The sequence below is a fragment of the Amblyomma americanum genome, chromosome 3 (assembly GCF_052857255.1).
Source record: "Amblyomma americanum isolate KBUSLIRL-KWMA chromosome 3, ASM5285725v1, whole genome shotgun sequence".
In the NCBI taxonomy this organism is placed as follows: domain Eukaryota; kingdom Metazoa; phylum Arthropoda; class Arachnida; order Ixodida; family Ixodidae; genus Amblyomma; species Amblyomma americanum.
The window spans coordinates 194,377,246-194,504,290 of NC_135499.1; the positions used below are offsets into that span (position 1 = coordinate 194,377,246).

The 127,045-nt window shown below is 46.4% G+C and overlaps 4 protein-coding genes across 24 annotated transcripts; all 4 read left to right on the top strand.

Moving 5' to 3' along the window:
• The first annotated feature begins 2,461 nt into the window (after window positions 1-2,461).
• LOC144125774 (transcription initiation factor TFIID subunit 6-like) lies at window positions 2,462-21,618 on the top strand. Of its 2 annotated transcripts, XM_077659458.1 has the most exons (12): window positions 2,462-2,727; window positions 3,112-3,198; window positions 4,210-4,363; window positions 5,149-5,205; window positions 6,016-6,179; window positions 6,691-6,756; window positions 7,448-7,525; window positions 7,789-7,890; window positions 9,282-9,406; window positions 10,681-10,939; window positions 11,228-11,398; window positions 14,793-21,618. In XM_077659458.1, the coding sequence occupies exons 1-12, from the start codon at window positions 2,578-2,580 to the stop codon at window positions 15,279-15,281; spliced, it is 1,902 nt and encodes a 633-aa protein (XP_077515584.1). In that variant the 5' UTR covers window positions 2,462-2,577; the 3' UTR covers window positions 15,282-21,618. The 2 variants fall into 2 exon arrangements, with proteins under 2 accessions (XP_077515584.1, XP_077515585.1); XM_077659459.1 differs by lacking the exons at window positions 2,462-2,727; window positions 3,112-3,198 and adding an exon at window positions 3,270-3,373 and having other exon boundaries at window positions 14,793-17,257.
• Window positions 21,619-21,721: 103 nt separating this feature from the next.
• On the top strand, window positions 21,722-81,175 carry LOC144125775 (protein boule-like). 20 transcript variants are annotated; one of them, XR_013313415.1, is made up of 13 exons: window positions 21,722-22,070; window positions 24,626-24,736; window positions 26,732-26,823; window positions 29,659-29,713; window positions 36,135-36,194; window positions 36,277-36,295; window positions 37,981-38,111; window positions 48,294-48,410; window positions 49,616-49,654; window positions 54,434-54,686; window positions 71,499-71,753; window positions 78,121-78,476; window positions 78,515-81,175. XR_013313415.1 is itself a non-coding variant. In XM_077659467.1 (12 exons), exons 1-12 carry the CDS (start codon window positions 22,068-22,070, stop codon window positions 78,255-78,257), a joined length of 1,302 nt encoding a protein of 433 aa, XP_077515593.1. In that variant the 5' UTR covers window positions 21,722-22,067; the 3' UTR covers window positions 78,258-81,175. The 20 variants fall into 20 exon arrangements, 19 of the variants coding, with proteins under 19 accessions (XP_077515593.1, XP_077515595.1, XP_077515596.1 ...); XM_077659467.1 differs by having other exon boundaries at window positions 54,404-54,686; window positions 78,121-81,175; XM_077659469.1 differs by having other exon boundaries at window positions 54,434-54,695; window positions 78,121-81,175.
• Window positions 81,176-87,961: 6,786 nt separating this feature from the next.
• LOC144123558 (uncharacterized) lies at window positions 87,962-89,127 on the top strand. The gene is made up of 2 exons (XM_077656375.1): window positions 87,962-88,365; window positions 88,853-89,127. The coding sequence occupies exons 1-2, from the start codon at window positions 88,032-88,034 to the stop codon at window positions 89,023-89,025; spliced, it is 507 nt and encodes a 168-aa protein (XP_077512501.1). The 5' UTR covers window positions 87,962-88,031; the 3' UTR covers window positions 89,026-89,127.
• A 672-nt stretch (window positions 89,128-89,799) lies between these two features.
• On the top strand, window positions 89,800-109,166 carry LOC144125777 (uncharacterized). The gene is made up of 13 exons (XM_077659480.1): window positions 89,800-89,933; window positions 90,362-90,435; window positions 92,494-92,794; window positions 93,631-93,841; window positions 95,258-95,380; window positions 96,479-96,542; window positions 97,293-97,359; window positions 98,622-98,844; window positions 100,253-100,403; window positions 101,151-101,590; window positions 106,853-106,918; window positions 107,108-107,219; window positions 108,921-109,166. The coding sequence occupies exons 1-13, from the start codon at window positions 89,930-89,932 to the stop codon at window positions 109,041-109,043; spliced, it is 1,959 nt and encodes a 652-aa protein (XP_077515606.1). The 5' UTR covers window positions 89,800-89,929; the 3' UTR covers window positions 109,044-109,166.
• Window positions 109,167-127,045: the final 17,879 nt, after the last annotated feature.

Sequence of the window (127,045 nt, forward strand, 5' to 3'; positions counted from 1 at the left end):
GCGGGTGACTATGACAGGCACGCAAGAGCAGAACTATCCTGACTGTCCGTACTAGCACTATCCGTACTCCGTAGGTACTGATAGCACGCTTGCAGGCGCTCTAGCGCTGACTCGTATGAACCTACAGCGGCTACTGCTTCGCACTCGGAGACGGGATATGAGCAACTTCTGTGGAAGCACGGCCAGCATGGCTGCCACGGCCAACTGGATCACGGTGACTTCCACTACTATACAACACTTCCACACCCACCGTGCTTCCACTGCATCCACCACAGAGCTATTCGGTCATTCCAGCTCCTATAGGTGGCGCAGCGGCAGTACGACATGGCGGACGAAGCAGTGATGGCTCTGCTGCCATGGTGTGCGCATAGTAGAAGCAAAGCGGCTTCTTGATGTTGTGACATCTTTCGTGCACGATTTAGTGCCTATATAAGCAGCAGTTAGTCATTTTGAGTTATTCATGACAGCCTATGCTTGAGTTTAGCTGCATTACAGGCTCGAAATAAACTTCTATTGACGTGAGCATTGCTAGCTCGTAGCTGATAAAAATAATTAATGAAACGAAGGCAAAGAGGTTGCCCAGAAGGATTGATATCCTGCCTACTACTCTGCATTGGGGAAGAGGAGGAGAAGAAAAAAAGAGGGTTCTGATGGGTGAAATGTGCACCAAACTCAGCACAGTAAAGTACAACAAACATTTTTAACAGTAATTTTTCTATGCTTTCACTTTTTTTTTTCTTTCAGCGCGCTTCTTTGCGGTGATTAGCACCTCCGTCCGGGTAAGGGCGTCGTGTTTTTTCGTGATTTTGGTCGCTTTCGATGCTTACCCGAAAAGGAAGTTCTACAGGCCAGTTTTTAAGCCACCCAGACAGTCTGACGCTATATTTGGTGCCTATACAAGTGCGGCCCTTACCCGCATAAATACAGTATATGTTTATATACGGACAGAATTTAAAAAAAAAGCAGTTGGTTGTTTAGGTAAAAAGAAAATGTTTTCGAGCGGTCTATATTTTCTCACAATGATGTGGGCGAAACTTCGCAGCAGATTGAGCTGTATACGACTATATATAGTTTATCTGCAGCGTACATTGGTAACGTATGCAGTAGTAAAAGAGGCAGCCAGAGGGTCATTCGAGCTTATTAATACAGTCTGAATTATCGCTCAAATTGTGTTTTCGACTAGCGGTAGAGAAGCGCTGTTATCAAGTGAGCAACATTCGATAAGAAATGTTTGCGGTTATTCAGCCACTTTGCACATTGTCAGAGAAATGAAAATAACATTCACATTTTCTTTAAATATCACCATTTCGCAATCAAGGTGTGACCATAAAGCCGTGTTTGATCTTGACCTAAATGGACTGGAGCTTGATGAAATTTTTTCGTTTCCTGCAAACGTCCGCCTCAAAATATAACTAATATACTTCACATTAACTCAGTTTTTAAGCACTGCACTGATTTCATGTAACTGCAGTACGCATACGAAGGTCGTATGAACAAAACTCTGAACTGGAAAGCATTGACTGTCGTAGCGTCAACAAAGTACGTTGCTGAGGAGCACACGAGTCACGGGGCTGAAGCGCCTTAGCGACCTGCCGCATACACGTAAGATCTGCGTTTTGCGCTTTTTACGTGTTGGCAGAAATATGCTTGCTTTTTCGAATGTGCGAGCATTGTAGAACAGCAGAATAATTGGTTTTTGTGGAAAGGAAATGGCGCAGTATCTGTCTCATATATCGTTGGTCACCTGAACCGCGCCGTAAGGGAAGGGATAAAGGAGGGAGTGAAAGAAGAAAGGAAAAGAGGGGTGCCGTAGTGGAGGGCTCCGGAATAATTTCGACCACCCGGGGATCTTTAACGTACACTGACATCGCACAGCACACGGGCGCCTTAGCGTTTCGCCTCCGCTAAGGCGCCCGTGTGCTGTGCGATGTCAGTGAGAACAGCAGAATATTTTAATTTTTGACACGTATCTTCGCGTTGCAAACCGCTGCGATCACACGCGCCGCGCAGAGCGATCATTGCATCGCTGCTTCCGCAAGAGGCTGCGTGGCGCCGCCACCGTCGCTGGAACGACCGAATATTACCCTTCCACCGTAGATGAATCGACGAACGGTCGAAGCAAATCAATTTTTTGCAGGTAACGTGACAATCAGATGCTTATTTTAGGGAAGAAGGTTACTTTTTTTTAGTGCCTACTAAGATCAGTGATCCATGCTTGAAGTATGCTGCCTATACGACACTAGCGACACTGCCATGACTGCCCAACTAACCTACGCAAACTCTAAGCTGAATGAAAATATTAATATTAACACCAAAATTTTTGTTTTAAATTTTTAATATGGCAGTTTTATTGGGTTTAAGTTACCAATAAATATTTTTTGGCTAACATATTAATAAAGTCTTATGCAACTGACAGCGCCACAGCCACATTGTGAGAAAGGACACGCTTGAAGTTAGTGGAGGCTGTGACTAAAATGGCGCTTGATGGTCGTGGCGTTGTTCAGAAGGCTGCAGGATGATCGTTTCTTCGTGTTTGGACACCGCATCGGCACCTGAAATAGTAAAGCATTCTTCAGCATGGCCTCAAAAGAGTCGAAAACAATCAGCAACCTCTCGCCGGAGTCTATGAAGGTCATCGCTGAATCAATCGGAATTTCGAATTTACCCGATGAAGCGGCCAAAGAACTTGCCGACGAGATCACGTATCGCCTCAAAGTTATAGCACAGGTATGTCTTCGATCCCGAGCTACCACGCTGTTTAACTAAACTGTCCGCGTTCCTCCATAGATTTCTTACTCTGTCTTCATCACCTTTGCGATATTTTATCGGCGGCGAAAACGTTTTCCTGACGCGTGCATTGACAGCGCTACGACCCCGCTGAGCGCTATGCATGCGCGTTCGCGCGCCAAGCGGGCGCGATTTGAAATCCAACGCCAGGGCATGCGCACTGAATGAGCGCGTAGATGAAGCATTCCTGCGTCGCGCTCGCATCTACATCCGCGTGCTTCGTGGCGCGTGCGGTCACTTGTCGACTGTCTTGTGTGGGAGCCTTTCGCATTTATCAGTGGCGAAACTTTTCTCGCATATTTTTTCTCCTTCCTACTTTTTCAGGATGCCAGCAAGTTCATGGGACACGCAAAACGAAGAAAGCTTTCGACGTCCGATTTTGACAACGCGCTGAAAATGAAAAACGTCGAGGTAAGCGGCGCGTTTCGTTGCTGCGCTATGCTCGCGATTGCGCTTTGCCGCTGTCGTAAGCGGCGCCGCGCGCGGTGCGCGCGTCGCTGAAATTCTCGGCTGGATGTGCGGCGGACTTCTCCGTCTACGCAAGCAGTTGATCTTTTGGAAGACTGGCATGTTTTTTTCGTGCTTGGTTAGCTAAAAAGCTTTGTTTCTTTTTGCGGTGGTACTCATTTGGCCATGCTATGATCGTAAATTTCGTTTGGCTAAGGAATGAGGCGCCTCGTTCTCGTGCTTACCTTTACAGTGGGCATTTCTGTGCTTGGGGGTTTTTCGAATGATATGCAGTCTACACCGTTGGTAACCCATGCCGGTTGTCAGGCAGGTTTTGTCATCCTGCCACTTTTCCCAACCACTGTACATGTACTACCTGCACTCAGGAACTGCACTTCTAATTTAATACAGAGTGGTACATGTGAAAGGAAATTTTCATTTTTCAGCATCTTTCTTGGAATGCATCTACTGCTACTTTAAAACCTTAAAGCTTAGGCTCTTGAAGCCAAGGTAAATCAAGTTAAACTGTCTTTACTTTAAATAGTAACCATAATACATTACCATCCAAGAGCTCCTTGATCATGTCCAATGTCATGTTCTGCAAAAAGGGGAAAGCGCGGCAGCTTGCATATGCTGCCTTGTTGTAGTGATTACGGTTCAGTGTGCTGGGAATAAGAAACATACTACAAACATTTCACTTGCCTGGACGTATTAACCTTTTCTTCTCTGATTTCTGCAGTGGTATTAGTTACCACCTTGTGGAGTGTGTAGCTCTTATCTTGTGTTTTATGTCATTTTTTTTTGCCGTGTACATATTGCATGCTGTGGTCTAGAGTGTTTTACTTGGGTTTCAAAAAAATGTGTCAGTATTGTAGCCTTGCAGCTGGTCCCCGATATTATGAGAAAACACTTGAGTAGATGTGGTTAATGTCCATTGCATACCAACTAACCAGTTGTCCTTCGGTTTATTTCCAGCCACTCTATGGTTTCCACTGTCCCGACTATGTGCCTTTCCGATATGCGAGTGGTGGCGGCAGGGAGCTGCATTTTGTTGAAGAAAAAGAGCTGGAACTGAACGAAGTCATCAGTTCACAGTTACCAAAGCTCCCACTGGACGTTTCTTTAAAAGGTAGGGGCAAATAAAGCATTGCTTGTTTGGCGTAAGCATAAAGTATAATAAAGTAATTGTTTTTGGCAACAGTGTCATTGTACCATTGAGAAATGTCAGTCTTAATGCCCTTATTGTGGGCTGTCTATGCAGGCACATAAGCTGTTGATCCTGTTCTGTCACACAGTGTTCGTCAACTTTCTAGCACTGATGTGCAGCGTATGCATTCATGCCAATGAGTATTGTGGCATGAATGCAATATTGATACTTAATCTGCCTGTTCTGGTCATACCTGAGCTAGGGTGGGTTGCAAGCACATTTGTGCCATACAGAGTTAGTATTCTATGCATGAAATTGTTATGCCTTGTGCTAAGCATACACAATCATTAGCAGTAGTAGAAAAGGTAATGTCTCCTTACTGAAATCAGCTAAATAACAAGCAAAAGAAAGCTATCTTTTCAAATTAGTACATCATGAACTTCATCATTACTTCAGCTGTTGGATGCTTCTGTCTGAAAGTAAGACCCCTGTCCAAATTACCTGCCATAATTGCTGTACATAAACATGAGGTTCAAGTTTGTGTGGCATAGGCAAATTAAGTTGGCTTCCATAGTTAACATCAGCTTGTATAAAAAGCTGTGTTTGAAGTAGTGTCAGGGTCATGAAGTGCTGAGTTCTTAATAGCATGCTGCTGCAGATGTCTTCATGCTGGGTGGTAATGCCGTGTATAAATATTGGGGTTTGAATTTTACAATGCCTCACTCTTTTGGTGATTTCAACTGATTTGCTATCTTCCCCAATTTCAGCACACTGGCTGAGTATAGAAGGAATCCAGCCCACTGTTCCTGAAAACCCACCACCTGGTATGTGTTGCCTCTTTTTTTTGTGCAGTCCGAAGAATTCTAGCTTCTTTGCAGTATTTCATGTTGCTGTTTGCGCTTGCATGATACAATAAACCAGAACAGCCAACAAAGAAATTATCCCATTCTTTCTTTGTGGTCCTGTTTTGCTGTCAGGTCATAGAGTAAATAATCTAACCCAGACAATCAACAGTTTCAAGTTCCATTATGGCCTGACTATGCATTGTAGCACTCATTACAAGGGGCACTTTGCTGAATCACTTGGAGTAAGAGGTTTGAAAAGATGGATCTTATGGTAATAATGATAAAATTAAGAAACTTTAGTACATATGACAATAAACACATCTATATGCTGAACACATGAATTAGTAATGATCCATTACCTAATTACACTACATACACTGGCCATTCTGAGGACGTATTTTGGTCTGTGTCTCACCAGGATCGAGGTTTCTGGCTCTTATTAAGGTGTAGTATATTATTCATGAAGCTACAAGGACTATAAGCATTTTATAACTGCTGGTAAAACTTAGGTCTAATGAATGGTACTGTTAGATGGGCATATGAGTTAGGTAAAGTAAGGTTATCATGACGGTGAGTATTTTGAATTGTTGCTAAGGTGGATTAATGCTGATAAACAAAGGTGTTTACAGCATGGATTTTGCCAAAAATGAGCTCAGTGTCATTTTTATAACTGAGCTCATTGAGCCCTTTGAAAAAAGTGTTGTTATGGGGGGGGGGCAACTGCTGACAGTGGTTGGGATGCCGACCTCAACACAAGTTTGCAAGTGTAACACTGCCTCTTCCCTGCAGTTTCCAAGGACCTGCAACGTGTGGAGAGCATTGATCCGGTGACCAAGTTGAGCAAGGTGGTGGTGCCAGGCGCCAAAGTGCCCGGCTTGCCCAGCAAGCAGGAGCGCACTAAGCATGTCGAGACGGTCCGTGTCAAGCAGCTTGCCACACATGAGCTGTCTGTGGTGAGTGGCAACTTGTGCATAAGTGTCCTTTTATGGCAGAGCACTGAATTACATTGACGTCAAAGCTGCAAAGGGTTTGGAAGTTCTCCCTGTTTGAGAGCCAGTGGAGCCTCTCTGGACTAACGACACTTTCCAAAGGAGGATGCATGAAAAACATGATGTGCATCATGGTGTTTTTTGTGAACCTGAATTTAGTTGCTTTAGCCTTTTCGTTCCAAGACCTGGTTGGTGTTCAGTACTATTTAGATATGCTTGTTGCATATTTTGTAAACTGAGATGTAGTTGCTTGCTTGATTTTGCATATCTAGTGTTTACTTAAATGCTTTTTTTTTTTGAAACAGATATGTAGCTTCGTTATACCTAGGGCTTGAGTGATATACTTTTTTTTTAATTTAAAATTTTGTTCTGTTGGCCTCATCCTCAGCATGGACTTCCTGCAGTAGTTTGTTGTTACACATCGTGGTGCAGAAGGGTCACATGACACTTCTTTTTCCTTCTTTGCCCCATTTAGGAGCAGCAACTTTACTACAAGGAAATTACAGAAGCCTGCGTTGGATCTGATGACTCGCGGAGAGCGGTGAGTTTCGAAGGAGGGCTTTTATACACCGTAGTACTATGCTTACTTCAAGGCTTCTTAAAGGTTGCATTACAGTATTGGTGACTGGATCCTAGGCGCTGTATGGGTGTTCTAGACTGAATGGAATTTTGCACCTCTCGACCAAAAATGGAGTTTGTGCTTTCTAAAAGTGGTGCATTTCACTTAGTGCCTTGCAGTGGTAATTAGATTCATGCCAACAGTTATGCTTTTCATTATGAGTGCTCTTCTAAAAGATGAAAACCACGCAATCTGTTTATTTGGGTTTGTGAGCCGTAGTCTTAACCGATGAGTGGCGCACCCACAAGCTGTAGCAGAGTAAACAAGTGGCAGCATACAAGTCAGAGGCTTTATCAGAGCTTGCATGTTCTTGCTATTTGCTAGTGAAATATACTAAACAGAAATGATCAGCTGTGCATTTTGGGTGTTGGTGTTCTAAGTCTGTCTTAAATTATAACTTTAATGAAAGTGGAATAGGTTCTAACAAGAAGGGATATTTTGTTGTGTCACGCATTGAGTTTTTTTCTTTTGTACAATGATCCAGGTGGTATTTCAATGGTGCTTATTGTGCATTCGTGTCTTCTTCTTCGAAAGAGCTTTATTCACTATGTAGTGCTGTGGATTTTTTTTTTTTGAGGCATTTGGAGACATTCTGGCATTTTTTGTTTTCCAGGAAGCGCTGCAGAGCTTGGCTTCAGATCCAGGTCTTCACCAGATGCTGCCACGTTTGTGCACTTTCATCTCGGAAGGGGTAAGCAGAATTTCTTACCTGGTTTTTCAGGGTGAAACAACGTCACGACTTGCAGCGGCAGCAACACGTTTGATGAGAAACTCATTACTCGTTCCGATACCTTAGTGTTCGAGCCCCAGTTCTCTCTTTTTTTTTGTATGTCACATAGCTCCATGAATTCCTGGTGGACTGTCTGACTGTAAGCTTAACTGTTTAGGTTTTGACGCTCGCATCTTAGTCACTTGTCTATGCTTATGTCTGTGGTGCCTGTTTTGCATTTTCAGGTGAAGGTGAATGTCGTGCAGAACAATCTGGCCTTTCTCATTTATCTTATTCGAATGGTGAAGGCACTGCTGGACAACCAGACCCTGTACCTCGAGAAATACGTGAGTACTAACGGTTTTTCAAAGGTTAGGATTGAAAAGAGCTGGATGTGTTATCGTGGTAGTAAACAATGAAGCTGCACTTGCATCACAGACTTTCACACAAGCTTCATGTTAGGTTTTACTACTGTATTTACTCGCATAATTTGTGCACTTTTTTTTCCTAGAATTAAAGCTGGTAAAAGGGGGTACGCAAATTGTGGGTTTCGCTACAAAGGTCATACGCGCAATGTATTGCCGCATATAAGTTGCCCCGCATGTCGTGCCATTTGTTGGCCTAAAAAAATGTTGACTCCAAATAGAAGTCGACACATCCTCCTTGCTCCCCTCCGTGCCAGCTCCAGACCCATATTATGTAGTTCCCTGCATGACGCCGTGATGGTGTGTGCGCAACTGAAAGCATTATGAGTTGAACGATACAATCGCAGAGCCAGCAGTCAGAGGGAAATGGAGATACAAGAATATAAAACGGCAGCCTCATATGCGGCCCGGCTGAGTAGCGGCTAACAGAACAGCGACTTGTTCAGTAGATTTGGATTCTAGCGTGACGCACACTCCGGAGGTTACTGGAAGCTTGCTCTTGCAGCTGTTCATATGTAAAAGCGGCCCTTGGCGCGAATGAGCCGGGTAAATGGCGCGCAGTTGACTTTTTTTTAACGGAACTAATTTATATACGAATTAACTATTTTTGACATCGCTCACTCACCCTTTGCGGCCGCATGCGGTGACACGGCCGTGCCGATCTTCCCAAGCCTGCCCTCTGCGCATCTGCGTACATGCTCGTTTGCTTGTGCAGCAAAAAGGAAAAAATATATGCGTAAAAGTTTTTTTTTTTTAGAAATCCAGGGAATAACTTAAGGGTGTGCAAATTACATGAGGATGCAAATTATCTGAGTAAATACAGTATGTGCTAGTAAAATATACAAAGCAAACAGATGCAAAATACACCGAATGGAGTGCAAACTATTAAGTTTTTTGTGTTCATCTAGGCCTATAATGTACATTTTGCTGTAAAGGGGGTAGGATATATATGCACGTAACAAAATGCGGTACCTAACTGAAATGCAACATCACAGTCCAAAGTAGGATGAGATAGTCTGGTTGCATATTCTTAAGAACTGACCTCTTTTTTTTTTTCCCCTCCTGAAAGGTTGATAAATAGTGTGCTTACCTGGTTGCTGTCCTTTACCAACTTTGAGTGATTGTATACCAACCATTCCACATTTCCACATTAATGCAGTTGACACCTCCTTGGAAGTTACCGTATGTTAGGCAAGCATGTACTGAATTGCCTTGATTCTTTGCCGCTATGGTGTTCTTGTATGGAGTGACAGTGTCCCTCTGTTTGATGGGTGGTATGCAGCGTTAAACTTTTTGATTGTGGCTTTTTGCAGCTGCATGAGCTGATCCCATCCGTGGCGACGTGCATTGTGAGCCGGCAACTGTGCACTAGACCTGACGTTGACAACCACTGGGCATTGCGGGACTTTGCGTCTCGATTGATGGCACAGATCTGCAAGTGAGTTTGAGATCTGCCACGGTTTGAGAGCCTGGGCAGGAAGCTTTAGCACAAGGGCATGTTGTATGCCCAGCTCTTTTTGTTTTTTCTTTTACAAGTTAGATGTAGTGGGTTTGAAGACTGTTCAATTTCATGGCGGCTTACACAAGCAGAACACTCTCGAACACTCTGCAGTGGGAGTCCACTTATATTCTGCTGATTCAGGACCACACATTTTGTTACCGACAATGAAGGGTTGTCTGACATGGCAGAAATAAAGCTTTGAAAGTGTGCTGGTTGCATTTGAGACTGCATGTCGTATCCGAGACAGTGAACTGTGAGTTGATTTTTTTTCATGAGTTGATTTGCACTGATCTGCTATACGCAGTTTTGTGCAGTGTTGCAAAATTTTCATTTTTTGCAACTTCTGTTACATTGTTTGTCTTACACAAAGCTCAGGGATGTTTTCTTCATTTTTAAATGCTTTCTTTCTTCTCAACATATAAGGGGTGAACCTGTGAATTAATACCACTTTGGTAGTGATTGTCCGCACACATGGTTGGTTAATTAGCAATTTAGACTATAAGAAGGTGTCAGAATCGTTTTAACTAGTGCAAACACTTTATCCAAGTGTGTTGCCGAGTGAACCTCGTGTTGCTGTGAACGAAAGCATGATCGAACTTTGACCGTGTTTAGGACAGCGGAACTTATGTTGTCTCACTCACTTCAAGTGCCAGCAAGTGGACAACGGTGAACCTGTGTACCATATTTTTTGATGCTAAATAGTACCTAGCAATCAAATAAACCATTCAAAATATTTTTCTGTTTCGCTAATAGGCTCCTTTGGTGTTCTGTGTGTTTTTACAAGTGCGGGCGTACAGTTTTTTTGGTGTAGCTTATATTGGTGGGAAAGTAAAATGCAAAAAATTGTTCAGCTTTTCAACCTTTTCCATCAGTCAGCTGTCGGTTAATACTTGAAGCAATTTTCATTTCAGTTGCAACTTTTTTAATATGTCGATAAGGCTGAGGTATGGATATGTACCGCCTTTGAAGTCTTTTTACGTGTTATTGGTGCAAATGTGCGCCTCTTTTTTCTGCAAAAGCTGTGGTCGAAAGGGCTTGAAAGTGATGTCATTCTATTTATAGAGCCATTCAGAGTACAGTTTCACCATTTGTTCGCATGTAATACACACGCAAAGGTTGCGCTTTATAAAGAGTGAAGATGAGGTCAAGGTGTACACACATTTTACTCATTGCGGCGGTGTTGCTGACCCATTCCACCTTTGCCCTTGCAGGAACTTCAACACGAGCACCAACAACGTGCAGACGCGGGTGACACGCATGTTTAGCCGTGCGCTGCAGAATGACAAGATGCCACTGGCCTCACACTATGGGGCTGTCTCAGGGTTGGCTGAACTAGGACCTGAGGTTGTGCGGTCCTTCGTGCTTCCACGAGTGCGGGCCCTGGGCGAGAAGCTGCGTCAGGGCCTAGAGGAGCCCGGTGTCTCTCCTGCCGACAAGAAGGCTGCCGAGCACATCAAGCAGCTGCTGCTGGTACGACCTGGCACCAAACAGTTTTCACTTTTACCTGGCCCTACTGCCCGTGCTCACCTGTGAGAGCACAAGATTTTAGAACACTAGCTGATACCATAGTTATCACGTTTCTGTTAGCAACTGCCATCTTCCCCCCACCCCCCCCCCACCCCCACACACACACAACACACACTTCTATATTTCAGAAAATTGGCATGCATTATTTGATTCTTCAAGTCTATATAGGTGCGATGCTTATACTGCTTTCTGTCACCCTTTTTTTTTTTACCTCTTCTCCGGGTGATGAAGAGGGTCTTGGCGCCAGTGCTGAAAGCAACGCGGACACCTCCGGACAATGCAGAGGAATACCGGGCAGAATATGGCTACCTAGGCCACCTGCTGCATGCACAGGTGGTTCGGGCTCGCATGCAGCCCACCACTACGGCCTCAGTGGCGCGCACCACTCTCACAGTCACCCAGGTATGCAAATTGCTATTAGGTCTGTTTGTCTGGGAGTGGCCTCTGCCAGCCTAGCGTGCTCTCATTTCATGTTGCGTTTCGCTCGAGCAGGCAACAAGAAGGTATTTTCACAGGTTATCTGTTGGCTCGGCTCCCTAGCAGAGTGGCCACGAGAATGCGCATCAATGAATGCTTCAGCTGCGTGTTCTGGCAGTTGAGGCTGCATGCTTTGTGTGTCGACCATGCATACTGAAAGCTGATGCGCACATTGGCCAGTGTGAAGCATTCATAGTCATGGTTCTGCTGTCTGGAGGCTTTATCTTTTTCTTAATTTAAATTTCCTCACTATAAAATCTGTCCTATGGACTACTGATCACGATATAGATGCAGCATTTGGAGTTAGCATATTTACTCGCATAATGAACCCACTTTTTTGCCATAAAGTAGACATCAATTCAGTTGGAGAGTTCATTATGCAAAGCCGAAAGTTGGGCGAGTTGGATAACGTTCATGATGAGAAAATATGGCAAAAGGAACACAAGGGACAAAAAGGGAACGATGCAGGCAAGCGCTTTCCATCCCTCGTGTTCCTTTTGCTCTATTTTTTCATCATGAAGGCTCATTACGCAAGGAAAAAAGTTTAGACGTCGAAATTTCATTTACGTAGGCCCATCCATCCGTCTGTTAGTCCATCCATTATCATCAAAACTGTGTGGTCAGCTGTGTTCGTGTTGCCGCGGTGCTTAGCGTCGTTCACCTTGAAAGGTGTTTGCTGTATCACGATGTGATTTGACAATTTCGTGATGGTGGACGGCGCCAGCTAGTTGTGGCCAGATAAAGCGAACATACTGAACACTGGCCCTGAAGGTCAGCTGCGTGTTTTTTATGCGAGGCTAAAAAAGAAAGAGGCAGAATATAACCAATCCCTATATATAGCCTTTATTGATTATGAGAAAGCATTTGACTCTGGAAACCTTGGCAGTCATGCAGGCATTGCGAAATCAGGGTGTAGAAGAGCCTTATGTGAAAAAATACTGGTAGATGTGTATAGGAACTGCACAGCTACCATAGTCCTCCATAAACTCAGCAATAAAATTTCAGTAAGGAAGGGCGTCAGGCATGGAAGATATCTCGCCAATGCTATTCACCGCCTGTTTACAGGAGGTATTCCGAGGCCTGATTTGGGAACAGTTAGAGATAAGCATTAATGTAGAATACTTGGGTAATCTGCAATTTGCTGATGATATTGCGCTGCTGAGTCACTTAGGAGATGTATTGCAAAGCATGATCAATGAGTTAGGCAGAGCAGAATGGTGGGTCTAAAAATTAACATGCAGAAAGCCAAACTAATGTTCAACGGTCTAGCAATTGGTAGCGAGATGCAGGAAGTGGTAAAGGAATATGCCTACTTAGGGCAGGTAGTGACCGCTGATCTGGATCATATTTAGAAGAATAAGAATGGGGTGGAGCGCATATGGCAGGTTCTCTCCGATCATGAACGGCAGTTTGCCAATATCCCCCAAGAGAAAAGTATACAGCAGCTGTATTTTACCAGTACTCACCTATGGGGCAGAAACGTGGAGGCTAACGAAAAGGGTTCAGCTCAAGTTAAGGACAACGCAGCGAGCTATGGAAAGAAAAATGATAGCTGTAACGTTAAGAGACTGAAAGTGGGCAGAGTGGGTGAGGGAACAAACGTGGGTTAATGACATCCTATTTGAAATCAAGAGGAAGGAATGGGCTTGGGCAGGGCATGTAATGCAAAGGCAAGATAACCTTTGGTCCTGAAGGGTAACGAGTGGATTCCAAGAGAAGGCAAGCGCAGCAGGGGTGGCAGGAAGTTAGGTGGGTGGATGACATTAGGAAGTTTGCGGGCATACGGTGGGCGCAGCTGGCAAAGGACAGGGTTGATTGGAGAGACATGGGAGAGGCCTTTGTCCTGCAGTGGGCGTAGTCAGGCTGCTGATGATGATGATCATAAAAAAGATTGCAGGACGGTTAAGAGTGTGTAATGCGAATGTTTAAGCGTTTGCTGTGGTATTAGTAAGATTACGCATTTTCACTCCCAATCTCGCGTTCACCAGATCGCTTGGGGGTCTGAAGGTCTTGCTTCCTCCATAGCATTTCAATGTAGAGGATGTTTTATAGCATTCTGGTTTAAACTGCTACGCTCCTCTCCGATGCTCGAGCGCACAGCAGTGCGTCGAGCAAGCCGCTGCTAGAGTCACTGGATAGCCACCGCCTCCTGCGCTCCTGTCAAGGGCACATAAGGGTGCACAGTGTCTTGGGGCTCTGCCATGTTCGTCAGGCACGCCACTCCTGCTGGAGCTCTCCTCAAAAGATGAACCTGCCATGATGTTATCGGCACGCAGCATCTTGGCACGCTGCAAAGGCCTGCACTGTAGACGGCGTGAAACTGAGGAATGCACTAAAAAAAGCCGATGCTTGTAAACATGAAGTAAATTCTCAACGAGAAAAGGGGGGAGCGTTCATTATGTCAATAAATACAGTATGCTTTAAACATATTTATATAGTGTGAAAATGTTAATATATAAACCTATTTTGCAGTTTGTTCCTAATTTGATTTGACATAGAGGTTTGCCTGTAGCTAATGCTGTGTGCTCTGGCTGCCACTACCTTTATTGGCGGGCTTATCATCTGTGAGGTTCTGTCAATGTGCTGTTTGCATTTTCACTCCTTCAGTGTAGCTTTGACAAGAAGTGCATGGACCTCCAATGCACACTAACCATGCCTCCCATGCAGAGCTTTTAGTTAAAAGTCACAGCTGTCAGACAGCATCAGCGAAGTGGCAGTGTCCTTCATCTTAGTGTTGCAAGGTGGCACTGCTGTGCCAGCGTCACACATTGCGAGCTCTCCAGTAATAGTAGTGGCTGCAAGGAGACAGTGGTTCAAAAGGAATTGTTAACGCTGCCAGGCTGCGTACATGCATGCATGCATACATACACTGCATGGCTTGCTTAATGTGAACTGTGTGAGCACAAGGTTAGGAGTCTTGGTAAACCTTGTGGGTGGTGGCACATGTAAAGTAAAACAAATGTGAACAATGCAACTCCTTTCATGGTTTTTAGAGTTACTGGTTTAATGGCAGAAATGAAGCATGGTAGCATTCAGGAAGTTGCTGTAATCTATCAGCAAATATTAGAGGTCATATTGGTGTTAGTATTTAATTTGTCAACTTATTCATAAGTCTAACATGACAGCATTTGTACAGGCATGTATCAGGAGGCCACATTTCTCTTGACGTCATCAATGTCAACAGAGCCCCAGAAAGCCAAACAGCTGAATTATACCAAGAATAGAAATTAGATGGAGTTGTCCTCAGTGTCCCTTTAATATAATGTGTCTGCCAGGTACTTCACTGAGCCGGTTTTATGCATGAATGCCCTTGTTGCAGCCCTCACGTCTTCTCCAAGCTGCGCCACGTGCATCCTCGCTGGTTCCTGCACCTCGCGTTCCCACGGCAGCACTGCCGGGGGCACCACAGAAGTACGTCATTGTCACTTCCAATCCTCCACGTCTGGCGGCGCCGGCCAGTCCCCTTGCCAATGCTGCCACTAGTGTTGTCAACAGCAACAGTGGCAGCACTAGCACTGTTGGCTCTACGCCGACGCTTGTCAAGATAGTGACAGCAGCACCAACACAACAGGGCAATGCACTGCAGACCAAGACAGTCACTTCAACAGCTCCCCTGACCAAAGTGGTCGTAGTCACCATGGCTCAGCCAACCAATGTTGCCGTCAAGGGCATCTTCTCGACCCCAACTTCGTCTGCACAGATGCATCACGCTGTTCCCACGGTCACCAGTTCAGACTCTGTCACGGCTGCGACCATTCAAATGGCTGAAGTTAAAGAGGAAACTGAGGAAATGATGGACCCGACATGAGGTGGTGGGAAACACGTGTGGACCACTCTCGCTGTCTGTCGGCGCACCCCAGAGACATGTTGTGGCAGACTTGCCATCTGCAAACCATTGTGTACATACGCGTGAGCATCGTGCGCCCTGTTGATGTTTTGCACTCATTTCTTTGCCCCTGCTGCCCCTTGCTGCTGCTTTTTGGTTATTTTTTTGGGACACTTGGAGGGATCTGTACAGTAACTGTTTATTGCAGGGAAAAATGAATGTGTGCGGTGTTGCACACAAGTTCATGGCATGTTAGTTACCCAGGATAAAGGGTGTTATGAAGAAAGGGCAAAGTGCATTTTGAGCCAGCATATGCCACGTGTGTACAGCTTTGTGACGTGTGTAGGGTGAAATCATCTTTTGATAAAACATGAGCTTTTTGTATGTTTCTTTATTGTGTTGGTGAATGTTTTATTTTTTCATAAATACCTAGTTTTGTTTGCAAAGCGGAGGTTGTACATTAGTAAGTTTAAAATGAGCACATGGTGACTGTTTTAAGTCATGGACTCAAAGGGAGAGATGAGGATACAAGCTTAAGCACAATTTTAATGATGAAAAGTATCGAGTTGCTCTTGTAAGTGGCCTACTTCACTTTCTAATTTTGGATAGAACATTTAATTGTGGGGCAACAAATGTGTAGCTCTTTTCCTGTGGTGCAGTTAAACAGCAAGTTCTGATTGATAGCAACTTCCATTCTTCTTCCTTGAATGTTTGTATGCCCACTGGTCCCTGTGGGCAACTTTTTGTTCATACCGTGCAACGTGACCATACCCTACCAAGAGATATGGGGAGTGCCCTTTCAAATAAATACTGTGCCTAGGTTTGATTTCTTAATTATGGGTGCTGCCCCGTGTGCCCTTGTTATTATGTTCAGCATCCGCAAAACTCAATTGCCAAAGAGCTGACTGTGCTTGTCATCTGCTGAGCTGTTGCTATGCCTTCAGTGTTCTTGCATTGCATGCATGCAGGAGTTTTGTTTCTTTTTTGCTATCACACTTCATTTTGTGTAAATGTGTTTGGGAGTCATTTTTTCTGGCTTATTTTACACTGCTGGACATGGGGCAGTGAAGATTTCTTTCTCATATAGATAGCATTCTGCTTTTGTCTCTGATCATTGCATCTTGCCATTGTGAGAGAGGCGTTGATGGTATGAAATATTTGGTGTCACATGGCGCCGTGTTATAAATACATTTGACAACGCTAACTATGTGCCATGTCCAAAAATTCACTCGACACACTCTGACCTGGCAAGCATGCTGCAGATACGGTACAGGGCATCCATCTCGTTTTGCGGTATGGCTGTTTGTTTCTTTTGTATGTGTGTCACTGGTGTATGTGCCAAAAACTAGTACCCATGCCACACGTGCACAAAAAATGATCAACTTGATGCCATATGTCCTAATGACATTCGTAAGGTCGCCACAACAGATTTTTCGATAAAATGAGTACTGTCCTTACCACAATTGCTTGTGTGGTACAGCTGCCGTTGTTAACAATGCTTTATACTGACACTGGCTTGTGTGCTGATGTTTGGTGCATATGGCTATATTTTTTACTTTGGAGGGTGAATACAGCAGTATTCTTTGCAGGAAGATCTTGATATTGCATTTTCACAGTACTGACAGACATTTTATACTTAAGAAAAGAATTTACTCAGGTGCCAAGTATTAAATAACTTTTGGGAATTAACTTTGTAATGGTGCATAATGGCATTAAACCATAGAAGATGTGGCACTGACCCTGATAACACTCTTAAGAAAATTTAGGCATCAGGCACTTACTGCCATTCTTAGTGCTTATGTGGTGCAGTTATAAATTACGTTTACAGTAGTTAAACTGAGAAGGCTGGTTGCAGTCCACCGATTACATAGTGACATCCAAGAAACCCAAGGTGCTATTTTTGTTCATTCCTCATGTCTCTTGCAAATTGTGGGATAAAAACCTCACTTTCTTGGTTCAGCAATTATTCTGAGGGCATTCAGCAGTGTGATGAACTGCCGATTGTTGCCAAAATTGGTTCTTGCGGTGAAACACGCGTAATGCATATCACAGTATATTGAGCGAAAGTTGCGCAGATCCCAGCATGCCTATGCGCAAATTCTTTTTTTTTTGCGACCATTGATCCAGAGCTTTAGGATATCATTAGACAGTTAAATGCCACAAATTGCTGTAAGAAAGAGTGAAATGCTGTGGGCAGGGACTTCGCAACTTTTTTTTTTTGAGTTGGGGGAGGGCAAGACTTCGAGCTTATTTGTTATTTATTTATTTCTCATTATATCTTTTTTATTTTTCCTCGGGAACTCTCTTTAGTGGGAGGCAGGACTTCGAGCTTATTTTGTTTTTTATTTAATGCTTATCCGCATAATAAATTTTATATTTTAAATTTTTCAGTGTTGAAAGGTTGATGCAAACTGTCACGTTGTGGTGACGACACTCCAGCAGTCGGGAAGGCAACGAGAGAGAGAGAAAAACTTTATTTGGTCCATTAAAGGCTTAGCGTTCGGCCTTCGTCTTCATCGCTGCAGGCTCTTGACCTTCAAAGCAGAGTTCGGCCCCTAGTCCAGGGCTCCACTGAGTCGCGCTGCTTCGCTTGCGTACTGCACCATTGCCCTTTGGGCGGCGAGCTCGCAGCTGTTGAGCCGGCTCTCCCACTGCTCCGCACTCGGGGTTTTGTGTTGGTGGAACGTGTAGTTTCACTTACACTCCCAGGTTATATAGTAAAGCGTGGGGGTTGCCCCGCACCACGGGCATGTGTTCCTATACTGTGTAGGATACATCTTGCTAAGTATATGTAGGTTAAAGAATGTTCCCTTTTGCAGCCTCTGCTGACTAACTGCTTCTTGTTGTGTTAGGCCCTTATGTGGCGGGGAGTATCTAATTCTCCTGCCTCTTTGATAGTTTAGGTATTCTGAAAATCCGATCTCCACGGTGAAGTGCTGTTCCAGGGCGTATGGCCGCTCGGCTCGGTACGTGATCTCTCGAGCCAAGCTGTCGGCCCTTCCGTTTCCTTCTATCCCCGTGTGTGCCGGAATCCAGATTAATTTGTGGGTTGCTGTTTTTCTGAGGTGTACTGCTTCGCGGAGGATAGCTAAGGCAGCCCTGCAGATTCTATTTTTCGTATAGTTTCTGCATGTCTCTTTTGAGTCCGTTAGGATGACCAATGGTTCGTCTTTTCGATAGCCCTCAGCCACTGCCAGTGCAACAGCGACGTCCTCCGCTTCCGCTATCCTGACGCTACATGTAGTTGCGCAGGTGATTAGATTGCCTGCGTTATCGACTACCACCAAAGCTGTCTTGTAGTAGCTTTTGCGTCTATTCCATCGATACATGGTTGCATCCATGAAGACTGTGTTTTCTAATTTGGCTAAGTATCTCTCCACATAATCTGCCCGCGGCTGTCTCCTGGCCGCGTGGAGATTTGGGTCCATGTATTTCGGAATGGGATTGACCTGCAGGGTTTTACGGATCTCGTCGGTTACTATATCGGCGGATCGATCGAGATGCCCCCTTGGGTTGCGACCCAACCTTGTCAGGAGCGCTCTTCCTGCAGCCGTGTTTCTGAGTCGTTGCAGCTGTGCTTCGTGCTGTGCTTCTGCCAGCTCCACAAAGGTGTTGCTGATTCCTAGCTGTAGCAGCTTCTCATTTGATGTGTTTCTTGGTAGGTGGAGTGCCGTCTTGTAGGCCTGCCTTAGGATTGTCTCTGCCTGTTCCGTTTCACTTTTGATCATGGGGTGGTATGGCAGCGAGTAGATGACCCTACTTACTATGAGGCTTCTTACTAGTTTTAGCGTGTCTTCTTCTTTCATTCCATGTCTTCGGTTGGAGACTCTGGTTATCATTCTGCCTACCTGTTCAGCTGACTTGCCGAGCAGGCAGAGTGTGTGGCTGCATTGTCTGCTTGCTTGCAGCCACATCCCTAGGACTCTTATCGTGTTTTTGTCCGGGATGTTTTGCCCCCTCTAGTTTCACTTCGAGCGGCGCATCAGTGGGATGTCTTCCTACCCTCAATATTTCGGACTTTTCTGTAGAGCAGGCTAGTCCTCTTTTCTTCACGTATCTTTCAACGGATCTTGCTGCTCGTTGTAGCAGTTCTTGCTTTTCCCTCAGGGATCCATGGTTCACCCAGACCGTGATGTCGTCTGCGTACATCGCGTGCTGGATGCCCTGGATTCTGCTGAGTCTTCTCGCTAGGCCGATCATCGCCACATTAAAGAGTATGGGCTAGATGACCGAGCCTTGGGGTGTTCCTTTGCTTGGGGTGGTGAAGACGTCACTCCTCAGCTCCCCTAGTCCCACCGTGGCCGTTCTGTTGGTCAAGAAGTCTTTGACATAGTCATGGATTCTTCTCCCGCAGTTGGTGCTGTTTAGCCCCTCCATTATAGCGGCGTGGCCGACGTTGTCGAAGGCACCTTTTATGTCGAGTGCCATGACTATGTTCTCCCCTTGTTTGGGCATTGTCTCCAGAACTTCTTTAAGCTGCAGAAGTACGTCCTGCGTTGAGAGGTTCGCCCTGAAATCGAACATGGTGTCCGGGTAGAGCCTCTTATTTTGTAGGTGTTGCTGGATGCGTTTCGTGACGATGCTCTCATACAGTTTTCCCAGGCAAGAAGTGAGGGAGATTGGTCTGAGGTTCTCGATCTGCAGCTTCTTGCCTGGTTTGGGGATCATGACTACTACGGCATGCTTCCACTCAGCTGGTATCTTTCCTTCTTCTCATAGTCTGTTTAGGTAGGCCGTCAACTGGTCCGTGGCTTCGTCGCTTAAATTTCTTATGCGAGAGTTTCTAATTTTATCTGCTCCTGCCGCTGTGTTTTTTGTAACGGCTCTCATTGCTGCGGTGACTTCCTCTCTGCTGATGGGCTTGTCCATATCTGGATTTTCTTCTCCAAGGTAGTTTCCTTCGTAGCCCTTGGGCTCATCTGTGCCGTAGCATTTGGTTCTGACTTCATCGAGGAGCTGCTCGTCTGTTCCTTGATATTGGTGCACTAGTCTCTATGACTTTTCCGCTCTCTGCTTTAGTCTTGGTAGGATCCATTAGAGTCTTTAGAATCCGCCATGTTTTAGCCGTGCTGAGTGTTCCATTCAGCGAAGTGCTGAACTGTTGCCACCCTTGCCTGGCTAAGTGTGTTGCGTACTCTTCTGCTTGGGATGTTACCTCGGCTATCTTCTTCTTTAGCTTCCTATTAAATTTCTGTAAAAGGCTTCCGAAAGAAACTGTTAAAGGAGCTGACACGTGCCCACTGAGAACTGAATGACTGGTTTAGTTTACTCTTATATGAATTGCTTTACAACTGGCTACGAAGCCAAGTAGCTCAACTCCACTGTGCTTTGCATTAAGAGTCCTAGAACTGAAGTGTTTCAATTGTCAGAAATCTGACCCAAGTGCAAGCAATTGGAGACTGGGGGGGTCGACCTCCCATGTTCTGGAGTCCCTGGCTGCGGGGGCTAAGAAGGAGCGTTGATCACTACGCTCGAAGAATAGCGGCCCGCCAATATTCACAGGCTGCCACTTTGCATATCTTGGTGGACCTTTGTTTCCGCGAAGGTCGTAGTGGCGCTCTATATGTGGTGCGTTGGGCGGAGAGAGAGAGAGAAAAGCTTTATTGAGGTCTCTTAAGAGATTGGCGGTTCGGTCTTCGTCTTCATCGCTGTCAACGCTTGACCTCTTTCAGCAAGGTTGGGCCCCTATTCCAGGGCTCCACTGAGCCTAGCTGCTTCGCTTGCGTGCTGCACTAGTGCCCTTTGGGCAGTGAGCTCGCAGCTGGTGAGCCGGCTCTCCCATTGCTCCGCACTCGCTGTTTTGTGTTGGTGGAATGCGTAGTTGCGTTCGCACTCCCAGGTGATATGGTATAGCGTGGGGGTTGCCCTGCACCACGGGCATGTGTCCCTGAAGATACATTTTGTGTAGGATGTGTAAGTTAAAGAAAGTTCCCGTTTGCAGCCTCCGCCAACTAGCTGCTTCTTGCTGTGTTAGAGACTTATGCGGAGGAGAGTATTTTCTTAGCGATCGAGTGGTAGCGGAGTTGAGCGCTCTTTGTGTTCTATACCACTCTGAAGTGCGCTAAATCTAGTCTTGACAAACGTTTGCCACTCGAGCTTTTTGATGCGAAAAAAAAAAATGGCCGGCTTCTCAACCGTGCGTTCGTGTGTAACCGGCCTCGCTAAATGCTTGCTTAGCGCAGCTAGTTGACATACACGGGCATCACGTAAGTACAGTTCGGTGGAGAGCTGCTCCATGCGAGTCTCGTCCACATGCCTCTGTGCATCGTTTTTTGTTGCATCAAATCCCATATTTTCAAATAAACGGCATGACTTCACGACCGTTTTCGTTCGAGGAGAAAAATAACATTTATCTACGCGCGACAAGCAGCGCGAGTAGTTTCGCTTTACGTTTGAAGGCTACGGCTTTGGCACAAGACACGGAATCCGGGCTCGAGCCGCTCGATCGAACTTGCATTAATTTTTGGCGCGCATCCATCTGACACCGTTTCGAAATTGATTTTATTATAATTTTCTTTTTTACTTGCCGGCAGGGTTTTAGGTATTGAGGTGCTTGGTTAACCTCGTAAGCGCAGCAGCTGAACGTTTTCGTCGGCGCTGCGCAAGCCGGTGGGGCTGGCGGCACAGGGTAGGCATAGCGCAGGCGCGCTTTGAAGGGTTTGCAAGAATTGGCGGGTGCGTGCGTGCTCGCGTCGACGGGGCGGGTGCCTGTTTTGTGGCAGGTGTTTTCCAAAGAGCGCAACGAAGGATCCCAAGTGCAGCAACACCATGGTAAGTGAAATTGCGCCTCCGTGCTCGAAGGCAGGCTGAAGCCGTGGTCCGGTGCCGCCTATTCTTGTCTGGGAAGTACGGTATAAATAGACCGCTGGGGAGAGCGGTCGGGCTGTCGTTTTGCCGGGCTTCTGACCTTAGTGCTGTGTGTGTGTGTGGTTAAGGTGCCGGTAGGTAGTAGGATGGGGGGGAACCATGCGCACTTTTGTGAATTCATTCAACGTTATACCTTACGCTAAGCCATCCCCGGTTTTAGGGAGGCCGTAGATTGCGTTATGTAATGCGGTGGACTTGGCAGGAAGAAATGATGCGCTTGGCCTTGCACAGAAATATCTCTGCATTTTGACGGCCAGTGCGTACACAGTGATTGTGTGAGTATTATTTGTGGCAGCCTTTTTACGTGCTAACGTGCGTAGTTGAACCCTTGTGCAACGAAACGACTCTGTGATAGGTGTCAGCTTGTGCTTCGTGCCCTACATATATCCTCAAGATTGTTTCGTAGCTTTATTGCCGGTGCACTTGAGAACTTGGAAGACGATAGCTTTGTAAGAGAATCTTAATGACTTGTTGGAATACGTCGCAGTATTTGTGGTTTCAGGGTTTCAGATTGAGCGCCATATTTCAAGCGGCGTAGGGAAAACCCGGGGAGGCGTTGTCCCTAGACCGAAACAGTGTCAACGAATAAGAATCTTTCCGCGGGCAGCACATTGGGCTGCAGGGCAGCGGCTGTTTGGTTCATGGACGGGGCTGTCAATTCAGTACAGATTCCTAAAGCTATCCGAACTGGTTCAAAAGACATGGCACGACAGGCAAGCACCCCGCTTATTCCCTAATTAAAGCAGCAGCTCGTCCGATTGCCTCGTTTTGCTTTTGCGTGAAGCGTGTCGAACGTAGCATGATAGGCTCGAGCGCGAATTGAACGCTCGTAGACTGCAATCGGCATTGCTTTTGAACTAGTAAAGCATTTTTATGAGAAGTAAGCCCTTCGTGTCTCCTAATCAAGTATTTTATAGATAAGCGCTTCTTAACCGCCCTGTTTTTTTTTTTTGGATGCTGTGGCTAACGGAACACCATTGAAGCTGGGTGTGCACCGTTCTTTTTTTTTTTTTAGCTATATCATTACAACGTGTTTATTCTTGTCCACGACCGGCTTTATTATAAAGCTGGCCGTGTTCTTGTCTAACATTTTCGTGCGAACAGTTCCCGTCCTTCTTTGCTGTCATGCCTGTTTTTATAGATTCCTGTCGGAGTACGGCTTTTAAATGACCGAGGTGTACGCTGTCATTCGCTGCTTGTTACCCGATTATGTTGCTTTTAGAAACATTCTACGCTTTGTTTCTTTCGTCGTAAGTGACCCTTAATCTTAATTTCAGTTTCTTCAAATCATTTGTTTGGTTGATAAACTACGTTGGATCTGTACTTGCATGGACCGCAAAAATGCAGTGATGACTAATGCGGTAGTGAACGTATTTATTCCTTTTTCCATTTCTGTAGTTTTTGTTTGGCTTACATTATTCTTTTTTTCGTCGGTAAAATTTTCTCTTAACCTTCTTCCAGTGCAAGAGCTAGGTGTTGCTTGGTGAAGAATTGAGAAAATCTTAACATTCATATGCATGAATAAATAGTATGCCTCAGATTTGACTGGCATGTTTGGGCGACGGACTTTATTCAGATATGCATGCTGTGTTAAAAAATGAAATCTCGTAGAACGTTGGTCATATTGGCCATACTTAGAACACGTAAGAAGCCATGCGAAATGCCCATTTGAATAGTACACATTTATACTCTAGTGGTTCTGCTTATAGCTTGTTTCGGAAGGTTTGATGCAATTGTAAGCTGAAGTTCTTAGTGCTCGAGCTTTAGTTGGAATTATTTTACTCCTCTTGACACAAAGTAAATATTCTAGCACAACACATATTAATAAATGCTGCACTACCAATGCCTGTGCTGACTGTGGGAAGTGAATTGTTTGTTGTAGAAGTCCTTGTTTTTAGAACTGTGGTATTATTTAAAATAATGCAGCATTTATAGCTGCCCTTTTACACATTTTTGCCTTTGTAGCAAATGTGAAAAAGTAAATAAAGAAATGAACTATACTTAAAAATCTTTTGTTGAATTGAAAGAGTGTCTAGGTTTTGTAATACTCTATATGTTTTCTTATTGTCATGTATGCTTATGTGTGCAACATAAGCTATTTGCCATAACTATGTGCAGGAGACACAGCCCCTGTAAAGATGTTTTATTTGACCTCTGGCATCAATTATGATATGTGCATAAATTATGTGCTAATTTTTAACACAAGAAAGGCTAACGAAACCTTTGTTCGGTTCATTCATCATTCATGTAATCCTAGTAATCTATAAAGCATTCTTTTCGTTTTTTTTTTGTGCAAAGAGACTGACCTTTTTTGCAAGACTTCTGTGTCCAACCATAGGTTGAGGCAAACTGATCGCATAGTAGACTTCTCCCTTGATAAAGTTACTTATTTGAACATTGGTGCTTTATCAGATCATCAATGCTATGTACTAATTTTTTTCTCTCAACATATTTTGTAGTCCACAAACAGCACAGAGGGTTCACACTCCCCATCGCCGGCTGCCCTGAATGCACCACGATACGGCACCATGGTACCCAAGCGCATTTTTGTTGGTGGCATTTCTGCCAGTGTGAGTTCTTGCCTATGGCAAATTTGCAGCGAGTTGAGTGCAGTGATGTTTTTCATTTTCTGAGGAAATAGAGCTAGACGCTGTTAATGCATTCATCCAACATTGCATTTATCCAGCGTCATTTATTTCTTCTCACCTGAACCATCAACGAAAAGTCAGCATGCTTCATTGTAATGCTGCCATGCACTCACATTAATTTCCTCCGAGACACACAAAGATTGCAGTAACTTATCACCATCACTTCTGAGCATGACCATTCCTGTCATGTTCAAAAACACACCGAAAAACATGATTCAGGGATCATGCCCTTGCAGGTCAACCTCAACAGCAAATTGTGCTGCATTATTCTATTTGTCTCTTGTTTTTCCTTTTTACACTCGTGTAACATAACGGATTTGTATTTTATTCTTATCATTGATATGTATTGCGATAACTATCTTACCTGTAATGCCCCTCTTTTTAATATTCATTGTACTCGGAAGCTAATAAAAATAGCTGAATAGTTAAATTATTTAAGTGCTTCCACATCCGCCACATCAGTGAAAAGGCTGCTCATAATCCACATGCTGCCTGGAGGGGTGCATTTAGAAAGCGTTCATACTGCTCCAGCTACCTTTTTGAAATGCTTCTACAGCCAGTCTTCTCACCCATTCCACTGGTATCCAATGCTTCATTGTGACAGCATAGCGAACTGCATTTCACTGGTTGATGCCATCTAGGCTTCTGCTGTTGCTGTCTCTATTTTTGTTGCACTGTTCATTCCGGTGTACCATGCATTTTAGTTTTGTGCTCCAGTCCATTTATGTCTCCATGTGGTATAGGTAGCTATCTGCTCTTCATTTATTGTTTATTTTGTGGATTTCTTCCTATGCACATATGGGCATGCAGTTTTGGCAAAAAGGGGCTGCATGTTTCTCTGCCCCTGCCCTTCTATACTAATAATTTTGGTTTGAGCATACCGCGATACACAATGAGGTGCTGTCATGAAAATGCTTGGAAGTGAAAATTAAATAAAAAATAAAAAAAAACTGCTGGAGCAGGGCCTCAGGTATACTCCGTACCTCCCCCTAGAAGCGGAGAAGAAAGGGAGATTTCTCTTGCCAAGACTTGTCGCTCTGATGGGTGGAAGAAACCGACTCGAGGAGGGCAGGACAGAGATCATCATGGGGAAAGCGCTTGATTGCAATAGCTGTAGCTGTGCTGTTAATGAGTCGTTAAAAAAAAAATTTTGCATCCACAAATTCCAGACGTCTTGCAACTGCTGGAGTGTAGCAAATTTTCTACCGGACGGTAATCAGGGGCCCTTAATACACTTCATGCGGACAGAACGAGAGGGCATGCACAAACTCCCAAATCTAAGTGCTCAAACCAGTTAGGGACTGTTGGGGTGCTGAGAAAGCTGCTGGCAATTTTGCTGTGCTGATTTCTAGTTGAACTGTGACTGCATTTATTGGCCCGTTACTGCTGGGGCTTGTAGTGTGGGGAAACTGATATGCGAGGGATTAGCAGGCTACGTCCTGCCACGAACATTGCATTTGGGGGGAGGGAGGGGGGGGGGGGGGGGTTCATTCTACAGTCAAAGCTGTGCCTTGAGATATTGCAAGGGAGCATAGGAGGGGTTGTCTCGCCAATGGGTCTGCTCCTGTTGCAGCTTAGGCTGTTGCGCCTCGTCCGGTTTGCGAGTCATGTCGTGTATTTCGCAGCAATGTGCTGTGCTATGCCTTTGATTTCACTTCACCAGTGTCTGAACTGTGATGAGAAGAGCAGCTTGCTAGACAGTTTTTTTTTTTTTTGCCTCACTGTGCATATTCACTGTTACTGTAAGGGCCTTGCCACCTGCAGCGTATCTCTGTGTCGTTGCCTCAAAACAAGCACTTGATGCCAAATTGCCCCATGTGCTAGCTAAAGTATATGGGGTTTTTTGGGCTGAATTTTTTTTTTCTGTCTGGTGAAATAAGAAATTTTGACAGATTGTTTTCTTTGCTTTCCCTCTAGACAACTGAAGCGGAACTTCATGAGCTCTTCTCACATTACGGAGTTGTGACGAATGCTAAGATTATAGTCGACAGAGCCGGTGTGTCCAAAGGGTAAGAATAGAATTGATCTAGGTTGCTTACATGGGTGGCAGATGGTTGCAATAGGTTGGCCACTTATGAAAGCAGCCACTTTTACTGGTATTGCAGGAAGAGTGGCACTTGGCGAAAATGCTGGCTATATGTGTGAAGACTAATTTTCTGTGGGAAGTCTGGTTGACTCACCCTTCAGAAGCATCACCCACCAGCCACCTCCCCACTTAGCTAGAGGTATACTCAACCACCCACCCAACACCACCCACGCACCCTCCAAAAGCCTACATAGCAGTGGAATGAAAGGGTGATGGCAAAATTGAATTCAGAATTGCAGAGGGAAACCCGCTGCCCTCCATCCACCCAAGTACCACCCATCCTACCATCCACATCCTCGACCCACATCTTCTCTCCACCCTTCCTTAAACCCACACAGTATAAACATTCATTAGAGTAAATACGTCACAATAATTATCGTAAACCAGCTGCTATCTCAGCTTTCTCATCAGAATGCATGTTCGTCCTGTCAGTTTTTTTTTATCTTGTGAAGCGGAGGAAGTTCCTCGACCTTGCCAACACCACTGGGAAACAGAATATAATTGTGTGCGATGTATGGTAAACATATTCATCCATCTTTCAATTCGTTCGTTACAATTTGGTTTGAATAAAACTAGTAGTAATTGTGTTGACTTAAAAGCATGAAAAGAGCACATGCATGCATTGGTTTTTGCTGTTGTTTGGTGGGCTAGTTGAAAAAGCTGCCATAAACTCGAATGCTAGTCTCTAAGCAAGGCACTGCCAGTCTGAAGTATCAATACGAATGAAACCTTTGCTATTAAAATGTCGTGAATTAGCTTCACCAGACTGAAAATTGGGAATATATAATTTGTTGCTAGATAGGGTGTTGTTTTTAACAAAGGGAGAATAAGTTTTGGAGATCTTGTAAGATTCATGGCATTAGAACTTGAGGCATTAAGTACTTAACTTTTTTATGCAGATGTAGCATGAATATTGTGAGTAGTGAGTACGATGTGCTTGCCTGCTGAACCTGCAGATGTTCTCTGAGAAGCTTGTCTTCACCTCTTTGCTCCACTGTGAAAACTAATCTGCTTGTTCAGTTGAGCCTCCTTTTTAGCGTCCCTTGCAGCATGTGCACAGGCACACTTGTCAGGAATTAATATCCTTAAACCTTCTGTAGCCTGACCTGTAGCAATTTAACCTTCATTTGAAGCTTTTGAAGTTTTTCAAAACTGATGTGCCTATAAAGTACTGTAGCATTTCTCTATGTTACCTCACCAATACTCACTAGCCTGTAGCAGGACCTCACACAGTACAGTCGATGACCGAAAATTCGGACACGTGATTTTTCAGACATGCTTGATTATTCGGACTGTTTCGCGGCACCGCAGCATGGCCCATAGAGCCAGTGTATAAGAGCACCTGAAAAAACGAATGCACCACACCTGACTGCTCGATTTTTCGGACCTCGTTCGCACTCGCCACTAATATCCAAGCTGCCATATAATGTGTACAGTGAAACCTCATTAATTTAAACTGCAGGAGAGATCAAAAACTTGATCAAACAAAATAAAATTCAAGCTCTTAACTTGAGATGCTGAAATTCTGCGCAAGTCGGCACATTTCGCCTGCGTGGTTTCGAGTTCGTACTGTTCTTGAATGTCTTCTACCGCACGAACTTGAACAGTAGTCAGAGAGTTTGCGGAACCCAACTGTGCCGAGCTTTTCACCACGAATACGGGAAAAGGGTGGCGTACAGCTTCACGGAGACTGTGAGCGCAGGAGGAAATGGTGGTGTATCTCAATGCGTGGTCAGCATACCCGCGGCAAAACGCATCGCAACCCTGACTTCTCTACTGTAAAACCGTAAATAACTGGCGTTTTGATGATAGGTAAAACTCCTCTCATTACACGCAAGCCACCGCAGAGTGCATATCGGTGGATACAATGCAGATTTTGGCTCTAGTCACTAGGCCTAGTGACGAAGGCGAATGCCGAAGGAGTGCTTGCTTCATAGTTTCTTACTAGTCGGAAACTCCATGGCTTGCTTCGACCATTTCTTGGTTCTTATTGTTTCGCCATCTTCACATTCTCGTTCCACGCCTATCGTACTGCGGGCGCAGCGCAGTGCCCACAGTGGCGTGTTCGCATTCCAGTTTAGACTTTGTCCCAATCCGTGCGTTCATCGGCGACATGCCAAGGGCAGTACAGCCAGGCCAAGCTCGTGAAAGCGGTCGCTGCCTGTCGTCTATGCACGTGTTGTGCAGCAAAATTTAGTCGTGGGGAGCTTTAGAATGTGTGCAATACAACTGACCCCTTCCTCCGTCATGTCGGCAATAAGTTCGTGATTTTTTCGGTGAAATTTGATTTTCCGGACTGCCTGATTTTTCATTCGTTTTCGTGGTCCCTAGAGTGTTCGAAAAATCAGTCGTCGACTGTACAGGCATAGTGGTGTCATTTATGGTAACTGAGAGCTAGCCAATGTGAGGTCGCTGTTGCATGTTGTTCTGAAAGCTGACTTTGGTGGGCAATTTTGCAGAAGCATGTCCGATTAACACACTCCTGCTGATTGTGCTGTTTGCAATAGAAGGCTCATCAAGTCAGTCTCACTACTGCATTTGGCATTGAGGTGCTATTTGAGTGCCTCTGCACAAGCCAAGACGGCAGGCATTGCAGCAGCATGGCGTGACATATTACCACAGTGCCAAGATAAAACATGCTGTGTGTGCAGGTCAAAAATATCAAGGGAGTGCTTGCATCAACCATTGCAGAGGTCATGTTATACTAATGGCCATTGTGATGTGCTATAATTTTTTAATTGGCTTTTTGTCTTTGTAGGTATGGATTTGTAACGTTTGATAGTGAAGAGGATGCTCAGAGGGCACAGGCATCGGTAAGCAAAGCTACTTGATGTTTGTAGTAATACTGTTTCTTTGTTTAGCCAGGACTTCTGCTGTTTAAGAGCCTGGCAATTTGTGTGTCCTTGAAAGCACGTTTGTATGGTTGCATTTAACAGTTAAAGGAAAACAATCGTATCGCTGTGTGCAAGTCGGCTCCTATAATTGGTCTACTACACAGCTCCCTATGGCCAAAAAAAAAAAAACTGAACGTAGGTCGACGCCTCCTTTGTCCCCCTGCAGCCTTGGCTGGCCAAAAAAAAATGTATCAAAAGGCCGGGTTGAAAAAGTTGAAAAAGTTTTTCCGGCCCTCCAATTCAAACTCGGCACACTCTTATGACGTCACAGGACGGAGTGACGTGAAACGTGACGTCAACACAGACTCCGTGATTTCTGGCAGCTAGTGGTGCGGTCTAGCAGCAGCCTCGGCGGTCTACCGCCACCTCACGTTTCAGGCATCTATCAGGGGTCGTTACCGTCGCTTCGTTTACGTTTGCACCGTCGTCTTGCCAGCTTTACGATGGATCCCGTTCCCGAACCCACCAACGAAGTTCTCGCGAAAACTCCGGCCTGCATTTGAGCGACTTCAGCCCCACAGAGCGTGTGATGATTTTGAGGGAGCATGGTTAGGTTAGGCGCCGGCGGGTCGTTTCCCCCTTCCTCAGTGAGCTGCCGTTGCTAATTAAATATCTTAACCCCAGTGCGGGGAGTCGTGAGGGGCGAGGACAAGGTCGGCACGTCGCGCCCATCGGAGGCTGGCTGAGGCTTTGGGGCCAATGGATTGTGATTCCTTGAAAGGCGCTGTTGCACGATGCAGCAGGCGGCGTCGAGGTGGTTTCTCACGGTTGCAAGGGCCAGGTTATTTTAATCTTTTTTTTTGCCACAAAAAACAGATGGGTGCTCAAGGGCGCTCGCGTTTAAATTTGGCAGCTTGAAAGTAAAACCGATGCACGACGCTTCAACGGGTTCTGCGTGTTTCCGGAGGTACGTGGTCCACTGGATCGGGTTCTCTCGCCCACTTGCATTTACTATCAGATGTGTACTGTGACTCAATTAAATTAGCCGAGAGCTCGAAGAGAACAGCTCCACCCAACTGCCGAAGCTATTGAATGGAGCCGCAAACAAAAGAGTTGGAGGAGAGTGGATTCACGGTCTCTACAGGTTCCAAATCTCTTCTAAAGCGAAAGCTTTACTGGCTGTGAACTTGTGATTTTGCCGTGGCGGTTCGCCGAGGAGGCACATGACGTCACAATGCGTGCCTCGCCGCGGAGCCGAACCGGTCCGGCCGGGCCGGTGGTGGCTGGCGCACTCGGTGTGAAATAAAGACGTGCTCCAAGTCTCCGCCAGTGCGGTCAGAATGTGCCGAAGCCGCCGAACGCGTTGGCGGTCAAGCGCAGTTGGAGTATAGAGGGTCTTGCTTTGGCCAACGTGACGTCGCCCTGCAGCGCATGCACGCGTGTTACGCCGGAGTATAACGCGCCTTAACAGAGCCTGCGCTTAACCGCTAACCAATGTATTCGGTGGTGACATCTATGGCAGCCACTGAGCCACCCCCTCCCCCTCCCCCCCAGCTCACTGAATAAGAAAAAAAAAAGAACCTGTGCCGAGACTCAGAATCGAACTAGGGCATTTGGCATTTGAGGCGGAGACGCTACCACTCCGCCATGACGGCTCAAGGTTTAACCATGAATAAAGGCGCATCTAGTGAATGCACTCTTCTGATGCAGAAGTCTCCGCGCTTTCGCTACGTATATCCTGGCCTAACAGAGCTAGGCCATCAGCAATTTTTTTCTTAACTGCCTTGTGTCATGTCTCCCGTCCCTAATAAAAGATTTCTGTTAAGTAGTTCGAAGTTGACTGACACAGCCGGGAACATTTTGCCGGGCAAGCGTATGAAGACACCAGTGCTCTTTATACTGCTAACTGCCTTGTACGATCACCGACCATCGTGCCATCGTTGTTTTTCATCGACCGTGGCGATCATCTGACCAGCCTTAACAGGCTCCTTCAAAGGTTAACTAGCACTTGAAGCAGCACTTGCACTTCCTCTGCTGTTCGGCCCTTGTAACTTCAGGCACGTCAAAAACGAAACCACGGGACATGCAAAGCTCATAGACGCGAAGCGCCATAACAAACCGAACTCTCCTGGCCGCCTGTGGCGCTACCAAACATTGGTTTTCTTTGGTTCCAACTTTCAGGTTGTCTTTTCTCTGTCTTCCTTGTGTGATAAAAGTGCACTATCGGTTTCAAAACTAAACTTACTTCAATATTGAACCACGCAACCTTCCTTTGTCAGCCTCAGAGATCCGTGGACCATGGAGTAAGGAAAATTCTTTCAAGGTGGCGTCTCTTGTCCTATGACGTCATCACGCTTGTACTTGCGAGATTGGCCTGTGGCGGCGATACCTGTATTTTGGTTCTTGCTATTTTCTACCTTACAAGAGCTTTGTTTTCAGTAAGAGTGGCATTTTTGTAATCAGGAGCTGGTATTCTAACGATACAAGCCAATTTCAATCTCTCCTCAGTGTCCCTTTAAGCTTTAAAAATGCGTTGCTTCTGTTCTCAGCAAACCCAGGCAGACATCATCTGGGAACCGAGGCGAACCACAGGGCGAACATGAAGTGAATATTTCTGAACTTTTCATCCAAATGGTTTGCGGCCTGGCGCACACTGCAGAAACCAGCATACCGTGAGCGGAAGTGCGCAGTGCGGGTCTTTTAAGGCCCTGCAATCGGGGCGGAGTATTGGGATGCTGGTGGCAGTGTGTTTTGCAGCGATTCCATCTTCTCATCACTCGTAAGCCACAGCACTAGCCAGTGTGTAAGTGACCCAGATGTCAAGATAGCACATATATGTGCATTGTCTTGAGGCTAGACCGTGAACATATATGGGGCGTCTGTGAAAAAATTATCATCAGCCTGACGATGCCCACTGCAGGCCAAAGGCTTTTCCCATGTCTCTCCAATTAACCCTGTCTTTTGCCAGCTGCTGCCACCGTATCCCCGCAAACTCCTTAATCTCATTCGCCCACCTTATTTTCTGTGTGGCGTGCCCGTGCGGCACTGTGGATGTCAGGGTTGTGCCTGCCAGGGACCTTAAAAACGAGGAAAGGAAAGGGTGCTGTAATTGTCACACTCAGTAGACACCCAAACTGCACTGTGAGGGAACAGTTGAAGGAGGGAGTGGAAGATGGAAGAGAGAAAAGGGCATCATACTGAAGAGCTCCAGACAAATTTCGGCCACCAGGAGTTCTTTAACATGCTTTGACATCACGTCGCACACTGTCACAGTTAGCATTTTGCGTCCATCGAAACACTGCTGTTGGGCTAGGATTGAACCCGCGTCCTCAAGCTCGGCAGGTCAGGTTTGACTCTAGATGCAGTAAGCTTACAGGCCTGTGTCATTGACTTTTGAGGACATAAATCTCTGGCTTGTTCTACACTTTTTCAATTCAACGAGGTCAGCAGCAGAAGTGCTTTAGACCTGGACGGGACCCATTTCGAGACCATCTGCATTTTTTTTCCAAGCTTTCAAATGCCAGGTTTTGAGACATTTGAATTTCATCATGAAGCCTTTCGAGATAAGCGTTGACAAACACATGGTACCAAAGTTTTGAAGCTCATTTTTTATGTGGAAGCGCTGCAGATAAAAGCTTCTGCCCTCTGCATTTCCATGCTACTCTCAGTATGGTGGCTGTTTCAGAGATATCAAAATAGCCAAGAAAAGCCTATAGAAATCTTATTACAGAATGCCACTTTGGCAGACACCATGCTGGTGTTGCTTAGAACAGTGCTGTTCTAATGATTTGTTCATTGAGTATCAGACATTTTCATTAGTTAGAGCTAGTCACCAGTAATGATCTTAGCTTTCAAAGTGAGGTTTAGTATGCTAGGTTTCTTTGCAGTATTCTCTAGTATGTTCGTTTCCAAAAGAAGGCAGCAGTTGCTGTCACTGGCTGTCACTTGAACTCTACCTTGAGGAAGTAACTCAAAAATGAGAAGGTGACTTGCGTGCCTGATATGAATGGAATTGAAAGCCTCTTGTCAGCCAATGCTGCAGGATTTAAGCTAGGCTTTGTTCATGCCTTGTTCTTTTCACTTGTTCTTTCCACTTGTGCACAAAAGCTGGCAATGGATGACTTGAAGGTCTTGTAAGTACAAATAATTATCTCAGTTGCTTTAATTCATTACAAAAGAAAACTGGGGCACTTTCTATTTTGTACTGTTTTCTTAGTAACCTTTTCTGTTAAGAAGATTCTGCTTGCTTTTACAGTTAATTATGAAAGCCACGAGACGAAACATGCTTTGGCCTTCTGCGTCATTTTCTTTAACAAGTCGTTTGCTGACGTGTTTTTTTGTGCTATGTGTGAAGAATTTTTATAGTAAACAATTCATGTTGCTCTGTGGCCATGCACCTACATTCGACATTAGTGTTCCAGTTACTGTAAGCACTGGCACTGCAAAGCACTACACTTGCTGCATATGAGTAATGTTTATTGGCAATGCATTGATTGCTTGTCTTATGTCAAGCTATGCATGCTTCCCCACCATCAGACAAATCAATGAGCCTGAGTTTTAAAGGGAAGAAAAAAGAAAATTTCACATTTGCTAAGCAGTGTTTTCTTACTCTGAAATAGCTGTAAGGATTAAGTATAAAATGTTAGTTTTGAGAATGGAAGCCATAGTATTGAGGCCACATTCACTGCTGCACGCACTCACTAGCCCCCTGTGCGCCCTGTAGCAAGGATCAGCATCTGGATTATCAGCTTTCAGTGCTGCACAGATTGAATAGCAAATCTTTTGCTTCTTCTGTTCAAGGTATGGTGACGTTGCCTGATGCTGTCAAGATTGAGTCTGTGTGGTCTTTCTGGAATTTTTTACCTGGGTCAAACAAAAACACGAAATCCAAAGTGTACTTTGGGTTCTACATACAGTAAAAAAACTCATTAATTCAAATTCATTGGGACTGCGAAAGATGTTCGAATTAACTAGGCTTTTCAAACTGACCCACCACAGCAAAAATCCAGCTCGTAGCCCTTGCTGGCCACAAAGAAAGTTGATGCATACCCCCACCCTCCCTCCCGCATTGCTTCGTCCCGCTGCCGCGTTTTGTTTTGTAGCTTCCCGTGGGATGGCACTTCAGCGCACGCGTAACTTGAGGCAACTAATCCGTAGCGCTTTAGTTTCGGATTCCGGCGGGACGCACGTCCTGGAGATTGCCGAAATCGGAATTTTGCCCTTGCGCTACCCAGTGGTCATCTAGTGCACTGACCAGCAGCGCGAACGAGCCAGGTAAATGGTACGCAATTAGAATTTTCTTCAGCTGAACCAATTGGCATTCTAATTAACAACTTTTTTTGATGCCCGAGAACGGGCAGTCATGGAACACATACTGCCTCATCCGAAACTACATTGCACCATGCAAATAAGTTGATTCCGCGGATGTTTCGACCCCGAATTTTAGAATGTTTTTTTTTTTTTTGTTGCAAGATTGACCTAACCTTCTAATCATGGCACACTTCTCATAGAAACGGCTCAGGCTGCTATTATGCGCAGTCAACCCATCGCGGGTATGTAGCGAGAATGGTCGCGTCGTGGGACATGCACTGACGCTGGTAGGACTGGGAGGTGCTTTGATGCCAGCTCTTCCGCTGTGCCTTGACGAAGCGCTGAGAGCACTAGTATCAATGCCTGTGTTGCATTGAAGCATATCTCTGCAGGCGCGTGCTTCGGCAGTCCGCAAGCCGTACCAGATTGGTTTTTGCGCTGAGAGTATGGGGGCTGGGGTGCTTCACATATCGAGCATTGGCACTGCTAATCAGCATCACTATGCAGCGCCACCTTGCGGCTCCGACAGGCCGTCGCTTTGTCGGTTTCTGCCCAGATCCGGATCGGACATCCTCGCACAGCGCTTCAGGTTTACGAATTAACTGGGCTGGTGCACACCACCGCTCAAATTTACATTAGAAATAAATTGTTCCAATTATCTGGGATTTCAAATTATGGAGTTTTTATTGTGTGCACTCTGGTGACACACTGCCCCTTTGAAGCATGTGATATGATGTAACTCTGATAGTTTAGTGAATTTTTTTGTTAATCATGTCTTGAAAAAGCCTGCATTATTTTAGCCTGAAAAAAATTGGTTGAAGAGCTTGTGAGCTCGTATTTTGTGACAAGCTTAAATTTTGTATTTAAACAGTGCCCTTATCCTTGAGCAGTTGCTGACACTGACAACATAGCTGAATGCCAGAGCGCTTGTTCGGATGGCACCTGACTACTGCAGTATGGCTTTTTGTCATTTGAAATACTTCATCTAATGGTGTTAAATATACTGTTGATTTTGTTGTTTTTTTTCCAGCATTTAATGTAGTTTGTTTTTGTTGCAGATGTTTACATGCATTGCATCATTCTTTTGCAGGCAAATAACATAATGCTTAGGGACCGGAGACTCAACATCGCTCCTGCCATCAAAAAGCAGGTAATGTCTTCTTATGTCTGCCACGTTTGTACAGACAGTGGTCGCATTATGCCTTAAAATGCTTCTTTCTCCTCTTTTTCAGCCATTCTCAAGGGTGTACGGTGAGTTGCTTTTGCAACCTCTCTCGTCTGCAGTTGCAGCACATATTAACACCATAGCATTAAGGGTCCCATTCAGCAAAGAACCTGGCATCGTAGTTGGCATGTTGGCATGTTGTTGCGCGTGGAGCTGCGCAATGGAAAACTGATTGAAACATTAGATAAATTGTGTTTATAAGGTCGCAGCATGACTCAAGTGTCAGTATAACGTCTAAGAATGTCAACTAATTGATTGCGCTGAAAGAAAATTGGATGGGAATCGAAGCTGTGACCCTTGGGTCGAGAGTTGCACAGTACCTTTGTGCCATGCAGGCCAATTCGTTTGACTTGCTTATTGGAACAGACAACATATCACAATAGCAACCTGGCATATGCATTTTTCGCTGGCTCTTTTCAAAACCTGATCTGCCCCACGACTTCATCGCGCCGCTCAGTATTCGTGCCACACAGCATGAATACACATGACTCACCGGTGATCCATGATGCAGTGAACGTGTTAACTGTTAACGTGTTAAAGTCCACAGCATTCGAATCAGCTTTGCGAGTACATGGTGCCATACACTTACATGGACATTGGCCAGGATTGCGGTGGCAGTTTGGATTATTCGGATTTTTTAATTAACGGGAATTGAATTAACAAGCTTTTTACTCTTTTTGTGCAGCACAAAAGATTTGGCCTTTAGACTAACAGAGATAATCTGTTTTACATTTTGTGCTTCCGAACAGCATACAGAGCCTTTCTTGGTGTTTGCTCATTCCTCTTACTTCGTGCATTGTTCACGGGCCCAACATCGCTGAGCCGCCGCTGTGGCGCAGTGGTTATGGTGTCAGCTGCTGACTCAAAAGATGCGGGTTTGATCCTAGCCGTGGCGGTTCTATTTCGATGGAGATGAAATGCTACGGGCCAGTGTACTGTGCGATGTCAACGCACGTTAAAGAACCCCAGGTGGTCAAAATTATTTGGAGCCCTCTACTATGCCGTCCCTCACAGCCTGAGTTCCTTGGAGCGTTAAATCCCCTAAACCAAACCATAAACCAAATATCGTCGTCAGTGGGAGCCGGCATGCATTGTTGGTTGGTGGTTGTTGGACCTTGGAGTGTACACATCCAGCGTGTACTTAGTTGCAGGCAAATTATTTTGTATGAATTTTGAGCAGATTATCACATGTTCGATGTAGGGAATAATTTGTGGTACCTGGCCTCTTTATATTCATGCGTGGCTGTTTAAGGGAGTGTGCAAATGCTGTTCATTCCTAAAATCTAGTGATTGTTGATGTGATTGAAGTACAGTCATGAAAATTTCACTGAATTTATTTGGAATTGCAAGAGCCAGTGCATAGTCATTCAAATTGACTTGTTTTTGACTGAAATTTAAATTTTCAGTTTTAAAACATCAAGAGCTTGTCCGTATTGCTCAATTCTAGTGATTACAGTTTAGGCACTCCGCTTTCCACCTGTGCTGTGCACGACCAATCTCCCTATTGCTCTCTTTTTAGCGTGAGGTACTTAACCTTGCTTATATATTCACTTTTCATGACATTTTCTATTTGGTGCTTCGTGGATGACTTCATGCTTCTGTTTTCCTGTTGGCCTTAAATTAGCAGCATTTATCAGCTTCGATTATACCTTTTCTCTATTGTTCACTCATATCTTTTCTTTTTCTTTTTTTGCCTTTTGTGCAATTACAGATCCAGCTCAGTCGGTTCCAACAGGCACCGTTCTGTACCAAAATGGGGTTCCGTACATGTACCACAATGGCACCGCCTTCTTCCACCCCGATGCACTTGCCTATCAATACTCACCTCCGGCAACTACTCAGGTTTGTGCTCTTGTCAAGGTGCTATACCTTCTAGGACAGTTGGCTGGTTTTCTGTGGTGTTACAGTACCAGTGCCAATGTTCACAAAGACTATGCCAGGACGAGCAAAAAGATTCAAATATAAAATGTCCTTGCCCGTGCCACCAGGTATAACGGGCTTACCAATGTTCACAGCAAGAATAACACTAATTCTAATTAAGGTTTAAAACTTGATGTGCGGCCCTGAGAACATGCCTGGGAATGCTTTTACGGTGTTTCGCTTATTATGGAAAGCACAGCGTCAATCTGCAAAGCGGTGGAATCTTGAAATAGTATGCAGAGCCGGTGGTTTGGCATCCTTGAAGTAGCAAGGCAGTTGGAGCACAGCTGCAGAAGTCTATAGCGTAGCACAAACAACATTGAGCAAAAGAAACTGTCAACACAAAGGAGCTGAAGTCATCAGTGCATAAAACTGAGTAAGTTGATTCGATTCATTGTTGAACGCAAGATACCAGCCAAGCAATGTGGCCTGAGGAAAGAGTCAAGGCGCATGCCACTGGCTACTTTCATGACAATAATAATGGCCACTTTGGCATAACTTGTGCCAAACTCCGCCTATGCAGCAGCTTCGCCTGCTGCCTGCTCAGGGGTCTGTGCTCGAGGGAACAAAGGGAGTGACGACAAGGCGTATACACTCCGATGTTATTTATTGCTTTTGAATATAATACCCAGAGTGGGCCAGCTAGGTACAAAAAATCGATGAGGCACTTTTGGGAAGTAGAAGGCTATATAATAAGAATGGCTTCCGACTTACCGGCTGGGGCAGGGGCACTACTTTGGAGGTATAGGCGACGAACGTTTGCACACGCCGAAAATGGTGATTGTGTGTGTCCAGGATTTCTTGCGCGTGCAAAGTTATCCCCTGGAATTTGCGGTGGGAGGTGGTGAGAGCGTGCATTTCTGTCACTGCCCGGAGCCTGCAGTCCAACAGCAGTGTGCGCAATGAGATTTCCTGCACATCTGATCGGGAGGCGGTGAGCATTGCAGTTGACTGCTCGCGACGCTGGCCGTATTCAGGAGATACCTCGACTCGCTCCGCGGCAATCCATGTAGCCATCTAGGTGGCGCTCCCCTTGCTACTTCCACTTCCCCCATGAGGGAGCTGAGCCTCTCGCCCAGTTGGCATTGTCTTGATATGTGATGGTTATCAGCAGCGAGACTGAGGGGTAAACAGGTTTTCTACAAACTACAGTGGCAGCCTTGACAAGCAGTTATAAAAAAACATAGCCAAGATTGTGGCATGCTATGCTTCTAGTGTACATTGAACGGTCCCTGTGAGTACTGAGGTATTGCGTTCGTTGTTTCGTAAAAGCTGGAGTTGTAGGTGCGGATGTGTCAGTGCGGCATGTACACTCTCTTGAAAAATTGGTGCAACAGGCTACAGTGACAACTCTCGCAGCTCCTGCAATAACACTAAATTTATAGGGAGTGAGGAGAAGCGTTCATTAGAACCAAAATGGTAAGTTCGCACAGCGTTTATGAGCTCATCGTTTTGCACATCTTGGTGCAAAAATAACATTGTGAATATGTAAAGACATTATGTTCAGAGATAAGGCGACTTAGCAGGATTTTTGGCATTTCAAGTTCTGGTTGCATTATATTTCTTCAGCCCTTCCTCACAATTGCTGTGAATACTTTTTAAAATAACTAACAAAGTAAGTTTAAAACAATAAACAAAATACTGGATGTGAAACTAGGTATTGATATTCATGATGGCTCAGATTACCTATAAATGATATCTTCTGAGGGCCTTCGACAACAAACCTCTCATGCATGCGTTGGGTTCCCAAACTAGTGGCTGAAATAGCTCATAACCCTGGCTACATTTTTTCATTCAGCTATTGCAGTATGTATTCAATTGGCAGGCAATCTGGGAAGTCACAAATGCTCTGTTGTCTGTAGAAATCATTCCAACCTTGGCTGCAAAGCAAGGAACATAAAATTCATTTGCACTGACGCCGCCACACAGGTGCGAAATTTGCGTTAAAGATCAAGAGGCAGAAGGGAACCGGTGGTAAAATGTTTGGTAAATAATGTGAACCTTGAAAAAAACCCCAAAATTGCCCTTTAAGCAATATTGGCATGGGGACCCCAGTGTCACAGAAGTCGCAGAACATCTCCTTGCGGCAGCATGTTCTTCACTGGCTGAAAACTTTCAAAAAAAAAAAAAATGCTGCTCGAGCCCTGCCATTGAATTAAAATTTAGAAAAAAAAATTGTAGAGAGAGGGGATAGTTTGTGCCTGCCAGCAAACAGTCCCCGTGTCCACCGCATGAGCATGACCGGAAGCTGCGTCACTACGCAGCCCTTGCTTGGGGGAGGGATTATATGGCCTGTGTAAATACCACTTTAGAAGCTCTGACCCTGTGGGTGACAATTTCACTTGAACAGGTTGTGTTGAACTGTGGGCACAAGAAACATCTAAAGTAACTAGTATGTTGAGTTTCAAATTTGCATTGTGCACTCTTTGTGGTTTATTTTTTAAGTTAATTCAGAAATGGAATGAAAATATGGGCAGAGCCTACTTATAACAATGCTGCTTATAACAGTGTATTAACTGTAATGATGAACTGCTGTGGCACTGTCAAATTTACTCTGTCCTCTAGCGAAATATCTGCTTCGTACAATCTTTTGCTGTCACATTATCAGTTATAAAAATTAAGATTGGCTACTGTGAGCCAGCCTAAAAAAAAAAAAGTGCGAGATTGTGACAAAAACACGAGCGTCCGTCGCGTGCTAGGTGCACTTCGCTTTGCGTGAAACTTCCTACTCCCCCATGCTCCATTGTCTTGGTTGCGTCCTAGTGCTTGTGGTGTGCTGGCAGCAACTGTGGCAAGCTTCAACATGTTGCATGCTCACTGGTTAATTGCGAAGTTGGCTTGTGTGACTGCTGCGACTGCTGCGTTCCGTTTCTTTGCCTCCGTGGTACGACCAGCAAGATGTTTTCCCATCTATGAATAATGGCAGATCCAACTGCAGTACATTCTCCACAGCAATACATAATGCCATTGCTGGTAAAAAAAAAACATTCAGCGACACCGCTGGAGATGAATTGCAACATTGCGAAGGACCATAAGAGTGGCCAGAAAGTTTCAACCCCAGTGATGAAGTACGGACTGCTTCAGCCGACATTATCGATAGTCATCCACTTTGCAAGGAAGCTCCTCAAGAAAGTGTATAGTAGTTCAGTGGACATCGGGTGGAAGAGGATTTGGTAGGGCATCTACAGAGATGTGGAAGAAGCCTCGCACGCACAAATGGTTTCTTGGCACCTATGCGGTGAACCTGCCCATGAGGGGACCCAGTCACGTGGTTGCTGGATCTAGTGGTTCAGCGACAGGCATGGGATCATTCACAAAGCCATTACCGGCGAGGGAGCCTCAAACGGTGAGAAAAAGACTTCGCCATGTGCCTTTGAAAAGAGTATGCTGTCAACGATACCTACAACTGTAATGAAAGTGGACTTACTTTTTCATATGCTGTCCTCAAAACCCCATGAGTCAGAGGGGATCCTTGCAAAAGTGGCAAACATATCAAGTTACGTGTGCCAGTATTTTTGTGCTCAAGTATGGACAGAAGTGTAAGTGCAGCACATTTGGCGTTTAAAAGGGTTCCTGCAGCTTCTGATGTGCCTCCAGAAGCTCAGGTGCTACTGCCACAATGGGAAAGCGTGGACGACTCGAGAACTTTTGAATTAGGGTATCGCGGAATTCAATGAGCACGTGGATCAACAGAAGATGAAGGTAGCACTGGTCCTTGACAACTACAGCGTTTATCATTCCATGCCAGAGCTCTCTAGTGTGGAAGTCTTCTTTCTTTTCCCCAACATCACTGCAGGTTGCAGCCCATGGGTGCTGGCGTAATCGCCAATTTCAAGGCGCTGTGCCGGAGCAGTGTTCTGAACAGGCTAGTGTTTACTATGAACGTAGCTTTCCGAAGCATTCGAAAGCAACCAGGTTTCAAGATCGCCCTGCTAATGGCCGTTCAGTTCATCTTCAGCACGTGGTCAGAAGTCCACGCTTCCATGGTGAAGAATTGCTTTGGGGAAGCAGGCTATGTTTACGGTTTGCACAACTGATGTTAGGGTTGCTTGCGAAGCTCCCACTGATAAAGTGATGCCGGAACTGTGGTTTGTGCTCAGCAATGATGCACCTGGACTGGATGAGTTTGTGCATGCAGATGGTACACTAGAAACATCCGGGCCCCTCACTGACGAGGCAGATGTGGCGTTTGTGCAAGCAGCAAGCAAGAACAACAGTGATGACGATGCTGACGACGACACAGTAGATTAGCCTGTCCAAGTTGTCCTGGCATAAGGCCCTGCAGATGCTACAGTCGCTCTGGGACATTGACTTATGTCCTGGCATAAGGCCCTGCAGATGTTACAGTCCCTCCTGGACATTGTTTTTGCAGAGGATCTTCTACTTGACCATGTGGAGCAGCTAGATGATCTTGAAAAAAAAAGGTCAGTCAGCTTTGTGTGATGCAAGCAAAGCTGACAGAGCGACTTTACTTTGAACCAGGGTCATTCCATGCCAAATGTCCCTGACGTTGTGCTTGACCATCTCGGATTTATTTTTTTAAATTTCATGAAAACGTGTTTGTAATGTAAGCCTAAAATATTTTTGCCAAAAAAGTTTGTTTGTGAGGTGAGCGCAGTTAGAATATTTTGAAAGGGCATGCAACGAGGCACTGCTCAATGATTGATAAAAAATCTGAATTTTTGGATAACGCTCCACAAATTATTTTATGGCATTTGCACAGATTCTGGCTTCCTATATACTTGAACAAGTTTCTTTTTACTTTTTGGGGGGCTTGAACAAGTTTCTTTTTATGGCATTTGCACAGATTCTGGCTTCCTATATACTTGAACAAGTTTCTTTTTACTTTTTGGGGGGACTTGAACAAGTTTCTTTTTACTTTTTTTTTGTTTATGTGCCTAGGTTTTTCAGATATTACAATCCAAGTTTGGCTCGAGACAGAACAATTAACTGCGTGAAAAAAAAATTGTTTTCCTTATGTAGTGTTTCTTTGATTGCTAGATGGTGCATATTATACAAGCATCAACAAGAAAAAAATTACAAAATGAATTTTCAGTGCGCACATGTTTATTGACATTTGACAAATTTACATGTTTAGGCATTCGCGCATGAACAAAACCATAACATAAAGCAACAGTTTAAATACCACAATACAAGCAAACACGCTACAGTACATGTATACAGTTACCAATAATGAACGAAAACATCTTCGACGGAAGTCCTTCTGGTTGGGTTCTTGAGATAGTTGAGAGAAAACTGACGCCAACCAATATTTTTAAATTTACCCAACATTTACCCAATTTACCCAAATTTACCCAAAATTTTCTCATGGCAGTGCCGCTGGTTTGCTTATAAAATTCTCCTTTGAAGGAACAAACTGTGCTGCTTAGGCAAAACTCCAAAAGCCGGCAGAGTTCTTCTGGGTTCAGGCTCGTCCTGGTACCTAGGTCAGTGTCCGCTTCGAGGGCCTGCTTCGCTGCGGACATGGCAAAGGGCACAGGAATGCTGGGAAAGGTCGAGACCACGTTGCAGGCGAACCGCTGCAGCCGCTGTCTTGGGTGCTTCCGTGGGTGTCAGTGCATCATCATGATTCGTGCGCATGCAGTGCAGAGAAATGCGTTTACCTTTGTGTTCACCACGAAACCTTGGGCACGTTTTGGTTGTTCGGCATGTATCATGAATCCTTCGCACAGTGGCGGTAGGGGCGTTGTTGGTGAGGTAGCAGTAACAGTAGTGCTAACCGTTGCGTGTTCACGATGGTAAAAATAGAAATGTTTTTATAGACACGAAAAAATGCAGGGAGGAAGCGGTACCGGCCCACTCTGTCTCTTGCTTTGCAGCGGACGGCGCGGTTTTCGGAAAACTGTGCTTTTGTTTCATTCTGGAAATTTATTGTATGGCAAATAAGGTTTCATATACATACGTCGGCTTATAGCCTGTGTACAGCTATGGTCCAAGGAGAGAGCTGAGTCGGGCTGGTTGGTTCATGTTGAACGGTACGACGAAACAGCGCTGACGGACAGGACGGAAGAGGAGACAAGACATATGCGCTGGTGTCTGGTGTCTGTCTCCTCTTCCGTCCCGTCCGTCAGCGCTGTTTCGTTGAATTGTTCAGCTGTGGTTAATAGTCATCTGACTATAGAGTTTACTTCTCAGCCTTGAAATGGAACTTTAACATCTCCAAAGACCAAAATAAATAGTGAGGGCGAGGGTCTTCTTCACATTGCTCAGGTTGCTTCAGTTCCCCCACCAGACGGCTCAAACAAGAACCATTTCATATGGACTGTCAAGGGTTTTTAAACGAGATATCTGAGCTCAATATTTCCAGTTGCGGATAAACACACCTTATGTTATTTGCACACACTGCAAAACAATATTGCTGAAATATGAATTGTATTTTGACGAAGAATATATTTGGCTGAAAATAAGATGGAGCCATGGCAAAAATGAAAACAAGCACCATGGTTTCTCTGTTCCATACTAGTCCACCGCTGTGGTTAATGATGACCTGCAGCGCTGTCAGTACTTGCATTTAACCTGTATGTCTAACGAATTTTCTATTTCAGAAGGAGCAAGACTAAGCAGGCATACTCAACTATAATAATAATGTAAGTGTAGATAGAGAGGTACATACCCGAATAAGCCCACAAAAAGACTGGAACTGTCCACAGAGGTTGACAAACGGCGCCGGCCTTCCTTGATAGCGGTGCAAGCTTCCGCCAAGCTCCCTAAAGGTCAACTCCCAAAGCCCTTCCCAAGCGCTTCTTTATGTATAGCCACTGGAATGGACCACTTTTCCAGTAACGTCCTGTGCATGCGCAAAGCCTCCTCATCCGCCAATTTTGACGCCTGAATTTTTGAATAAGAGAGGAGTTCGCTGAACGTGCTTTTCCACGATGTCCCCTCAGTGCGACAGACTACTGCACAATACTGAACCATTTGAAAAAATTTGAGTCAGCTTTCCGTAAGGCTTGTTTTCCAACCAAAACTTCTCGTTCCGAGACGACACTCTCGCATTCTTTGTGCAGTCGGGTTCCCCCTTCTGAGTAGCTTCTGGAATACCGCCATTTGACTTCAAGATGGCTCCGAGAGAGGGGGGACCGCTGTCAACCTCCTGTAGCACCGCAGTGGAGGTTAGGCAGGAAATGCCAGGAAACTGGCTTTGCTTCCGTGACGGCAGGCGTAGGCTACCTTATACAGGGACTCTGCTCATACTAAACTTTCATAGAATTTTCTGCTGAAGAAATTAGATTGACCCCGCACCGTCGCACCAACTACCTCCCTTCACCCCTCCGTACCCCGAACAATGAACAGCCGAACAGCCCACCAGCCACTTCGCGACGACAAAGATAGCTCTCCGCCCTTTTCGTGCACAACGGGGAGTGCTGACACATCCGACTCACAGACTACGGTGATTGGGACTCCCAGAAAACTTCCCTTCGCATATGGTAATGGACTTCGCCAGTTTTTAAGAAAGGAAAAGCAAAGCCAGCTCCCTGCTTCTGCTGCTACTGCGAAGTGCTACCTGTGCCAGAGTGTTTTTACTGTTAAAATTGATGTTCTATGAAAACCAAAATGATGGCTAGCACTCTAAGTCATGCCTGTTCCAGAGACTTGGGGGTGTCTTCAACGTGTAGTCGGACGTCATGGGAACGCGGAGGTCGTAAGTTAGGTTGCAGCAAAAAAAAAAAAAAAGAATGTAAACAAGGCAGGAATTCAGGCGGGGGAGGGGCTGAGCCCCCTCATGAGAATACTTGGGGGGGCTCTGGCCCCCCCTGCCCCCCCTGTTCCGGCGTTCCTGGCTGTTTTCTAGTTGCTGCCACAGATGGTGCTGTGATCTCGGGGTGGTAGCAGACCTCACGAAATCTCGAAACGTGATGAGTAAGAGCTAACGCTCTTAAAAAATGCATGCTTGAAGCTTGCACCAGATATCCGGGAACCAACTATTCTGATACTTTGCTCCGCAGTGCTCCAATTCCTGACTCTGAAAAAGTGGACTGCATCCAATTGTAACAGTGGACTAGTGGGGCACGTTGACAACTTTAAACAATTCTATTCACACCAGACCAGTTCAGCGAGAAATTCGTAGATGTGCTTAACGACCTTAAGGCTCACCGCTTTGTGAGCAAACAGGCATGTTACTTGTGGGAGTTGAAAAGAAATATGGGGTAACATGAGGCAATAGTCCTCATGGACTTTGCCAAAAATTAGTTTCATTGTGCAAGACTCTTTGCAGTTCTATCATTGGATGAGCACTCTGGCCTCAGTACACCTTGTTGTAATTTACTTTCGTGAACACGAAGCCACCACGCTAGAAACTGCAAAATCTTTCAGCTGTATTTCTGATTGTCCTGAGCATGACATGGTGCCTGCTGCTGTATTTGATTGAAGTAATTAGGATACTGAAGCGAGACTTTCCACAATTTAAACATGTTCATTACTTTTCTGACGGAGCATCATCATAGTACAAGAACAAGAATTCTGCAAACCTTTGCTAACTCGAAAATGATTTCAACATTTGCGCTCATGGAGTTTTTTTGCAAGTTCCCATCGTAAGAGGGCTTGTGATGGTGTTTGGGCCACTGTGAAGTGGTTGGCAACAAAGGCGAGTCTCAGAAACCCTCTTCACAACCAAATCATGGCTCCTTCTCAGTTGTATAGCTGAGCCAGAAATAACAACGGAGGTATTGCGATCTCTTAGGTACCACAAGAAATGGTTGAAAATCGAATCCAGCTCGCCCCAAGATTAAGTTCAGCAGCCCCTGTCAAAGGGACACTGCTTTCACTATTTCGTGCCATCATCACCTATCAAGCTATGTGCTGGACTCCTACTCATCGACACAAGAAATTGCACTGATTAAATCAGATAATATCGCATTGCAACCAGCAGGGTGTAAGCCTCTGGCGGCTACAAAGAGTCTGGTATCACATCGTGCTGCTGTGTCACAGATTCCTTCAACACCAGATCTATCTGGTCATTTTCAGATCAGCCGCTGACAGGCTCTTATGCTGGTATAAGTCTGTCATGGCGCTGATAAGAATATCTGATTGCAGCAAAAACTAACTCACTGATGCATGTGTTGGCCCGGCAGCGCTAAGAAAATCTTTCCCCACGAATCTTTCCCCACCACATTGTTCTGATGCCTCCCTGCAGTGGAAGCCTAACTTAGGAATGAGAGCTGTAAATTTTGTCTGGCTACACTGTCGACAGTGCCGTGCTCTGCAGTGAAGAGGCCCCGAAAGAAAACTCTGCTTATGGTGCAAGAACTCAACTTCAAAAATTTTTCCTCTCCTTAAATAAAATTAATTTTCATTAAAATTTCAAAAATGCAAGGCAACAAACTGTTCTCTAAATTTGCATTTCTGTTCTGACCACGTCGGGGTGAAATAAACGGGTGTTTATGGTTCAAGAAGCACTTTTCTGCAACTTCAGTGTATTTTTTTACTTCAATGTATTCAGTCTCATCAGCTGTAACAGTTTGTATAGTTAATAGACACCTAGGGAAGCAAAACTGCTGTTGCCTGATTTCCGAGAGCAAGTTGATTATTAAAAAAATAAATGACAAAATTGTATCACTTAATTTCATTTAAATTCTTTAAAATATATATCTTGCAAAAATAAATGATCCAAATTATACAAAAAGCCGGAATCTGCACAAATGTCATTAAAAAATTTGAAGTGTCTAAAAATTTGGATTTTTTCCAATCATTGAACTGTGCCTCGTTTCATATCCTTTCGAAATATTCAAACTGTGCTCACCTCGCAAATATGTTTTGGCAAAAATATTTTAGAATAAATTTTTAAAAATCTGAGATGGTCAAGTGCACAGTGTTGGGCATTTGGCGTGAATGACTTGCTAGTGAACTTCCTACTTGATTAAAATGTTTGAATCTTTGCCTTCTTTTCTTTTTTCTTGCTGATAGAGTTATAACGGCATTTTCTCAGCACTTGAATATTGTTATAGATGGGTTCGACCGTGTTATGCAGTTAATTTAAGTAGTTTTCGTACATTTGTATGTGAAATCTTGGAATGTAATTATAGGTTCTTGATATCTTTTTATGCCCTTATTTTAAAGCATTCTTTTTATGCTTTTCTCTTCCAGGCTCCCACTCCTGCTGTATCTGCAGCTAACAGCACGGCAGCCACAGCTTCTGGATATCCCCTCATGTACCAGCCGCCCCTCTACTACCCGCAGCAGACTTTCCAGTACCCAAATGTGGTAGGCATATAGAAATACTTTTAGTATATATTACTACAATCAGGTGCTTGATTTAATTGTTCAGAATTGAGTTGAGCTTAACTTTTGTGCTCTGCGTGTCATATTTGGTTAAGAACGAGGTGACCGTGCAGTAAGCAGCAGCTGCTTAACATGTTCAATGCTGCAGCAGTTGTTGGAGCCGTAATCCCTGTGCATGGTAGCCCACTGGTGGGGCACCCTTAAATTTTTAATAAGAGTAATTACTCATTAGCATTGAACCAAGCATAACCATTTGGCTACAAAGGAAAGCTATATAGCTTCCTCGGAAACCGCGCAAAATTCATTGCAATCCGGGATTCAAGCCCTTTCCTTTGCAGCGGTATGGCTGTGCTTGAGTGGATGCTAATGTGTAATTATTCCTTTATTACAATTCTACTCCACTTTGGGGGATTCTCTAAACATTGGACCAAATTACTACTTTGAGTTCATCAATTCACTCATGGGTGGATGCTGATGAGTAATTGCTCTTATTAAAATCTACTCCACCTTGGGGGATTCCTCCGCGCTTCGGACCTTTCTTTGGTGCAGCATGACCCACCAGTGAGGCACCGGTGAAAGCATTTTGTTTGAGCTGCCAACAGGTGGAAATAGCGATCTTGCATGCATGCTTTTCGTGTGCTCGTTTAATCTTGCTGAGCGGTCCCACTGCTTCATCGCATGACTTTTTTTTTGGCTGCAAAGCTTGCATACATGATAGGATGCCATTTTAACTGCCGAACAATGCTTAGACTGCTACATCTGTCATCGTCAGCCCAACTATGTCCACGGCAGGGAAAAGACCTCTTCCAAATTGACTTCGTCACCCTTCCCTTATCCCTGCAAAGATCCTAATCTCATCCGGCCACCTGACCCTCTGCTACGCTTTCCTTCTCTTGGAATCTACTTCCTTAGTTTAAGGAGCCATTGGTTATCTGCTCTTCGCATTACGTTGCTAACGTCCATTTCCTATTGTTTCCAACTAGAATATCATTCTCTCTCATTTGTATTCTACCCTCTCTATTCTCTCCCTCTCTCGTAACTTTGCCCCTGTCAATGTCTTTGACAAGGGCAAAGTTTTTGAACCCTTCATGCACCATGTAATGCAGGTGTAACATATCTTATTTTTCAGATAAGGTGGTCTCTGCTTTGGTTATGCTGACCTGTTTTTTTTGTTTGTTATTTTGCAGTGGAATGCACCAAATGGACAATGGAGATGGGCTGCACCGGTAAGTTTTCGGTTGCAGTGTTTTTTATTCTTGCAAAAGGCTGATCTCATTTAGCACCTTCTTATGCTTTCACCAATGGAATTCTGTAGGCAGACATGGTACTTGTGGTTGCTGCCATGGTAATCACTTTCTTTGTTCATTTCTGCAGCAAATCATATCTGGTAGCATATATATGGATAACCTAATGATATGCAGAAAATATAATAATATGCAGGTGCCGCTTGCCATTTCTGTCTAAAAAAAAATTCTACTTCAGCACGTACTCTGTGTGTTGTCATAAATGAAATCTTATCATGCCCGATCCGGCCATCACAGCAAGCTAGCCTGGAACCAACACAATCTCATCCTATGCTGTATGGAGCACATTCTTCCGTTCTTCCGGTTTTCTCCTGCACAGTATGCATCGGTCGCTAATTCCAAAGCCAGGTTGCACATTACAAGCTGAAAAAACTTAAGGGAACACTTAAGCTCTGCTTTAAAGGTAGGACACAATAGCATTAATGGCTCCCTTCAGTGGCCTTGGGTCCTCTTTGCAGATCACTTCATCTAGGTTCTGCCTACATTCTCATATATGTAGAATTGGTTGTTCTCTACTTTATATTCATAGATTGTGGGGTGCCTTTATACCAGTTCTGGCGCAGTGGTGCAGCGGTAAACTGATATGCCACTGCTCCAGCAGTTGTCTCCTTCAAACATGGCCACTGGTGGGGCTTGTAAAACTCTGGTTGCTTTTCCATAGCAACCTCTCACGACCAGTCATTAACTTGTGCAAGGTCACGTGACCTTGTTGCCAGGAGGGCAACCTGCTTATTCGCTCACAATTCCGATAACGCTGACACTGGATTTTCTTCAGAATATGAGCCTTAACGCTATCACATTAAAAAGCATGTGCACATTCTTCAAATCTGCATGTTTGTAAGATGGATGCTGTACCGTACAGCAACTTGCCTTCACCATCCTCCATGGTGACACCTGCGTCCCACAAAGGCACTCTCTCTTGCACTACGTATATGCTGAACTTGCCGAGTGTGCAGAGTGCCAAGTGTGGACAGCGTTGAAGTGTCTGGGCACGTTATGCGCCTTAAGGCTGCTGCTGCTCACTGCTCGGCAAAGGCGGCACCCTAACAGAAACTAGGTGTCATAGACGCTTAAGTGATCATATTTGCTAGTATAAATTTCATGACTGGCTGATATATGTGCCATAATTAAAAGCGACCTTTGATACACGCCAGGCCTAAATGCCCTTCTGGGGTCACAATCGGCGTTTTGATTGTGACTGCACACTACTTGCATTGCTTTGTAGCCAAGGCAGAAGCAGGCAGAAGGCTCGACCGTATCTCTGTTTTGCTAGAATTTATTCTTTACCACAATCAAGAGTGGGTGAAGTGAGTGTGAGATGTTGGCGGCTTGTAGGGCAGCAGCACTGGTGGAACACCTCCTTCTCCTGGTGTGGCTCCGTCTTCGCCTCTGGAATCAGATGCTGTCGCAATGCACTCGGGGCCACGGCAGCCCTGCCTGCTGAGAGACCGAACTTTCTGATCCAGAGCACCAACCTGTTTCCCCTTCTCTGTCTTCCTGCCTTTGCTCTCCTTTCTCCGTGCTGCCACTGCTTGTGCTACTGCTGCTGCTGCTGCTGTTCTCCACGTGTTGCCTCCTGCCTCCTTGGCACTGCACTGCAAACCACTTTCGTTCTCTACATGGGACCACCAGGCACACTTTGCAGGTCTGGATGTCTCTCTCTCTCTCTCTCTCTCTTTCTTTTTCTGTTTATATTCAGTCTGTTCTAACCCTTCCTAACACTTTGTGAAAGCCTTATGCCTAGCCATTGGCCCAATCAGGAGAACAGTTGTCATCTTGCTATATTGTAGCTGTAAAGCCAAAGATTGTCAGTAGCCGCTGGGGCTGTTGGTTCGGTTTGCTGCCATTACTGTACTCTGCAGGACAAAAAAAAAAAAACTGCTTTTTATTGTGATATTTGGAGGGCTGGTTCTTTTGCCTAAGTGCACTTTCCATCGTGATGAAAGGTCACCAGGTGTGAGCTGTGATGGAGAACATTAGTATAGCACATTAGAGAGCATAACAACACTCTATTTCTTTAGCTTACTGTATCAGTGTTTGCATAGGTGTTTGAGGTAGCTGTATTCAGTCGACAGAGAAAATGTCTGGTAGGTCATACCAGAATGGAGGCTAGGTTGGAGGTTTTTTGTGTGGTGCATAATGATTATGGGTGTGCAGATATTGAAATTTTCAAATACGAATTGAATATGCATATGGAGAAAAAATATCCTTGAGTATTCAATTCACTGTCAGTTTGGTATGAAAAAATTTTCAGGAAAGATAAATGGGAAAACATAATTGCCCCTTACCCCCTTCTTTTATTTCCGAAATGGTGTATGGTCCTTTGCAACTGAAATTGAACAAAACTGGACCAACTCGGCACCATAAAAAAAATGTGCAAAGAAGTTCATGCTGATTACACAGCATGAATGTATGCAGTCTGTAATATGGCCAAGTAAACTGAGTGACAAAACGGAGAACATGAATTGACACTTGACTTTCAACCAAAAATAAGTTATGGGTAGTAAAACAGCAGTCTGTATATGGCCAAGTAAACTGAGTGACAAAACGGAATACATGAATTGACACTTGACTTTCAACCAAAAATAAGTTATGGGTAGTAAAACATTGTTAATTTGAACTTAAGAGACTGGAAGAAATGCCCGGAGACCAAATTATCAAATGCCCCTCTCCCCTATATGGGAAAAAAAATTATGGGAGACCTGAGCAGTTCTTGTGTGGAAATGCGAGAGGAGAGCCTGTAACTGGGGTCAGTAGACACCTCAATCATACTGCGATTAGGGGGTGGCATCCACCTACAGATTAAGGCAGTTATATGCCTTTCGTTTTCTCAAAGGGGAAGGTTGATTTCGAGGAAAAAAAAAAGGTGCATTACTGGCTCCCTGGGTCAGGGGACAGCTCATTCTCAATTTGAGGTACATAGTGTTGGGAGCGCCAGCCTGTTGCTTCAGGAAGGGTGAAGACCTCATTGCATGCTGCATTTTGGCCACAGGTTTCTGATGGCGGGGTTTTCGCACAATGAGCCAAGTAATGCTTTTGCATTAAAAAATGCCTTAAATGCGAAAGTGGGATGAAAGCGCGTGAGAAGGCCCCTAACACAAGCAGCGAACAGCCCGTGGCGAATGCGCAGTTTTAGTGTGCTATAGTCGAATACAACTCAAGAACGAAGGGGCAGATGTCCCTCAGAGGGGGCCGTCCTGCCTATGGCGTCAATCGATTTTCGTGATACCACGGCTGATACATGGTTAATCCTCTTTCATCTGCCGTCCCCTATGATGTCATGCTAGCAGGTCCAATGGAGATTGACCACGTCGTCATGAGAATCCGTCGGCACCATTGGCATGGGGGACATCCCTTGAGGGCATCTGTCACTTCGTTCTTGAGTTGTATCCGATTATAGAATTACAAAGTTCACTTGAGTGAGGGGGGTGCACATTGGCATAGTCACAGCGAGACTGCCTGTAAAAGAAAAAAGACGAATGACCGGCGATGCATCAGTTGGTGCCCAAAAATGGTGCGCAGCTGGTTTCGGACAGCTGGCAAGTGTGCAGCCAATAGTCAGTCACCACGAGCTGGCAATGAAGCTCAGAAACTGAAACAGTGTGGCTAGGCTGTTTTTTGGCATAGCGAAAAGGGCCTTCCTATAGTCGCCACGCCTGCCGCTTTGCGCATGTAAGAGGTGCACGGCCTACAATGCACTATATGCACTATGCAATAGCCGGTATGTTTACTCGATCGCTTGCTCTGCCATTGTGGTACCTCGAGTCCACCGTCCTTCAGGAGCCTCGTGCGAAATTCCATAAATGGGCTTTCCCCGTATATTATATTTGATAAAAACAAGATGGGGATGCTAACGCTCGAAGAATTATGAAGGTGGCAGGACGAGTGCCATGGGATTGGACGTGAAGTATGAAGCATATTATGGCAGGATAAACCAAACACTGCATGCTTTGCATAGTGATTATTCAAAGTGCGTGGTCAGCAGTCTTGTTTTTATCAAGTGTAGTGTATGGGAAAGCCCACTTGCAGAATTTCGCATAAGATCCAAGTCTAGCAGTATGCTAATATGACTGGTCCACACGATAAACAATGGAGAAGAAAACGAAGAGCACACGTTTCTACCATTTTCTCAACACTTCCGTCTCGATCTCCTGCCCATAAATCGTGGTTTGGCAATGGTTGGATTTATGAAAATTGGCAGCGTTCGGTTGCTGCTGAATATTTTAAATTCTTTTATATCTATTTCTTGAACCAAATATGAGCAGAATAACAAAACATATTCGATTTGTATTTTAAATTTCTTGGCGCACACCTAATGATTTTCTTTCGGGACGTACTGTTGAGGTCAGTCTCTGAACCCCCTCTTGGAGAGGCATCGGACTTTTGACCACAGTCGCACCGGTCTCAAAACCAGGAGTGCATAGTCAGGTGATGCTCATATGCAGCACAACGGTGGGGGGTCAAACCGACTGTGCATCTATGCGTTTTTCTTGAGGCAAAAAAATGAAAAAGATGCAACACTGAGACACCTCATTCCTTGTTAGGCCTAATTTTGTTTCAGTGGGCTTTGAGCTCTTGGCAGTGTATCATTACTTGTAATTCGGTAACTTGTTTGTGCCTTTAAAGAGCAAGGTGTTCCAAAGTGGTGACTACAATTGCTGCTGTTGTCAGGCTCTGCTCTGCAACACTCTTTCTTCACAGGCTGCAAGCCATCCTACTGCTGCACACCCCACGTACCTCTACCCAGCTGCCATGGTGGGTCCTAATCACAATGGCCTAATGTCCAGTGAAGGTCAGGAGTATCAGGATCCAGCCATCGTGGAGACTGGCTCTGAGGTAGGTGCTGCCCTCATGCCGAGCACACCAGCGCGCAAGCAGGACGACGGTGGCGGCACCCCAACTCCTTCCTCCCTCCTGGCCTCTGTCTCCTCATCGGCATCGTTGGGCAGCTTCTGTGAGTCTGGTTGGTAGGGCTCTCTGCGTGGTCCCCCGTCTGTCTTCTGTCAGCAGTGCAACTTCGTGACGCCTGCAGCTAACAGCTTTATTTGTGTTGTCTCTAGTTGTCGTGTGTGGTCATTGGTGTCATGGCTCAACTAATTAATGCTCACCTTGGTGGTAGGCATTGCCTGGTTGCTTCATCTTCACTCCTCTTGCTGCCACAGTGCCACTACGTTCCTTGCTCAGCTGTCAATCTTGCAGTGACGACTGTACATGCATCTGGAGCCCTTGTCAATTTAACATCTTCACCACATTGTGAGAGGCGATGCTGCGCTATCTGGGACAGCTTCACTGTTTCACAGGGATAGTTGTTTGAAGGGAGGAATCCCCAGATCCTTGACATTAGTTTAGACTGAGTGGAGGGTAGGTTTACGGGAGGGGGATATAACACGTGCAGCACCGCTGCAGGGCGTGCAGTGCCACAGCCTGGGTTTGAGGAGGAAAGCGTAGCACCATAGAGGCACAGCACAGAGGGTGAAGGAAATATTTAGCAGCTTTGATTCCGTGAAGTCAGGGTGAGAGGAAATGTAGAGACACAGTGTGGGTGGTGAGGGTTCGCAGCTTCAATGCAATGCATTGGGAAAGGGTGAGGCACCACAGTGCGACGCAAGAGAGCACTGCACTAGCAGTGCATTATGGAAAGGCTGTCTGGCAGGGAGGGATGTTACATAGCGCAGCATGACTGCTACCACTGGGTCCTTAGCATAGCATAAACATTTTGTGGGGCCATTTTGTAAATAGTTTAAACATTAGCATATGTGAGAGTGGTGGTGCTCTGTCTGCCTGCTTTTGTTGTTCGTCCTTCGTCAACGGTCCATCGTCTGTTAACCATCCTTGGAGGGGGCTTCTATATTGAGTGCACTGGGGTGTTATTAGTATGAACAATTCAGCATTGTACCTGGCACTACCTTGAGTGCTCATGTGACAGCAAGCAAAATTCTTCCAAATTCTTTGGTGCATGCTGACTTACTGTACAGTCATGCACTTGACTGCGTCGTGGAAGCTTCTGTGGTATCAGCTTGAGACTAAATGGATGAGAGCTCTTACTCCATCTAAAGTCTTTCTATGTTGGGCTTCTGTCACCATCATTTGTGGACTAACTTGTGCGCAACAAGACAGCATGAACTTATGTTGTTGCGGCCATAGCCATGCAGTATGTGCATTGGTGTGTCAGTTATATTATGGCATTCACTCATAGAGCACGTGTGCTGTGTGCCGCTTTCATTTCAGCTGCAGTCGGTCTTTGTTGTGCGCAATGCACTATGCGTGCAGTGTGTATAGCTGCCTAGTTGTTTGAGCTTTGTGCTGGTGTTGTACATGATGCGCACCCATTTGACTCATTTGAAAAGGACTCTGTCGCGGCACTGGCACTAAAAACTCTAATGGGATATTTTTCCCCGTGGTGCCTTGACCCCCCCCCCCCCCCCCCCCCCCCTTTTATTAATGTAAAAGCATGGCTGCCGGCTGGGATTATGTAGAACATGGTCCATAAAAAGGAGAATAATTAATTATTGGAATTTATTTATTTAATTTATTCTTTTAAAGACTCAAACTCCACATTGCGTTGTATATGTTTGCACTAGCATAGTGCTCTTGAAAATACCGTATAAACGCGTGTAAGGGCCGCACTTTTTTTCCCAGATTCGGGGGGCAAATTTCGGGGTGCGGCCCATACACGCAATTTTCGAAAAAAAAATTTTTTTTTCAAGTGAAAGCAAACCAATCTGGAATGCGCGGCATTTATTTACCGTTCAGGCATCACTCACGGAGTCTTCAGACTCCGAGCTGGTGCTGTGTTCAGGTAAATGTTCAGCCCACAGAAAGTTGTCTTCGGTCCCGTCTAAACTGTTTGAAATTCCGGTCACTTTGAAACTCCGGGTTACAATGTCGGTCGACACGGAATTCCACGCGGACAAAATCCATCCAAGCACAGTCGCGAGCGGTGCCCTCTTAAGCCGCCCTGTCGGCGTCTCGTCGTGATTGCCATTGGCCATCCATTCCGAATACTGCCATCGAAATTCAACCTTAAAAGGCCGATTGACGCTTACATCCAGGGGTTGCAGCATGCCGGTGAGGCCGCCCGGTATCACGGCCATGTCTGTGTGGATACCGCGCAGGCGTTCCTTAACCCTACCCGTCAAGTGACTACGGAAGCTGTCCAAGACGAGGAGCGATCGTCGGGCCAGCATGGCGCCTGGGCACTTCTCCCAAACGCTTTTTACCCAGTCGAGCACAAGCTCATCGTCCATCCAGCCCTTTTCTTGGGCGCGAACTACAATTCCCTTGGGGAAAACGCCTTTAGGAATCGTTTTTCTTTTCAGGATGACATAGGGGGGCAGCTTCCGCCCGTCTGCGGTGACGCACAGCATAACGGTACACCGTTGGCGCTCCGCGCCGGTTGCCTGAAAACACTCTTCTTTCCTTTCAGTTCAACTGTGCAGCTCTCGGGACAGTCGAACCACACGGGGGTCTGGTCGGCGTTCACTATCTGCGAAAATATATAGTTGTGCTCACGACGCAGACCGATGACATACTTCTGAAAGCTGAGCACCTTGTCGGTGTAGTCGGGGGCAGCCGCTGGCACAGCGTGGTCCTTCGCCGAAATGATAGGCCCTTCCTCTTCAGAAATCATCGTACCCAGCCGGCACTAGCCTTGAAGTCCTCGTGCGGTATGGTTTTAGCACGCGCCAAGGCTTGTGCCCTCACGCGCAGCATGTCCGTTGTCAACGCGTAGCCGTTGTTCCGCACTTCCATTGAATAGCATAGCAGCTCTTCTTCTAGCTCAGGAAATTTGCATGGCTTGCCTCAGAAAGCGCGCTTTTTGGAGCTGGTATTCTTCAACGCATCCCTTTGTCCGCACCACCGTCGGACACACTTCTCGTCCACGTCAAATTTTCTGCCCGCGGCACGCTTGCCGTGTTCGAGAGCGAACTCCACTACTTTCAGTTTAAAGCCCGCCGTGTAGCTGTTGAGGTGCTTGCCCATCGTGCAACAGTGACAATGCTCGGAGGCAGTTCATGAAAAAGTGAAGAACGACAGCGCACGAGAGCAACAACTATGCCGAGCGACCACGCTAACACAACCACCAAAAAACGCATGCTTTGACAGCCAGAACAGAACAAAGTTAGACCTGGCGATACCGATGCCGATACGGATAGCGGAAGTACAGTAGCAGAAGCTCGCGGCAGAAGAAAAGATGATGATGATGACCCGTGGCCTCGGGCGCCATCCATGGGCGGCACCTCGAAGCTCCTGTGCGCATGTATTTCGAAGGCTATTCTTGCGTGTTTCCTGGAAAGTTTGGGTGCGGCCCTTACACGGCTTTTTTTTTTTTTTTTCAAATATTTCCTTTGGGAATACGGGGTGCGGCCCTTACACGGGTGCGGCCCTTACACGCGTTTATACGGTACCTACTACTGATGTCAAAATTTAGTCATCAGTCAAGCTTACTGAACCTGACGGTAGTGCGGATTACACTTGTTTTATCCAAGGTTCGTGGTAAGTGGACTTCCCATATTGTAGCCAAAAATAAACAGTAAAAGAAAAGGAGCATTTATTTCTTTAAAATTCTTTAAAAAAATTGTTATTCGCGTCTTCTTCATCGCAGTAGACCCTATCACTGTATTTTCTAAGCTCTCCAATGCGGTAGTAATGTGCTCAGGGTGTCTATTAACCGGGAAAACCGGGAATTCTCAGGGAATTTGGATAATCTGGAAAAACTCAGGGAAAACGCAGGGGATTTGTGCTTATATCAGGGAAAATTAGCTGCAGTTTTACATAAAATAAACTAAAATCGCGATAATGCTGCCTCGTATAAAAAATGCGGACTGGCATTGCATGGATTGTCCAGTGCGGCGTTATGCGTCCTCCCCTCAGCGACCGCTGGCCTCAAACGTTGTGCTGTCAAGTGGAGCATCCCAGCAAGTCGTACAACGTCGAAAGCGGACACTTTCCTGCGCTTAGCCGGCGCTGTGGCCTACGGCAGAGAGCGCGCTTCCTGCGGTTCGCATGTGTGCTGTTTGACGGCCAGCGGCCTCTCCTTGTTTTCCTGTGTCTCCGAGTGGATAGCTCCAACAAGGCGGCAGGAAGTGTGAGAACCAAGACCTAGTGAGAACTTGTGATGGTCCCAAATGAACTCTTCCTCCCTGCGCATCTCCTTGATGAAAGCGTCCATTTCTGCTGCAGGGGGTGCACGTACGCGATGCAGGCGTCGCAGCTTTGGCAGAAAGGGAAATAGTTTCGCACCTTTTTGCGATCTGTCGATGCTAGAAAGGCAACGAATTCTGTCTGTACTTAGCTGCACCATTTTGAACTGACTTAGTTTTGTAGACTGCTGTGGTGCCGTAGGCAAGCTGAGTGCGACATGCCAAACATGACGCCTTCAAGTGTACTTTCGTCGAGGACTGGACGAATGCGAAACATTGCGAGCTTGCAGCCTGGATTAGGCCCACCGAAAGTAACCCGAACGCAGCGTACTGTGCACTGTGCAGAAAGCAGTTTTCGCTCAGCAACGTGGGAAGAAGAGCGGTGACAAGACACACTGACAGTAAGAAGCACCGACTGGCCATTACTGGAGCCGGGACACCCTCTGTAGCCTAGTTTTTGACACCGTCGACCCCCGTTGTGACCAACGCTGGGCAAGTGCCGCCAGTTTCTGCGCATCCTTCAAGTTCTTCAACTACTGCGACGGACGTCCAACCCGATCGTACAGCAAAGGATATCTTTCAGCATGACTTAAATGCTGAAGTAATATGGTGCCTCAACACTGTCATGACGCAAATATCACTCCATGCTGCTGCGGCATCGATTTCTGTGTTCCCTTTGATGTTCCCATCATCAGCTACAGCCAAGCAGATGCAGCTTGGCAAAGACAAAGTAGGATATACGTATTTATTCGAATCTAAGCTGATAGTTTTTTTTCAAATAATCGTATTCCACACATAGGGTCGGCTTAGATTCGAGGATTTTAAAAACGCGCCAGTTTTTCATTGAAACTGCTAAATGTGGTGTATAGCTAGCGCCATGTAGAAAAGTCAGTATCGCAGCCGCTACTAGTCGTGCCAGTACCCAACCGTACACAAGCGAGGTCGCCATTTTGACCTGTGTCGTGTCGGCCGTATCGGTGTGCGGCGGGGTGTTATCGCGATGGCACCAAGCAGGAGATGCCACTACAGTACAGTGAACTAGAATATGGGCAGCGTGCTCACTGGCCGGGCTGGAGTGAAGCCGCCACTGTCGCAAAACGGCTGCGGCGCTGCTGTCATGTTCACTGTAGGAAGGCAGGGAAAGCGGTCCAGGCGTATATGGGATAAAATGCCGTGTTACTACCAAAAGATCGTGCCTTCGCGGACTAAACTAGTTTGCATCATGTGTATTGTTCAACATTAGCAGTTGAAAGTTTAATAATATTCTCATTCGCGCAAAGGCAAGGCAGAGTCAAGCGCGTAGAGAGCAGCTGCACAGCGGCCGTTACTTTGCGATTCCAAGAACTCATCAGCTGAAATTGCGGACTCGACGCTCCGCATCGTCCGACCAACGCGAGCATATGCTTTGAGCACACCAGTTCGGCTACGGCGTGTCGCTTTATTCCTAATTTTAAAATAGCCAAATGTCGCTTCAGATCAATGCTAATGGCGGCTGTGAAACTTCACACATGCTCGCCCATTTAAATCTGGCGTTCCACTACCATGCAGTTCATTTCGCAACTCGCTCGCTCTTTTCAAATTGCCTGTGCCCACCCATCACTTTGAACTTGCATGCTGTAACTCCTCTGCCATAGCATCAGCCTAAACGTGTTCAGCAGATTTGAAATTATGGTTTATGGGGGTTTAACGTCCCAAAGCAACTCAGGCTATGAGAGACGCCTTAGCGAAGGGCTCCGGAAATTTATACCACCTGGGCTTCTTTAAGGTGTACTGACATCGCACAGTACACGAGCCTCTAGAATTTCGCCTCCATCGAAATTCGACCGCTGCGGCCTGAATCGATCCCGAGTTTTTTGAAAATTTAGAATTAAACAGCAACTGTTCATCTTCAAATGGGGCAAAGACAAAGTTATTTATATTGTTTGAGATAAGCGCACAGAGAAAGCAAGTGTCGCAGTGGTTCAGCTACGGCTAAACTTAAGTGCTTGGCCCGTTCACGTATGTCGGGCCTTTCAGTGTTCGCTCTTTTCACAAAAAAGTGAAGCACGACTACGATGTAATATTTTTAAATTTTATTTGGAAAGAACTTCTGCGTGAAGATGGCAACGGACCTCTTTACACAGCCTTGCCCTGACCACATCCAGCACATCAAATATGCTCTCTGAATGGAGTTGGCTTTGGCTGCAGGATTCTGTAAAAAGGTTCTCAAGCTTCAGCACAGAATCATAGAGCTGTGCAGAAGGGTACATGAATCCTACCTTGTCGTAGTATTTTGTGTACCTTGCAAGTTGAAAACTGTGATCAGTGGCTGATATATTTAGGAGGCCAATGCCTATTTCACATTGTTCCTTTAAGACACATTTTCGTGCTACATAGCCTGCGATATGAAAAACTGGTCGTGAGTCACTCTTGGCTACATGCTAACTATGATCACGGCATGCTCCAGGCTGATCAACCGGCAACTTCACTATCGTTCCTGCTGGCATGCGAAGTTCAGATATCTCAGCAGCGTTTTTATCCTCCACATTAAGCAAGGAGGCCAATATTGATAGGATCTTCAGTTTCCCTGAGAAATGCATTTCACCAAGCCAAAAATGAGACAGTTTACTATGATTAAAAACTGCGATTATGATTATTAATACTATAATTAAAAACTCAGCACGCTGAAGAGGGCTACCTTCGGACCACCTTTCCTGTAGGCATATCCGGTATCAAAACCCGGCACGAAGCAATGGTCCTGCAGGCGACCCGGCATTTTTTTTTCTTTACGGAACACTCTCTCAATCTATCCAGGATGCTACATCCTTGCATTGCAGGTTCGTGGGGGACGAAATAATGATCTAAGCACGCCACTGAATCCTCCAAAGCAAGCACAAAGTGAGCACAACACACAACAACGACCAAAAAATGACTCCCAAGCGCGTCACCGTGCCGTGGTGACTACAGTGTTTGGAACAGCAGCGGCGCCTAGCGGACAAGCGGGAAACTAAAAAATGTCGACATCGGCAGCTTCACCTCAGCCTATGGAGACGTGGCGCAGTGAGCACGCTACCCAATATTCTAGTTCACTGTAACTACAGTGCCGCTTTCAAGTGAAAAGTTGTGATAGCCGCAGAGGCATAGTCGAACCTTCAAACCGGGCGGGACTTCGGCATTTACGAGAAAAACGTCCGTCGTTAGAGGGGACAACGACAGCAGCTTTTTGCGTGCGCCGCAACGAGGATGCCATTTAGCGGACCAAAGAAAGGCCGTCACCACGTAGTGGTGACAGTTTTGGCAGACTTTGTTCGGGCGCAGAGAGCAGCTGCCCTTCCAGTGACAACAGAAGTGCTCCAAGCGAAAGCTTGGGAACTTTCGAGGGAGTGAGGCCTAACGCCAAAGGATTTCAAAGCCAGCCGGGGCTGGCTTCAGAAATTCATGAAGCGCTTCGGCTTCAGCCTCCGACGTCACACTTCAATCACCCAGAAGCTGCCAAAAGATTTCGAAGAAAAGCTGATAGCTTTTCAGCGCTATGTGCTGCGAAAGAGAAGCAGCAGGCTACAACCTTGGGCAAATCGGCAACGCCGACCAGATGGCTGTGTATTTTGATATGCCAGTGGCGTACACCGTGAATGAAAAGGGTGCCAAGGAGGCGAAAATGCACTCTGCGGGCTACGAGAAGCAGCACGCAACTGTGATGCTGTGTTGCACAGCTGATGGACATAAACTCCCTCCTTATATTATATTTAAAAGGAAGACACTGCCTGCTCGAGAAACTTTCCCAAGAAATGTCGACATGGATCTGGCTGGCGTAACTTAAAAGGTGGCCAGACTGCAGTACCAATGTTGCCAGACTGCACAGCAGATTTAGTACAGCCGAGTTTGACGGCCACAGTGTTGCGGTTAGCGGCCATGCGGCGTTGCTGCTTCCTCTCCACCCGCCTCCTCATGCACGCCCCCTCTCAGTCCCCTTTCAGATACCGCGTTTCACGGTACGTAATACGCGCGCTATAGCATGGCACGACTGAAACTTTCGCTCTTCGCGGTCGCTATAGCTGGTATGCATACGTGTCCGGCAGGCGTTGCATAATTCTAGCCAGCTTCCGACGGTCTCGGGAACGCCCAATTTCAGCTGCGCTGCTCTGACACAGCAAACTTTCGCTCTTCCCAGCCGCTATAGCCGGCATGCATGCGAATCCGGCAGGCTTTTCATAATTCTAGCACGCATCCGACGATCTCGGGAGCGCCCAATTTCAGCTGCACTGCTCTGACACCACTCAAACTTTCGCTCTTCGTCCGTCGGAAGCGTGCTAGAATTATATGCAACGCCTGCCAGATTCGTATGCATGCCGGCTATAACGACCGCGAAGAGCGAAAGTTTGTCGTGTCACGCTATAGCCCGCGCATTACGTAGCGTGAAACGCGATATGTGAAAGGGGATGGAGAGGGGGCGTGCATGAGGAGGCGGGTGGAGAGGAAGTGGCAAAGCCGCATGGCCGCTAACAGCAACACTGTGGCCGTCAAACTTGGCTGTACTACATCTACCGACAACGTGAAGGCTGCGCTCGCCCAGGCGAACACGGATCTCGCTGTCATACCGGGCGGCATGATGGGCCAGTTGCAGCCACTTGATGTCTGCATCAACAAACCTTTCAAGGATCGTCTGCGGAAATATTACACGGACTGGTTGACTTACGAAGACCAGATGCTAACGGCAACGGGCCGCATCAAACGTGCATCGCTATCGCAGCTGGCGAGCTGGGTAGCTGCAGCGTGGTACGACATCCCAGGTACTTTGATCGTGTGGGCCTTTAAAAAGTGCAGCATATCTAATGCGCTTGAATGGTACCGAAGATAGTGCACTGTTTGAAGGTGACAGTGGCAGGGAACACAGCAACGAGTCTAGCAGCGACGACGACGTTGAATGAGCTCTGCACGTTCAGATTCAATAAATGCTGTTTGCATTTTGTGAACGCTGTCCTAGCTTTTTTTGTTTGGCCTACATTTGAGGTAATATATATTTTTTTGTTGGCTTCGGACTTTAGGGAGTCGGCTTAGAATCGGGGTCGGCCTAGATTCGAGTAAATATGGTACTATTGTCGATGGCCTCGCACCTTTCTTCAAGGAGAACCTCATGTCGGAAGTAAGCCAAGCCTCCCACCTCGTCGTGGTGTTTGACGAATCATTAAACAAAGGTGCACAAAAAGGGCAAATTGACGTGTTGGTTCGCTTTTGGTCGGATGCAGAACATGAAAACGTGCTACTTGACGTCATGCTTTCTGGGGCACACGCGGTCGGAAGAATTGGTGTCCGCTTTTAAAACTTCCACAGATGGATTCTCCTGATCAAAAATTCTTCAGATCTCAATGGATGGGCCAAATGTAAATATACATTTTCTCAGTGAGATCAAACGAGCTTTGTGAATCCAGCAACGGCCGTCGTATTTTCGAAGTTGGTAGCTGTGGCCTTCGTGTTGTGAACGGTGCTTTCAAAACTGGACACGCGGCAACAGGTTGGCAACTCATGGAATTTCTTCGTGCTTTGTACAACTTATTCAAATGTGTACCTGTCCAACGCACTGAATATGCATGCATAACCGGGAGCAAAATTTACCCTATGAAGTTTTTCACTTCTACAAACTAAAGTTTCTATAATCTGCAGTTAGTCTGAATAGACTTGCCGAGAGGGAATTGCACTTGTGACCCTAAAGTTTAGTTCCCACACCATTGCGGTTACTGTCAGTAGATAAATTTCTCACGTTTGAAAATATTTGTTTCTGCATGCATCTTCCTTTTAGTTCGTATTTGAACATGTTCAATTCGATTCGCAGTTTGTTTTAGCATTTTTTCGAAGATATTCGATTTGTTATGCATTTTGCTAATCTCTCCCCTTTTTAGTGAAATAACACTACTCCTAACTATCCAAATAGGATTAAATCATTGTTTTTATTTTTTAACATGCTTACTGGAGAGTGATACCATCAGGTGGCTTTGTGTCAGCTTGTTTTCGCATAAAACAAAGTGCTGTGTCAGTCAGGGAATTTTACAAATGCACTCAGGGAAAACCTGGAAAACTCGGGGAATTTAGAAACGTCAACTTGGTAGACACCCTGGTGCTCCTCGCCAAGACCCTTGCTGCCAATAATGCTATTTAACTAATCGCATTTGAAACTTTCGTGGCAGCTGATGGTAGGTTGGCCTCCTCGTCATCGTCTTATCAGATTCTTGGCAGTCAGGGAGTTCTCGTACTTCGCGTACAATGGCTTTGTAAATATGCGGCTCTGCAATGTCCATCATCAACCGCACAAACGAAGTTGTCCTAGGCGAATTGGGCCAGCTGTGCATCAACGACACACTGCCACAAAACCAAGTGCATTTGAACACGTGGGCGTTCTACTGCATCTTTCATCGTTCTGGGGTCTATAAATCCTGCCCGTCTGAAACAATTCGTGATGCTCTCCACAGCCAGTTCCATACAAGTGGCCTTTATCATTTCCATGATGGCGAACCAAGACATTAAACTGAGATGTCGTCGTCTGGTTTGTCAGGTGCTCTCAGCATGCACTGTGATGTGCCTCCGTTACCCCGCCTTGAGCGCATGAATTATGCCTGTGTCCACTGGCTGGTCTTTCTTGTTGCATCCAATCGAATAACATGCTCACTGCAGTCAGGGAAGCTGGCACAGTTGGCGACCAGGACCAGAAAATTCCTTTTTTCCTTGCCATATAGTAGTCGGACTCAGGAAGCCACTAGGTGAGCAGTCGCACATCTTCCCTACCTTTTATCTGAATTCTTGCCTAGTAGCACACTAATCGAATGAAGAATAGTCCCTTGACATCCAAGTCTTTGTGTTGTGCCTGTACCTTACAAAATGTAGCTCCTGAGCATCGCAGCTTGTGAGACTTGCCAGCGCAAGCGCGGCTTTTCAACCAAGGCATACATTTTTGATGGCCAAATCTCATAAACAGTTTCGTTTGCATTGTGTGTCTCACCTTTATTATTGCTTTCTCAAGGCAACACATTCTTTCCGGAGAAAGAAGGGAGTTGTGTCGTGGGCTCGGAGGCGCTTTTCTGTTGCCGCTCCTGCAGGAAGCAAGATTTTTTTCAGCTGCAGGTTCAAGCTTGCGGTGCCTCCTCGTTCGCTCTGATAAGAGTTGTGCGGCCGCGCTTGTTTGTTGTATCTGAGACAGTGTCATTACCCTAATACATATTTTGACAGTGTGACCGCCCTTGTTCATTACAATTGAGTGTTCGTTATAAGTGAGCTCGACAGTACTTTTGTTGTGAGTTGGGTTTTGCTGCTCATGATGACGCGGCATCACAGTAACCCTAGCGCACTGAATGTATTTCTTCTTTTGTTTCTCAGAGTATGTGTCCTTGTCTTAGCTTGCAAGCATTTTAGTTAGCTGAGTGATGTAGCTAACCTGCACTTTTAGTGCTTTCGTTGGTATCTGTTACTGTTGGCTTTAGATCCTTTCTTGGTAGTCTCCTTTTTGTGCATCAGTGTACTTGTTGCTCACCGTGCCAGCTGCACATCTGGCTTTTGGAAGTTGCTTATCATTCTCTTGCTCATGCTCTACATTTTTTTTTAAGTGGGGACACCAAGGTCTCAGATTATTTTTTTTACAGTGAAGCTGTTAGTGGCTCATGTGGTCTGTGAGCTTTGTCAGTGTAACACCTTAACATAGGGGTGCGCAAACTATATTACAGAAAAGGCGACGCATCACGTGATCATGAGTCACGTGACTGTGGTGTCACTGTCACGTGACCAGTGATGTCATCAATAGTGAGGACTCGTCCAAGCACGCCGCACACAACTGTTGATGGTTTCTCTTCATCAAAAAGCAAAAGCTCAAATTGCAAAAGCACGAACAGCTGTTCTTGTCACATGCATTGATGAGAAAACATAATGATGGAAGCATTTTTTCTTGTGTCCCCTTCAGGCACCAATTAAGACTGCTGAGAGGCAAAATTTTTTTGCATAAATGATCAGTAGACCAAGCAGAAGTGAGGTGTAAGAAATTATGCAAGAATTTTTACATTTGAGCATATCTCATTCGTGTCCACATTTGTGGACGTAGTGCTTCAAAGTTGCTACATGAACTTAAAACACTGCAACATTTTCTTGCCTTTTCTATCTGATCGTTAGGCATTAATGAATGTTTAGCTGTGAGAATATATGCTGAGAATTATTCATTGGTTCATGACTTATGAAATAGATAAAAGCTGTTGTTCTGTGACGGCAGGCAGAGAATTCCACATTTCAGGCACCGAACGTGGCTCTTAGATGTGCAGTTTTCATGTCTGCACCGTTGTGCATTTGGCATGTTCAGAAGTTGGGGCCAGTGGTTGCTTCTATCATAGCCAGTGCTTATAGTCTGGCTTCATTGAAGGGGGTCCGTAGTGATTTGAGCACAGGTGGAGTAAGAGAGTGAGAAAGCGACACGGCGGCCTGTGTTAGTTTTTTACAAAAAGGAAAAAGCATTTTTAAAAGTCGTGTACTCAATTTATATCATACACCTAAAACAAAGAATCCTCATGCTCTATCGGTGTGCTCGTTGTTCCGTAGCCTTGGAGCAGAGGAGCCAGCTCTGGACTGACTCATGGTGTGAGGGTACGGGCTTACCTTTTTCATCCATCCCTAGTGTAGTGCTTCCAACTTTATTTTGACTCATGGTGTGAGGGTACGGGCTTACCTTTTTCATCCATCCCTAGTGTAGTGCTTCCAACTTTATTTTTCTCCTTCTTGGGTTTTAGAAAACATGATAATGATTCTTGCTAAAGGCCACAGCCAAATTTTCAAAACGATAGAGAAGTGTTCCGACCACCACCGACAAGAGTAAAAAATGTCTGCTTGCTTCAGAATCTTGCAGTCTCCACATTCTAGCTTATGGGGGTCTCAGATCCCTTGTCAATATTGGTGGGGAATCTAAACCTCTGAGACCCCCCTGACTTTAAGCACTAGTTGCCCCATTTGGAAAACAGGATACAGTACCGCATTGTCCCATCAGCCTAAGCTACGCTCCCCTCTAGTCTTTTTGGAAAGAGGGCGGCTACTGAGCAAGACGCTACAGAACGGTTGGTTCAAAGAATTGCACATTGGACTAGCGGCACAATAAACAAAAAATAATAGCCACACATAGAAAACGAGGCCGCTTACTGATGCATAAAAAATAAATACAACTCGTCACTGTCGAGGCTCAATAATCAGTATTTGAGGGAGCAGATGGCTCAAAAGGGCATCCGAAAGTTAGCAAATTTTCCATCATGTTAACTCCTCTCAGGCACATATGCAAGGAAGGGGGCGTCCCCCCCCCCCCCCCCCCCCATTTGGTATACCTTCATATGATGTCGCAGCCCATGAAAACACGCTTGGAATAAAATAGTGCTGCAATAAATAAGCACAATGGAAGATGCCCTCTTCAGTTCTGTCATTGCTGAGGTCCTGTGCCTCGTTATTAACCCTTTGAGGGTCAAATTATTTTGAAGAAAACTTTCCCAAGTGGTCAAATTAGTTTATTGCGGATCTTGAATGTACAAAATGTATAAAATCGGGAATAAATAGTAAAAAAAAAATTTGGAACAGTACTTTGGTGTCAGCATCACTCACAACTGGAAAATGTTCAATAGAATTTCGAAGTGTGGTACTCCTTAAAGCACGGCTCCACGCACAGCGCCTTATCACAGACTGCACACATAAAACGCGTGTCTGCTCTCCTCTTGGTCCGGCGAGTTGTGTTGGCACACACATGGCATCTTCTCTGCGTGCGGCTGCCTTGGGCAGAGGTCTGAGGCACCCTCTCTGGGAAGTGGCGCGCTGTCAGTCGCAGCGGGTTGTCCGTCGTTCGTCTTCCGCGCCTTGGTCGTTGGATTTCGGTTTGGTATTTTTCCAATATTTGGGTAGCGACTTTCTTTCTGAACACAGCCAGCTTTACCGGGGTGCCAGTTCTCTCGCGGTAGAGAATAAATGCGTTCAGCAGTGTCATGTCGAGCAGGTGAAAAAAGAACTTCTTGTTCCACTTCAGAGTTTTCCTGATGCTTTCACTGAAGCTTAGCTGCATGTCGACTCTGTCGACGAGTCCCATTTTTTTCGTGTATTCAAGTACACATGCAGGCTTTTTCTTTTTTTCTCCGGTCGCTCTGTCCACCTTATCAGACTCCTGCATCTCCGGTCCATGCATCGTTGTCAACATAGTGACTTCGCGCTTGTCGCACCATTTCAAGGCAAGCAGAGTAGTGTTTGTGTGAAAGCTTTGAGTTTCACCCTTCTTCAACTTCTTTTTGAAAGAGGGTAGGCCCTTTCTATTGATACGCACAGTTCCGCATGCATTTGTGTTGTTGCTGTGCAGAAATTCAAAGAGCACTGGGCTTGTGTACCAATTGTCCACAAAAAGAGAGTGTCCTTTTCCAAGGAAGTCCGCCAGAAGGTCAGCAACAACAGCGCCCGCATAACCAAGCTCCTTTCTTTTGGCCAGGCTAACTGTAGCTCCGGTATAAACTAGAAATCTAAGTACATACCCGGTTTTCACATCACACATCATGAACATCTTCACTCCGAACCGGTGTCTTTTGGATGGTATGTACTGCCGGAATGAAAGGCGGCCTCTCCAAGGCATCAGAGATTCATCAATGCATAAATCTTGGTACGGAAGAAAAAATCGGTCAAATTTTTCCTGAATGGCCTCCATGACCGGTCTGATGGCCCTTAGGCGATCGGATTGCTCCGTTATTGAACTGAAGTGCAGGACGCGCAGCAGAAGAGCAAAACGGTTCACAGAAAAAATCTCCCGAAAAAAAGGGGTCACCAGCATCGGGTCTGTCGACCAATAGTCCCGCAGGGTGTTCTTCCGCACGAGGCCCATAAGCAGTACTATTGCCAAAAAGCAGTAAAGCTCCGGGAGGTCCACGACAGCCCAGGCTCTGAGCCGCAATGCGCCGGAGTGACATGCGCCTGCTTTATCATTCCCATACTTGTTTGTTTCGGTGACGATGAGCGACACAAGTTCTTCATCGAAAAACAATTGGAAGTAATCCAATTCACTTGCTTCTGGCGGGAGCAGAGAGGCCGCAACCTGCCCTGATTGCGAGTCGTCAAAGGTGAAAAGAGATGGCGAAAAATCACCTGTGTCCCACTGGGTGTCGTCGCGTCTTGCCCGCTTTCGAGATGTTGCGGCTGCGCTGAGGTCGGAGGTCGAACTTGTTGAATGCAGTTCGTCATCCGAAGATGAGCTGTCCTCTTCCGATGAAAAACTGTCTTCTGATTCCGACTCGGTGAGTGGAGCAAAATCAGGATCGGAAGAGTCATCGTTGTCGGTGTCAAGAGAACGGGCAGTGCGTCCGGCCATATCGCCGCTATGCCGTGCATCTGAAGAACTCGACCGAAACTCGGTAAAGAAGGAGAGCGAGAATATCTCGCGAGCGACGGTGATAAACAAGCTAAGAGCAGCACCAATAAAGATAGAAATCAACTTCCGCCGCCTCTGCAAGAGAGTGCTCACAAAGAGAAAAGATGTTTCGCGCGGCTCCGTTGCGATTTCACGGCGATTCCGAAACCGGGGAGGCGCGTTGCCGCAGAGAGCGAGAATATCTCGCGAGCAGCGGTGATAAGCAAGCTAAGAGCAGCACCAATAAAGATAGAAATCAACTTCCGCAGCCTCAGCAAGATAGTGCTGACAAAAAGAAAACTCAAATTTCGCGCGACTCCGTTGCGATCACGCGGCGAAACCAAAACTACAAAAGGGGCGTTGTCGCAGTCTGTGCCGTGCTAAAGCTAAAAATCAGTTCTGCTTATCTCCGTAAGAAGGCAGCACAAAATTCAAACACTTGTAAGTCCTAAGAGGTGGCAGCACCTCCCAGTGAGCACGCATCGTCCTTTTGGCGCAAAATTTCAAACGGAGAATCGAAACCGTACCCGTACGGCAAAGACCTTGCGGGACAGAAAAGCGCCGCCGTACATATACGGCAAAAACCTTCAAAGGGTTAACATAACAGAGAACCTGAGGACTAGATGTTCATACTCAAAGTGTAAGTACCACAATGAAATGTCACCAGTGTTGACACCAGTATATGGGTAAGACTTCGTTGGCTTTAAACGAACTGGCAGCATGTTACGTATCACTATAGGATGGAAATATTCCTTAGCAGTGTGAAATTTAGTAGATGTAGTCGCAGATGTGCAGAGTGGTGTCGCTTCATTGGCTACGAATTGCTGTTTTCAAATTTTAAAAATAAATTATGGACTTTTCATATATAACTTAAAACTTGAATCTGATGTCAGTAAGGACCATACCATATGGAATGTGACCATCAGAATTATTTCAGGGTCTTTCTAACCTGCCATGCATAAGGTGTGGTTTGGGGCCTCAGGCTCTTCACTGTCTCATGGGATTGCTGTTACTTGTATGAGCAGAGCTCAAGAGACCGCAGCAAATCGTTTGAAGCTTGAGAAGTGTTCTCCCAGGTTACTTTAGCTCTGGCAGTTTCGACTGCGTTGCGAGCTACCGGGTTAGCCTCTTGCTGTCTGAGCAGCTGGCAAATTGCTGTCTTGTAAAAGCTTTCTTGTAATGCATCTTTTGATGCTTTGATACGTTTTGATGTTTTGCTGACACTTGCCCAAAACCATTGCCTGCCTTTCACACTGCACAGGGGCAAAGAGCCCCTCAAGTCCCGGCACCCCATGTACCACCGGCACCCCATGTACCCCCGGCACGCCGTGTACCCCCAGCACACCGTGTACCCCCAGCAACAGCAGTGAGGGCAGTGCCCCCACCCCCAATTTGCAGTTGGGGGCCAGCACCCCGGCACAAATTCCCCGGCGGCCCCGCGAGCTCGCGCCGAGGCAGAGGCGCTACACGGCACCCCCCGAGGCACTTTGTACCTTTCTTGAGGACTGTTCCCAAGGTATGCATCATTTAGCTTATAAAACTGGTCACGTTTCCGAGGGGCAGGACTTTCGTGGAGATCTTATGTAATCCTCAGAGGAAACTGTTGGTGGCCCTCGACAGCTTCAGCTGGGGTTAGTTTAATTGTCCTGTTGCTTCAGAAGAACCTGTTTCATGCATACTAGCATTCGTATACACTGTCCAACTTATTTTTTACTTACTAGTGACGATGACGGCGAAGTTGATAGTATTTATTGCTGGTGACAAAAGGAAAAGCACAGTAGTTATCTCATTCAGGCTGGCCATCCAAACTGTGCCTTCAGGGAAGGTGGAAGAAGGACGTGAAAATTGGGAGAAAGCGGTGTCGTTGGGGAGAGCTACAGATTTATCTCAAACCCTTGGGGCTCTTCACTCCTAGAGCTAGTGCATTTCAGGGTGAAATGCAAAAGGCACCTATGTGCGTGCTCTCCAATGGCAGTGCACCTAGTAATGTCAGGTTGTCAAAATTGACCTGGAGCCCTTCACTGTGGTGACTCAAGTGGTGCAGTCCTTGCGCAACTTCAAAACACAAAGTGGACAGTGACATGGAAACGCAACACATCGGCAGCCGCCGCGGTGGCAGAGTGGTTACGGCGCTCGGCTGCTGGCCCAAAAGACGCGGGTTCGATCCCGGCCGCGGCGGTCGAATTTCGTTGGAAGCGAAATTCTAGAGGCCCTTGTACTGTGCGATGTCAGTGCACATTAAAGAACCCCAGATGGTCGAAATTTCCGGAGCCCTTTACTACGGCATCTCTCATAGCCTGAGTCGCTTTGGGACGTTAAACCCCCATAAACCCATAAACCAAACTACACATCAGCCTTTCACTATCCTCCGTGCGTTCTGAAATTGCGCGTTTTTAGCATCAAATGTCACACCGGCTAGTCCGCAACCAATAGGTGATGCAACTGAAGTTGCTTGGATACACAAGCCCTTTACAGGAGACCCCCATAAACTCAACTCGCATGTTGCGAAATATTGGCTGTTTTATAATTTTCAGGTCATGCAGCATGCACCATGTATTTGTCGCTGCTTTTCTGGAAAGGCTTCATGATGAAATTCAGTTACCTTGAAATCTGGCTGGCGAAATCTTTAAAAAAGGGGCCTTCAGCTAGCAGTTAGCACTGCCCTTGTGTCATGCCGTGAAGCAACGAACAAGTTTGTACTGGTGCACCGCTCGCTGACACTTTGTGCCGCTTCGCACCTTGCTCTATTTTGCCGCTGCCAGTCTGTGCTGTTGGGTTCAAAGTTTGGTGTAAGAACAGGGTCCATTTCCCAAAGCTACGATGGCCGGGCAGATCAAGCAGGCACCTCCGACCCCCTCTCGAGGGGGGAGTGGCATCATCTGAACCATGGTGCACCGTGGCAGCGCCTACTGCTGCCCTCGCCGCGTTGTTGACTCAGTCACGTGCCTTAATACTTGCATGCTTTATCGACCGAGTTCGGTACTTTGTACTTTGTATATCTCAAAAGTGTTTATTAATGAAGGTTTACTGTATTTACATTGTAAATCTGCTATTTACAGCTTGAGCGTGGCTGCTGTGAAGCCATTAACTGAACTACAGTCGAAACCCGCAATAACGAAATCGCCGGGGACAGCAAAAAAATTCGCTTTCGCGAGAATTTCGTTGCCGCGAAAATGAGACAGAAAAGATAGAAAACAGCCCGCAAAAAGAAAATTTATTGCCAAAAGTCAGTCAGCTTAGTTTGCCGAGCCTTGCAGCAACTTCATGGTTCTATTCTCACACTGCAAGAAGTGATCCATTGCCACGTCGTCGTCGTGTGCGCCTAAGAACGACCGGATCGTGTCAAAGGCGTCCAACACATTCCTCGGGTTCGGGTTTACCGTCTCTCCATGTTGTGGACCTTGGTCCTCGGTGTCAGTTTCGCACACGCTGCTGATGATAGCCTCATCGGTCATTTCTTCATGGACAACTACGTCGTCATCAGCGCGAACGAAATTATCGACACTGAGGCCATCTGGAACAACATAGTTGTCGACAGCACAAAGTGCACCCCATGCGTTGGCCAGCGATTGTGGCACTGCACTGGCAGCACAGTCATCGTGAAGTATCTCTTCAAGCACGCTTTCATTTGGCGACTCGTCCACGCATGATGTCTGCTGGGTGGGGGCGAAGCCCGCATGCTTGAAACAGTGCTCAATCACGGTCGGAGGCGTCGCAAGCCATGCAGCGGCCAGCATCTCAAGCGCCATGAACAAGTCCACGTCGGTGGGGCGCTTGTGATGGAGGTTAAGAATGAGACGCTGTATTAGCCTCTCTTTGTAGGCGCACTTCACACTTCGTATGACGCCTTGGTCGAGTGGCTGCACAACAGAAGTGCACCCGGGCGGAAAAAAAAACAAGCGCACGTTTGTGAGCTCCATATCAACATGATGGGCGGTGCAGTTGTCTAAAAAAAGGCTCACCAACCTGCCTGCCTTTCTCATGTCCGCATCGAAGGCCTCAAGCCAGCTGGAAAATATTGAACGGGTCATCCATGACTTCCCGTTCGAGATGTACTGGACAGGCAGCGTGCGGTTCCCCTTGAAGCAGCGGGGCTTCTTGCTCCGGCCAATGACAAGAAGCGGCCGTTTGTCACTGCCGTCCATATTGGAGCACAACAATACTGTTACGCGCTGCTTGCTGTGCTTCCCTCCGTGGCATTTTTGACCTTTCAGGTCCAAGGTCTTCGAAGGCAGCATCTGATAGAATAGACCCGTTTCGTCCGCATTATACACGTCTGAGGGTTCGTACTGCCCCAGGATTTCTTCGGCAGTCAGCTGCCACGACGATGTTGCCACCGGGTCCACTCCTGCTGCTTCGCCCGAAATCACCTTGGCCACAATATCGTGACGGGCTTTAAAGCGGCCCAGCCATCCAGCGCTTGCTCTGAATTGGTCATGCCCGAGCATGCAGTCCAGAGCCTTCTGTTGCAGCAGTTTGCCAGACAGAGGCACTTTGTTTGCGCGCTGTTCACAGAACCAGGCAAACACCGCCTTGTCAACGTCCGGGAACACCGCAGCCGTCACTGTTTTATGCTGTGCTCGAGCACCGTTCTCAAGCGCACCGAGAATGGCTGCCTTGCTTTTCAAAATTGTCGACAGTGAGCTGCACGCAATCCCGTACTCTTCGGCGATATCCATTTTTTTCCTGCCTTTTTCTGCTTGAGCAATGATGGCAGCCTTCTCTTGCAGAGACAAAAATCTTCGTTTTTTGGCTGGCGGAGACATCTCAAACGCAAACGTGCGGACTGCTGCTCATACCCACCGCCACCACACACAACGAACACATGTGCACCGCTCGCAGGCCTAAAAGTGCAGCGCTGATGATCTAGTGTCGCCCCCTGATGGTGTCGCTGCGAGGCTGCCTTCGGTGGGCTAGGAAAGTTTTCAGATACCTGTATATAAAGAATGTTGACACGAAATGGAGAAAGCGAACTAGAAAATTGACAAGCAAATATCTGGACAGCAGTAAGGGGGCAAATCAGCAATTATCGGTTAAGAAAAAGGTTAAAGGAACAGAGAGAGCTTTGTGGAAAACAGGGATGCTGACGAAATCGGCACTAGAAACATACCGGACCTTTAAACAGGAAATTGTCAAAGAAAATATCTATGATAATTGTAGGGGAAGTTCTTTGTTGTTTGAGGCCAGGACTGGAGTTTTGCGGACTAAGAAGTATAGAGTCAGGTACCAGGAGATAGACACTTTGTGCATTGCGTGCGGAGAGGAGGAGGAAACGGCTGAACACTTGATACTTTTCTGTAAAGGGCTTCACCCTACAGTGGAAGGCAGCGGGGCTGACTTACCCAAGGCATTGGGGTTTAGGGATAGTGAAGGGAAAGTGGATTTTAAGAGGTTAGAAGTAACCAAGCGAAGGTTATCTGATTGGTGGCTAAAAGCAAGACAGGAGTAAAATTTCACAAGACATGGCTAGGTGGCTTGAGCCACCGCCCGATGTAAAGGGTTCAGCCGTATCCATCCATCCATCCATCCATCCATCCATCCCTGAACATAGCCTCCGAGATAAACAACAACGCGGAACCGATCACAGAGGACACGCGCTGCGCCGGTATGGTGGCTAGCACCGGCTCAAGGTGGCTAAAGTTTTTAAAGTTGTTCCGGCTGCAAGGTTGCCAGGCGCCAATGCTCTCGCTGTAGCCACGCAAGCGCGCTATCGCAGTTTGCTCAATTTGAGTGCTTTTTTGACGCTGTTATTCATAATATGGGAGACAGTATGCGGACCGACGCTGCAGCAAATTTCGTTATCGTGGGATTGCGGTACAAAAATGTTTCGTTACCGAGAGATAGTAAATACATTGGCCCCTATGGGCATTTGCCGGGATCTCGGAAATATTTCGTTGCGGCGAGAATTTCGTATTCTCGAGATTTCGCTATCGCGGGTTTCGACTGTAGTTTGTAAGGGATCAGCTCTCCATCAGTAAGGAGGGTGCTTTAATGAGGGAAGGCTTGCAATAGTTAAGCTTCGGCTGCACTCAAGTAATTTTGAATCTTTACAACATATTGCTATTTCCTTGCTGCGAGCTACATGTTTAAGGTGCCGGTTTTGGTTTTCAAAGTTGGTTTTTTTTTCTGCCTTTTTTATTTTCTCAAGAAGTTTTGATTGCAATTATCCTGCTTTCTCTTTGCTCATTCTCATCTCTCTTAATACTACCATATGCGCAGGGCCCTTCGTTCTTGTGTTTGTTTTTCGAGGTAAAAATCAGGCCATATTTTTAGGTTAAATTCAAGTGCTAGTTGGGTTATTAAGCAAAAATCTCTGTAGTTTTTTTTTTTTTCTGGTCTTTCTTTGCAGGAAAAGCCAACTTAGTAAAGTGCTTGTTTATGCATTGGACATGAAGCCCCGTTTTTTGCTCATTAGTCATAAATATGGAAATGGCAGGTTGTACTTTAAAAAAATATTTATGAAATGACATTTTTTTCTCATATATTCAGTTACAAGGGTCCTACTAAAAGTAATGCAAAAGTTTGCATGTGTTTATTAATAACCTCACGTGCATCGTAAAGATTCTATGTGTTTGTAGAGCAACTCTTTTTCTATACCGACCATTAGTTTTTTTGCGGGTAACAATGGACATTTTTTACTGCTTGTAGCTAATGGATTGCAAGGAGAAATAATGGGTCGTCGTGGAGTTTCTTACAAAGGAAGGAAGCAGACTGCCCGACATCCACCGAAGGCTAAATTAATGTTTACGGAGATGACACCATTAACGAGAGCAATGTGCTTAGATGGATTACTTTTATTTATTTATTACAGATACCTCAAGGGCCCTTGTGAGGGCTTTACATGTTAAAGTTTAAAGAAGGAATACCAGTGTTGAAGACAAACCACACAGTGGGAGAAATGCGACCACCGACACGAATCGTCAGCAAGTAGAGTATTTGACAGTGGCCCAAATGTATCTCTTGGGAGGCTGCACTGAGCTGTACTTTTGTATTGAGAAAGAGCTGCTCTACAAGCTTGTAGGTTATGATGTATGTCAGTTATATAAAATTATACGAACTTTTGCATTACTATCGGTACAGCCCTCATATTTCGTCCCATACATTACCAATCTTTTACACAGCACTTCCATGTCTGTCGAAGACCTGTCTGCATTGCGCAATGCAAAAACATCCAGCATTACAGCGACCGTTTTAAATGCATGAGAGCCTTGGAGCAAGTTATCTTTAGCAGGGACAGTGCTTGACACAATGATGCCAATACCTGTGTTTCGGCCTCTCGCTTTTAAAGTGCACTTTTCGAACTTATCTGCTGATTAAACAGAGCTACGACTAACAAATCTTAAAAGAAGTTTAAGATCGCCAGTTAACCAAAAACCCATCATGAATAAGCACAGGGTTTCCACTAATTCTCATATGGTGTCCAGCTTTGTGTGGGTAAATGTACATTCTCTGTAAGGTGCATTTGCAGGAAGAAATTGGGTTTAACCTAATTTTTAGGAGATTTGGTCAAGGTGCAAGGAACAGATAAAATTGGGTTTTACCAAAAAACAAATTGCCTTTCATGTATTTTACCTTGACTCTCGATTTGCAGTGCTGTTTGGTACCTGCCAGTTTTCCAATGGGTGCAGGCTTTCTCCTGGCGTGGCTCTGAGCTTCCCTGAAAAGAAATGCTTGGGCAAATTGGGCCTCACGTCTTGCGGACCAAATGCATTAGCCAGGAAGCTCTTCCAAGCTGCCCTTTTGCCACTAAAGTCAATGCATCACCAAGCTTGACTGTCTGAAATCTGCTGAGGAGCCTTTAGTAGCCCACATGCATTCTGGAGAGGAAGGTACTGGGTGTTCAGACAGATGGGTGGCTGCAGCTCTGTGGTGCACCCATGCAGGTGGTGAACGGGATCTCTCTGATGGTCAGCCCCAGTACAGCGAAGCTGCCAAGCGTGGAGGCCCAGGGGCAACCTGGCGAGACTGCCTCTTCGGAACTCCCCCCACCCCCGCCAGCACCCGCTCCCAGTGCCCTTAGCAGCCAGCCTCCCAGCAGCCAGCCTCCCCCAGACTCTCCTGCTGTGTGACACTTGCGGTGGCATTTTGCTACTCACACGCTGGCTTTGCCTCTTTCTTGGGCCTGCCCCACGGGTTCTCTGTCACTGATTTTCCAACAAAGTCTACAACATTGCCACCTGTCCAACTCTTCCTCCGCAAGCTTTTCTTTCGTTTTTTTCTCCCCAGGCCTCACATGCTTGTGTATGTCTAGAAACAGATGCACTTAGGTAACTGCAGGCTGAATGGCCTATGCTGACTAGCCAGACTTATTTATTTCAGGTGCTGTTTTTTTTTCTTTTCAATGCTGTAAACTATTTTTTTATTTCTTCTTGTTGTGAACCTTTCTTGTTGCAAAACTGGCTAGTTGCAACTGAAGCAAGGACCTCTGTCTCAAACACACTGAGCTTCAGTATTTTTTTTCTACCTAAGCTCAGCTCCTGTTCTTTGTTCTCCATATTTTTATACTACTCACAGTGACCGTGTAACTGGATAAGCATTCTAAAGCTTTACTGTTCTTGCCCCCCCTTTTTTTTTGTCTACATGTGCACAGTTGTGACCATTCGTGGAGTTTTTCACTTCTACTGCTCAAACATATTGTGAGGCTTGTTTACTTTTTTTTTTCACTATAGGTGCAAGTTCAAAGATCTTGCTATATGCTACAGAGAAGAGGAAACCCCAAGGGTGCTTCATGCTGTGCCAGCATTGGTGTGAGGATCGGTTCGTTAGCGATATGACAGCTTCAGTGGGATGCAAAAAACGAAAAATACTCGTCAGTAATCATTTGCATCACTTGTACTGAAGTTCTCCCTCATTTGGTTTCCCGCTGAAACGCTTGGCATTCATTTCTAGAACATTAGTTCTTTGAGCTGTCAGCATTAAGCAGTGTCATTCAGGCAGTTTTTGTTCAACTGCACCGCAGTATTCATAGCGTGCAATATGTTAACAGTATTAAACACCACAGTTGCTGAAAGTAGTGTACTGCCCCGTCAACAGGTTTCTCACACATCATGCCTGCAGTGCTAGAGGTAGTTTAGGGTCACTTTTCTTTAAGAAAACGAGTTCACGCACAATATGCATATGCCTTCTCCTTGCTGTCTGTAGAAAGAGCATGGAATGCTTGCATACCATCAGCTATAAAACCCTCATATCTGTGATTATGGGTGATAGCTGCCTTTGCTGAGCTTAGACTTTAAAGTAACACTGAAAGTGTGGTGCCATGAACTTCTGAATTTGGTAGCTTTTAAATTAAGTTGAGAGATGTGCTCATTTCATTTTGCTGGTGATCTGAGTTGTGACTACTTATTAATTCTGAACATTTAACGTGCACAACATCACTGCAATCTCTGTGCTGTTCATATGATGTGGCTTGATACACTAAGAAAGCTGAAGTCAAGGCACCATACTTGAAAAGAGAAATGTGTGCATTGTTTGCAGGCTTGAACTGTGAGGCTTTTACTTGAGCATAGTATGTCAGTATAGCAGTTACATCCAGACTCGGCAAAGCGCGCTGCATCCAGACATTTTGTGTACTTAGTTCTGTGACCGTTATTAGAAGAGTTGCCTTCAGAGCTGTGGTGCAGGTGGCACGCAGAGAATTTTTCTCCTGTTACTTAAGTGTAATCAAGCATCTTGTTTCTGGTGATGCTTTGTCTATTATCATTGTTCGTTTAGTGGCTCACACAGCACAGTCCAGTCTGTGATGATGGCAAGCAGTGCCACTTGTTTGCTGCTTGTGCCTTACTCTCGTAGTTGCTGTGATGTCTACTTAACTGGAACTGTAAAGTCGTCACGTGTTGTTCATCGCAAAATGTGATACTGTCCCCTTTCTCTGCAAGTTTAATTTTTTTCTACAGAACGAGCAGTACAAAAGGTTGCAATGAAAAAGCCTGTGATTAGTGGCTAGTCCGTTTTCATGTGTTGTACATGTATATATAATATATTTATACGTATAAAAATTATCACGAGGAAACTGGTCACTGCACTAATAGCCCCAAAGTAAATTAGAATTGCTTGCAAGGGGCAGAATGTGAGATTTCCTATGACAACTCAACCTTAGTGCAATCTCTCCTCCCACCTCCACCTTTCCTTTTTCTTTTCTTTTTTTTTCAGACATGCACTGTTGTTTCAGGTGCAGTTGTCAGTTTAGGCACAGAAGTAGTGCTGTATACTTAACTGGCTTGTGCAATAGTTTGCAAGAAAGAGTGGTCTTTTGTTCTGAAAACCACAATTGCACAGCAGTTTTTCGGCTGGGTGTTGTATGCCTCTCCCCAGTTTTTAAAAAGCCAAAGAAACGTAGCGTGTGTGTGTGTGCAAGGTATATTCAGCACACTTGTTAAACACACAGTGCCGTCCCTCTTGTTGCCTTTTGCAACCGTCCTTCGGTGCCATATGTTAATGAATATTCCATCAACTTTTTTCTGGTCATAGAAAGTATGTCAAGAGACATTAGTGATGATCTCAGGTTATTGACTGATGGTGAAAGTGCTCCTTTTCTGATTTCCACATCTGTACAGTTCTCTTTAAGAACAGGTATTTTCTGACAATTTTTTGTGAATTTCTTGCTCTTTTTTTTTTTTTTGAGGGCCTGAGCAAATTCAAGTGTATCTATCTACCTACAAGAAGTTCAAATTTTGAAGTGTGTAGGACTAATTAGACTTTTTCATACCAGATATTTTTATTCATGTGGAAGAAAGCAATAGAGCATTTTTTTAGCTTGCATTTTTTATACAAATGCTTTTTGGTACAGATACTTTTTTTTAGTGTCACCTTGCTGGTAAGAAGGGATCTTGGCCTCTGTCTGTTATATAAGTATGCGCCGTTTTGGTGTCCCGAAAGTTGCTGTTTACAATGCGGAGCGCGTATTTGCTGCTGTAGTAACAATAAAAAATGAACGTGGAATTGTGAGTTTTGATTCCCTCTGAACAATAAAAAACAGTAGCCTACTCATCAAGAGTAGGTGCGCATTGCAAGAAAGTCATAGTACATTTTAGGGAGACTCCTTACGAAGACTACTGCATGCCGAGTGGTGCACATTCCTCCGCTAATTTGATGCACAGGGACTTCATAACAGGAAGTGTGGGGAGGGGGGGGGGGGGGGATTTTCACATGGGGTGCAGTGCCCCCCCCCAATCTCGAATTGCAGTGCTCTGGTCAGATTTCTGACACTTTATTTTGGGACGTTATTAACGTAAAGCACGCTGTGGCTGAGCCAGTTTGCTTCATGTAGTCTGTAGCGGCGCTGATGAAGATGAAGTTGGCGTGACCTGCCTCGCGCAGAACACAATGCTCTCGGCAATCGGCCTGGCCAGCAATGTCAAGAGCCCGCTCCACCGGCTCACCAGCCGCGGCTACCGGAACTCCAATAAATGTGGTCCACCCACCACATCTGGTGACACCGGACTACAGCTTCGACGCACGCAACGCCACTCCCACCTGCTCTGCGCTCCTGCCCGTCTTGTCCCTCCACTTGGCCTTGCTGTTGCACCACCGTTGTCCACACCTGGTTTTCGGCAGCTTCTTCTCGCTGCCATGTTCGCTCCTACCATAGCATCCGGTGAGCTCCTCCAGCAGTATCAACGCTCCTTCCTTCCTCGGCTTCCCGGCCTGTCCGCTTTTTATGCCATGGACCCTGTTTTGTGGCTGGCGCTGCTAGACTCGCACTTTCATGTCAACAACGTGTCCAGCCAGCTGCTGCGCTATCAGCACGCCAGCCGTGAACTCCCACCCGGTCTCCTGGCACAGCTGCGGTTGCCGCCTCCTGCCCCGACATATACTCCGATTTCAAGAAGGGCCTGACGGCATAGTTTGGCTTTGAGCTCCCGCCAACTCTCTGCACTCCTGTTCCGGACTCCGAAGCTGCGGCACCACTCGACTCACCACCCCTGGCCGTATTCCCTACCCGAGCTGTTTCGGCTTTCCCTCCGCCCACTCCTACGTCGGCGCCCCTCCCCACACCAGTCTCTCCACTACCGCCCCCACGTATGGTTCGACAAGTGCCACGCGAGGACGCGCCAGTCTCTTGCCAACCTTCTCAACCAGCTGCCTCAAACTACACCCTATTTCTCAGGTTTGCTTCGCCGGCCCCTATGGACGGCCATCCATCTGTGATCTCCCGTCCCACGGCGCCTCCAGCCCAGTCCTGCTTCCCAGCTGTGGCGCCTGCCCTTGGGCAGCGGCGCTGATGAAGATGAAGCTGGCGCGACCTGCCTCGCGCAGTACAGAACGCACTCGGCAATATCCGCCGCGGTGGCTATATGGGGTAAATAAAACCTCCTTTTGGGTGTGCGCTAGAGGACAAGGCATTTACTCCCATTTGGGTGTATTTTTGTTAACAGTGTAGCAGAGCGATTTGTCTAATGGGCGATGGCGTTCCGTTGACTCCCTGGCAGTGCTGCAACAGGCTGTCGCGTTCCACTCTTAAAGACGAAGCTTAAGCGTCCTCCATTTTTTTTTGAGCGATAGCTTCAGTACGCTATGTAAAGCCAAGGTCGCCGAGCCGGAGCCGTTAATACGCATGCGCCGAGCAACAGGTGCGCCGCGCGTGACGTGAGAGTTGCGTCGCGCATGCGCAGTAGCTACGAACTTCATAGATCACCGCCGTGTCTTCATAGCTATAACCAAGCATACATATACACCTGCTGAATAAAGAGCTTTACGACGTGTAACCATGTGTATGAAGTCGCGTACACACAGGTTTAACCGGAGCTAAACCATCGGCAATTTTCCTCCGTGCCTGCAGTGGACGTAGTCAGGCTGATGATGATAGCTTAATGTGCTAATCAAGTTGGAAGCCATGTCTACGACAGGGATTCGAGCAGACAGATATATGCACCTTCACTTGTACGACAATTCCCAGATTTCGTATAAAAATTTGGAGGACACTTCAGCTTCGCTTAAGAGTGGAACGCGACAGCGTGTTGCAGCACTGCCAGTGAATCCACGGAACGCGATCGCCCGTTCGGCGCGACGCCTTGCTCGTTAGATATGGTGCCTCGATGGGCCAGCGCCGCTTTCAGGTTGAAGACACCGCTCCCGGCGGGGGCATGTTGGGTCTCACTCTCCCGTTCAGTTGCATTGAGCGCAATGCGGCGGCGCGCCGTTTCGAAGAAAAAACTGCATCTGCCGCGAGGAATTTCAGAAAATTTGGTGTTCTACCTTGATGGAGTGGTACCATAGATAGTTTAAACAGTGAATCAGGGGTAGTTACTCTAAAGTAACATCTTTCGCAGCTAACCTGCCGATAAAGTCGGCGCCTTATGAACAGTCGGTGCACTCATGCGTGTTGGTCTTCTCCTGTAGCGTTCATTCTGCGCAGTGTTCATAACTGCTTTCTTACAACTTCCGTAGCATATTCCAGTGCAACCTTTTGACCCGAATATTCTCCACTTCAACTACTTTTCCAACAATCAGGATTACTTATTTCGAACTGCAGTTGCAAAGATAAGCAGTGCATTATCCCTCCGTCCCAAGCAGAAATTGTTCTGGAAAACAAGCGTTTCGCATGCCTTACCTCCCTTACCTCTCATACTTTGAGGTTTATTGTTGTTCACGCAGTCTGGTTTGACCTGCGATTGGCAATTTTTTCGGCGCGCGCTGTCACGAACAAAGCCAAATAGCCGGGTCATTTCTATAGTGCGTGCAGAACACCCGGGAACACAACAGACCCTCATAACTTGGTCTCTGACTGCTACATCACGCACACTAGGAGCTCACTTGAAGCAAAGGGGCGTGGCCCATTTTCGCCTCGGTTTTGCAATTTCTGTGCGTTCTCCGCCGCCTTTCATCTTCCGATTAGAAGCACGTCGTCGTCGTTACGCGTCGCGGCCTTTCTTCTCCCGATTACAGCCGCCTCGGTACATATCGCACGTTCTGCACCACGCTGTCAAAAGTCACATGTTTTGACCACAAGCGCTTGCACTGATGTCGTTGTCTAAGAAAGCTGAGAGGTGAGTGCTAAAGCCTGCCACCTAGGCCACATCAAAAGTTGCCGAGCGGCTTTGGCTTCACAACCTGATCACAAAGACGTTTCGCAATAAGGCAGCCGTATTATTTATGCGCTCTTGCGGGTAAGCGAGTATGTGAAGCTCTCGTCGCAGCTTTTTGTTCAGTTTATTATATGTTTTATCTTAACGCCACGAAGGCAGGAAGGCTCTCCCCTCTCCTTTGCGCCAGCTCACTTCGAATATCCTAGCGCCAAACCTATCTTCTGTGCGTCAGTAAGCAAAGAAGCCGTGGCTGCGTGACGCGAACACAAGGCGGCTTTTTTTCTCCAGTAACGGTTTATTTTCCTTCCTTTTCGTATCACTTTTAAAGAAACCACAACTGGGGAAAAAAAGCTCTCTTCATTGCCCTCACGCAGCCACGTCAGTAAAATTCGTCACGCGTGTTTCTGGGCAACCGGATTACTTTTTTTTTCTTCCTCTTTCGATGACAGCAGCTGCAGGGATGGGCGAGACGCAAATGCGCGCCCGTGTGCTTTGCGGTGTCGGTGAATGTTAAACGTCCCTAGATGGTCGAAATTATAGGGGAGGCCTCCACTACGGCACCTCTTTCTCACTACTTTTACTCCCACCTTCCTCCGCTTACGGCAGATATGTGAGACAATTACTGCACCATTTCCTTTCCTCAAAAACCAATTTTCAATTTTTCCTTTGTTGCTCCGGCTCCTCTTTCTTAGTTTACCCTGGCAGGGACAATGGTATTGAAAATAAATAGTTATCAGGGGCTGATTTTGTGAGGCCTCTTTTTGCATCAGTCGCTTTTGATGATTTTTCTTCATGTTTTGAAAGGAAACAGAAATTGTTTAGTAAAATTTGTCCTCGAATAAAGCGAACTTAATCACTACGAATTAGGAAGATGTCATCGCATCGCATCATCAGTCTACGTGTAGTCAACACCATCCAAAGGGAAACGCAACCATTTGCATTGCTTTGTTGCAGGTACAAGTCACTAAGGAAAGAAGTTCAGAAAATATGACTATTTGTCTTCAGACGTGTCCTCTGGTTTCTACTCCAGAGCAGTCAAGTGACAGATTACTTGGAAGAGAAATTTGACATTATTACGTGGAATTTTTCACCTACGGTGCAGCAACAAGACAAAGGCACTTCAGAAAATGTTGGAAAGTGAATGTTGACTACGCAAAAATATATTTGGCAGGACATGCATGCTCCGCGCTGCTCGTATACAATGGAAGCTTGGGGCCGTGGGAACAGTCTTTCCGTTCAAAACAAAAAAGAGACAAATCGCTCTGCTACGTACGGTGAAACGGACGCGTGGAGCGGCAAACCACGTAGAAGCGCTGCTAGGCGCCTTGCCGAAACGCGCGGGACTCAAGTTGCAGTCGCAGTTAGTCGGCACATCGTTCTCGACAAATCCAATGCCAGGAACGCCAGCATAGCTTCCGCGCCGAACGAACGGGCAGCAAGCCACAAGCTTCGTGGTGAACGCGCTTTGAATGTGCTCTGCGTTCGCCGCTCACCGCGTGTTCCCGCACGGCCCCACTGCGCCCGAACGAGATGAGTGGGAGGCGCTGCCGTCTCGCGCTATCTGTTGGGGCAGTGGCGTACATTGCGAGGAGGAGGAATTTTTTGCTCACGGCCGACGCCGACGACATCGGCTTTTCTGCGACATGAGCTCCTTAAGGCTTTCGTGTTAAAATTGTGATGCAACCGTTCGTCGTACAGCGTTCCGGGTGGTGTTAAATATATATACGCGTGCGTGTGTGTGTGTTGGGGAGGGGGTGAGTGAGTGGGTGGTGTCATACGTGCGAAAGCATGTGTGCATTCTTCGCCTCCCTCCTCTGCATGTGTACGCAACCGCGTTGCGCCCCCATCCGCGGCGGAGGGGGGCGCGCGTATCGAGGCGCGCCCTACTCCAGCTGACGCGATGCTCCTCCGAACTTACCCGCGCTTCCCCCCATCGCCAGCAGCTTGCGCGATGCTCCTCCAAATTAACCCGAGCTTACCCGGGTTACTAGGAGGCTTCACACATTTTCTTGGTTGGGTTTGACCCCGTCTTTTAGTGCTTTCGCACTAAAACGCACTAAAAGACTGCAGCCTGAAATAAACTCAGTTCGCAAACCAGAACCGAATGTCTTTGTCTTGCGTCCATAACATGCTTTCGCATTCCCACACGTAAGCAGTCTTAGGTGTCTCTGCCGAATTTTTATTAATTTATTTATTTCATTGCCAGCCTTTTGGAAAAGCCGTTGGCAGTAGTGGGTGTTACATAATATGAGCATTGAAAGGAACAAACTAACAAGGCAATATAATGAAGAAAATAGATGACAAAACTCCGGCAAGCATACTTGAAGACTAGACAACAATGAGGACAAAGTTTGCGAACAATTATTTCAGTTCACACAAGGACTAAAGTCGTATTTATGAACAGAAAAAACTAAAGGACAAGGACTGCATAAAATGTGCTGATGAAGCCGCGCGGCAGTTAATTCAGACTACTAGCAATAAACCTTATAAAAAAAACTAGCTGTACAAAGCCACTCGCGTGCCCTAGACATGAAAAACTCTGTAAAAATGTGCACCCAATATAGGCATAAGAGATCTCCACAATTAAACACACATTAATTAAACCATGTTTAACACTGTACACACGTGTGGCAGGTGTATATCGGAGCTTTGATATGAGCCACGACGATTTGTATGACACCTCTAGATATGAAATTACGGCTGTTTCACACAATAGTTGGTTCAATATGTACAAACACAGGCACTTTGCACAACCCGACCATTCATTCAGTAACTAAACCAGTAAAAGAAATATAAACCAAGACGCGAACATTTATGTACTTTCTTTGTATTCGCCGTACTCACTTTCATGTATAAGTCGTGGTTTCTTCTACCACAAGCCAGCTGTGGACGATGTGCATCTTCGCGTGCATGCCCTTCTTCCGGTTACGAATTAAGGGGCACCTTTAGAAAAGCACGGGAGTTTGTATAGGGTAATCACTCGAGGACTGCACCTTCCTCAGTGCCATTAACATGTGAGATGGAGTATAGTTTCGACACGCGTAAGATTATCGAAGGTGCAAACGCGGTGCTTGACCCTGGGTGCGTTACAGATCGCTGAAAGCGAGCATTCGCATTATCTGTGTGCGGGCAAATGGCTATGCGCAGCCTTTTGCACATTTTTTTTTGTCCCTCCTGCAAACTACGTACTGCCGCGGACAGCATTCCCAACATTGGCCTGTGTCCTGAGCTTGTATTGTGGCGCCGAACAGTCACGCTTATTTCGCAACGATTGGGAGAAGGTCCTCCCGCTGTATGCTTACACTAGTTCTGGCTTTGTCGATTTCACTTCTCAAGCTTCACTTCAGCACACACAGAACGCTTATTGCTTGGTGAAACAGAAAATACAGCGAAAGCCACGACGCCGGAGAAGTGGAAACACTTTCACTGTCATTGTGAAGCGAAACGCGCCGACCATCACCGATATCCAACGCGGCAACTTAGCACGTCCTGGCACTTCGTAGTCTATGCTGAGAGCGATTTTATAGCTTATCACCCATGAGCAATCATAATGCAATAAATGCGTTCCAATGCGCGAGACTTCCGGGCATTCATTTTATGCGTATGCTGTCGTGCGGCAGATACGACAAGGTCGACTGATAGGGTCCTAATAAAGAGGGCGTGTTCCGCAGCGTCCAGTCAGAAGCTTCCCGCGGCCATATCTAGTGCACATAAGCGCGCCACCTCGATCGAGCCCGCTGATACTTGTTTGCTGTGCACGCGTTCAAGCCATGACGGAAGAGGACGAGTCGAACGTGGACTCGAGCTACGGAGACGATGCCGAGCTGCGCGAAGTGTTCGCCCTTCTGGACCGCGACTGCGACCTAGAGCTGAGCTTTGAGGAGCTGAAGATGGCAGTGCGCGCTCTGGGCCTGGCTGTCAGCGAGGCCGAGATGAACGAGGTGCGCGAGGAACTCGAGGCCTGCAGTGGACGCACAGCCGTCGACTACATGGGCTTCTTGTCGGTGCTGGCCAAGCTCGAGTTTGGCCACCTGCGAGAGCCGGATCGCGCCAGCGTTCAGGAAATGCAGACGCGCAGGGCGCTGGAGATACTTGACCCTGGCGGTATAGTATCCATGATTCGAGACACTTTCTTAGAATGTGCTTTTTTTTTCTTTTGCGGGGAATGAGGCCGTCATGGACTTCTGGTGTGATCAGCGCAGCGCAGTACAGCGCATGCTGTAGTGCTAGCTCAGCCGCTACGCTTACCTCCACTCCGGATGTTCATGTAAAAAAAACCGCCTTAATACTCTGCTCAAGCGTGACATTGTGATCTGTCACTGATTGGTTGTTGGAAGCGCTAACTGACACTTAATCTCAAAGTTTCGTGAGACATTGCTTCTTTCGATTGATTACACGTTTGTGGATGCAAATTACTGTCAACGGTCGCAGCTAGCGCACTCAGTCCATGCCTAAAAGCGTTAAGATTACTCCGGCTCCCCTCGTGGCTATGACAATCTGCACATGATAAGAGATATCGTAATGTATCTTGTCGTTGTGTCTAACCGTCACGCATCGGCACCGCATTGTCTTAACGTTTCCAAAAACGCAGGCACCGGCATGGTGAGTGTCCGCGATGTGCGATGGCTCTTCACGGCCATCGGAGAGAAACTGAGCACCGAAGAGGTCGACCAGGTCTTGGGAGAGCTGGGACGCGCAGGCCGCTGCGAAGACGACCGCCTGCCCTACAAGGACCTTCTCGACCTGCTCTTCAGGGACACTTGATGTATAAGGCATACAGTTTGAGGCATACTTCTAGTGCGTGTATATAAGCATCGTCATAAAATAAAGTGTGTTCAGTAAGTGGCTCCCCCTCTAGTTTTTGTGCTGGTGTCTGGAAGCGGTATTCCGAATCATGGCTCACGTGAGCAGCATTTTAACGCCTCGGCGAGCGCACTGCTCTTACAGGCCCGTTCGGAGTTTGTCACAGAACACCGTCGGAGTGATTTGTCGACTCGGACCTACCATGTCGACTTGTGCGGTGTAGCTTAAGCAATCACGCACATTATGCAGCGTTGACCGGCCACAGCTGCAAGCAGAATTCCAACACATGTGGTTAGAAATGCGCGGAGCTTCCTGGCTCTGTCCAGCCAAAGCTGATCAAGGCAAAGCTCGAACACTCCGGTTTGTCCAGGCATCGGCGAGAGCAGTGGGATCAACTGTACAGGAGGGCCGAAAGTACAGCAGATATTACACTGAAGCTAAGACAAAAAAAATACCGCCTTTAGGTAGGTTTGTTCCGCCTATGTCTGCGACGATCTAACGAATTTAACAAACCCGCGTTGACACAGCAGCCATGCTTTCAACTTGGCTCGACTTAGCCTGAAAAGTGCCGGCCGGCTCATGGAACATGTTTGGAAATCAAATTACAATACCGTTTAAAAAAAAAAGAACCTAATTACTGCTTTTTTCAACCCTGTGTGAAAGATTCGGAAGCCTTTCGCATGTCACATCACACGACCGTGCCGACTGTGCTGCGCAACGTCTGGCGGTTCTGCCAGTCTGGTGCTGCTTCATCGACATCACCGACATCGTTTCGAGGCAGGCCAAGGCAGCTTCCTCTTGTTTTTAGTAGTGCTTCGACTTTTATGCTTTGTGTGAATTAACAGATCTCGCCGGGTTGTGAACAATGTGTAAGTATGAAATTTTGCTTGAGCTGTAGTTTTGCCGCACGCGCCTGCTGTAAAGCATGCTGCCAATAAATCGCGTCTCTCAGTGCGCACAGCGGAAGAGCCGCGGTACCCCCTTTTAGCGTTTCATATTAGCGTCACTCGTTCATGCTGCAAGCTGTCTGTTTCACTTTTCGTGAAAGAAATCAGTGGCTCTGTTTTTCTTTCATTTGGGAGTGACTAGAACCTTTGGCATACTGGAATCGCATTTACGTAAAGTTGTTCAAGGTCGTTAATGTTCCACCCCAACAGCGTCAGAGCTTGCCACCTGGTTTGTTGAGCGGTGGAACTGGAAAGTTGGCGAGCCCGATGTTCCAGGTGTCGCGACAAAACACTTTGGTGCACGATCGATGTGTATCAGTCTCCGAGTAATGCGGTGTCTTCGATTGCAGCGAACTCGGCGGGGTCTGGATCGGACATGGATCCTGGCAGTGAAGACGAGGGCGTCGGAAACATCGCCAGTCCGGTGAGTCGTTAAATATCTGATGAGGTTAGTGCTGTGTCGCTTAGTAACGAAACCTGCGTCATTCAGATTTGCCATTGTGCCTCCATTATCGGTTAAAGAGTCTAGGTTTGTTAAATTTCAAAACTAGGACCGCAGTGGAAAACTAGTGCAGCGGTTGCCTCATTTTGTTGTTGTTGCACCTGCGTCATTTGCCTAGCAGCTGTCACGGTATGGCGTTTGATTAGAAAGAGCGATTTAGAGCGTAAGCGCTGCTTGTCATTCATTTGTATTACAGTTGCAGCTTATGAAGTCTTGAGAATCGTGGGAGGATTCGGGGCCACTGGTTACCTGTCAATTTCGCGTGCAGTCGGGATTTGACACAGGAAAATGCAAATGGACGCAGACGTCCAACAGGTTTACAGGCAGGTGTTGAACTGTGTGTTATGCTTGCTTATAATATACATAAACCCTGTTGCATAGAATTGTTTCTAGACAAGAAAATTACCTTGTAGCAGCAACATGCGGGTCTTCTGTCGAAGCAACTTCACCTCAATTTTTTACCTTTACCTATCTATGGTAGCTACACAACTTAGTGAAAACGTTTCATTTGGGTGTCTGCATGCATAGCCCCCAGTGAACTGAAATGCCTGATCCAACTTTAGGGCGCCACGTTGTATGATAAAGAGCTTACAAGAAGAACTTTAAAAAAAAAAACGTTTTTGGAGGCCATGTGGCCATGTTGTTGCCGTGTGGAGTTTTTTTGTTTCCATCGCCAGTGATTGCTGGGAACTTTGGTTCATGGTGGTCATGATTGAGAGTAAGTGACCCATTCTTTCACCTTAATACTGGCCACTGTTCAAGTAAATTTGGAACATAGTGCTACTACATCTTTGTGAATGTCCTTTTTGGATATGGACCTCTTGTTCTATCTGGATTAAAGGGACAGTCTGTTGACTTTTATCGATGATATTTTCTTTGTGGCAGTTGAAAGCACCTTGCCCAAATAAACATATACCTGGCTATGGGGTTGAGAAATACAGCAGAAAAATTTAAATGTAATTTTTTATATGGAATGTTGCCTTCCCGTAGTAGTCACCATCTAGAAACCCTGACATTACAAACGTGATGACACCCAAGGTGGCAGGCAGTGGCAATAATAATGAGCATGACATTGACTTAGGTGCTTGAGTTAAAGTACTAGGGTGTTTTTAAAAGACTAAATAAAATAAGGCTATTGCTATCTAACACAGCTACAAGCAACTGTTTCTTGCTGGCAGCAAGAAAGGTGGCTAGTTGTAAGAGAAAAAAAGAGGGGTCTGAATTTTCTTCTAGTGAAATTAATGCTTTGTATTGTGCTTAATCCTCTTAATGAAATGTAGTGTATCAACTGCAGGCAGCATAGCCCAGCTGCCAAGAGAGTGGCTAAGTTTGAATAAAAACTTAGGCCCTGGTCTGAATTTTGCCAATTTAAGATATAAATTTTATAAAACTGCGAGTTATGTCCTCTGTCCACAAGATAATGCCAATATTTTTACGCTTGTTTCCGACAGTAAACTGTCCCATGGTTGTGGTAGTGGTGGTACTGTAGTGATGATGGGTATTTTGTTGTTGCTGTAGTGCTCAACAGCTTCAGGGATGAAGAAAATGCTGCAGAATGCTCATAGTGGCATAAGCTTGGCGCCCACTCTTGATAGGCATACTTGGTGGTATAGGGCCATGATTTGTGCTCGGTGACTGAATGCTTCAGGCAAAGAAGACCATTTGCATACTTTTCACGAAGCATTTGTAACATGCTCTCTGGTATGTTGTGAACATGTGTAGAGTACATCTGTGCTTGTTGCTACATACACACAGCAGTCTAGCATGGTATACGACGATTTGCTGGCTGCACAAGTAGAATACTACCCTTCCTTTCCAAATAATGACCCATACATGAAATTTCTGATCTGCTTGAAAAAAAAAATAAGTTTAAACTGCCAGTAAGTTTTTCCTGATGCGGCTTCCCCCGAGGTGTGCTATCAAATGATAATTTTTCACAAGGTGCCACTTCAAAATGTAATTTTTTTTTTTGAACTGCAGTCTCCTGTGGCGTCGCCAGATTCCAATAACAACAGTGAGAGCCTGCAAAGCCCTGCACAATCGGAAAACGACAGAAGTGGCCAGGAGAGTGGTCGAGAAGATGAAGGTGACAACAATTGTGAGGTGTCCAGGGACTCTGCTAGCGAAGGGCAGGGCGACGCTGGAGGTGATGTGGGCAGTGGGTCGGACGGTGAAAAGAACGAGGGGAATAGTGATGCAGAAGTGCGCAGTTCGCCAAGCTCCCCTGTTCCGGAGAATGACAGCGGTGGTGGTGACCAGTCGGCAGGAGAAGAAGAGAATGGTGAGCAGTTGTGATAGGGAGCAGTGCCCTTACCATGCCAAGATTTGCATCACTGAGAGTAACAATGGGAGTGTTGGCTCCATTGTTCTGGAATTTCTCCCAGAGGTGCCAGTTTAGGAAGGAGTTGTCTCATATCATATTTGGTAACTTGGCATTGCATGCTGCCTTTGTGTTCTTACATGTTGGTATTGGTAGCCTTAATCAAACACTTATCAGTTATGTTGTGTAGAGTGCAGGGTCGCCATCTTTGACTGTAGGTGCAAAGCATTCACCATAGATATGGAGTGAAAAGGGAGTTTAGGGAATGTGCCTGCCTGTCAGATGGTGCTGAACTTTCCTGTGTTTGGCTTAGTCCACCTTCAGATGGCAAGGAGTGTGATATGTTCACATTATATTTAGCAATATCAAGCCATTCAATAAGTATGATTTGCACCATTCAAATTAGATCAGTGTTGTTTAATATAATGGGTAATTAATTGTTGTTAAGGTTCATTTCCTTTAAAATCATGGCCTGTAACTTTATAGTTTTATGAAGTGACAGTGCAAGGCTCTCAAGCTTTTTGTGTATATTTACGAATCCTAAGCGGCTGATATTGTGTAAGGTCTTTGCCAAAGTGTTTTTCGTTGCTTTGTATTAGGACATAGTATTTTTGAAGGCGATAGTATTACAAAGGTTAGATGTGCAGCAACAGTTACTGCACAACGATGATATTGTGGTAGGCTGAGCAAAATGGTACACATCTTCTGGCACTGTGTACAGCCAGCCAACCCGCAGCCAGCCAGCATTTCACACTTCGTTGACCAACGTGTGGCTTGCAATCTCGTGCTGTTGCCAGAACAAGCCGACGATGGCCGTGAGAGCAGGCAAAGCTCTACCTCCGGTGCTGGAGGTGAGCAAAGTGCAGTGGAACAGACACATTCTGACGGTGGTCAACAGCAAGACGAAGAGGATGAGGCCCCGTCATGCCATGACAGCCCGCCTGCAAGCCCTAGTCCTTCCAACACCGGAGTCGAGGAGAGGAGTAGTGGCCCGTCATCTCCTATCAGGCAAGGCTGGTCATAGTGCAGTGGTTTATAAGCACAATCTCTGTTAAAATTGAGCAGTTACTTGCAGGTCGCTTCAGCAGTCACTCACTGTTAACTGTTATGTTTCTTTTGCATTTTGTTGTGATTATCATTTTCACCCATTACAAATTGCTCTGTTGTTTGGCATTGACAGTATATGCCTGCATTACTTTTTTATCGCTGCTTGCTATTATTTATTATTGTTGTTTGTGTTGTCTTACGTTATACCTGGTTAAAGAATGTTATAAGTTAGTAAATAATGGTGGGAATGAAGAAGACTGCTGGGTGATCAAACATACTGAAGCAGAAAAAGAAAAGGGACTTGCCCAGCAAAGCTGTAAAGAACAGAATGAAAATTTAAAAAATGAGGCATTTTAATATGGAAGTCAAGACTGTCGTCATCGCCAGGCCTCCTCAGCTGTCAAGTAGGCCTTGTGTCATATGGGGCACAAGGTGTTTATGTTCAGCCATTGTTCACTGAATCCATACACATAGTGCATGTGTGTTGCTGTCAGGGCTGTGGGTAATACAGAAACACATTTATAGTTCGTGGCTCTTACTTGCATCATTCATTTCTTTTTCACATTTATGGGATGGTAAACAACAGCTGCCTTCTCTGCTAGACCCAATGTTGCTTTACAAACTTGTGCTTTCTGCTGCTTGGTGATACCTGGTCATTGTGCACTCTATTACCAGCTAGCCGTTCATTTTAATGCGATGGCATGAAGGCTCTCGTTCTGCAGAAAATCTAAGTTTCGTCGGCAGCGGCGTTGTTGTGAGTGGTAAATCCCCGGAGAAGCAATCTAGGCAGGCCACCTAGGTCATGTGACTATGTGGTGCAATCAAAACCTACCCACCGGATTATGGGCAAACTGCACGCTATAGCAGGGGGCAGTTAAATTAATAATTGTTCACGAGAGGTAGCTGGGGAAGAGCAGCCTAGGTCGCACAAGCACCTGCCAACGCATGGCAGTGGCGCATCGCTTAACCGCTGCACCACTGTGCCAGGAGTGGTATTAGGACTCCCAGGGGTCTATGAATGTAAAGTTTAAAATGACCAGTTTCGTGTATGTGGGCATAAAACTCTTAACACTATTGCGTCATACCGTTATGGAAGAGTTTACCCTTCGATTTTTGTTCTAGCCACGCGGAAGTGCACCGTGAGAAAAGGTGTATGAATGTGCAAGTCTTAGAAATGACTGCACCAGCTGGATAAACTGAGTTGTGTGTAACGTGCCACTTATTTTTTTCTTGCCCACCGTTGGCCTAATCTTGTTTGTTTTTGTTTCATACTGGTAACACTGCTTGATTCGTCTCAGGTATGTTTCAGAATACTGACTGCAGACAGATTTAGTTGTTGGGCACATGTGCTGATACTAACTTGCCTTTCACTTGCAGGAGGAACTCTGACGATGAGAAAGACTCAGACAGAGAGGATGCGAAAGAGGCCGGATCTGACAAGGAGGATGAGGAGGACGACAAGGAAGACTCTGATAAGGAGGACGATGACAGCGACAATGAGTGAGTGCAACAGACTTATGTGCATATGTATACAAGAAACTTTTCTAGTGCACAGCCAAGAGAAAGAGCTTAAAAAAACTTGTAGTGCAGAAAGATAAACAGCCTTTGAAACAAATAATAGTGCAAAAAAGACTCATACTGAAAGGTCAAGAAAGACATAGGAAGAAATACTAATTGCACAAAAAAGACACTCAAGAAGGCCGAGGAAGACAAGTGCTTGTCCCGTGTCCTTCTCGGCCTTTTTGTGTGCATCTGTTTATCGCTCTTACCGTATTTAGTTGTGTAATTTGAGCAGTTTTTTCTTCAAATTAAGGCTTCAAAAAGGCGGCGCGCAAATTACACGAAAATTTTGCGAACATGTCCTAAAAAAACTCTACAGTGGTCGTCGTAAAATGTAATATTACCATGTATTGCTGCCTGTACGTCTACCCACCAGCTCGCACCCTTTGCTGGGCAGAAAAAGTTTATTTAAAAAATGTGATTCATACCTCCTCCCACCTCGCCCCGCATTATGTAGTTCCCTGCAGGATGGCATGATGGCGTGTGCGCAGCTCAAAGCAGTAAACGCGCAACAATATAATCGCAAATCCAGCAGTTGGTGGCAACTGGAGATAAAAGGCAATAAGCTGGTGTCTGCATGTGGCCGCATGTGGCCTGGCTGACTAGCAGCAAACCAAAGAGCAAACGGTTCAGTGGTTTCGGATTCTGGCGTGTGCTGGCGGTTACTGGAAGTTTGCTTTCGCAACTGCTCGTCCGAGAATGCAACTGCCAGCGCGAGCAAGCCGGGTAAAGGTCACCATACAATCGTTTTTGAGGCACATGCGAACGCTTATTATCGATGCTCATTAGTATGGAGGTTATTATCGCTTGAAAATATAATGGCTGACACTTCCTATTCCTTCAGTCGTGCTGAATGTTATACGTACTCGTAAGCATGATTGCTCATCAGTAGCCAGACACCATAGCCATTGAGCCACACTATTTTGAAAATCAGCAAGCAAAACTACTTACATTGCATAATGGCAGTAGAAAAGAGATTTTTTTGTGCTGTACTTTTTGTACAGCATATAATGAGGTTTCTTGGGGGATAATTTCCAGGTCAAATGTGGGCGAGCTGATTGCAAACATCTTTGGGGACAGTGATGACGAGTCTGAATTTGAGGTGAGTCTGGTTGTCTACTTTTGATTTGCCATTTCCACTGGGTACCAACCATCCTTTGATCCTGATATTTTTTTTGTGGTCTTAGATATCCTCCTATCTTATTGAATGTACATTTGTAGCTGATTTATATTTTTGGTACAGTCTTGGTATTTTCATATGGCAAGATCCTATTTGTTTTTTTAAGCTGTGAATGTGGCACAGTGCCTTAACTTGCCTTTCGTTGTCTGAGCCATTGCAGCTTCTTCATGTGCGACTGCTTCTGCTCTGTTTGCAAGTGCTAACATAGTTGTTAATTGCATCATCTCGGGACATGAGTGTGACAGTATTATTGTAAAAACAGCACAAAAGACGAAAACACAGCAAGAGCAGAACAAGCTCTTGTACAGACCTTTCTCGCTGTCTTTTCAAGATGCAACAGCACCAACTTGCCCAACTATCGATATTGTGACTGTATATCTGTTTCAACGCCACTGTTTAAATGCTGTTAACTTATCTGCCTTCCTGACTTCCTGCCACCTCTGCTATGGTTGCCTTCTCTTGGAATCCAGTCCATTACCCTTAACGACCATCGTTTATCTTGCCTACGCAGTACATGCCCTGCCCAAGCTCTTTCTTCGTCTTGATTTCGACTGCGATGTCATTAACTTGCCTTTCTTCCTTGACCCACTTTGCCCTCATCCTGTCTTCCTGTCCTTCAAGAATGTCGAGCTCATATATGTTTGACTTTTCCTTTCACAAACCTTGATCCAGGGGTTCGGAAAAGAAGATCTGGAAACCACAAAGAAAAAGAAGGACAAAGGAAAGAAAGCAAGGAAAGGTATGTCTTCAGTGAAATTGTGCGAAGTGCGTGCTGTGGCTTAATTTGGATGTATATTTGTTATTGTTGCAAAGCAGTCACTAATTGACTAGCAACAGATTAGGCAGACAAATTATGCATTTCACAAGTAACTTGTTGACAGCAGGCTTTACAGTACTTGAGGCAGATCACGGTCACGGTTGCAAGGAAAGCAGCATTTATATTGATAAAGTCAGCCTGTGCATGGTTTGCAGAAAGGTTGTGATGTGACGTGATCAAATGAAATTCATGGAAGAGTGTCTGTTACTCCTGTCTCTATGGTACTTGGCTGCTGTCCAGTGCAGGTGCAAAAGCTTGCCTGACCGGAGATACCTTCTCATGCCTAGCTTCTCTGCTCTAGCCACTTTGTCTCTCTTAAAAGTAATGCTAGGGAATTTCGTAATTTGATATTATGTGGTACCAGTAGTACTGAGATTGCACACTGCACGCGTTATTCAGAAAAGCTATGGGGGCACCAGTAGCTCTTTACAGTTTTGAGCAAATTAGTGAGCAATAAATATGACACATTAAAGCATATTTAATGGCCTTTTTGATTTGCAGTCATATTCTTGAATGGAGTTGTACACTGTCACCACCATTCTCGAGCTTGAAAAATGGCTAAATATTAGGTGAAAACAAAACATAAAGCAATGAAACCAGTGGGTTGTAGCTGTGACTGCCTGGGCTGGTTGGTAGTTCAATTTTGTAAGGAATGAACTGTGCAAAGAAGACAGCGACCCGCACATACTCTCTTTTTGCGTTAATGTGTCACTCTTTTGTGTCCTTGTCTTCCCTGTGTTATTTCTTTTTCTCTTTTAGACTCGTAGGGCTTTCGTCATTTTAACGGATTTACTTGTGGAGCAGTGTGTCTGCATTGTACTTTTTGGTTTGGCCAAGATCTTGAGTGTGCATTCAAATCCACTTTTGTGCATAGTTTAAAATAAGGTGACTGTGAAAAATGCCTCATATGCTGACTTTTATGTTGTGAAAAGTGGACGTGTGAACAGCATATGGTTTTTGGCTCACATAGCCCCACCTGGCTCATTGCAGGCTTACTTTTCAGTGAGAATTGAATCGCATCATGCAGAGTAACAGAAGCACAGATTGGTTTTTCTTCGAGGTTCTATGAGAATTGTCCTCTACAAGGACCCTAAGTGCCTGTGTGGAAGGGTTGTATAACCTCAGGGTTAAAAAAGGCTGTTTGCAGCACTTTGAATGTTACTTCTCTTTTTCTTGGAGGGCAGTACTGTCCGACAGCGAAGAAGAGGGTGAAAATGAAGAAAAGGCAGAGGAGAAGTCGGAGGCGGGCTCAGATGAAGATGAGGACATGGACATGCAGGCATCAGCCCAGCCAGCAGACCTCGATGTTGACGACAGTGAGCAGCCAGCTCCAGTTCCAGCTAGCGAGGCTGTGCCAGATGTGTCCAGCTCAGACGATGAGCTCGAGCCAGACAGCCGCCGCTCTCGGTGTGTGCCTTAACATTCCAGTTTAGTGCCGTGTTTGGCGAAGCAATAGTACAACTAGGTTTCTGTTGCCCGGCATTTGAAGGCCAGTAACTTGCTGAAAAGTCTTTATTGACACATTCTGAAGGGAAATGTTCTTAAAGGTTTTCACGGAACTATTCCCAAGTTTCACTTATGTTGTGCCCATCTTTGTTGTAATTGAAGCAGGCACTGAAATTCGGTCAATCGAATTCACGAGTGCACAGAGCTTTGATTGTGCAAAGGGAAAGAAAAGCAAGGTGTACCTTGTAATATTAAGTCAGAAGGAACACTCCAATGTGACGGCTATTTTGATAGTTGAAAGCATGGCAGACAATTTAAACTTAAACACAAAAGTCGAAATACAGTAGATTCTCATTCATTCGAGCTCGCTTAATTTGCTCATCTGGCATATTCAAACTGACGGTTTGGTTTGACATCAAGCATATTAAGCAGGCTCACATTAATTCGAACCCCACGTAATTTGCACAAATTTTTGGCCCCCCCTCGAGTTTTAAATGTTGAGAGTTGACAGTATTGCTCCGAGTTAAGGGTAGTTTAGTGTATTTTAGGGGAAGCCCCCAAGGTAAACTAGATTTCATTTAGGCATTAATTGCTCATTTTAATCTAATTTTTGTGGGTGCAAATGAGTAATTACTGCATAATTGAGTTAAGGATGAAATATTATTATGGCTTGTTTTGTCTTAATTATCTTAAGTGGTTTGCTGTTGGAAGTAAACGTGCATTGAGCCATTATTAGATCTCAATGAACAAAAAATTTAAGAGTTATGCCTTTGCATTTATGTAGCCAGAAGAGGTTCATTTTTCCATGATACAGTGATGGTAGTGATGAAAACGTTTATTCAGGAAAAAAGGGGAGGGGGAATAAGGATGGGGGGATGCCATTGGTTGGAGGGTTTCCTTTGAAGGGCATCTGTCGCTTTGTTATTGAGTTGTATCCGAATATAATTATCTGTTTACTAAGGTTACATAATTTCAAGCCTTTCACTTTGAGTGACAGAAATGAGCTGCATATAAAATGAAATTTTTTTATCTTGTTACGCACAGGGCTTGGAAACTTGTACTTGTACTTGTGCCCTCCTTAAGGCTGTACAAATGAGATTTGCTCTGGGAGGAACTATATTAGCGTTTTGAGCATGTGCTGTTTCTCAAAGTGAGCTGCTATCTCCATTCTTCCTCCGACTGGGTTGCTATTCTATTTTAGCTTGTGGCTCAGCTGTATTCATTATTTCTGGTTCCTAGTGATAGGTACGATTAACTGCATATTTATGCTTCCCACGTATCACGAATTCTCACTTGTGGACCATTGGTTTCTTTGTGCTCATAATCTTATTACCACTGCATTTTCGTTTCTTTGTTTTTATTATTGCAGAGGTTCTGACTTCATGTCTGACTTTGATATGATGATGGCCAAGAAGAAGGAAGAAAATTCTCGGCGGAGGAAACGGAAAGATGTTGACATCATTAGCGACACTGATGACATCATAGTTGAAATAATCAAGGAAATGAAGGCTGCAGCAGAGGTCAGTGTGCTACCTGTTCTCCTGACTCATTGTGCCTCTATAGCGGAGTCACTGGCGTGAGGCGACAGGTCATGCACTTGCAGCTTTTCCTCTAGCCTTAGTGTGCCTAAGGCACTCTAGGACAGGCTGGATTCTTTAGTGAAATTATTTTGACTTAAAGGGCTTGAGAGCTATATCTCTATTGGTGTACTAGTGCTGCAGCGAACTCCGACTTAGTCATAGCATGAGGTTACATGAAAGAGAAAATCAAGTGTCTGAATTGGTTCAAAATCTCATTTGCCCATGGTGAGGCAGATATAAATTGGACACAGTTAAAAAAACAAAATAGGTTGATTGCTTTGTAAACATTGCACTTTGGCAGAAGGGGAAAACCTAAACTTGGCAGCTATCCTGGCATTATTCATTGCATTTCGTGTAATGCAAGCCGAAGCTCTCTGTCAGAACCTTCTGGAATGTTCTTTGGTTTGAATTCATGACTGTCATTTGACTACTTGACTTTGTTGGTGGTGAGGTACAGTCTAATTGAATGCAGTGGCCTGGCCATATTGTGTTTTGAACAGCTACAAGTGTACAGGCTTGGCTGGACACAGTGAGTTAAGAATTATTGCGAGTCATGTTTGTTTGAGCCTAGTGCTCACCAAGGAATGTAGATACAGCCCCTTAGGAGTCTCGTGGTTGTGGCAGTAGGCTGCTGAGGTGGCTTGCTAAAGAAGCAAGCACTGATGCGTGCTGTGTACTGGCATGCAGGAAGACAAGGAGTTGAACCAAGCCAAGCGTGCGGCAACCAAGAAGCTGAAGCTTCTGCCTGTGGTGGTGCCTCAGCTGAAGAAGCTGGACTTGAAGGGTGCTTTCTTGGACCAGGGTGTTTTACATGCCATGGCGGAATGGTTGGCTCCGCTGCCAGACAAAAGCCTACCTCACCTTCAGATACGTGAGCACATGCTGCGGCTGCTTGGCGAGTTCCCGCCGCTGGACCAGGGCTTCCTCAAGTCAAGTGGCATCGGCCGTGCTGTCATGTACCTGTACAAGCACCCCAAGGAGAGCAAGGAGAACAGGGAGCGAGCGGGCAAGCTCATAAATGAGTGGGCCCGGCCTATCTTCAACCTCAACACAAACTACTCCTCCATATCCAAGGAGGAACGTGAGCAGAAGGACTTTGAGCGCATGCCCCAGAAGCGCAAGATCAGGTGGGTGCGTGGGGTGTTGTCGAAGTGAAAGTCTGTAGTCAAGGCTAACCTCTCATGTTGCAGTATGATTTTAACAACATAGACTTGTAAAATTTGTTAGTTGCATTTTTTTTATTGTAAACATTGTGCTGGCATCAGTAATCCTGAAGCACAGTGAATTAGCCACCAATTTACTTTGGGTAATTTATTATAACATAACTTCTGCACAGTAGTTCTAGTTTAAATTTCTGAGAGTCGAGGCCTCAGTAACAGGTCACAACTGGGAAAATGCGACAGTGGCACCTTTTCATTGCACATGCCACACATGGTGCACTACATAGCAGCCATATATTTTGCCCAACGCATATGTCACACGTGCACAGACAAGGGGCCGTATTCCGAGTTTGTGTCATAATAAAAAGCGTCATAATCTGCCGCAGCGGCCGCACCTGATTGCTCAAAAAACCGGAAGCGGATGTCGGTTCGGTTGCGACTGTGAGCGGCGGCAGGATGTCACTGCGTTGCGGTTGCCGCAGCCAAACGTCCAGCGGCGCTTTTGCTCTTTGCCGAGAAAAAGAATGCGACCAATGCGACAGAAGAAACATTCAGCCACAAGTTTGGTTGTGCATCAGATTCCACTGTAAAGGGGTGATATGAAAGCTGCTTTATTTACCCAATTGACTTCAGCAAATACAAACAATATAGTTCAGGCACTCTTTTCTGCACCGTAAAAACCAGAGGTGTACTTAAAGAAGAAAATATTGTACACAACCACGTATGCATTTTCAGTGACAGAAGGCGACCTCTACAGCCGTCGATCGCCAATGGTAAATAAAAGGCAGCTAGCTTGTTCGCACAACACAGCGTTCTAAATTTATCTTGAGGGAAAGGGAACGGAGAGGAAAGTTTGTAGCATACACTCACTCGCTGCACAATGCGCGCTTCGTGCCGGGCTGAACCAAGACACCGTGACGACTTGCCGTCTGCAACATCGCTGAATGTAAATTGGTGCTGTGACTGGACAGTTGTGCAGACGGTAATAACCGTTTTTTTTCGTTCATTTTATGCAGGCACTGCAAATAAATAAAAGGGATCGGCTAAAAAAATCTTCTTACTGTGTTTCTCTTAATATGTGCGTTGGGGTACTTCGCAGACGAAGTTTTCATAGGTTCGCCATGGCACGAAGCACACGCATGCCCATTGACGCCTTAAAACTAACTTGCAAGCTAACTCGCGAGCTCAGTGATGCAGAGCCACACCACCGTGGCTATCGAGAACCGTAAGGCACACCAAAAAACCACCTCTGGCATGTCAAATGCTTCGGTGTAGCAGCGTGTCGCTGGCGACTGACTATCCTTGCATGTGAGTGGTTTCACGCTGGCCGACATTACACACGATCATGATGTGGGACGCTTCAACAGCTAATAGAGAGCTGTAGAATAGGAATTGCACGTTTGCGCGCAGTAAACGCAAGTATTTTGCGGGTCATTCTGCTTTATGTTACATCATTCAACATACGCAGACGAGATGAGTCGGTGATAGTGGCGCCATCCAGTTTGAATGAAGAGAACAATTTCTGCAACAAACCGGTGCTCGTTAGGCCTAGGGGCTACCGAATCGTTCAACGAAATAAAAAACAGGCCAAATTTATCGTCCATCCAATTTGTTATAGGCAGGACAAGACGAAGCGAAAGTCCCGTACCCAGTTTATAGCCAGTCCACGGGCCAAAAAATGCAGTAACATCAACGAGTTCACTTCGAAGCGAGAGGCTCCACTTCAGAGTGCGCCGCCATGTTGGCTGTCGAGCATCTGCTGCGTACACTATGTATTTGACGTCACCGTCTGGTTTCTTCGACCCTTTTCGCTGCATCCAAACCACCACATCCGCTTCCGGCATTTCAACCAATCAGGTGTGCCCATTGTGGCAGATTATGACGCTTTTTATTATGACAGAAACTCTGAATATGGACCCAGGTGATGCATGTTTTTTAACCCCTTTTCATGCATCATGCTTCTACCACTCACAGTAGGCTTTGCAAATCAGTCAAGCTCAGTTTTGCCTACTTTAAAAATAAAATGTCTTATGCATTGCTTGCCTTTCATACTTGCCTTCATGTCTCGTTGTACATGCAGTAAGTTTCGGCAAGCTGTTTGTGCCCTTAAAATTTGATTTGTCTACTCTTTTCATCATAGAGGCTATAGATACGCCTCTGTTTCAGAATTGCACAAATTAGTGCATATCTACACGTGCGGCCGCAGTGTTACGAAGCACTCTTCAGCACCTGAAGTTTTCTCACGCTTTCCAGAGAGAAGATATGAAGATTTCTTCAGCTTATACAAGAGTACACAGGTGGCATGGGCTAACATATGTATAAAGTAGTTCCTAATTCTCGCTTCGTAACAAGAGTTTTGAAGCGTGCTCCATAATATTACAGCCAGGGCTGTATGCAATGTATACATTATTCTCTTCAGGCGCCAATTAAATCTGCTGAAAGGAAAAATGTTTTTTTGCATAAATGACAATCAATAGACTAAGCAGAAATGATGTGCAAAAAATTACGTAAAAATATTCATATTTAAGCATATTTTATTCGCGTTCACATTTGTGGACATAGCGCCTGATACATGAACGTAAACACTACTGCATTTGCTTGCCTTTTCTAACTGATCGTTAGACATGAATAAATGTTTAGCTGTGAGAATGTATGCTTCAGGCAATTATTCTGTAGTTCATGACTTATAAAACACATTGAAGCAGTCATTCAGTGATGACAGGCAGAGGAAAATTCGGCATTTTGAGCACCGAATGTGGCTTTTAGATGTAGAGCCTTCACGTCGGCACCGGTGCGTAATTAACGGGTTCAGAAGTTGGGGCCAATGGTTGCTTCCATCATAAGTAATGCTTCAAGTCTGGCCGCATCGAAGGGGTCTAGAGTGATCTGAGCACAAGTGGAAAGTGAGAGAGAGAGAGCATCTTGCGGCCTGTTTTACACATGGTTTTTGCAAAACTGAGAAATCATTTTTAAAGGTCGTTGTTTGCTCAATTTATGTCAGAGACCTGGAACAAACTGTCCCCTCGCTCTATCATTGTGCTGATTGTTATTTTGTAGCCTTGGAGCTGAGCGGCCAGCTCTGGAGTGCTGCCAGTTTGTATTTTTCTCCATCTTGAGTTTCATACAAAATGTAATGATTCTTGCTAAGAACCGCAACGAAATTTTCAGAACGATAGAGAAAAAATGATCTGACCACCACTGAAATTGGTCACTTCCTTCGTATTCATGCGTTTACAATCTAGCACAGGTGGTCTCTGATCCCTTTTTGAATATTGGTAGGGGGCCTAAGACCCTCCCAGACCTCCCTGACTTTAAGCACTGGTCATAGCGCGCTGTGTTGGTCAGCAGTGGCTCAGCTTAGTGGTGGTTCTTTGCAACCATCTGCGGGTCTTCATTGCTCGGTTGGTCGCACTTCTTTGGAGTGCTCCTCCATCGGCTGTTTTCATAAAAACCGTTTCAGCGCTGGAGTTGCCCAGTGTTCTCTTTGTACAAGCATAGTTTTCGATGCCCAAAAGCAGTGAGCCCATTTCGTTCCATACGTCCACAAAAAAATGGCACATTGTGGGGAGAAAACGCCATTTTGATATTTTTGGTGTTAAGGCGCCATGTCCACATTCGTGAACACACCACTCTGAACGTCCATCGGAGCACTTTTTCTTCGTCTATGACGATGAAAATTGGTGTGCCGTTTCTACATTACCCTATCAACACATTCCGTGCCCTAAATGGTATCATTCACGATCATTTGTGAAGATATAATGCAAAAAGAAAAGCTATTTACTCGTCCCGCCAAAAATGATGTGATGCACATATTTCCATTTATTTTTTTACAAACGCATTTCGCTGTAGCTGCAAGAGATGGCGCCACAAACTTGACAGGACTGGTAAAAATGGCAAGAGCGCGGTATTCAAAGTTGGAAATTCGCCTTGCGTACGAAAATATGAGGAGGTTTCGGTAGTGTCCACATATGTGGACCCAGCGCCTGAAGGGGTTATATAGTTTGTGTTTAGGGCTAGCTTATAACTCTTTCCGGCCAATAAGCAAACTAACCGGGAAGTTCTGGTTTCTTTGTTCAATTATTGCTCTTTAAAGTCATCTGACATAATGTCTTATTGGGAGAATGAACCCCACTATTAATGAAACTCGCCACAGGAGAAGTCAGATGCATCAAGTTACAGGAAACCTAGACATTCGTATGAAAAAATGTAAAGCAGTTTTTTTTCATGTGGTCAAACACAAGTAAACTTCACACTTCTCGCGGCATGCTGGGGTTCTTGAAAGCCATCTGAAAAGTCCAAGTATTTGCCCTCTTGATGAAGCGATGAGAAGGGACTTTTTGGTTTGGGTGTTTTCTCGAACTGGCATTACAGGTTACTTCTCAAACCCTCACGAACGTGTTGGCTGGGCCAGAAGATGCACATTTTTACCTTGGGGTACAAATTAATTTTTTTATGCACCCACACATTTTTGCTAGCTAGGCTGGAAAGGACTATGTGCGTCCGGACACACCTGTGCAGCTTTATTTAGAGCTCTGAGGGGGAGAGAGATAGTTACATGTCAAAGGGGCCCCACCTGCAGTCAGTTTTGCTCATTTCATCTCATTTGGCAGGCTCCGAAGCCTGTTGACAAAGTGAAGTGTTGAGGCTAGGCAGCAAGCAAGCCTTATCACTCTGCCTAGTGCTGCAGGATAAGGCATAACAATGTTCCCCAGCCAGTTTTATGCGTGAGCATTGCAGAATCTAGAATAAAAGTGAGGTGGAAAATAGCAATACGCTTGTGTGGGCCGTCCCCACATTTCCAGGCTGCACTGACAGATTGCATCAAATGTCAGTACTGTTAAAAAGTGTGTCAACTGAAAATGCTGTCAGTAATGATCATTGAAGAGCAAAAATGCTTCTTTGCTTATTGCTTTTACGTCTAGGGGTGTGCAAATATTCGAAATTCCGAATACGAATCGAACGAAAAAATGATATTCAAGAGTCCCGAATATTCGAAAATTTTCCAATATTCGCCAGCGATTGTATAGTGCGCTGACTTTCATAAATTTGACCATGGCTAAACGACAGTACTATCCGGGCAAATTATCCGACGATCGAGTTTGCACGGTCAGGAAAACAGTACAAATATGTGCTCTTCACTTTCTTCTCCTGCGTTTATTGCATGGACCGATTGCAGTGCCTTGAAGCAGTGTCCTCTTAACTCTGCCCTTTGTATTCCCCCTTAATTAGGATGGAGTCTACTGAGGAGCCACCAAGTAAAAAAGACATTGACAAGGCCCTTACTGGAGAGGACAAGTGAGTAACTAGCTTTAGTGTTTATAGTTCTTCCCAATACTATGCATGTAAGAAGTATATGCTGAAAAGTTGCCGTTCACTGGAAAGGTTGTCCTGGCTTTGAAGATGCCACACTTTAAATGGAGATGTGAATTATTTGCAGTTCATTCAGCATGCTGTGGTAGTACTCATATTCGTTTTCTGGCATAGGTCACTGAGGCCAGGGGAAAAGGGCTGGGTGGCAAGAGCACGGGTGCCAATGCCTTCTACCAAGGACTATGTGGTCCGGCCAAAGTGGAATTGTGACACTGAATTCGTCAAGGTATGTTGCACTGTACTTGTTCATTGTAATAATTGAAACAGAGGACGTTTCACTTCTATGTAGCATAAGTCACTAATGAGTCAAGTAAAAGTCTCTCAGATTCTTCTTCTCCACCTCGCCCCTTCAAGGCGCTTGTTTATTTGGCGTTGGACTCATAGCAAACAGCTGGACGATGGATGGGCGATGACACATGGACGAACTGTACTCTTATAAAACGTCAAGAAATGTACAAAAACTAATATGCACCGAAGAACAAGAGCTTCACACTCAAAGTTGCACTCAAGCTTAACGCTCGTTATTCATGACTTCCCGAAAGCCGGGACATGTCTACATCCTTCGATGAAGCCTGACCAAGAACTGTATAATAGCATGCAACACCGACTTAAAGGTGCACTCAAGAGGAATCTGAACTCGTCTTTTTACCGTGGGAACTCTGTCTACATGTTCCAGGCATTCTTAGAAACTTAGAATCATTGCCCTGTGTGGCTGATTTCCCTAATTAAGTCTGATTAAATGTCATGGCTCTTGTCTTTTTTTGAACTCAACGTGGTAGGTAGGCGGAGTCAACCAACGCGTGGAGTGCCTTTCAGCCAGTCTAGTGGCGGCTTCACTTTCCCATTTATGTTGTTTTTTTAGGTTTCTGTGAATAAACAGTTGAAGGCACAGACAATATAGTTGCAAATTAGGCCCATGGAAATAAAAATACACATGGACTCTTTGATTTCGGTGTCACTCTGCCGATGGCGGAGCGGCAAGCCACCACGTGACTGGCTGACGCGTTGGTTGACTCCTCCCACCTACCGCGTTCAGTTTAAAAAAACGGTGGGAGCCGGGATGTTAAATCTGATTTAATTAGGGCAATCGGCCACATAGGATAATAATTCGAAGTTTTTAAAAATGCCCGGAACGTGTAGATAGAGTTCCCGCAGTAAAAAGACGAGTTCAGATTCCTCTTTAGTGCACCTTTAAGTAACCTACTGGGAATCTTCTAGAAGCGGGTGGGGTTGCAAAGGGAGCGAGGGGGCATTCTCTGGAGGAGGGCTAGAATTCTCTCAAACATCTGTCCACACATGCTCCGATTTGCCAAGGTCGTGTGAAGAAGAGGTCCGAGGCCCTGCGCTGGGATCATTGGGATTGGGATTTGTTCTGCGCCTGCGGGCGCATTCGAGGAAGTTTTCTTTTTCTTCGGCGCGCGCTCCACAACAGCCCAGAATGAGCTATAGCGGCCTTACAAGTCCTGTTTATGCTTTTTCATTGTTTGAATGCAAAAGATGGTGCTTTGATTTTTCATAAATAATATAGCATTTATCTGCCTAACCTATTTTTAATTAGAGATACTTTTCTTTTGCCAGCCCACAATTTCTGTGCATCAATGCCAGAATGTTTGTCTTTCTGAATCTTTTTATTGGTACTTTATGGTGGGTGAGTAATAATTACATTAGATTTCCTAAATTCTTTTCTGGACTCAAGCCCTACAGTGTCTTCTACAGTGATTTGCTGTCAGGATTTCAGAAGGACTTCATTACCTGCAATGTTTTTACCATACGCTTAGTGCAAAAGTGAGCTTTCTGACAGTAATAAAAGTGAGCTGATGAAAAGTGCACTGTTTGAATTGATTTTTGACAGCTATTATTTGAGTGCCTTTTGGGTGTTTCTCCATCAGTGGCCTTAAATTTTCTTTGTTGGTTTTATTGATTGCAGAACACCAAGAAGACAGTAACAAGGCTTGACAAGCACATGCGACAATTGCAGGAGCGGAAAAAGAAGTCCAAGATGCAGAGAGCTGTTACGATCAGTATAGAGGGCAGACACATGTCTCTTTGATAGCACTCTGAACTGCTGCATCCTTCTTTTTCCCCTGTTTTATTTTTAGTTGGAGCTGCAATTTGTTGTGCGATAGAATCAGATATGTAAAAAATTAAAATTCTTATGTGACCAATTTGCTGTCATTCTCATCGTTTTATCAAATATTTTAAATGTTATTAGTACTGTGCAACCTAAAAAATTACCAGGTAAGCTAAGCTCTTGTTTAGTTGAGGGCGCAATTCCAACAATAGCGTCGGTTTTGGCTGTAGCTGCACTAAAGTGTAGCTAGTTAGTTATTTGATCTAGCTTTTCTGCTCCTGCTGCTGCAGCTGCGACTCGGTCATGCTAAAATGCGCCGGTAAAAACCTAGTGTGCGTGCTCAGCCGTGCAGCTAGTATGACATGCCAAGCATGAAGCTGCTGCCACACGTTGCGTCTCCGCGCTGTGAGCTCGTACCAGCTGCTGCGTGCGTTCGGACAGGCTTCAGCAGCTTCGCTAGTTTGTCCTAGGATACTAGTAAACCGTAACCTCGTAAACCTCAAGATATTCAGCTTACTTGCCGGCTTAGCGCATTAATCAGGGAAAGCTGATTGGCATTATCGGTCGTGAGGTGCGGAGTGGCAGGGTTATTTTATCTATTCACAATGTCCGTAGACTATATCGCCTCCCAGCGGGGAGAGCGGGAAGTGCCAGGAAGAGGGTACTGCAGGCAACCGGACAGCAGCATGCATAGTGCGTTTCTCGCTTGGTCAGCGGCATACGCTCATCCTTCTTAAGACATGGAGACGAATGCGTTGGTGCCTCAGTGTACTGACTGAGCCGTCTAGAACTGAAAATTCTATTATTAGCCCCCATTATTATTAGAGTGGGTGGTGAAGCTTCGATTTGGTGTATATGCTTGTTGGTGCCTGTGAAAGTCTGTAGTGCACATTTCACCCATAGGAATTTGTCTAGTATCGCGGCTAACAAAAACTCATCTTGGTTAGCTCAGAAATAATGCGAGTCGTTTTTGCTACGAGATGTTCGCACTACTGGAAACTGCCCGCCTCGCAAAAGCAATGGCATTAGAATTACAAAAGCCAGGTGAATCTTAAGAGACTGACGCTTATTTGCAACACTGTTACTTTGAAGCCTGGCGGTTTTTAAGGTAATAGGCGCCATGGTGACTATTATAAGAGTCATAATTAATACGAGCTTGTGCGGTGTCATATTCACCACACCCTCGGCGACGCTTGCATGTGCTGGAGGTGAGGAATTACGCAAGTAACCCCATTTAGCTGCTAAATGCTGCCAGCATCACACTGATGAAAATCTGCTTTGTAACTCGGCCAACCCTCACGAGATCAAACTCGTCCTTTTGGTTGATTCATCGGACGTGCTGTTGCTTCGGTGAACCAGAATGCAACCCGCGTGAAATGTGTGTGTTCTCGCAGAAGTTTTCGAAGCAAGGAAGTGGAGAAGCCCAATTTTTCTGCTGCCTGGAGGCGTGGACTGTACTGAGAAAGGCACTGTGCAGGTCGAGCCGGGAACAGCAGAAACCATCATGAACCGAGGAGAAATTCGTATATCTTAAGAAACTTATATCTTTCCCTGCCTAAGGGACCTTATGCCTTATGCCCGACAAAAAATGGATTCATATAAACGCAGATGGATTCATATAAACGCGGTCGTTTATATGAATCCATTTTCTGTAGGGCATAAGGTCCCGTAGTCGGGCAGAGATCGCCGCTACTCCTAGGGTCGAGCAAGCAAACCACGTGCAGAGGCTGAAGAGGAGGAACGCCAAGGCGTGACCGGAAACAAGTTTTTTCTGGGCAGCGTTTTGCCTCCATAAAAACGCTAAGGCGCCCGTGTGCTGTGCGATGTCTGCACGTTTAAGATCCCCAGGTGGTCGAAATTATTCTGGAGCCCTCCACTAACTACGGCACCTCTTTCTTCCTTTCTTCTTTCACTCCCTCCTTTATCCCTTCCCTTACGGCGCGGCTCAGGTGTCCAAGGATATATGAGACAGATACTGCGCCATTCCCTTTCACCAAAAACCAATTATTAATATTATTACTGGGAAGCGCCAGTAACCACGTTGCTGATAGAATATTGTTGCATGGCGGCCAGCCGAAGAATTGGACGCGATGAACGATGGCAAATAGATGATTTTTTAAAACTCTATTTTTAATCCGAATTCTAGTCTAAGTCACAAAATTATACAGTTACTCCACCCCTTGCTCATGAGTGCGTTTGTATCAGCAATGCACCCTGGCCAATCCCCCGCCGTGAGTATGTGCCGTTAAGCCTGATGACATCATCATTAGCGCCACGCCAGTACACGCAGACCAGAGGGGAGGCTAAGCCGACGCGGCAGCTACCGGGTCGGGCCGAGTCAACCCAACCCCTCCAGTCGGGATGAGCTGGCGCGGTCGACCCGCCGCGGTAGCTCAGTGGTTAGTTAGGGCGCTCGGCTACTGATCCGGAGTACCCCGGCTCGAACCCGACCGCGGCGGCCGCGTTTCGATGGACGCAAAACGCTAAGGCGCCCGTGTGCTGTGTGCGATGTCAGTGCATGCTAAAGATCCCCAGGTGGCCGAAATTATTCCGAAGCCTTCCACTACGGCACTTTCCTCCTCTATCCCTTCCCTTACGGCGCGCTTCAGGTGTCCGCCGATATGTGAGGCAGATACTGCGCCTTTTCCTTTCGCCAAAAACCAATTTATAAACGCGGTCGGGTAGGGCTGGGCCAGCCCTACATCTGGCGCGCCCCTCGGCTCGACCCGCAACGTGGGGCTCATATAAACAAGGCTCCTGAAAAAGGTTTCGAAATGGGCTATGAAATGCTTGCATTATGTAGAGTACAGGCCACCGAGCGTTCATGTCAACGTTTTGTTCATGTTATGTACGAGACCTCAAAATCCAGCGGGAAATTTACAATACAGCTTTTAAAATTTCCGCTTTCGCGCGCAACCTGGCATCGTCATGCATCGCCGGGAGTTATCGGTTCGCTGTGCAGGCCGACTTCCAAGAGCGAAAAACCGGCTGTTCGTTCCCGATCTAGCTTAGTCAGATATTGTAGCGAAACCTACACTACGCTAACCGGAGTGATTTCGCCCTCCCTCCCCCCCACCCCCCCATAATTTTTTCGTACTGTCACGCACCGCTGACCAAAACAACCATCGGCGCCGGACGTTATTCTGGATTTTGCCACCTACAGTGTCTTTTTCAGGCTAACTAGCTCGGGTTGGATTTCGTGGCATATCCCATGCACCAGGAGTCATGTAACGCAAGGGGCCCCATCCTAGCACAAACTTTCAAGGGCCTATCAATGGCTCGCTGTTGCGACTAAAATTTCGGTGCAATTACTCGCAATACATGACCGGTGACAGCTGCTGCTGCGCAGTACACTGGAACGAAGGAGAGCGTCTTTGAGATTTTTCCCTGGCCGTTACATGCGTACAAAAATGTAAAGGTCCTTGAACGACAAACATTCACTAAAATATTTGTCCTCTACTTTCTAATTTCATGGCCTTTACGTTTTTCATATCAGCTGCATGCACTGCTTTGCTGGTTCCGGACCGATGTAGTTCTAGACTTCTTGTGATATTTTCTTACTTAATACGCAAAAACACGGAAGCATTGGTATCAGTTATGTCTGCCACGAGTGAACGATAATGGGATAGTTGGTATGACATGATTACGAGACATAAAACTGAGCATGGGACAAGACACATAAGAGAAGCAAACAGGACGAGCTCGTCCTGTTTCCTTCTCTCCTGTTTCTTGTCCCCTGCTCAATTCTATGTTTTGTAATCATGTCTGCCACGATTTTTAAGACATACAAATGCATTCTTTTATTTAAAAAAAATACATATTTCACTTGTCTACACAGTGCGCAGCGTTATCTAATACACAATGGCATTGTCAATGGCAATGCAGTTATTGTTGCGTTTGATCCTTCCACAAATTCTATGAGGAGGCCGCGCTGCAACATGAACCCCCCCCCCCCCCCCCCCCCCCCCCGGAGGGTTCCTGGACGCTCACTGTAGAAAGCGTGAATCAAGTGATGACCCCAGTGATGTAACCAGTTCCGGCCAAAGCGCAGAACCCTGTGCGAAATCTATCTGCGTGCCTTTCTACAAATAATGCACTATTGTCACCAGAAATACCTGCCAACTAACGCGTGAAATTATCGAGACATAGATCATAGTTTAGGGGAAAACTGCGTGTCCAAGCCGCCCGTTGCTTTATATTTCCCCTAAAGAATTAGAATACCCGCGTCGTCATTGATTGGTTGCGGACTGCGCATGTGTGATGACCTGCCGCGCGTTTAGCTTTTATATGCTGCTTCGCGGTTCACAATAAATTGTTGAAAGTTAGCGCTCGTGTATCTCTCGTCTCTTTCACCATCCTCGTCTGGTTTTGTGCTTCAAGTTGATATCATGTCTCACCAACACGCCCAAAATGTCACTTTGCTGAACTTCATTTCTAGTATACATTGGGCCCATCTTTATGTGTTCCTCGTCATCCATCGGCTACCGTGGCATTCATCGCTAGTGGAGTTTGCAAAGCCCGTTCACTCGCATTTTGCTTGCGCAACAACATTTTGCCGGAAGATTTTCGAGCCTTGTTCGGAGGGTTTATTCCCTCTAAACGACACGGGATTCGCATGTGCAAAATCCAGAGGTCGGAATGACTTCGCTTGGCACGGCTGTACAAGTGACAACTACTACAAAACTGGTGCAGTGAGGTCCTTTGTTTTCGCCTGCACTAGGTGAACTGGTTCTCGCGGTGCTGCACTTCGCCATTCGTTTCAGCGGTGCAAGATGGCGCCGTCTGCACGACGCCATTCGTTTAAAAAAAGTGCAGACGTGCAGGTCTAGTTCAGGCCACTGAGGATCTGCCTGCCTGCTATTGAGGAGCTAAGCCTCCAAATTTGCGCTTCTCTTACTGCCCTGGTGATCTCCGCACAGGTATTGACCGGGACCCGCCGAGTAACATAGCCTTCTGCGACGCAGCCTGTGGGTCCGATGGCGCCTCCGTCATTGCCGCCGTTGATGGGAATGGGGAGAAAGTGACTGTAGCATCGATTAGCACTAGGAATGCGTTAGTGGCAGAGGAGGCTGCTATTGCCCTAGCGTGCATCAGTACCAAAGCCAAGATCATCTTGTCTGACAGTAAGGCAGCTGCAGTGTTCACAACTTTTGTAAGGGGGTGGTCTCCAGTCAAGCCGCCAAACTACTAAGAAGATACCTCTCAAGCAGAGAGGTCTCCCTCATATGGGTTACTGCTCATGAGGGCATTCCGGGGAATGAGGCTGCTCACAGCTTTGCTCGAGAATTATACATCCGAGCTGCTCTGGAAGTGCCCCTGAGTGGGAATAAAGATCCTCTCATAACGTATAAAGAAATGATCGAAACACCTAGACTAGATAGGAGAACACTCTCACTTCCGGATAGGTCACTCACTCCAAAGGAGTGCAGGGCCTGGAGATCAGACAGTTTTGTTCGACAGTTCACCCCGCATCTCTCTCGTGGGCCGTCGGCTCCATGCTGCAAGCGGACAGGCGACGGCGGTCTGCCTTTTCATCGCATCGCCGGGAGCGGCGGTCACCAACGTGCCCGTCTTCAATAGTGTCTCCAACTTCAGCACGGTGCGGCGGTCCCTGCAGGCATCTCCAACTACCAGCAGTCCTCGTTGCGCCGCTGTCTAGCAGAGGCGCAGTAATGGGCCTCCCGTCGCTCGCCCGGCTTCTTCGCTGGACGGAAGCCATCTTGCGCACACGTACTCGCGCACACGTATTCGCGCAGCCCCTAGCCGCTCGCGCGCAAGCCCCAGCGCGCAGCAGCTCTCGCTCTCATCACTGGGCTATCGTGAACCTCGTAGCTGCGGATTCATGGCAGCTTTCCCGCGCACCTCGGCGTGCCCCCATAATTCCTTTTGGAACTGGTGCAGCAGCGCGCGGCGCATCGCTAGTCTTTTGCACAGCTTCACGGCCCTACAACGTAATGGCGCTCTTACAGGCGTCGTTCGCGGCAGCGGATTTCAAGGCAATGGGCAACTCCTAGCGCGCACTCTGCATCCCTCAGCGCCCCCGACGACTGTGGCATGTTGTTGGTGGCAGCGTGGCCGTCCACTGCGGTCATAGGCGGGAGAGATCTTCGGAAGCCCACCAGACTCTTGCTGCGAGTGCCCATGGATTAACCTGCTCTACCTACATTGCCGTCCTGTCGCAGCAGTATAGTTTGTGTTGTGTTCGCATCGCTGACTCCTAACCCACCCCCACCGGATTACTTGTGCCTTGGCCATCTTGATCTCGCCTCCCACGCCGCATTGTGCCGCACGCGTGGTCTGCTATACCATGGGTGCGGCGAGCCAGGGCTCCTACCTCAAGACGTCCCCCCTTTCAATCCGGCTCCAAGCAGTCTTATCTCCACACTTAGTAACAAAAAAAATAAAACGGGGGTGTAACGAGGATATAACGCGTATGTTTGAGCGTTCGCTGTGCCGTGAGAAGGCGCAGGACAGAAGGCTGCGTTGAACTCATATATATAGTTGCAGCATTTTATTTCATCCCCGCGTTTCTGTTGGCAACGTCGTCAAGGTATGTGGTTTATGCTCGTTTTTTTTTATTTTCGCCTCGTAGAATTAATTTTTTTTCCTGTTTTGATAACAAGCTCAAGATTACTCCGAGGCTCGTGCGAGAGACAAAGCGAGAGGGAGGTTTCACCCTGCAGAATATCCGTAACCTTAAACCGCGTATCTGTATCGTACGCCCATATCGTCTTTTCTTTTGGCACCCAGGTTGCTCTTTACATGCGTTTGCTTTTGCGTGTGCATATATGCTCTTGTACCCTTTAGAATGATTGCTGAAGGTGCATCAACTTTCACCCTGTATTATGTTTTTATTACTCTTTTTTTCAGATTTATTAGAGCTAGAGAAAATTTTGGCCATTACTATTTGCTGGTGTCGTATCGTAGTGCTCCGTACATTGTTGTTAAATGGTACATGCATATGCGTCTCCTGTTTGTATTCATTTAAATACAAAGAGCACATCTAATAAACTGAAATTACATCTGTATTGCGCTGCTATTTCCTGTTATATGGGCGGGATCGGGCGACTTTTTGAATTATTATTTCCTTCGATGGCGCTTCAATATAGCGGTTCGTGACAGAGAAATTGATTATCTGCGTGCGATGTCTTAATATTTCACCACATGTACATCTTATGCGTTTTTCATGCTTCTTTTCCTTCTTATACGAGCGAGATGTATATATTCGACGAACGTGCATTAAAAATCTGGTTGTTATTCAGCGTCGTGTCCCGCCTCTCTCTTTGTCTCGTGCTGCGCTGCTCCCGTCACAAGATCATGCACCAACCCGCCCAAATTTTCACCTGGTTAAAGCACATTTCATGTAGACAGGGAAGTCTGAATGGCCTAGCCAGCAAGCATTCACGCGAGTTGACAGATGTATTGCACCACCTGTAACGTAAGCATGTGCCTGAAATATGGCACATATGTGCGCTTAGATGCCTGAAGTCTGCATGAAAAAGAAGAAATAATTTTATTGAACCATAGCCGAGAAATCTAGCATTAACCTTTTGGGGCTGTCCCTGGGACGCACAACTTTTTGGACACGGCTAGTTGTGGGGACGTTTTTTGGACGTCTTCGGGAAAAATGAGAACCTCCTGGGGACATTCCAAATGTCCTGATGGGATATTTCTGGGAGATTTTGAGGAGGTTTTGTGTTTGTTGGGTTTTGGGTGTTCTTCAACGTCGAGCATCCTCCATTCGGGATCGGGGTCTTCGACACTTCTTGCACTCGTAATGTTTCCCAAGGTGAGATCGTAGATGGGTTGGTCTAGGCATTTTGCCACTACCTGTCCAGTATAATATGGCGTGGACACTAGAATCCTGGCTTCAGGAAGGTACCTTACTGTGCTATCTACAAGAGTGACGACCGACGCTTCCCCTGTAAGATCCTCGTCCTTCACCAGGCTTCTCCGAACCAAAACTGTGGTGGCTCCGCTGTCTCTAAGCACCAACGGTCCCCCATTTGCCCAACCACCACCGGCATCGCTGCTTTCGGCTTGGGTGTTCCACTCACCGCCTCATTTCCCAGCGGCGTTTCCTCGCCTTTCAGCTGTGGAACTTCAGGTGGCGTGACAAGTACTACCCTAGAGTCGACAACGCATGCAGCTCGGTCCTGCGTTCTGCATCGGCACTCATCGAGAGTATGACCCCTCCTCTTACAACCTTGACACACAACCTGTGTCTTTTGGGCAACGCTACTAGTGCGACAGTCAACTGCACGGTGCCCCACCTTGCCGCAGAGAAAACACCTTACTGGCGCCTTAGATGCACCGCCATATTCTCTTGGTTTTGTCGCATATGTCTCTAGGACCTTTGCAGTTTCCTCCTTTGCCTTACCTAAATTTCTCAGCCCTTGAGCCCCGAGGAATTGGTATGCAGTGTCGGCGAACTCTTCCAATGAACACAACTTTCTTTCAGGAATAGCGCTAGCTTTGAGCTGCAACACGCTAAAAATTGCTCTGTGACCAGCTTGTCACGCACCCCTTCAGAACTCTTTTCCGTATTTGAGATATCAAGCCACCTATCAAAATAGTTGGTCAGCCTGCAGGAAAACTGCTTAGCGGTTTCAGAATCCTCAAATTTCGCGGAGCGAAATCTCACGAAAACCCTCTGTCGTAAGCCTGAATCTTTGGAGGAGTGCCTTTTTGACTTTCTCGTAGTCCATGGAATCAGCAGCAGGCATCCTTCCAAACACATTCAGCGCCTCTCCAACTAAACACATGCTCAATGCCGTGGCCCATTCTCTACGCTCCCAGCCTTACCCCAGAACTATCCGCTCGAATCGTTGCAGATATGCGTCCAAATCATCTATCTTGTCATCAAAAGGAGCCATCAGCTTTCTTAGACAAACTCTAGCCGGTGCAGGAGATTCTGTACCCGCTACGGAACACTTATCATTGTCCGTGAAGTCCTCATATCCTCCCGCGACATGCGCCTGTTTCCACAAAATAGACTTTTTCTCCCGTTCTATCCTTCTTTTCTCCTGTTCTTCTGCCTCTCGAGCTCTTCTCTCTGCCTCGCGTGCTCTTTTTTCTTCTCGCTCTTCTGCCTCGCGAGCGTCTGCGCGTGCTTCCGCCCTTTCCTCTCTCTGCCTTTTTGCCTCTTCTCTCTCCTCGTCACAGAGACGCATCGCCTCTTCCTTGCTTAACCCTAGCTTGAGCGCCAGTTCTAACGTTTTTGCCAAATCCATACTTTCTGCCGTCGAGAGATCGGAAAAATCCGGGACAAAGCAAAAAAGGAAATTAATCCTGGCACAGGCTCGCCACTCATCTTTGTCACGGATCTCTCCGGAGAACACTCGGACCGAAAGAATGGACTAAGCGACAAGTGTACCCACATAGACGCACATTTAATACACCGTACGTGACATACACACTAGCACACAAAACTAACAAACACAAAACGCAACGGCTATAAATACACAAGACCCGGGAACACTGCTACCGGCGTCTACTACTAGCGTTCTACTGTTAGCGGTCGGCGTTCGTGCTCACGGTTGGTTCGGTGCGGCTGCGGCGTTGTATGGGTCCAGTAGCCGGCGTCGAGGTGGCGTTCGACGTGCTTGGGCTGGCGTCGCTGACGTCGTCATTGGCTGCGTCGTATACAAGCTCCCGGTCCAAGCGCCCGTGGAGGTGATGCCGGTGTTGTTGGCGTTGGGGGCACTACCCGGATGGGTGGCAACAGCGCTGGAGACACCTCTGGCCGTAGCAGGTAATAGCGTCCTCCGTTGACTCCCCGGAACGGGCTCAGGAACGGCAGGAAGTCCACGATGCGAAGCTGTAGAACGCGAGCTCACCGGAGCAGTAGCCGGCGTCGCTCTATTCCAGCCGAAGCGTCCCTGACCTGCCGGAGCCTCCGCTTCCCTGTTCTTCCCCCCGTGCCTCGTCTGTCTGTCTGTCTGTCTGTCTGTCTGTCTGTCTGTCTGTTATTGCCAGGAAGAAAGAAAAGGAAAGTGCACAGGCCTGCTCACTGGCTCTAGCCGAGCCACAATCGCTACCACGTGCAAATAGGAGAGTTGAAAGATGGGATCGAAAGACAGGATAGTAAAGACGCGCTAAAGACAAGGCCGATCCCGGAGGTAGTGCAATATCGGGCCAACCGATGGCGGGAGTGAAGCATCCTTCAAACTCTCCGCCAGATTTCCAAAAATAAGTCCAATTGGACCCGTAACAGATACTCTACGGGGTCCGGACATTCGCTCTCCCTCGCCCTTTTATAGCCTTGGTGTTAGTCCACGTAAGCCTTGTCGTCGTCTAGCTTCTCCTTCTTCTCTTCTCCACTAATCATTTCTCTCCACCTCACCGAATGCTTCTCCACCAATCATCTCTCTCCACCTCACCGAATGCTTCTTCATCTTCTTTAGTCTTCGGTTAATCCACGTCGTCTTCCTTCACACCTCTTTCCTTCATAATTTTATTTTAGACTACCTATTATATGTGACATACTCCAAGACCCTCTCTGCGGTCACGGCACAGAAGGGCCGGCAAGGGGGAGACCCTCCCTCTGGCTGAGGCCCTGCCCCGAGGTCCATGTCGTGTAAATAAAGTCCTATCTCTCTCGTCCACAAGCCCCATTAAAAAAAATTCAGAGACGCTTAAGCTCCGCCTTAAGAGTCAAACGCGATAGCGTTCCTTCGTGGTCGAGCACCCGCTGATTTAGATGGCGCATCAGCATGCAGGAAAGGTGCTGGCTCAGAAGATACGCGCGCCATCTGCCGGACCAGCGCCGTGCATGACGAAGGGGGGTTTCGTGGGTGCTACAGGATGGCACTACGACTGCACGCTAGGCACGGAGGAATTTTACTGAGAACGCGTGGTACTCGCTTAAATCCGACATCTGTAATTTACATAATCATAATTACTCATGTATGCTTCAGTATTGATCTCGAAGCTACGTTTCTAAGGAACCCTTGCATTCTCTATACGCGCCTTTATTCGTGCTCAAAGGTCAAGCCATCGTAGTGGAGTGGAAGCGTTCCCGTCTCGAACGCCTAATGTCCTGGCTCGATTCCAGGCTTGGACGCCATTTTTTTAATCATTGAGTGTGCGTGCCCTCTGATTTTTGCACAGCCCCCGAATATTTCTTGCACCTGTTGCGTGGCGCATGCGCAGTAGAGGGCTTTACAAGGCGCTTTAAATCGGCTGTACATGGCGTAGTGAAGCTATCGCTTCAAAATTCTTGCTAGAGAATATTTGTAAAGCGGCGTCGTTTAACATCCTAGGCATACCGCAAAACCAATTTTCAATTTCCGGGCACTGCGACAGTCCGCTGAGCTCATCTGGGTGCCTGCGCACTCGGGAAATCCTGGCAACGAGACCACCGACACCTTACCCGAGGGTACGTCTAGAAACCTAAAGCTCCTAAGGCAAGGCTCCTTAGGAGCAATGGAAAGGGCGAAGCAGCTGGGGAGGATCAGGTAACAGCAGATCTGTTGAAGGACGGAGGGGAGATCGTGCTAGAAAAACTAGGCACCCTGTACACGCAATGCCTTATGACCTCGACCGTACCAGAAGCTTGGAAGAAAGCAAACATTATCTTAATTCATAAGAAGGGTGACGCCAAGGACTTGAAAAATTACAGATCGATCAGCTTACTATCTGTTGCGTACAAGATATTTTCTAAGGTAATAGCTAATAGAGTCAGGGCATGCAACCTTAGACTTTAATCAACCAAATGATCAGGCAGGCTTTCGTAAAGGATATTCCACAATAGATCATATTCACACTATCAATCAGGTGAGAAATGAGCAGAATATAACCAACCTCTCTATATATAGCCTAGGCTTCATTGATTACGAGAAAGCAATCGACTCAGTGGAATCCTCAGCAGTCATACAGGCATTGTGTAATCAGGGTGTTGAAGAGCCTTATGTCAAAATACTGCAAGATATATATAGCAACTTCACAGCTACCATAGTCCTCCATAAAGTCAGCAATAAAATTCCTATAAGGAAGAGCGTCAGGCAAGGAGACGCGATCTCGCCAATGCTGTTCACCGCCTGTTTACAGGAGGTATTCCGAGGCCTGAATTGGGAACAGTTGGTAATACGAGTAAATGGAGAATACCTAAATATTCTGTGATTCGCTAATGACATTGCCTTGCTGAGTCACTCAGGAGGTGAACTGCAAATCATGATCAGTGAGTTAGACAGGCAGAGCAGAATGCTGGGTCTAAAAATTAACATGCAGAAAACCAAAGTAATGTTCAACAGTCTAGCAAGGAAACAGCAGTTCACAATTGGCAGCGAGGGCCTGGAAGTGGTAAATGAACACGTCTACTTAGGGCAGGTAGTGACAGCTGATCCGTATCATGAGAGGGAAATAACTAGAAGGATAAGAATGCGGTGGAGCCCATATGGCAGGCTCTCTCAGATCATGAATGGCAGCTTACCAATTTCCCTCGAGAGAAAAGTGTACAACAGCTGTATCTTACCGGTACTCACCTACGGGGCAGAAACGTGGAGGCTAACGAAAAGAGCTCAGCTTAAGTTAAGGACAAGGCAGCGGGCCATGGAAAGAAAAATGATAGGTGTAACGTTAAGAGACCGGAAGTGGGCAGAGTGGGTTAGAGAACAAACGCGGGTTAATGACATCCTAGCCGAAATCAAGAGGAATAAATGGGCTTGTAATGCGAAGGCAAGATAACCGCTGGTCCCTAAGGGTAACGGAGTGAATTCCAAGAGAAAGTAAGCGTAGCAGAGGGCGGCAGAAGGTTAGGTGGGCGGATGAGATTAAGAAGTTTGCTGGCAAAGGGTGGATGCAGCTGGCAAATGACAGGGTTAATTGGAGAGACATAAGAGAGGCCTTTGCCCTGCAGTGGGTGTAGTAAGGCTGATGATGATGATGATGACGTCTAGAAACCGGGCACTGGCCGACCTCGTGGGGGATTTCTCGAAGAAGCGTATGCACTTTTTTGCTGAACTCACCGCGAACTCCCGCGCTGAGCGCCTAATCTACCTGCCACCCAACCCATCCCTCACTACCAGAGAACAGTCAATCTGGCGTCGCCTGCTGCCGCGAACGCTGCCTACACCAGCCAATCTTTTTAAATTTGTGCCGGTACCCCCCATATGCATTTTTGTGCTCCCACCACAAGTCCACCCTTACCCACATCCTCGTGTCATGCCCGGCGTCCCCTCCCCCTGCCGGGCCTGTACCTCTCCGAACCTTGGAGGACTGAGACCTCACTACGGCCAGCGGACCTCGCCAGGCAGAAGATCGCCGTCAGCTGGGCCTCATAGGTCATGCACCAACACCACATGAACGTTTAGACCTTGAGTGGGGTCGTGCGGAGACCTAGGACGCCTGCGGGCCTCGAATTCTCTTACTAAATAAAGTTTTTCCATCCATCTGACGACCGGAGGATCACGACGGAGCCGTCCCACAGGCTGCAGCATGCTGCCTCGCTGCTCCGTCGCTGGGCGAGTGGTGATGACCCGGTCGCGCTTCTCTGGAGCGGCGACACGGGCTGACTCGACCATCGTGCTCTCGACGGACCCGTCATCGGCGTCTTTCCTTTCCCGGTTATGTTAACTAAAAAGTAAACATGTGCATGCAGCGCATGATGCACGTTGTTGCAACAACCTCTTAACAATGCAAGTCGGCGCGCGCACACCAATTCAGTCGTGTTCAGTAAAAGAAACATGCGTTTCGCAGCTGCCGCGAGGTTGCAATCGAGGCTGATTCATGGCAACACCTCGCTGCGATGTGCTGTTTGAAAATTCTTCGCGCGGTTCGGGATGTTGGCGGCGGCTTTAAAGGGACACTGAGGAGAAATTGAAGTTGGCTTGTATCGATAGAATAGCAGCTCCTGATCCCAAAAACGCCACTCTTACTGAAAACAAAGCTCTTGTAATGTAGAAAATAGCAAGAACCAAAATACAGGGTTCGCCGCCACAGGCCAATCTCGCAAGTACAAGCGTGATGACTTCCTAGGACAAGAGGCGCCACCTTGGAGGAGTTTTCCTTACTTCATGGAAGCCACGAATCTCTCAGGCTGGCGAAGGATGGTTGCGCACCGCACCGCTAGCCGTCAGAAATCACGGAGTCTGCGTTTACGTCACGTATCACGTCACTCCGTTCTGTGACGTCATAAGAGTTCTCCGTGTCGTCATAAGAGTTCTCGAGTTTGAACCAGAGCGGCGGGAAAAACTTACTCAACTTCGAATCCAAATTTCTTTGAAATAAATGCATCTCTCGCGCCCGGACAAGCGGCAACAAAGCCATGAAATGCCGAACTATCAGATTTTGCTAACAAAAAGAAAATGATAGAGTTTTCCTCAGTGTCCCTTTAACTGTACAGATTCCTTTTCATCCTCGCGCCAGTCGCGCGTCGTCATTGGTCAGGAGTGGAGACTAGTTTCCAGGGGATTCTGTAGTCCGTTTCATACATCAGGTGCAACGCTGTCAAAGCTAGCGTTCGTGTTTGCGCTGCCTGCATCCGGGACCAAAAAGTAGTGCGTTCTTTCCGGTGAGCGAAACAGTAAATGCTTTGCCTGCAGGCTTAGTACATGACACATTTGTCATGAGCTTGATTAAATGCGCTCTTATTGCTGACGACACTCTGTCGCTTTCTCAAACCTTAGACCACTCGGCCACAGAGCAAGCGCGGAGTAACACGCCTCCCTTTATTTTCTCATGCGGAAAATGCCGCAGAACCTGTCTCGCATATCGGCGGACACCTGAACCGCGCCGTAAGGGAAGGAATAAATGAGGGAGTGAAAGAAGAAAGAGGTGCCCTAGTGGAGGGCTCCAGAATAATTTAGACCACCTGGGGATCTTTAACGTGCACTGACATCGCACAACACAGGACGCCTTAGCGTATCGCCTCCATCGAAACGCGGCCGGCGCGGACGGGTTCGAACCCGGGAACTCCGGATCAGTAGCCGAGCGCAATAACCACTGAGCCACCGCTAGGCAAGGAGAACTACATTATCTACATATGCGTTGGCAGGAAAAAAAAAAGTAGCGTAGTCGTTGTCCGTTCGATTCGCCTGCACTCCCTGCACCAGTTCTGTAAAGTTCCGTGGCGGTGCGGCGAGTGGGCAGCGCCAGTTCCAGCATTTCAAGTGCTGCTTGGCACTGGCTGTTTCCAAAACGAATGGTCGAGTGCAGGCCTGGTCGTCTGCTAGCCTTGGCGTCGCCACCAAATTGCAGCTATCAGCGTGGCGCCCAAATCAACGGCCGCAAACATCCCGAACCGCGTGAAGAATTTTCAAAGAGCACATCGCAGCGACGTACGGTACGTGTTGCCATGAATCAGCTTCAATGCAACCGCGCGGCTGCTAAGCGAAACGCACATTCGCTCTTTTACTGAACACGTGCGCGCGCCGACTTGCATGTTAAGCGGTTGTCGCAGCAACGTGCATCATGCGCTGCATGCACGTGCTTACCTTCTGGTTAACATAACCGGCTTTGATTGCCAATACAACTCTATTAGTTTAAAGGAAGGACGATGACGGGTCCGTCGAGAGCACGATGGTCGAGAGATGCAATTGAGGTGCCGGTCGAGGGCCGCCGTCCACCTCCGTCGCCGCATTCTCGGGTGGCAATCGCGTTCCATAAAAGTTGGCGGGCCCGTGTGGGCCACTGTTCTCATCGACGAGTGGAATAATTTGAGTATCTCCGCCGTGCAAGCCGCCGTCAGCTGCTTCCATGGCGGCTGCAGCTGCACCATTTCGGCACCGACTACTGAGGAGGTGCACAGTTTCCCTGAACTTTCCTGAACCAGACGAATGAATGAATGAATGAATGAATGAATGAATGAATGAATGAATGAATGAATGAGTGAATGAACTTTATTCCCGTCATCATGGGGACTCACAGTCGGGGCTGTTGGAATCCAGGTAGCAGCATCCCACCGCTGCCACCAGTTGTTGGGATTCAGGTAGCGTGACTGGGCCGGAGAAGAGACGAGGACGATCGGGGGAAGAAAACTTGGAAAAATTTATACAAGGACTATTTACATTATGTACAAGCACGGGCAACTGAGAGTGCTTCTCAGTAAAGAGAGCTTCTTAGGAGTCGGGATCGAGTCTCTGACACCTCTCAAGAAGGGGGCTCTCTCTGGCATCAAACCAGCATGCAGCTCCTTAAATACTCTTCGTATTCCCCAGATCCCTAGCTGGGGAATACAGTTCGAAGAATGATGTCCAATCACACGATGGCACTGATGGTACCACCCACGGCAGGGCGGTCCTGATGCTTCTTCGCAGCTCGGTCGAGGAAAAGGGAACAGGACCCGGTCACGTTGTCGTCCCCGCGGCTTCCATGTGGCCGCGCACGTGCGTCCGGAGGGCACCTGCATGACACAGGAATGCAGGCTGTCTCCCCGCAGGTGTCGAAAGATCCTGCACTGGTGACCGGAACGCGGAGGCTCTGTTGCAGGTGCGGCACTCGGGCAATTGTTCAAATCCAGCGTGACTGAAGGTGACCACACTGATACCGCACTTCGTCGTGGCGAGGACCGGAACGAATACGCTTATGGTCGTCGCTGGCATTCCTGTTGAACTGTATCGTCGCTATGGGGAAGCTATCGTCGCTGCTTCCGGCATTCCTGTTCGAACACGTGGGGACGCTATTGTTGTCGTTCCCTCTGGCAGTCCTGCAGACACGTCCACTTCGCCGAATTCCACAGCAGGAAGGAAGCGCGAGCACAACAGGGCGCAGCAATTAGGAGGGGGTGCCTCCCGGCCGGCTCTCAGCACCGGAGACCGCTGAAAGAGTCTTGTAGTAAGCTGTCTCCGCCTTACGGATGAGGAGTCTTTGCTGATCCGGGTCGTGGCTCCGGATCAGCTTTTCCTAGGTGGCAAGGTCTGGGATGCTTTGTGATTTAGCCCCAGGAGAATCCTGACACTCCCAAATTAAGTGATTTTGCGAAGTAATTCTGTGGCATCTACTGCAGATAGAACTCAGGCTCCCCAGTGTCTTGATCATGTAGTATAGAGCACGGAAAGAATCTGTTGAACTGAAGGGAGCGAGGAGTCAATTTGTATTTTTTGTTGAAAAGTATTGGTCCCAAAAACGTTCTCCCATTTACCTTTCTGGAACCAAAATGCTATTTGTTTTTGTTTCTGCTTAACACCCTCGAAAAAATGTTTCTAGGACATTAGTGGGCGCACTTCCCTTTTGCTTGTGTTTCTATGTCCTGCCTCTACGGCCTGGAAATGTTCGATAAATCTCGTACTGGGACAGGGACATTCCATCCTTTCTGGGCGCTCCTGGGGAGGTACGTTGTTTGCTGGGAAAGGAGGAAAGACCCGCGACAGCTCAGACGGGTGCAGTCAGTTTCTCGTCGGCAGTGGAGACAAGAGCTCAAGCGACAGCCCGAGCAACGCAGCGTCCGCTCTCTACTCCTGTTACGATGTGCCTGAGCGTAACACCGGGAGAAATTGCAATTAGGCAAAGAGAAGACCTGAGCTTGAAGGCCTGCTTCGAAAGAGTCGGGGAAAAAGTGAAAAGAAAGAAGAGTCGTACGTCATTCGAATATTAATTGGTAAATAGTCTTCTGCACAGGGAATGCATATTTAGCTCAGGAAGGCGGGCCCAACAGCTGGTGCTACCAAAAGATATGAGAGAGACCGTGTTATGCTTAGGACATGACGCCACTATGGCCGGACACCAGGGTGTTCAAAAAACGGTGTCTAGGATCACCGAGTTCTTCTGGCCAGGTGTCCAGAGTGACGTTAAACGCTGTGTTCGCTCATGCGGCGTATGCCAGCGCACAGTTCAGAAGGGAAGATTGGTCCCGTACATCTGGGCAAGATGCCAGCCATTGACCTACCGTTTCAACAAGTGGCTATATTGACATTGTGGGGCCAATCTCTCCAGTATCCGCCAAAGGCAATAGATATGTGCTTACTCTGGTTGACATGGCCACTCGTTATCCTGACGCTGTTCAATTGAGGACTAGTGACAGTATCCAAGTGGCGGAGGGTCTT

Bases quoted from the DNA above. Each gene is read 5' to 3' on its own strand.
- LOC144125774 (XM_077659458.1), top strand. From the start codon at position 2,578: ATGGCCTCAAAAGAGTCGAAAACAATCAGCAACCTCTCGCCGGAGTCT. The intron at 4,364-5,148 runs GTAGGGGCAAAT...CCCCAATTTCAG, and splicing joins ACTGGACGTTTCTTTAAAAG to CACACTGGCTGAGTATAGAA. The intron at 10,940-11,227 runs GTACGACCTGGC...CGGGTGATGAAG, and splicing joins ACATCAAGCAGCTGCTGCTG to AGGGTCTTGGCGCCAGTGCT.
- LOC144123558 (XM_077656375.1), top strand. From the start codon at position 88,032: ATGACGGAAGAGGACGAGTCGAACGTGGACTCGAGCTACGGAGACGAT. The intron at 88,366-88,852 runs GTATAGTATCCA...CCAAAAACGCAG, and splicing joins GGAGATACTTGACCCTGGCG to GCACCGGCATGGTGAGTGTC.
- LOC144125775 (XM_077659460.1), top strand. From the start codon at position 22,808: ATGGACGGGGCTGTCAATTCAGTACAGATTCCTAAAGCTATCCGAACT. The intron at 22,880-24,625 runs GCAAGCACCCCG...CATATTTTGTAG, and splicing joins CAAAAGACATGGCACGACAG to TCCACAAACAGCACAGAGGG. The intron at 24,737-26,731 runs GTGAGTTCTTGC...CTTTCCCTCTAG, and splicing joins TTGGTGGCATTTCTGCCAGT to ACAACTGAAGCGGAACTTCA.
- LOC144125777 (XM_077659480.1), top strand. The intron at 93,842-95,257 runs GCAAGGCTGGTC...TTTCACTTGCAG, and splicing joins GGCCCGTCATCTCCTATCAG to GAGGAACTCTGACGATGAGA. The intron at 96,543-97,292 runs GTGAGTCTGGTT...ACCTTGATCCAG, and splicing joins ATGACGAGTCTGAATTTGAG to GGGTTCGGAAAAGAAGATCT.